Source organism: Notamacropus eugenii, chromosome 4, assembly GCF_028372415.1.
Source record: "Notamacropus eugenii isolate mMacEug1 chromosome 4, mMacEug1.pri_v2, whole genome shotgun sequence".
NCBI lineage: Eukaryota > Metazoa > Chordata > Mammalia > Diprotodontia > Macropodidae > Notamacropus > Notamacropus eugenii.
This window is the reverse complement of record NC_092875.1, coordinates 71555778-71663000: the sequence shown is the minus strand read 5'-3', so window position 1 is coordinate 71663000 and position 107223 is coordinate 71555778. Positions and strand designations below refer to the sequence as shown.

General features: G+C 40.2%; 1 protein-coding gene across 2 annotated transcripts; it reads left to right on the top strand.

Moving 5' to 3' along the window:
• The first annotated feature begins 26191 nt into the window (after positions 1-26191).
• Positions 26192-105624, top strand: SH3GL1 (SH3 domain containing GRB2 like 1, endophilin A2). 2 transcript variants are annotated; one of them, XM_072601827.1, is made up of 10 exons: positions 26192-26454; positions 87446-87514; positions 87617-87689; positions 88621-88764; positions 92246-92379; positions 92865-93023; positions 94186-94289; positions 98671-98795; positions 99141-99197; positions 102692-105624. In XM_072601827.1, the coding sequence occupies exons 1-10, from the start codon at positions 26410-26412 to the stop codon at positions 102886-102888; spliced, it is 1107 nt and encodes a 368-aa protein (XP_072457928.1). In that variant the 5' UTR covers positions 26192-26409; the 3' UTR covers positions 102889-105624. The 2 variants fall into 2 exon arrangements, with proteins under 2 accessions (XP_072457928.1, XP_072457929.1); XM_072601828.1 differs by lacking the exon at positions 99141-99197.
• The last annotated feature ends 1599 nt before the right edge of the window (positions 105625-107223 follow it).

Genomic DNA, 107223 nt, shown 5'->3' with positions numbered 1-107223 from the left:
AGCTCTCTATATTAGTAATGTGTATAAACGTCTTTGTTACCATGGTGGAATTGACTTTCTGGTATCTGAATAAATCTTCTGGTTTCATCTTTGAGGAAGAGTTTATATTTTGCAAATTTACCCTGGAAATAGGCATGCATATCTCTGTAGCAACCTCTGTAAGTATCTCATTGGTGTTACAGCACCTAATAAATACCTATTGACTGACAGTTTTACCCAATTTACAGCTGAGGAAACTAAGGCAGACAAAGTAGATTTGCCCAAGATCGCAAAGCTAGTAAGTTTCTGAGACCGGATATGAACTCATCCTGACTCTAGGCTTAATATTCTATTCAATGAGTCATCCAGCTGCCTCAAAGATACCTCTAGTTATTAGGAAGATTTTCCTTATACTTAAGCAGATATTATTTCTGTACAACTTCCTACCTCTTGCTTCCAGCTCTGTACCCTGGAGCACTTCCCTATGATGGCCCTCTAGCCATCTGAAGATTAGTCTTTATTTCTCTTCAGCTAAGCACCCTTAATTCTGTCAAACAATCCTGGGGCATGTTCTTCAGACCTTTCACCAACGTGGAATTCTCCTTTGAACATGCCACAATGTTGACAGTGCTCTGACACTGAATGGAGCTGGTAAGAAAATATTGCAGCACATCTACTAGGCTTCCAGTATCTGGCCTGACCAAACAGAAAAGAGCAAATCTGGGGAAATACATCTGGGGCAGTTTGGATGGGGCTAGATGGCAGACAAACCAGACTGATTTGGAGGCCTGGAAGAGTCCCTGGGGACTTGAGTTAGGATGGTAGTGGAGAGGTCCTGTCTCATGCAAGCAATACTGTGGAATTTAAATGGACAGCAATTAGCAACATGATAGACATTGCTTCTTCTCCTGCTTTTCTGATCATCCCCCTATTAGAATGCAAAGTCCTTGAGGATAAGACGGTCTTGCTTTTCTCTTTTCTCTTTCAACCAATCAATAAACATTTTTGTTGGTCAGTCGTTTTTCACATGTGCAATTCCCCATTTGGATTTTGTTTTTGGCAAAGATACAATACTGGTTTGCTGTTTCCTTCTCCAGCTCGTTTTACAGATGAGGAAACTGAGGCAAACAGGGTTAAGTGACTTGCCCAAGGTCACACAGTAAATATCTGAGACCAAATTTGAACTCAGATGTCTTCCTGACTCCAGATCCAGCAATTTCTCCGCTGGGCGACCTAGTTGCTCCTTTTATTTATTTATTTATTTATTTTCAGTGTTCTACAATCACTACCATATGACACATTTTTTTTCTCTCCCTCCTCCTCCTTTCCCCCATCCCTCCCTCCTTTCCCCAAGATGGCATACAATTTTATATAGGTTCTACATATACATTCCTATTAAATACATTTTCACCATAGTCATGTTGCATAGAAGAATTAAAATGAATGGAAGAAATCATAAAACAAACCAAAACATAATACAAAAGAAAATGATCTGCTACATTCTGCAACTGAATTCCATACCTCTTTCTCTGAATGTGGAAGGTATTTTTCCTTAAAAGACCATTGGGAACTTTTTAAGTCCTTGCTTTGCAATGGAGTTCTAAGTCTACCAGAAAAAATCTTCACACACTGTGGTTGCTGCTGTGTACAAAGTTCTCCTGGTTCTGCTCCTTTCACTCAGCATCAGTTCATAGAAGTCTTTCCAGCCCTCTCTGAAGTCTTCCTGTTCATCATTTCTTATAGCACAATAATATTCCATCACATTCATATACCACAATTTATTCTGTCATTCCCCAATTGATGGGCATCAGTTTTTGGTTACCACAAAGAGTGCTGCTATAAATATTTTTGTACATGTGGGACCCTTTCCCATTTTTATGATCTCTTGGAGATACAGTCCTAGAAGCAATACTGCTGGGTCAAAGGGTATTCATATCTTTGTAGCCCTTTGGGCATAATTCCAAATTGCTCTCCAGAATGGTTGGATCAGCTCACATCTTCACCAACAATGAATTAGTGTTCCAGCTCTCCCACATCTCCAAAATTGATCATCTTCCTGTTGTGTCATGTTAGCCAATCTGATAGGTGTGATGTGGTATCTCAGAGTTGTTTTGGTTTGCATCTCTCTAATCAATAGTGATTCAGAGCATTTTTTCATATGACTATAGATATCTTTAATTTCATCCTCTGAAAACTGCCTGTTCATATCCTTTGACCATTTATCAATTGGGGAATGACTTGTATTGTAAATTTGACTCAGTTCTCTATATATTTTAAATGAGGCCTTTGTCACAGACACTAGTGGCAAAAATTCTTTCCCATTTTTGTGTTTCCCTCCTGATCTTGGTTGCATTGGGTTTGTGCAAAAACTTTTCAATTTAATGTAATCAAAATTATCCATTTTGTCCTTCATAATGCTTTCCATCTCTTGTTTAGTCAAAAATTCTTCCCTTCTTCATAAGTCTGATAAATACACTATTCCTTGCTCCACTAATTTGTTTATAGTATCAATCTTTATACCTAGATCATGTACCCAAGTGGACTTTATTCTTGTGTATGGTGTCAGGCATTGATCTATGCCTAGTTTCTGCCACACTTTTATCCAGTTTTCCCAGCAATTTTTGTTGAACAATGAGTTCTTATCCCAGAAGCTGGGGTCCTTGGATTTATCAAACAATAGATTGCTATATTCATTGACTACTGTGTCTAGCATATTCCACTGGTCTACCCTTCTGTTTCTTAGCCAGTGCCAAGTGGTTTTGATAATTGCTGTTTTATGATACAATTTGAGATCTGGTAGAGCTAGGCCACCTTCCCTAGCATTTCATTTCGTTAGTTCCCTTGATATTCTGGAGGTTTGTTCTTCCATATGAATTTTGATATTATTTTTTTTAGCTCTGGAAAATAATTATCTGGTAGTTTGATTGGTATAGCGCTAAATAAGTAAATTAATTTAGGTAGAATTGTCATTTTTATTATATTGGCTTGGCCTACCCACAAACAACTGATGTTTTTCCACTTACTTAGATCTGACTTTATTTATGCAAAAAGTAGCTTGTAAAGTGTTCATATAGTCCCTGGATTTGTTTTGGCGGGTAGACTCCCAAATATTTTATAATATCTTCCCTAGCTTTAAATGGAATTTCTCTTCCTATCTCTTGCTGTTGGGCTTTGTTACTAATATATAGAAATGTAGAAGATTTGTGTGGGTTTATTTTGTAATTTTTGTAATTTTGCCAAAGTTGTTTATTATTTCAAGTAATTTTTTACTTGAATCTCTGGGATTCTCTAAGTATATCATCATATCATCGCAAAGAGTGATAACTTAGTTTCTTCTTTGTCTATTCTAATTCCTTCAATTCATTTTTCTTCTCTTATTGCTAATATTTCTAGTACCATATTGAATAATAGTGGTGATAATGGACATCCTTGTTTCACCCCTGATCTTATTGGAAATGCATCTGGCTTATCTCCATTGCATATAATGCTTGCTGAAGGTTTTAGGTAGATATTACTTATTATTTTATAGAAAGTTTCCTTTATTCCTATGCTCTCCAGTGTTTCCAATAGGAATGGGTGTAGTATTTTGTCAAAAATCTTTTTCTGCATCTATTGAGATAATCATGTGGTTTCTGTTAGCTTTGTTGTTGATATGATCGATAATGCTAATAGTTTTCCTAATATTGAACCAGCCCTGTATTTCTGGTATGAATCCTACCTGATCATAATGTATTATTCTCATGATAAGTTACTGTATTCTTTTTGCTAAAATCTTATTTAAAATTTTTGCATCTATATTCATTAGAGAAATTGGTCTTATTTTCTTTCTGTATTTTGGCTCTTCCTGGTTTAGGTATCAAAACTATATTTGTATCATAAAAAGAATTTGAGAGAACTCCTTCTTCCCCAGTTTTCCCAAACAATCTATATAATATTGGAATTAACTGTTCTTTAAATGTTTGATAGAATTCACTTGCAAATCCATTCGGCCCTGGAGATTTTTTCCTAGGGAGTTCATTGATGCCTTGTTCAATTTCTTTTTCTGAGATGGGGTTATTTAAGTATTCAACTTCCTCTTCTGTTAATCTGGGCAATTTGTATTTTTTAAAATAATCATCCATCTCATTTAGATTGTTGAATTTATGGGCATAAAGTTGGGCAAAGTAATTTCTAATTATTGTTTTCATTTCTTCCTCATTGGAGGTGAGTTCACCCCTTTCATTTTTGATATTGGTAATTTGGTTTTCTTCTTCCTTTTTTTAAATCAAATTGACCAAAGGTTTATCAATTATATTGATTTTTTTATAAAACCAACTCTTAGTTTTATTCATTTGTTCAATAATTTTCTTAATTTCGATTTTATTTATCTCTTCTTTTGTTTTCAGTATTTCTAATTTGGTATTTGCTTGGGGATTTTCAGTTTGTTCTTTTTCGAGCTTTTTCAGAAATAGATCTAATCAAAAGAGATGAGGAAGGAAACTATATCCTGCTAAAAGGCACCATAAACAACGAAGCAATATCATTACTAAACATATGTGCTCCCAGTGGTATAGCATCCAAATTCTTAGAGGAGAAGTTAAGGGAGTTACAGGAAGAAATAGACAGCAAAACTATACTAGTGGGGGACCTCAACCTCCCCCTCTCTGAACTTGATAAATCTAACCTTAAAATAAACAAGAAAGAAGTTAAGGAGGTGAATAAAACTCTGAATAAGTTAGATATGATAAATCTCTGGAGAAAATTGAATGAGGATAGAAAGGAATATACTTTTTCTCAGCGATACATGGCACATATACAAAAATTGACCATGTACAAGGGCATAAAAACCTCACAATTCAATGCAGAAAGGCAGAGATAGTCAATACATTCTTCTCAGATCACAATGCAATAAAAATTACATGTAATAAAAGGTCATGGAAAGGTAAACCAAAAGTTAATGGGAAACTAAATAATCTAATCCTAAAGAATGAGTGGGTTAAACAACAAATCATAGAAACAATCAGCAACTTCATTCAAGAGAATGACAATAATGAGACAACCTACTAAAATTTATGGTATATTGCAAAAACAGCTCTTAGGGGAAGCTTTATATCTTTGAATGCCTACATGAATAAAATAAAGAGATCAGTGAATTGATCATGCAGCTGAAAAAGCTTGCTTCTTAATAAATATTTATTAAGTGCTTATTCTGTGAAAAGTACTGAGCTAATTAAGTACCCAAGAGTACTGGTACATAGTGCTGATTTGATTTTATGTTCGTTTGATTCTTTTTTATGCCACTATCATTTCTGAATACCACACCTCTCTTACAAAGTTAAGTCAAGCAAAATGACACGTTAACTACTCTGACCTCACATGTGTCTACTGAGCAGTACATTTCATCATCCATCCTAAGAGTTAAGATTGGTCAGTGCATTGATTCTGATGTCTTTTAACGTCATTTTCCTTCAAATTATTGTGGCCATTTTGTATGTCCTTCTCTTAATTCTGCTTTGCTTCCTTTTCCTTGTCCCTAGAGAAGAATTAATTGCAGAGGTGAAGGACTAAAGGTAAAAAATGTTGCATATACTGTCAAAAATGGTTTAAGTATTGTTTGGTTTTGTTGAACTGCTTTTTTTCTCTCTCTTTTTTAGTCTTTATTACAAAGTGAGAGTTCTATTTTGACATAACAATATAAAAACCAAAGATATTAATAAAAAATAAGATTAAAAAAGAAAAAGACATTTTCATTTGCACACTTATTATTACCTACTCACTTTAAAAAATATATACTTATTGGTATTTTTGGAGAGGGCATTATATTATTTCCCAGTGACTCTCCTTCCTTTTTAATAAATAAGTACAGTCAAGCAAAATTATTCATAATGCTGCCGATTTCTGAAAATGTATGCATCACTCTGTACTACAGTCCATCAACTCTGCTGAGAGGTGAGACACTCCATGAAGTCACACTGGCTCATTGCACTGGTCAGAGTTCAGAAGGATTTCAATGTCACTTTTTTTCACACTATTATGGTCATCGTGTGAACTGTTGTGCTGGTTCTGCATCTATTCATCTAAGCTACCCACCTTGCTCTGAATTTTTCATCTTCATCACTTCTTATGGCACAATAATATTCCATTACATTTGGTACAAAACAAGGGGACCCTCGTGGAGCAATATGGAGATGGTCTTGGCCCTCACCCTGGACTCTTTCAGTGGGTCATATATGCTTCAGCCTCTTGCCAAAGGATCTTTGTTTTGCAGTGATGTAGTAAACCCTCCCATGTTGGAGAAGATAGGTCACTGAGCCAGGAAGAGCCCAGGATTTAAGAGGAGAGGTGAAATCTCTACCTTTGTCTGTCTTTTGAGCATATCCTTTGGGACTCTGCTAGCTTTCCCTTGGATTTCCCACCTATGGCATTTGGTGGTTCCCTAGGTTCTCTCTGATTGTATTACAAGGCCCTTACTGCCTCTTCTGCTTTGGGTTTTTCTTTCCATGAGCACTGGTCACTGGACATGGATCCTGTTGGATGTTTTAAGCTATGGTGGCTGCCTAGTATGTTCAAGTCTGGAGTCCTTGGCTGCTCAGCAGGAGTTACCCTTTACTGATAACCACCAATAAGTGGCTGAGCCAGGTGTGATTGCATAGACATTGAGTTGCTCAGACACAAATCCTATGGTGAAAGTGAAATGCCTGTTTAGTGGTGTCATAAAACACTTAATTATCAACTTCCCAGGAGAGTACAATAAGAATTTATGGGTTCGAGTTTTAAGTATTTGTCAATGAGTACTTACAAGTCTTGAGTGTTTTAAGCATTTCTTTCATGGTGCAGGAAATAAATATCTGTCCTTACTTGCTATCTCTTTAAGACTTTGACTACCTTTCTCCAGGAACTCTCATTCTAGGTAAGACCTAAGACTAAGTCATACCTAAGCTTTGTTTAAGAGATTCCCTGGAACTCTAGAGTAGGGGTATAATGAGCCAAGATAGTATAAGAGAAACTTGAATTTCCCCTTGCCGCTTTTCATGTCAGGTTCTCCTAGAAAGCATCCAGATCCTATTTGAGCCCAAAGTTAGAGTCCCTCAGTAGGGGAAAAAAAGGCCCTGCCTCCCACCCCAGGTCATGGATCACACCACAATTTGGTCAACCATTTTGTAGTTGATCAGTGTCTACTTTCCTTTTGCTATAAGAAAAAAAGTGCTGCTATAAATATCTGTGTATATTTGAACCATTTCCATTTGTCTTTGGCCTCCTTGAAGATATGTGTCTTGGAGCAATATCACTGGATTGAAAGATACATAAAGTTTAGTTGGGGGTATAATTTGCAGGGGTATAATTCCAAATTGTTTTCTAGAATTATGGGAACCAATTCAGTTCTACCAATAGTACATTAGTATACCACTCCCTTCACAACCCCTTGCAATCTAGCTTCTGACCCCAGCACATGACTGAAATTGCTCTCCTAGGTGACCAATGACTTTGTCATAGTTCAACCCACTTGCCTTTTCTAAGTCCTCTTTCTATTTGATTTCTGTAACATGAAAAAATATAAATTTTAGTTTTACTTCCATTAACAGGTTTGTTGTTGAATCATTTTAGTACTGTCTGACTCTTTTCATGTCCCCATTTGGGGTTTTCTTGGCAAAGATACTGGAATGGTTTGCCATTTCTTTCTCCAACTCATTTTACAGATGAAGAAAGTGAAGCAAACAGAATTAAGTGACTTGCCCAGGGTTGCATAGCTAGGAAGAGCCCAGATTTGAACTCAGAAAGATGAACCTTTCTGACTCCAGGTACTCTATTCATGTGCCACCTACCTGCCCTCCATTAACAAATACAGGTATTTAAATCTAGAAGTTTGCATTGTCCCATATTTTTGTTTGCTAATAGGACACCTATAATACCTGGGGATACACACACACACACACACACACACACACACACACACACACATCCACTAAATGAACAAGAGCATAAGCAAATAAAATAAGAAATTCATCATGTAATCTCAAACTCATGTTCCATTTGATTTCTGTGTCCATTATTGAAGAGTGCCAACCACTCTCTCCTTCTGGATTCTCTCTTTTTCTTGCCTTAGGCTAAGTGACACTGTCCTTACTGGTCCTCTTCCTGCTACTCTGATAGATCTCTGTCTCCTTTGTTGGATCTCCATCCATCTCCTACCCCGCTGGCACAAGTGTCTCCCAAGGGACCCCAAGACCCCTTTCTTTCTGTTTCCCTTCTCCTTTGGTCACTCTATTAGCTCTTACAGATTCTAGATTTCTCTCCAGGACTCCAGTCTGGTCTCAGCAGCTAGATGTCTCTATTTAAATATCCTGTTAACATCTCATACTCAGCATGTCCAAAACAAAATTCTCATTTTTTCCCTTCAACCTGTGACTCCTCCAGACTTCCCTATTCTGTTGAGGGTGCTACATCTTTCAAGTCACATGAGAACTTGTTTTGGTGGAATCATTCCTGATCATTCTCCCTTCACAAACCCTAGACCATATTGTCTTCCCAGAAGACTAAAGCACACCTCATTAGCTCTTACCGGGTTTGCCCAAGTCGCTTTTTGCATGATCGCCTTTCTCCAATTAAGTCACAGAGCTGCTGAAATAATCTACCTAAGGCACAGATCTGACCATATCACTCTCCTGCTCAGAAATCTTCTAGGATAAAATATAAACTCACCAGCCTGGCACATAAAACTTTCTAGAATCTGCCTCCAACCTATTTGCCTGGACTTATTTCATATTATTTCTCTTCTACAGTCTAGCCAGAGTGGATGACTAGCTCTTCCTTGAACTGGATCTGCCATCTCCCACATCCAAGCTTTTGCATAGACTGTCCCTCATGTTTGGAATACACTCCCTCCTAACCTCTGCTTCTTAGAGTCCTTCCTATCCTTTAAGACTCAATTCTGATAGAATCTTCTACTTGAATTCCTTCTTTATCTTGCTTCCTCTCTACTCCCCTCCCCCCCTTATATGGTCTTATCTTTATATTTATATGTCCCAAGAAGAAAATTAGCTCCTAGAAGTCAGGGGCTGGTTGGTTTCTGTGTTGCCTTTCCCTCACCTAGTGTCTTGCACCTAGTGGGTGTGGAATAAATGTTAACTGAGTGAAGTTGAGTTCCTTCTTTATCATAAAGGCCATAACCACCACTGCCATCTTATCAGTGAAAGAGTTGGTGGTATACACCACAAACACCAGACCACACTATCTTCCCAAAAGTAATATATTCAGAAAATGTAGGGTAGTGGAAAGAATTGTACAAGGACAAAGTTCCGCTTACGTGCAGTGTGACCTTAGGCAAATCTCTTCCTCTGCCTTAGGTTCTTTGCCTATAAAATGTAAGTGGAACAGCACTCAGCTGATGAAGCTCCATCTCCAGAACATCTCCAGCATTCTGTACTTGTGCTGCCAGAACAGATGAAGAGGCCGAGGAGCCTGCTTCTACAAAGGCATGATGGCGTAAAGAAAAGTGGCACTGTTCCCCAACCTGAAGCATGCACAAACATTCTGTAACTGTTTTTAGTCTGCTCAGCTAGTAACTTGATGAAGAACTACATGACTGATGGATAATGAGCCAAAATGGGAAGATGTTCAGAATTCGATAACAGACCATTGGGAGTTTTGGTCTCTTCCACTTTCCTGCCTAGCTTCTTAGTGTTCCAGTGAACAGACAAGGACTGGTGTAAGCCCTTAGTGACATCACTAGGACCACTACCGTGTGGCACATAACCTGGTTGCTTCTCTTTCTGTTTTGCTATTTTTCCTTTTTCTAAGTGAAGGAATAATGGAAATGGTGATCACCTTATGAGCTTCTAAAGATCAGAATAGTGAGTGACATAACTTCAGGAGCTGGAGTCTAGTCAAAGACTTCCAGGAAGCTGAGCACAGCTGGGGTAGAAGCCAAGCATCTGAAGAATGACCTGCTTGATGCAGCCCAACAGTAACAGAGATGCAAACTTATTCATCCCTCAGATATGCTACATTTGGAAGAGAATTTGATGGGTGAATGGTGTATGTACTAACTGCTTTAAACTTGAGTCCAGTCTCCCCAGGGATCAAGGGCACAGTGTGTTCCTAGGTGTTGAGAGAAATGTTTGTACTGCTGTTCTTGCCTTTTCTTCTCTGTAAATATTGCTTTATATAATCTAATTGATGTTACTTGGTTAAATGCACTAATCATTAGTGATAGTTTTGGGGCAAGGGTGGGGAGTCTGTGGCCTTGAGGCTACATGTGGCCCTCTAGGTCCTTAAGTGCAGCCCTTTGATGGAATTCAAACTTCACAGAATAAATTCCCTTAATAAAAGGATTTATTCTGTATAACTTGAATTCAGTCAAAAGGCCACACCCAAGGAACTAGAAAGCCACATGCAATCTCAAGGCCACAGGTTCCCCGTCTGTGTAAAATTTTGGAGAACAGCATACTGGGATGGAGTTCAAGCCAATAGCCTTTGAGATAGACATCCCCAGCATCTGATACGTGCTAGAGTTCTCAGGGGTAGTAACTTTACTCAGGGGACATGAATCATCAGTGTGAGGGTGAGTTGGGATGAGAATCTTGAGTTTATAAAGGCTACATAGGGTTTGGAGTATAGATGACCTCTAAGGCCCCTTCCAGCTCTAAATCTGTGACATAATAAGGATTTGGATCTTTGATCTGACATATTCTAGTTGTATGAATCTTATTAAATTTTTCCTGTGATTCTCAGTTTCCTTCTATTTTAAATTAGTTTAATTGGATGAATCCTAAGATCTCTTCTGACTTTATGATCCTACAGATAGCCCAGTAATAAATCAAGATTAGTGCCCTAGTATCTTTCTAGAAGAACTCCTCCCTAAAGTAATTCTATATTAAGCTTTATTAAAGAGATTTTTCCTGGGACTCTGGATTGGGGACATAATGAACCAGTAAGGTGAATCTGCAAATTGTACTATTATCATTCAAAGAATGAGCTCCTCTGTGTTCATAAGCAATCTCATTCCATTTTATCTGCTCCAGGGGATTGTCCCTCAGTCATCCTTTCTCTCTAATCTTCAATCTGTTCCTGTCTCCTGGCTGCTTCCCCGTTGCCTATGAACATGTCCCCATCTCCTCCTCCATCCTCAAAAAGCCCTCATTTTACCCATCCATCCATCCTTGCCAGCTATCACTGTATATCTCTTCTCTCTTTTGTGGTTATGTTGCCTGAGAAAGCCATCTCCATGGAGGTTTCCATTTCCTTTCCTTTCATTCTTTTCTTAACTGCCTACAATCTGGCTTCTGACCTCCTCAGTTGACTGAAACTGCTCTCTCCAAGAGATCTGATTGCCTTTTCTCAGTTCTCATCCTTTTTTACCTCTCTGAAGTCTTTTACATTGTCAGTCACCCTCTTCTTGATATTCTCCTCTCTCTAGGTTTTCATGACAACTGCACTCTCCTGGTTGTCCTCCTATATGTCCCATCATTCCTTCTCAGTTTCTTTTGCTGAATCTTCATCCAAGTCAAGTCTATTGAGCACAAGTTTCCCCCCCAAGTTTTTCCTCTTTCAATACTATTTCACTTGATCATTTCATCAACTTCCATGGATTCAACTATTATCTCTATGCAGATGCTCTCAAATCTGCCAAGGTAGGGAATCTGCCACCTTCTATTAAGAAGGATTTGTTCTGTGAAGTTTGGATTCACTCAAAGGGTTGCACTTGAGGATCTAGAGGGCCACCTATGGCCTTGAAGTCACAGGTTCCCCACCCCTAGAGCCCTAACCTCTCCCCTGATCTCTAGCTTCACACCTCCAACTGCCTATTGGACATCTTGAACTGGCTATTTAATAGATGTCATACACTCAACATGTACAAAACCAGACTCATTATCTTTCCCCAAAAAACTCTCTTCCTAATTTCCCTTATCCTCCAAGTCAGGCAGGTTTGTGACTGAGGTATCAACTCCTCACTTTCTCTCACCAGTTTATTTCCAATCAGTTGCAAAGTCCTGTCATTTCTACCCTCATAACATCTCATGTATACTCTGCCTCCCTCTCTCCTCTGACCCTGCCACCGTGTTGGTACAGGGCCTCAAACAATTCATTGCCTAGACCATTATAAGAACCTGCTTATTTGATCTCCCCAATTTGGTCTCTCCCTACTCCTGTCCATCCTTGACTCACTTGTCAAATTGATCTTCCTACAACATAAAAATGACCATGTCACCCCTCATCCAATCAACTCCAGTGGTTCCAAATGACCTCCAAGGTCTAATATAAAATCCTCTGTTGGGCTTTTAAGGTACTTTATAATCTCTTTCCAACTTTTCCAGTTTTATACTTTATTCTCTTCCATGTAATCTGTGACCTAGTAACATTGGTCTCCTTGCTGCTCCTCGCACAAAACACTTTATTTCCCAATTCTGGGCATTTTCACTGGCTGTCCTCCATGCCTGGAGTTCTCTTCCTCCTTATCTCCAACACCTGCCTTCCCTATGTTATGGTCAAAATAAGGTAAACTGAGGCACAAAATTCCAAGAATGATCAATTTATTAGTAAAGTGTAAATTTAGCAGTAAATAAACTCTCAGCTTCCTCGACAAAGGTAAGACCCTGAATGAGGGGGACAGCTCTCTTTTATAGTTTTGGGGAGTGCAGAACAAAGAACAGGACTTCATAGATGGGGAACAAGTTATGATTGGTTAAAAGAGCTTGGCATCATTAATGACAAAACTCACATGACTGCTTACAAAGCTGAGTTATGGGAGATAATGTGATTGGTTGGAAATTGGGAATGAGGAGCTAGCAGCCACCCCCTCCTTCCCACCTGTAACTAAAAAATGTTCATTGTTTGAGTCCACCTACAAAGGTCAGAGATAGTGGACAAGACTTCTTTGGATAACACACCAGACCTCCTTGAAGGATAGCTTGGTGGCATAAAAATACTAGACAAGATACCACACACTGTTATCCATCTGCATCCCTCAAGGGTGACAGATTTCCTTGAGGCAAGAATAGAACAGTGATTAGCAGGAGAACTGGATTTCTAAACAACTCATCATAGGCCAGCTGAATTTCTTTACTAAGTTGGCAGACAAAGAATGACTTAGGCAGTTACAGGACAACAGGATCAGTTAAAAGATGATACAAAATCAATGTGATTATTTCACCTGGCTTCCTTCAAGTCTCAACTAAAAACTTACTTTCTACAAGAAGCCTTTGCCAGTCCTCCATAATCCTAGTGCCTTCCCTCTGAAGTTAACAATATAATAATCTTAGCTAGAATTTATATTGCTCCTACTGTGGGTGAGGCACTATGCTAAATACTTATAAATACTACCTTATTGGATCCTCACAACAACCTTAGGAGGATTGCACTGTTGTTATCCCGCTTTTAAAATTGAGGCAGTTAAGAGTTTAAGTGACTTGCCCAAGGCCACAGGGCTAGTGTCTGACACCACATTTGAACTCCGGGCTTCCTGACTGTAGGCCCAGTGTTCTATCCACTTTGCCATCTAGCTGTCTCAACTTACCTCTAACTTACTATATATACACATACATATGTATGTGTATGTATACATATATACATATGTATATCTGTATGTGTATATGCAAACACATATATGTATATGTGTGTTTACATATATGTATAGAAACATGTGTATATATACACAGGTGTGTGTATACACATATATGGAGAGAGTATATAATATATTGTGTATGTGCATATGTATACACGTGCATATATAATAAATTATATTACATTATAGTAATAATATACCATACATATATATACTGGGGCAGCTAGGTGGCCTAGTGGATAGAGTGCCAGGCCTAAAGTCAGAAGAATCATCTTCCTGAGTTCAAATCCAAAATCAGAAATTTACTAGCTGTGTGACCCTGGGCAAGTCACTTAATCCTGTTTGCTTCAGTTTCCTCATCTGCAAAATGAGTTGGAGAAGGAAATGGCAAACCACTCCAGTATCTTTGCCAGGAAAACCCCAAATCTGGTCATGAAGAGTCAGACATGAGTGAAACAACTCAACAAAAGCAACACATATACTATATATGTGTTATATATGCACACATGTGCATAGACATGTATATACATAGATGTGTATATATGCATATGTATGTATGTGTATATATATGCATATTTATATGTGTGTTTATACATATACGTGTATATACCTAGAGGTAACCCCATGGATGTTTAAGCAGGAGAGTATAATAACTGATATAAAGGTTATTTTAGGAAGATTAGTCTGAAATTAGTGTGTAGCTCTGAGTGGAGAGGAGAGAGACAGGAGACAGAACAGCTAGGAGATCATTTGGAAGTTTCAGTGTTTTGCAATGGGAAGAAAATGGAATTTGAAATCAGATGACAAGGTGAAGCCATGCCTCTGGGCTTTGGGGTCCTCATCCTAAAAAGAGTTAGGAGAGAATCTCTAAGACCCTTACTTCTCTCCTTTCTGTTCCCACACAATTTCATGTTGCTGTGCCTCCTATATCCCATAGTATTCACTGGTGTGAGATGATAGGGGCCTGGACCTGGGTTTTAAAGAAAGAGGAGGGGTGCAAATCTGACAGATGAAAGGAAGAAACAGTAAGACCTGATGACAGATTGACTATGGTGGGGTGAGCAAGAGGGCAGGAGCTAAGATGATGACAAAGTTTTAAGCTTGGGAAACAGAAAGAGAAAATAGTCTGGAGAAGAGAGAGAATAAAATCACATTGACTTTGAAGTGGAAACCAGTAGAGAAGGTATGGCATTTAATCAAGTCTTTAAAATGGAGGAAAAGTGTTAATATTCAGCACTAGTTGTCAACATTGCTGAGGCTTTAAGTGGCCTTTGATGTAGAAATGGAGTTTTGTCTGTCACACTGATGGAGAAAAGTTTGAATGAGGAGCCCTTGTTCACCTCCCTCCCTTAGGGAGAATTGACCACACCTGCCTCCATTCACTAGGTCAAGCTCTGGGTGAGTCTTCCTCTGGAAGTCCCTCTCTCTCTCCTTCCTCATTCACCAACTCCTTCCTTTCTTCCTCTCCCCTCCCTCCTTCTCCTCCTCTGCTTCCCCATTCTCCTCCCTCTCCTTCAAAAGTAGAAAAAAATCCAAGGGGCCCGGGGAGTAAAACTACCTATCTACTTGGAGATAATGAGTTTAATTCTATGGACTCCTCAGATTAATATTTTTAAATGTGTAAAATACAAAAGATTACAAAGAAAACCAAGCAGATTGGAAAAAAAAAAAGATGCCATTTATTTTCCCATCCAAGTTCATGGACCTTCTGAAGTACATCCAAGATTAAAAACCTCCGGTATAGGGCAAAGATCCCAGTTCCATGAAGTTTTCTTTCTCTGAAAAGCTAAAGAGCTAAAAATACTGATGGTTAGTAAAATTCACAAAATGCGTCAAGGCCCAGTCACCACCTCCCCAACCCCTACCCCCCACCTTTTGATTTCCAAGCCAGGAGGGTGGTCCTCAGCCAGTTGAATTTGGCATAATCAATTATCCACAGGTCATTTCCATCACTCTATAGCAAAATGAAAACTCAGGATATAGTTAAAATTATCTTTATTTAATGAACCATTTATTATTTTTAAAATGCAAATAACCAACAAGCAAAACCTAAATTAACTAAGAAACAATAACAAACCATGCTGCCCATTGGGAGAATCAGAGTGTTCACCATTGTTTCAAGCAGTTTCTGTGAGTAGCCATAATTCAATCACCCCCCTGCAGGATTCTCTTAAGTCGAGCAGTGAACCAGGGAAAGGGAAAGGCTTTAGAATCAGTCTACTGGAAAGCATCCTCCATCTGCTGCTTCTGGCTGTGGTGGTCCTGATTCTGCTTTCTCCAGATCTCTTCCTTTATGTCCCGTTCCAAAGAGTTTCAAAAATTACCGCTTTAGAGGAAAAACTCCACCCTCTAGTCCTCATACCATGATAGCTTCCTCTTTTCCAGCCTGGAGGGGAAAAAAAAATACAACTCTCATAATACAACTTGGGCCCCTTCACAAGGCAGCTGGTCCAAATCTTGCCAGAAGAACCATATTTCCTCTTCCAAACTGAAAAAGAAACCTTAGATTCTGAAAAACTAATAATGCATGCATGATCCCGGAAAGCAGATAATGAAACACACTTGTCCCATTGGAGAGGCAGGGATTGTCAGAATAGGATGCCATTATCAGATGGGTCACTTTATTATTATTATTATTTTTGGTTTTGCTTAATTGATATTTTTTGTTACAAAGAAGAATTCAATCTGGGGAGCAGGAAAGGGTGGGCATTTCCAAAAATGACGAAAATATGAAAACAACAGGCATCAATAATACTTTTTTATTTTTAAAAGAAGTCTTACTTGGGAACTGAGGAGAAACAGCAGCCTATAATTATGTGAGAATGCTGGAGAGAGGTAAAGCTCCGGCTTTTCAGTCTGCTCAGATAAATACTGAGCAGCTGGAGTTGAGAATCAGAGAGGGGTAGAAGACAAGGAGACCATGGAGAAATAATCAATAGCTGACTAAAGTAGTCACAGAATGTAAGATTTGGAAGGGTCCCTGAAAGTCATCTTGCCTGTCCTACTTTACAGATAAGGTAGCTTTCAGATCTTAGAAAAATATATAATTCTCTTGTTTCTATTATTGTATTTAAGATGGAAATGGGGAGGTAGGTTGAAAGACTTTCATCTGAGGGCTGTTTTGATTTGATAAATTCAAATATTTACTGAGCGATAAATTCGCTCAGTAAATAGTTAAGAAGTTCCCACTTTGTGTCAGGCATGGTGCCAAGCACTTGGGGATACAAAGAGCAAAACAGAATCCCTTCTCTCCAGGACCTCACAATCTAACAGAGGAGAGGATAAGTAAACAACTATGCACAAACAAGATATATACAGGAGAAAATGGACTAATCAGCAGAGGGATGGCACTCGAATTAAGTGGGACTGGGAAAGGCTTTTTGAAGAAGGTGGCATTTTAGTTGGGACTTGAAGGAAGCCAGGGAGCCCAGATGGCAGAGAAGAGCAGAGAGAACATGGGGGACAGCCAGAGAAAAGTCATAGAGTTGGGAGATGGAGTGGCTAGTCTGAGGAACACAAAAGAGTCCAGTGTCACTGGATCACAAAGTGCTGGGGTGAGGTACAGGTTTGGGGGGGTAATGATTTATAAGGTGTAAGAGGACTAGAAAAGAGGGGGGTGGACATCTTATGAAGGGCTCAATATCCAGTGTTCACTTCCTCTTGCCAACAAGGCCCTTACAGGGAGCAAAGCAAAGACTTTGAGAAACAAAGATAAAACATACATTGTTCTTGTTGATGTTTCCAGTGTTCCACTAAGGTCTCAAGCAGGGAGAAGTTGGTGTGATAGGGTACTGACCTTGGAGTCAGGAAACTGAGATGACATGTGAATTGTCCCTCCATACTTATGTATTCCTATCCACTCTCACTGTCTCTACCAGGGGTATATATATTTGTGGAAGGGTCTGTCCTATGTTTATTGGGGGGTGGGGGGGAGGATGCTGTATTGCAAATTGTCTTTTTCGACTATTTTATTAAATGTCCTTGCTTTGAAATGAATAAATGATCATTTATATTAGGTGCTTATTATAAGTCAAGTACTGTGTTGAGTTCTGGGCTCCAGAAACTTGAACTTGGTGAGGAATGCAGATGACACATCAGAAGCTCTCTATCTTTCATAGATGATCAATCTCTATATTCAGAACAGAGACCTCAAAGTACCCTGGAAAACTCAAACAACAAACTGTATTGCAACTGGACCATTATCACAGACCAAACGATTGTCTACAATAACCCAGACATGACATTGATCTATAAAATTTAAGAACAATTTCTAAATAGATGTTACCACACCAAATACTTGTAACCTCCAAGCTATGTGGAACAAAAGTCTTTCAAAAATATAGAGACCTAGCAGAAGAGATCAAGGAACAGGATGAAGAACATATCATCCCTGTTGTCCTGTCTGCTCCTAGAGTTATATTGAGAATGCTTTCAAAAACCCTGCAGAGGATAAGTTTATTCAACTAAAAAACCAAATTACTTTAGCCACTTGTTCAATAATCCATAAAGCATTATATATTAAAAAATGGCAGAATAGCAATTCATCCCAACTGTTTCTGTCTCAACCTCATAAAAAAGATGAAACTGAAATAACAGTAATAACCCTCTTGAAGCCCAATCCATTATCTACACAATGCTGAGAGGGAGATCCATGAAGAATGCAGGTAAAGGAACGTGATTTGTACAGCAAGGTCTTTGTTTGCCCTGAAATTACCCCAGTAGCTGAGAAGGATGGATAGGAATCCTAAAACACCAGCTACCTAGGCTGTATCACCTGGATGAGTTTGTACCCCAGTCAGCGTGTTGTCTTTGCTCGTAAGAGCCAAAGAAATAGATGAAATAGTACAGCCTTGTTGTTCAGTTGTGTCTGACTCTTTGTGACCCCATGGACCATTCAATACTGTCCATGGGGTTTTCTTGGCAAAGATACTGGAATGGTTTTCCATTTCCTACTCTAGTGGATCCCCTTTTGTCAGAAATCTCCCCTATGATCTGTCCATCTTAGGTAGTTTCTGCCACAAAAAGACAGTGATCCAGGAGGCTAGCATAGGCTAGCCACACTCAGAACAATTGTGATCATCAGCTTGGCATGGAGGACAGCAGGGAGAATTGAGTGCTTTCATATTTTGGTTCCTCAAGAAAGCAAGATATGTCTAAACAAAGGAAAAATACTAATTCCCTTACCTACCAGAAATGCTTCCACTCAGATGACACTAACCCCAAATGGTGATAAACTATGAATACACATGAAATGGGCTGAAGGTATGAATACTTTCAGTACGCACCAGTAGAATATAACAAAATTAGAAATAGATCTTAACAGTTACAGACAAGAGCCTCATTCTTTTCTTCTTTTGTCAACAACGTGCTTAGCCCCAAAGACAGACAACAACATATTGTAAACCAAGGCAGGGCAATCATCATGTAATGGGGGGCTGGCACATGCCCAGGCCACCTAGGACAGTGCCTTTCCACATGGAGATGTGCAAGGGACTGAAGCATGTGTGGATATTCTGTAACTAGTTCTGGCCATTCAGCTACCCACGTGGTACAGAAGAAGCTCTCTGATTGGCTGTGGGGTCATTCAAAAAGGCCACTTGAGCAACTCCCTTTTGGTTTTGTTTGCTTCGTTTGTCTTTAGTAACTTTTTAGTGATATGATGGAGTCTGATAAAAGATGACACTTTAAAGGAAAGGGCCTTGAGGACTGCAAGGCCTCTGAAACAAGGAATTCTTGTCCTTTTTCTTCATTCTTTTTCCTTCTCATTGTGGGAGTGGAGTCTCTGACCTTGGGGGCTTCAAGGGGCAGTAGCATATACCAGTTTTGCAGCCAGTACACTGAGCCAGCATAAGGAGCAAGACAATTGTTTTGACCCTAAAGATTGATGTTAGGAACCCCAGCCTAGTGGAAGGAAGGCCTCCTCATCTGAACTTTGAGCATTTAACACCGATTGTTTTTTGCAAAAGGATAGTTACTTCAAAGATTTAGAGAGAATAAACATATAAACATTCCTCCTCAGCAAGTGGATGGAAAGGATAATCCTTCCTTCCACCACCACCTAGTTCTTCAGAGGTTGGGGAGATTAGGTCAAAATTTATTTCAGTTCCTATATAGTACTGATCCCAGAAAGTTCATGTCCAAAGACATTACTGGTTTCTGCTTCACTGGAGTCCTGACAGTCACTCCTGACTAGTAGTAATCAATGTGTGATCTGGGGATTTCTGAGAAACCTTGAGACTCAGGGAGCTTGTGAAGGTAAAAACTCTTTTCATAATATATTATTTTAATTTCTAATATGGTAAATAGTCCTAGATATGATCTACATAAATAAAAGATCTTTGGGAGGGTGATCAATTATTTTTAAGACTGTAAAGGGTCCTGAGGCCAAAAAGTTTGAGAATTATAAATTGACTATAAACTTGGCCTGAATTCCTGGAATTCAAGATTCCTCTGGTTTAAGATCATGGCCCAGGGTCTCTCCCCAGCTCAGAGACTCCACTCTCTGTGCAGAGGACAGGAAAAAAAAGAAAAAGACTAAGGAAGTCTCATTTCTCTAAGATCATATGGCCTTAGGGAGAGAATCAGTCAATCCATCAACTAGCATTTATTAAATGCCTATAATGTGACAGGAACTATGCTAATAGAGATTCAAAGAAAGGCAAAAAACAGCCGTAGGTCTCAAGGAGCTCACAATCAAAGGGGGGGATGCAATATATAAACAACCATATACAAACAAGATGTGAACAACATAAATTGGAAGCAGTCTCAGAGAGAAGGCGTAAGATTTAAGACTGCTGGGAAAGGCTTCTCGTAGATAGAAGGTGGGACTTTAGCTGAGGACAGATTTCCAGGCATGGAGGAAAAACAGTAAAAACTCTTGGCATGGGGAGATGGAGTGCTGTATGCAAGGAACAATCTGATAGATCTTCCCTTTAAAATATTGATTCTTAACAGAAGCTATGAGTAAAGGCGTCACTTCATCTGCCCAAATTTAAGGGCAACAGATGGCTAGAGCTGACTCAGACTCTTTTGAAGATGTGGACAGTCCAAATTATGCAGCCAATGGAAAAAGTTTCCTCCCAACCACATGGGAGACGAGTCAGAACCAGTTATAGAATTGTCAACATTGCTACTTCCCTCACATAATCACAATTCTCTTAAAAGCAGTTTTTTAACGTCTCTCATGCTAGCAGATACTGTCTGTATATGGACAGACTCTGATTATGCTCTTTTAGATTGTTTCGCATGTTTGGTGGGAGAGGGTTAAGCTAACTCTTATCCTCTTCTTGGGAGCAACCAGTAAAAGTGGCTTTTTTCTAAACCCCCTAAAAGAACATATCCCTACTCTATGACTAGGTAGCGAGGCGGCACAGTAGCTAAATGCTGCGCCTGGACTCTTCCTGAGTCCAAATCTGGCCTCAGACACTTACTAGCTGTGTGACCCTGGGCAAGTCACCTAACCCTGTTTGCTACAGTTTTCTCATCTGTAAAGTGAGCTGGAGAAATAAATTGCAAACCACTGTAAGAAAACTTTAAATGGGGTCAGAAAGATTCAGACACAACTGACTGAACATCATGACTCTACAACTATTTGAATTCTATTAGATATAATTCTAGCCTCTTAAAGATAGGAGAGTAAAGGAGTGATCACTCATCCATTATTGTATTATGGATGCATTATGGATACCCTCCCAGCTAGATTATTGTGGGTATGCTAAAGTCCTCCTACTCTCCTTAATGGTAACAATCAGTTTCCCTAGGAGACTGGGTGGTCCAGAACCCAGATCACATGGAAAAAAAAATCCATGCCAAACATGGGTCAGCTATATTAGACAGTCCATCCAGCTATTTTATAGAACCAATAAATGAAGCTAATACATAGAAATATCCTAATCTCTTTCAGGCAAGATATATCAAACATAAAGCTATCAAAGAGAAAATTGTGGCTATGGATGTTAAACAAGAGACTTTCTAGAATTCTGAAATCAGTACTTGACAAGAGAAACACAGAGAAGTCAATCAACATCTATACAATACTATTTTGGTTTAACACTTTGGGAGCTAATATGGGTAAAAACAGATTTGGAAAATATTTTGACAAGAATATATACGATATTAAGGAAACGCAGAGGCCATCACCTTAACGCGACTATGAAAATATTAATACTTCATCAAAAAGAAGAAAGATGATTGGTACATGTTTGTAGAGTATGACAAAATAGTACAAAAACTTAGAGAAATATTTTTGGAGTAAACAAACATCTCTTGACTGAGTAATAATGAAGGCTAACAATAGGTAAAGATCACTGGATTTGTTGAATGTAACCAAAATTGGTTTTCCTCCAGATGGACCCTGTGAAATGGCCAAGACCCAAGACCGGAATCAATAGGCCCTCCATGGGCGACTTACATATAAACTCAGCCAACAGTATGTGGACAAAGACTCATTGAACTGCTGATTGAGTGATGTGAATTTATTTATGGAAATGGAGTAGCTTATGATACCAATTCAGGACCAAGTCATTGGCAACAGAAATTATAGAAAGGTTTTTCTTAAGGAGCCTGAACTTATAGATGAATGCAAATTATGCAAAAAAAAAAAAATTTAGAAACTATGCAATGCATTACTACAAGTTGAAAAAATTTAGCCTCTATCAAACACCTAGCAAAACACAACTTGATGTCTAGAATTATATATCATAAGCTCGCTATCTTTCAAAGACCGATAGATGATTAATAGTAATAATAGCTAACATTTAGATAGTGCTTTAAGCAGAAATGAGTTGGAACCAGTTTGCTCAGGAGAGCCAATTGTTAAATTTTGGATGAGCATTTATACCTTGGAAACCTGCAAACACGACAAATCAGGGCTTGATTTATTGTTTTGATGTTTGACTAGATTTAAGAAGGTGATGCAGGAAATATTAATATACTAGAAATTAAACTTAAAATTATGTGGTGAAGGTAATTTTTCCCTTCAGAAAGCTGGTTGTTAAATATTTACCAACACACCACTGACTTCTCAAGGTGCTTTATTATATTTATTATATTATTTAATTTGATATTCATAGCAACACTGTGAGGTAGGTGCTATTATTGTACCTATTTTACTGATGTGGAAACTGAGATACTCAGAGATGTTGATTGATTTGTCCAGGTTCACTCACCCTGGATACCAGTATCTAAGATGGTACTCAAACCCAGATTTTTCTGACTCCAAGTGCAGTGCTTTACCCATTGTACTATATAGTGCCTCAAAGTATACTTTATCATTTGATGGGTAAGCTGTACTGGAACCACAGCACCATCCCTGACAAAACTGTTGCTCACAATTACCTAGATATAACATTAATCCATAAAAAGTTAAGAATATTATTAATATATTTACCAAAAAATGCTCATAATATTCAAACTATGTGGAATGAAAAGCTTTCAGAACAGATGTAGTTGAAATTAAAACCATGTGGGAACAGGATGAGGTACATATAATCCTCCTTGTCCTATATACTGCTAGAACTAGAAAGACCTGAGTTCAAATCCATCCTCAGACGCTTACTAGCTATGTAATTCTGAGCAGGTCCCTCAACTGTAAAAAGGGAATAATAATAGCACCTACCTTCCAGGGTTGCTGTGAGGATCACATAAGATAATATTTGTAAAATGCTTAGCAAAATACCTAGTATATAGTAGGAAATTAATAAAATGCTTATTCCTTTCCTTATGTTTTTTTTAAGCCAACATATTCTCTATGTTTTCAATGAGCTAGCCGAAGATGAGCTTATATTCTGATACTGTTGGAAGAATAACATTCCTATAATGTTATTTAATTAGAAAAATGTATTTACCCTTCCATGCAACGGTCTGTACAACATTAAATATAAGAGAATAATAAGATAGTGATTTGTTCTAGGTCCATTTTGATTTGAACTCTACAAAAAATATGAGAATGAGGTGATTAATAATAATGCCAGTCAATCAACAAGCATTTATTAAACAAGTACTATGTGAAATGCATTGTGATAAGTGCTGGAGACACAAAGAAAGGCAAAAAATAAAAGAAACAGGGTTTAGTGTGACCTCACATGTAGCCTTGATGGGTTGGGTGAGCTGTGTACTGAGCTAGGTGATAACTACAACAACCCTTATTTTTCTCTGATTACTATTATCTCATTTCCTTATTCAATTTCTACCAAGGTTCTAAGTCGATCAAGGATATATTCTTATATTTCCTCATAAATTAATAGGATTGCACAATCTCACCAATTAATCAATTAGCCTGAGCCTCCACATCCAGTTTACAAATAAGCCAAAAAACCCAAAAACTTTCACTCATTTCTCTCTCTTAATAGCAAACTAAGTTTCATAGGCTTAGGCAAACATCGGTGTTACTGACTATACAATTTATTAACATTGTAACACCCAATTCAAAGATATATTTAGATGTTTGAGCAGCATATCAACCATGAGAAAGAATACATTCCTAGTCATTTTTAACTATTGATTTGCAACTGCTGATTTCTCAATGGACACCGGAAATATCGTTCTATAGTTCCATTCTTTCAACATGGCAGATGAAATCTCTTCTCAGGAAGTATTCTCCGTAGAACAAGAGTTAAACTCAGTTCTCTTAATGTTTTTTCAGGTTCTTTTTCTGATAGCTAATCCACTGAATCTCTCAGAAAGATGTTTTTCTACTCCTTTTGCTCTTTGCCTCACATAGTATCTTTCTAAGCCATGTCAGTTAATTCATTCCAGATGACAGTTATACCATTTCCCCCCAAGATTCTACTTCCTCTTAAAGAGACAGGAAAAGTATCCAGTCTCTCTTGGAAAGTTATTGAAGCTGATATTACAACAATAATCATTTTTAATTTTTTTCTTGTTTTCTTATTTTAATAATATTTTCCCCCAATTACATGAAAAGACATTTTTAAACATTTTTTTAAAATTTAAAGTCCGAAATTTTCTCATGCCTTCTCTCTCCTCTCCCTTTCCTGAGACAGTAAGCAATTTGATATAGGTTATACATGTGCAATTATGCAAAAAACATTTTTTTAAAGATGAGAACAAATAAATTTTTTTTACTGAACCTGTGGTTTCATTAATGTAGGGAACTCCCAGTGAGGAAACTCCCTCCAATATAGATCAGAAACTGTTGCTCTATGTGAGTAACTACAGTTATAGTCTTAAAGAATCAGCTGGGGCACTGAGAGGATAAGCGATTTGCCCAGGATAACATCCAGCTAGTAGATGACAAAACCAGACCTTGAATTCAGGTCTTACTGACTCAGAGGCCATACTGCTTCTCCAGTAATGAGCTGCTATTTACATGGTGTGATAGGATTTGCAAAATCTACAAATTCAACATGATGTGAGTAGGATATGGCACCCACAAAAGTTTATGTGCTCTTAGAAGCCCATGTGATCATGATGTCCAGAACAAGAAAGGTGAAGGTTTCACTGGATCTGATCAGACTATGGTATTTGTGGTATCCAGTTCAGCTTGAAACTATGCCTCTTAAGAATGACATTAACAAATTAAAAACATTTCAGAGGAGTATGCCTGGATAATAAAGGCACCCGGGGATTGGGACATTCAAGGACTGATTGAAAGAAGTGGGGATGTTTAATCTGGAGAGAATTTTTGAGGGAGCATGATAACTGAGGGGTTGTCAGAGGGAGGAGAAGGGTCAGACATTCTGTTGGACCCTAAAGGGTAGAACTGGAAGCAAAGCTGGAAGCAATGAGTGGAAGATTTCAGAGGCATGGTAGCTCCCACATGAGGGGTGAAATCTTAACCCAGAGTCCAAAGTGCAAGACGCCTCTTTATTTAGTGCCCTTGCTTTACTGGAGGTCTGCAAGCGGTGGGTGCATGACCACCTGTGAGGGGGTATCCTAGAGGGGTCTCTTGCTCAGATACAGGTTGAACGAGCGTGTCAGAGTGGACCAGTGCTGGACCAGGACTCTGGAAGACCTGAGTTCAAATCTTGTCTCTGGCACTTGCCCTCTGTGTGACTACGGGCAAGTTGTTGAACCTCTCTGGGTCCCAGTTCTTTAGCCTGTCCAAAATGGGGCTAGTCAGCTTCCCAGGGTTGCAGTGCGGTTTACGGGAGGTAAGGTCTGTCCAGCACTTTGGAAGCTCTGGAGGGCTGGGCTGTTGCTAGCTGTTGGTCATTAGATGAAGTCCCTTGCAGTCCTGAGGTTTGGTGATGCTGTGGCTCCATTCCAGCTCCCTACAAAATTTAACTCTTTCGGTGTATACACCGCAGTTACTTCGTGGACTTGGGGATGTGTTGGGGGGGCGGGGCAGAAGCGTCCTGTGACGCTTCACCTGCAGGGGGCGCTGTCAGCTGGAGGCTCCCCTCTAGGCCGCCCTCGCCATTCTCTATGGTGGTGTCGGCTGTCTGTCGGCCTCTCCCCACCCCCTCCCCTCCTCGCCGCGTCCCCTCCCCCTCTAGGCTCGCTGCTGCGTACGCCCACCCCCGCCATCAGGGGGAGCGCGAGGGCTGCCAGGGTCCGACTCCCTTTTTCTCTTGGAGTTGAAAATTCCTCCCCCCGGCGTGGGCGGAGGGAGCTCGGGAGAGGGAAGAGGAAGAGGAAGAGGAAGAGGAAGAAGGGAGGGGGCGGGGAGGAGGAGCCGGGGGCGCGAGCAGGGGCCGGGACCGGAAGTGTGCGGTTGCCATGTAATATCCTGAGAGCGAGCGCGAGCCAGCGGCGAGCCAGCGGGCGGACGGCAGGACGGGCGGGCGCTGAGGCGGCGCCGAGCGCAGGCGGAGGCGGTTGAGGCGGGCTCGGCCGGGGGCAGCGTCGGGAGCCGTCTGGCCGCCGGGCCGTTTGTCCGTCGCTAGCTGGGTCGGGGCCGGCCGGGAGGTCTGGCTGCGGGAGGCAGCATGTCGGTGGCCGGGCTCAAGAAGCAGTTCTACAAGGCGAGCCAGGTGAGCGGCGCGGGGGCGGACGGACCGACGGACCGACGGGGCCCCGGCCTGGGAGCCCCCGGGGCTGGGGGGGCTTCCGAGGGGGTGCCGAGAGGCCAACCCGGCCCCCACCCCAGGAGGACGGAGGGGAAGGGGGAGGGGGAGGGGAGAGTGACATCACTCCAGATGTGGTGGGGGGGAAGTGACAGCGGTGCAGGGATTGTCCAGAAAGGCCAGTCCTGTCCCGGGATCGTGGTATCAGGATGGGTAGAGCCTGTGCTGGCAGAGAGGTGACTTTGGTCTAGGGGTTGCAATGGCCTATGCCCTTAGAGGATGAAGGGAGCTCTGGAGGGGTGGGGGGAGTCACGTCAGTCCCGAAGTTGTTTTTGGAGGCCAACACTACTGAGCATATGGATAAAACCTCTAGAATAAAATGAAGTTGGGTCCTAGATTGTCCAGGGAGGCTCTTGGAAGGATGGATAGAAAACATGAGAAGTGGCGTAGGTCTAGAGATTGTCTAGAGAGAGGCCAGCGCTATTGGGAATATGGGGAAAACCTTTAGAATAAAATGAAGTTGAGTCCTAGATTGTCCAGGGAGGCCCTTGGAAGGATGGATAGAAAACATGAGAAGTGACGTTGGTCTAGAGATTGTCTAGAGAGAGGCCAACACTATTGAGAATATGGATAAAACCTCTAGAATCAAATGAAGTTGGGTCCTAGATTGTCCAGGGAGGCTCTTGGGAGGATGGATAAGAAGACAGAAGTGGCGTAGGTCTAGAGATTGTCTAGAGAGAGGCCAGCGCTATTGGGAATATGGGGAAAACCTTTAGAATAAAATGAAGTTGGGTCCTAGATTGTCCAGGGAGGCTCTTGGGAGGATGGATAAGAAGACAGAAGTGGCGTGGGTCTAGAGATTGTCCAGAGAGAGGTCAGCACTGTTCTTTCCCTTGGGAGGATGGAGAGTCTGTGCAGTGGAGAAAATGCAGCCAGTGTTTGCCCATTGATACATAGACATTGCCCACTGCCCCAGAAGGATTAATAAAGCCTATTGAAAAAGAAATGAGGTCGAATAAATTTTTCAGATATTTTGGCACATGGTCATGATCCCTGGAAGGTTGGGTAGCACTGGTGGGGGAAAGAGAAATCAGTTCAGAGGTTGTTCTGGGGTGTTGACTTCAATCCACTGCCTCTTGCTTTTCTCAGAGGATAGAAGGGATCTGTGGGGGCACAGAGGCCAAGAGGCATCGTTCAAGAAGGCATAGGTGGACTTATGGTTATTCCTTATGTGGTATGTGTTCGTTCTTCTTTGCCGAAGAAGACCATGCCATCAGAGAAATAATGACATGACTTGCACTTGACTTTGTTTTATGTGAGGGAGGGCCTTACATGGTGGGAGTGTCCTGGAATGCCAACAAGAGGTATAGGGATGTTCTTTTCTTTTACAGAAGGAACACCCAACATAGGTTTTGGGGAAAAGGACATAATAGCCCCTAGAGTTAAGGTTTCTACATAAAGTACCTCTTCTGAGAATGCCCTTTGGGTCTCTCAGGTTGGCAGACTTAACATTTTATTTTAGAGGAGTCTACATTCACGGTTCCAGCCTTGAGAAAACTATAAAGTCCAACTGGATTGTTTAGAATCCAGTATCCATAGACCTTAAATGATGTACTTTCAAACAATTGCCCTAAGAATTTACTTATGTTTGTACATAAACCTGTCACTTCTATTATTTTTGGAGTCTGCTACTATATTTCCTTGATAACCGGTTTGCGTTATTTGTGTGTTTTTCTCATTCTAAACATCAACACCTTTCTTATCCCCCTTCACACTCCCAGAGGAAATGAACTGTTTCCCAGGAGAAACTTCTTCCTGTGTATTTTTGAAGAAGAATTTTGAACTTGGAGACTTATTTCAGTATTTCTAAATTGGAAAAAGAGATGCTGGGTGAATTTGGAAGAGTTTAAAATTGTATATTTTTTAAAAAGCCACTAAAAGCTTGGTTGGGGAACTAAGATTCTGATTTTAATTAAAAACTTTCATTAGTTACACTATTAACCAACTCAAGAAATTCTGCCCCTATTTATCTATTCAAACCTTTCAGGTTCTGTTAAAAATGTATTTAAACTTTGGTATGTTTGCCCCTACTGGAGAGTTTATAAGACGTTTTAGCTTCCTATAATGTAAACTGTCTTTTTCCTGGAATGCCATTATAGGCTAAAGGAATGAAACTTCTTTAGAGCTGTTCTGAGATGAAAACAAGAGGATGGAGAGGAAAAGCAGTAAAATAACCAGCCATCTGTCTGATCACCATCCATTTTGCTCCTCTCTGTTCTGCCTAACAGCTCCCCTTTTTGCTCCCCTTACCATCTGTCTGACCTCTTGTATTTGTCGCACCTCTAGAATTGAAAGAAGGTCTTTATGCATTTTGAGGGCAAGGGGGAACAGAGAGCCCTCCACTGGTGTGGTACCGCAATGTAATTTTGAAACGAATAGAGGTATGTGTTTTTATGAAGTTATTCCCAAGCCTAAATAGCAAGTCTAAGTGACTTACTGATAATTCTTGTGGTTTTTACCATGACAGAGATTTGAGTTAGTACAGAAGACTCCAACTGGCCGTCAGTTGGAATGCAATGAAAGGAGGGAGAGAATTTTCAAAGTAGAAGATGTGTTTAGTCTTAGAAAGGAGAAGTCACTCTTGCCATGATCTTTGGCTTTGAAACTTTTTGAATGTTCTTTAGGCTCTGTTTTGGGTCATAAGCAGTTGGGAAGGAATCCTAAAGGGAGGGCTGAGGAGAAAGGAAGGAGGTACTAGCAGGTACTGAGGGATATTTTATACCTAACCTATTAGATGTTAGAAATGGTATGGGATAGGTCTTCTAAAATACCATTCTTGTTCCAAGAGTGGAGTACTATGCTAATGCTCCTTACTGTGGCCTTATTCAAGTTTTGTTTGTTTTTAAACCCAGTTTTGTGGATAAAGTTTTGATATCCTATTGAAATATTGAGTTTTAGAAATAAAAAAAAAGTTCTGACCATCTTAGAACATATTTTAGGCATCAAAACATTTGTCCCTTTTGACCTAGCACCAGTAGAATTTTAGGGCCAGTGATTTAAAAATATGAAATGATACAAAAGACCAAGAGCACAGCCGACAGCAGGGTTCTTAACTTTTTTGCGTGTCATAGACTTTTTTGGCTGCGTGGTAAACTTTTCTCAGAATAACATTTTTAAATGCATAAAATAACATACATAGAATTACAAAGGAAACCAATTTTTTTGAAGTAGTTATCAATATATTTTAAAATAAGGTCACAGACCCCAGGTTAAGAAAGACTCCCAGGCCTGGAGAGTGTGTCTGCTTGTTGGGATTTAAGGGCATGGCATCAGATGGCATCTTTTAGCATGGACCTGTAGCTGCAGGGTAACTGCTGGAAATTCCCTTTTCATTTAAAGTAGTGGAAATTGGGAAAGATTTTGCAACTGTAATATCTAAGTAGGATGGGATTAATGCTGTATGTGTGTGCTGCCTGGATTCTGATAAACTAGCAAGTTTACTGACAGTTGTACTTGTAAGTACTTGTCCTAGCAGTAAGTTTGAGTTCAGATGTTCATGTTGGGAACTGAGTAACTACTGAACTAATAGTTCCAATGAGTATTTTGTCATTAATTGCAGTATACATTAATTGGCCTTAATTAGCCGATAGGTTTGTATTTTAGGCACCTATCGTATTCTTACCATTGCATAGTTCCCAAAGGAGTGCAAAAGCAAGGTTGAGACAGTCCCTGCGCTCAAGAAGCTTAGAATGTCTAATTGAAACACTCAGCCACTCTGCCTCTTTGATCTATTGGTAAAATGAGGTTAACTTAACCTCCTTTGCAGGATTGTTAGCACTAGCAAGATATAAATGGATATGATACCTTATTAATATGAAGTACTTTGCAATTTATTTTTATAATTAAGGATGTTTGTGTCATGATCTTAGATCTCAAATGACATTGACTTTAAATGTTGCTCTGCAGATAAGGTAAAAGTTGAAAGTTCATTTCTTACTCAGAACCTACGTATTTAATAAAGACTTTAGGTTGCACTCTTATCTAATCACTGTTCTTAGCTCTGGTTGTTTTTTTAACCCTGAAGATATCAAAGCACTTTATTATAAAAGCTCATAACTTCCTTTAAGTTGAGTTCTTTTCCATGGCAGTTCTTTTTTTCAATTTGAGAAATTGAGTTACAAAATGTTTTTGAGGGACCTGTGTACCTTTGTCATACTTCATAAATTAGCCATTTTGTCTTCCTAACGGTAGTTCTGCCACATCTTTTTATTTTAATATTAATACAAACTGTATTTTATGTTTTTTTTCTCCCAACGGAATAACTGCGTAAATTCAGCCTTAAATTTGCCTCCCTTCAATTTGAGTGTTTAGACTTTGTATGGTTTATAATAGAGACATAAGGATACAATGTGCCCCAAGTCTCATCTTGGCTGTTTTCTTACTCTGGCTCCTGCCAACATTTTGAAACTGATCTAATCTGGAGAAACTTCATTTTAATTCAAGGCCTGTGGCCAACTTGCACGATATGATTTCAGAAATGAACTGCACATTTTTGGCATAGAAGGGTAATTGAGGGAGTGGGGAGGTGGTAGTAAAATTGTCTCCTGTATTTCTTATTTTCAAGATGTATGTAATTGTTTCTTTGCTTTAGTGGTGTTTTATTGCTAATAATCAAAGACTCCCAAGGGGAAATTATCAAAACAATCTGGTACTGGCTAAGAAATAGAGTGGTGGATTAGTGGAATAGAATAGGTTCAAATTACATTATAGTAAATTACTATAGTAATCTGGTAGATGATAAACCCAATGGTCCAAGCTTTTGGAACAAAAACTGCTCAGAAAACTGGAAAACAGTATGGCAGAAACTAGGTATTGATCAATATCTCACACCATATACCAAGATAAAATCAAAATGGGTACATGATTTACACATAAAGGGTGATACCATAAACAAATTAGGAGAGCATGGAATAGTTTATCTGTCAGATTTGTGGATAAGGGAAGAATTTAGGACCAGAGAAGATATAGAGAACATTATAAAACATAAAATAGTTTTGGTTATATAAAATTAGAAAGTTTTTGTACAAACCAAACCAATGCAACCGAAATTATAAGGAAAGCAGAAAACTGGGGGAAAATTTTTGCAACAAGTATGTCTGATAAAGGCCTCATTTCTCAAATATATGGAGAACAGAGTCAAATTTATAAAAATACGTCATTCTCCAGTCGATAAATGGTCAAAGGATATGAACAGGCAGTTTTCAGACAAAGAAATCAAAGCTATCTATGATCATATGAAAAAATGCTCTAAATCACTATCAGAGAAATGCAAATTAAAATAACCCTGAGGTACCACCTCATACCTATGAGAGTGGCTAATATGACAAAAAAGGAAAATGTTGGATATTGGAGGAGATGTAGGAAAACTGGGACACTGATGCGTTGTTGGTGGAGTTGTGAACTGAACTAACCATTCTGGAGAGCAATTTGGAACTATGCCCAAAGGGCTATAAAACTGTATATACCCTTTGATCCAGCAATACCACTGCGAGGTCTACATACCAAAGACATCCAGAAAAAGGGGAAAAGGATCCATTTGTACAAAAATATTTATAGTAACTCTTTGTGGTGGCTAAGAATTGGAACTCAGAGGGATACCCATCAATTGGGGAATGGCTAAACAAGCGGTGGTTTATGATTGTAATGAAATATTATTGTGCTGTAAGAAATGACATGCAGGATGATTTCAGAAAAACCTGCAAAAACTTACATGAAATGATGCATAGGGATGTGAACAGAACTAGGAGAACATTGTACATTGTAACAGCAACATTGTTTGATGAAGAACTGTGAATGATGTGGCTATTCTCAGCAATGCATTGGTCCAGGACAATCCCAAAGAACTCATGATGAAATGTACTATCCATCTCCAGTGAAAGAACTGATACTGATTGAATACATGCTATTTTTCATGCTATTTTTCACTTTCTTTCTTTTTTTTCTTTTATTCTAGTCTTCTTGTAAAAAATGACTAGTGTGGAAATGTTTTGCTTAATTTCACATGTATGGTCTATATCTGATTGCTTACCCTCTTGGAGGGGAGAGGGGAAGAGAGGGAGGAATAGAATTTGTATCTCAGAACTTTAAATAAAATTGTTTAAAAAATTTTTTAAAAATAGTAAAGTCTGGAAAAAGACAAGGGCTTCAGGCCTTTCTGTTTGAGGTCAGGAGTCCAGCAGGTCCATTGAGACTGTCCCCCACCCACCTCCACCCCAAACGTCCACATACTCTAAAGATTATTTAATGTTCACTAGTGAAATACTTGGGCCTGTACCCTTCATTACTTTGCTAAGCTGTCCCTGAAATTGGGTGGGGGAACGTGACAAAGTCTGTCTGCAGCTGGTTCCTTTCTCTCTCCTGGGCCTTTCATGTTCATGAATTTGGCCAACACTTTTCCTGAGCTTTGCAGTTTGGTTACATTTTTGCTCATTTCCTGTGGAGCTGGGGTCAGTGTTTGAAGAGCTTTGGCTTCCAGGGGGATTTCTGGATTTTCCTTTCCTATTCTGCTCCAGGGGAGAGCTAGCCTACTAGACCTTAAGAGTGGGTCTATAACAACGCTTCTACAATCCTAGCAGAAAAATATGGGTAAAATTTCTTGGAAATAATCTTACTAATCATGATCCCCCTTCAAGCTTTGGAGTAAGCACCACATTCATTTCAAGTATTTATTTAACATTTACAATTTGCAGTATACTATAACAAGTGCTTGGAGTAATACAAAAGAAATGTTATACACAATTTCTGCTCTCAAGAAATTCACAATCTTAGGGAGACAAATTCACCTATGAAATAGTGCAAGATGATAAGTGCTAATGAGGGGAACAGAATATTGATACTGGGGGAGTTTTAAATAGGGAAAGAGTACTTTGGACTAGAGTTGTTAGAATCTATCTTTTGAGAGGGGAGCCTAAGGTAGAATCCTGGCCTCAAAACTAGGAGGACCTGGGTTCAAGATCTGGCTAGCCTCTCTACCATTGTCTGTATCTTCTCTCACATACCTCCCCCCCAAGAAATTGGAATACCCCTTCCTCCTCACTGTCATTTCCAGATTGTCACTTTATACCCCTCCTTTTTTTTTAAAGCTCTCTTTATGTTTTGAAATCCACTTAATCAAAATTTTCTACCAAATTACGGTGGCTGTAGTATTCAGACCCCTCCAGGTCATTCTCTCTTCTTTTTCAAGGAGTACCTGTTTACTATCTCCTCCCCAAATTCTTCTCTTAAGCTTGGAAACTTTAATATCTATACATATGCTCCCTCAAGTCTCATAATCTCCCAATTCTAAAGCCTTCATAAATATTACCTACTCCTTTATTCCCCCTCAGCCAGCATAGGGTTGGTCACACACTAAATCTCACTGTGAGCTGAAATTGTTCAATTTCCCTAATTTTAAACTCTTAGCATTACCCTTACTGATAGTAATCTATCATTCCTCCTCCCCTTATGCCTTACTCTTCCTAAACGTATTCTGTGCCCTCATCAAGACCTCTAATTTCTCTGTTCCACCATCTTTCAGGCCATTGCCTCTACTCTGACTTTCTTTTCATCTGTCTCCAATCTCAACTTAGAAGTAGGCCATTTTCAACTTTAGACTGCTCTTGAACCCCTTGCCCCCTTGTCCTTTTGCCCCTCGTCTCTTGATACAGTTCATCTCTTGATTACTCCCGCCTCTGCCTTCTCCAGTCCTAGTCACTAGCCATTTAACACATTCTGCTGGCTGAGTTCATTACAAATTCATGTTATCCAATGTGAACTTACTGAGCACTCACTGCAGCAAGACAGTCTTTTTTTTTTCTTACCTTTACTTGTTTCTCTCCCTATAGAAACTGCTCCAAACCTTCCTTCTCAAGCCTTCCACACCTCCCTTTCCCTTCACTGAGACCTTGATCATTATTTTACTGAGAAAACTGAGGTTTTTTGACATGAGTCTCTTCTCCCATTCTCTTCATCTCAAAACTCCTTGACATCATTTCCTGCTTTCTCTTTCTTCAGTGTCTTAATGAAGAAGTTCCTTCGTGCCAAGGCCAACACTCTCTTCGTGTGCCTTTTATATGTCTCATTCTGTCTTCTCCAGTAGATTTTCTCAATAGTCAATTCCCCCAACCATCTCATCTTCTCATCAACTAATCTTCATCTTTTGGTTGCTTCCCTACTACCTTCAAATATACTGAAGTCTCCCCCATCCTTAAAATACCTTTGCTAGACCCCACCCTCCTCTCAAACTATCATTCTGTCTTTCCTCTCTTCTTAACCAAACTCCTTTATGAAACTGTCTAAACTTGCTGCTTCTGCTTTCTTTCCATTCACTCCTCAACCCTATACTATTTGGTTTCCAATCTCATTTATTAACTGAAATACCACCGATCTGTTTTTCTTGATCTTTGTCCCTCTTGACCTCTCTGTAACATTTAACACTGTTGATTTCCTGCTCCTTCTGGATTCTCTGTGGGCTTTCATGACACTTCTTACTTGGTTCTCCTCCTCTCAGTCTGACTATTCCTTATTCTCCTTTGCTGGTTCATCATCTATTCCACTTTTGCTTTTTGTGGGTGTTTTCTAAGGTCTGTTCCTAGAGCTGCAGTCTCATATCACCAGTTGCCTAATGGACATTTTAAATTGGATGTCCAAAACTATATTGAAAGATTAAACCATTATCTTTTCCCTAATCTTCCCTTCCTCTAAATTTCCCTGTTTTTTCTTTTTTTTAAAAAAATTAATTTTTTTCAGTTTTCTATAATCACTTCCATATATCTTAGATTTTTCCCACTCCCTCCCCCACCTTTTCTCCCCCCATCTCCCCAAGATGGTGTGCAATCATATATAGGTTTCTACAATACATTCTTATTAAACACATTTTCACCTTAGTCATGTTGCATAGAAGAATTAAAATGAATGGGAGAAGCCATCAAAACAAAACAAAAACAAAACAAAACACAAAAGAAAATGGTCTGCTTTATCCTATGATTCAATTCCATAGTTCTTTCTCTGGATGTGGAAGGCATTTTGCCTCAGGAGTCCATTGGCAATTTTTTAGGTCCTTGCATTGCTCTGAAGGGCTAAGTCTGCCAGAAAAATTCCTCACACACTGTGGTTACCATGTACAAAGTTCTCCTGGTTTTGCTCCTTTCACTCAGCATCAATTCATATAAGTCCTTCCAGGCCACTCTGAAGTCTTCCTGTTCATCATTTCTCATAGAACAATATAAACTTCCCTATTTTTGTTGAAGGTACCACCCTCCTTCCAGTCTCCTAAGGCTCAAAGTCTCAGTATTATCCTAGATTTCTCATTAGCCCTTGCCAATACATATCTGAACTACTTGCCAAATCTTCATAACATTTCTTGTATCACTTCAGTCATACAACTGCAACTTTTGTTCAGGCCTTTATCCCCTCTACCCTAGATTATTACAATGACCTCTAAATTGGTTTCTTTGTCTCAAGTGTCTTTACCACTGTCTATCCTCCACACTGCTGCCAAGTAATTTTCCTTAATAGCATCTGTGGCCATGGGACTCCCCTATGCAGCCAACTTGAGTGGTTTCCTATTGTGTCTAGGTTCAAATATAATCAGTCATAAACATTTATTAAGCGTGTACTCTGCCAGTGCTAAACTCCACTCCAGCTTAGAAGCTCTGAACAACCTAGCCTCAACTCCTAGTCTCATTGGACGTTATTTCCTTACCCACAGTCTGGTGAACCAAACAGACCTTTTGTCTGTTCCTCACATGGGATATTCCATCTCCCCTCACATTGTCTTTGCACTAACAGTTCTCCCAAGCTTGAAATTTATTTCTTCCTTACCCTCTGCTTCTCTTCCTTTAAAATAGGGGCTCGAGCACCATCTTCTGAAAGAAGTCTTTCTGATCCCTCAAATGCTAGTGCCCTTATTCTTAAACTAGTTAGTACATAACTACTTTTTATGTGTTTGTATTTATTCACTTTATATTTATGCTGAATATTCTTGTCTTCCCCATTAAAATATAAACTTTCTGAATAAGGATTGTTTTATCGTTTGAACTTGTATCCCCAATGTTTAGCATAATGCCTGGGATTCAGAGGGGGATCAGTAATATTGTGCCTCTATCACATACTTGGCTTTGTGACCTTGGGCAAATCACTTAACCTTTTGGTGCTCAGGCAGTGTTGTAGGTACCAGCCTGCCTTGGTAGAGGGAGTCTCCTCTCACAGGAATTCCCTGTGCCAGTGAAACCACTGGCACATTCCTTTCCCTATACCATTAGAGATCTTTAAGCAAAGGCTGAATATCTCCTTGGCAAGTATGTTATACTAGGGATTCTTTTTGGGGTCTAGGTTAGATTCAATGCTGCCTGAGGATCTCTCCTATTCCGCAGTGCTTCATAGAGGATGTGGGATTTGACTTGATCTTTTCATGACCTAAAAGAGACAAGTTTGTTGAAAACTGGAGAGGGTACCATATCTATAACATAGATACAGGGGGAGCAGCTATGTTCCAGGGAAAAAAAGTGTTTGACTTGGAAACAGAAGGTCTGGATTCAGGTTCTTGTTCTGCCTCTTAACTGTCTGATTTTTGGAAAGTCACTTAACCCCTTATTATTATTAATCACTTAACTCCTTAACCTTGATTTCCCCATCTTTACATCTCTACAGACCTCAGGGTTGTTGTGTAGAAAAATTTATTTGAGAATTAATATGGAATAATTTGTAAACATTAAAGCAATTCAATTGTGATGTTGAAAAAGTTAGACATAATTGCTGGGTATTTAGTCATTTTATCAATAATGCTAGCACTTTATGAAAGAGGTTAGTGAAACCCTTCCAACGCCAAAGACCCATCAGGATGGGCTCATGGTTTATATGCCCTTGGAAGACTGGGTGTTCCTGAGGGTGGCAACAAATTCTGATTAGTTAACAAATAATGAGAGAATGAATATTACAAAGAGAGATAGACCCCACTCCAGTGAGGGGCTGAGAGAGTGACATCATGTCAGTCTTGGAAAAAGAGACTGTCTTTATACCTAGATACCCACCCCCTCCCCCTTTTGGGCAAACTAATCAAATAATTTATCCCCACCCTAACCTAAATAAATTCAATGCTGCCTGAGGATCTCTCCTATTCCGCAGTGCTTCATGGAGGATGTGGGATTTGACTTGATCTTTTCATGACCTAGAAGAGACAAGTTTGTTGAAAACTGGAGAGGGTACCATATCTAAAACATAGATACAGGGGGGACAGCTATGTTCCAGGGAAAAAAAGTGTTTGACTTGAATCAGAAGGTCTGGATTCAGGTTCTTGTTCTGCCTCTTAACCGTCTGATTTTTGGAAAGTCACTTAACCCCTCCCCACCTTAGATTAAATTCCTTGTAAAGTTGGGTGGGATATGACCCAGATTTCGGAGAGTTAATTCAATTTCATTGTCAGTAATGTCCTTCAAGAGACTGAATTTTGAAAAGAGAACTTTAGAAAAAGGGGGGGAACGCTGGATCTCCCTAAATCATTGATTATTAATAATCACTTTTCTCACAATTAAACATTTGTTAAGTGTATGCTATATACAAGTGCTGGGAATATAATGACAAAAAAAGAAACCTCTGGCGTCTAGGAGTTTCCATTCTACTTTGGGGAAAGGGACATAACATATATACAGATAAAGAAATACAAAATATATATAAAAGAACACAAAGTTCTTTTAAGAGGGAGTTGATACCAACAACAGGAAAGCAGAAGGTTTCATGGAAGACGTAGCCCTTGGCCTGTTCTTTGAAGGAAATCCGGATTCTAAGAGGCAGAGATGAGGAGGACATGCATCCAGATATGGGGGAGAGCCTGTGCAAAGGCAAGGAGATGGGAAATGGCCTCCATATACAGGGAACAGCTAACAGGTCAATTTGACTGAAATGCAGAGTGTGTGAAAGGGAATGATATGTAATGGAGCTGCAAGGGTAGTTGGGGAATCATATTGTCAGATGCCCTAAGTATCAGATGGATACTTTTCTGTTTCATCTTAGAATGGAGTTAATATAAACACCTCTGCTTGGCTTTCAAAGCCTTTTAAAACCTAACCCCAACTTCTAGTTTTATTGTATATTATTCTCCTTTCTTCACTCTGTAGTCCAGCCAGATTAGCCTTCTTGCTCTTCCTCATATGACTGCCCTCAATTCTTGGAATATTCTTTCTTTTACCTATGCATGCTACAATTCCTTGTTTCCATCAAAACTCAGCTCAAGTGCTGCCTTCTACTTTAAGCTTTACCTGATCTCCCAACTACTAGTACCTTCTCTCTCTCCCTCCCTCCCATTACCTAGTATTTATTTTGTAGCTGTGCATGTATGAAAATATCTTTTCCCTCCCTATAGAATATAGGTTCCCCAAAGGCAGGGGCTGTTTCAATTCTGCCCTTGTATCGCTAGCGCTTTGCAGAGGTGAGGGAATAGGAAACCAGTGGCGGGGACTTGTTTTGTTTCATCAGTCTCTGGATTGTTGTCTTTACAGGTTATGGAGGGAGAAAGCAGTTTGTGATGTGAAAGGACCTGCTTAAGTGTATCTCAGTTTCTGTGGGAACTTAATATTAAGGTCGTAGGGACTTAATAAGTACTCATTGATAGATAAAGTCAGATCTGTGTTTTAAAATTTTCAGTTTGGCAGGTGTGTGTATGGAGCAAAGTCTGGAAGCAGTGAGATCATTTAGGGGAGTATTGCAACGGTTTAGATAAGCTCTTGATGAGGGCCTTTGAACCAGAATAGACATTGCAATGGATATAAGGAGATAGAATGAACAAGACTTGGAAAGTGATTGAATATAGTGTGTGAGATAGAGGGAAGAGTCAAGCATTACTTGTTTGTGAACCTGGGTGACTAGAAGGATGACGGTGTTCTTTATGTTAGGTGGTATCATTATGAAGGTGGGAAGGAAAAGGTAAATGAAAGACACTGCAAGAGGAAATAGTGGGATTCTTTCACTGAATGGCGGAAAAGAAAAATTGGAACCCTAGTAGCAGAGAGACTCTGGACTTTGTCAATCACACCTTAGCTCTTGATCCTGAAACCTGGAATTCACATATTGGAAGTACCCTTCAGCCTTACCCTCTGATTGGGTCGCTCCTCCAAGAAGGGCAGACTAACTACCTTTCACCCATCCCTTCAGCCTTTTTTAAGAGTTGTCTTCCTTCTTTACAATATAAGGTCCTTGAGAGCAGAGTTTTCATTTGTATATATTCTGAGTGTTTAGCAAAGTGCTTGGCACTTTGTAAGCATTTTAAAAAATGCCAGTTGAGTGGAAGTCTATGCCCCGTAGTCTTAATGTCTTTTTATTACAATGAAGGTCAAACTTTTTGATCTCAGGACCCCTTTACACTTAAAAGTTATTGTAGACCTCTCAAAGAGCTTTTGTTTATGTGGGTTATGTCAATATTTACCATATTAGAAATTAAAATCTATTAGTATTATTAAGAAAACAGTTTTGAACTTGTGGATTCTCTGAAAGGGTCTCATGGTCTCCCAGGGATCACTGGACCACACTTTGAGAATTTTTATTGTAGGAGAACACAAGGAAAAGGACACTATCCCTTTGCATAGAATAATTGAAACAGTTTGACCCATTCCCTATGTGTTAAACTAGTCCAAGTAGGGCAGCTCATTGATATGTAGATACCTAGGTGCAGGTGCCACCCACCATGATGCTGTAGTTGTGTCTAATTATGCTCCAGTGTACTCATTAAAAATGGTCTGTGTAAAATATCATGTAAACTAGACCTGTCACTGATCTACTTAGTTCTGGAGTAGCCAGTGACTGGGCCATGGTAGTGGATTGGGGTTTAGATTATTGGAATAGGGTCACGGATCTAGGGAATTTCTTATATTGCCAATGGTCTTAGGGATCCATTTTCCTCCTTTCTTGTGTGGGGGTGATTGTAACTCCCTGAGATTTCATCTTCCGTAGGTTTCAGAACTCAAGGAATTTGTCCTGTATATTTGCCTTAGGAGGGTCAGAGGAGGAGGAATAGGGGGACCAGTGTCAGGGACTTGTTTTGTTGCATCAGTTTGTGGATTGTTATCTTTACAGGTTATGGAAAAAGCAGCTTGTGATGTGAAATCACATCAGGCTCTGCTAACAAGGACATGCTTAAGTGTGTGATTGAACCTTTCATTTTCCAGTGGTGTGCAAACTTTTTTTTACTGATGAAACTATTTTTTAAGGCCTTAAGCATATGAAATATTTAAGTTGGCAGCACTACAGGAGAGGCAAGAGACCTGTGTATGTGCAGTTTTCCTTCAATTAAGAGCAACCATTTTTATGGTTTTGGTTTTTTTTTTCAGTTCAAGATCTGTTGTATTTTAAGGTTGGTACATAGATGTAAGAGGTGAGTTTTATTTGTGACTATGTACTGAACCATCCTGTGTATTCTGGGGATGCAGAATTTATATTTATGCAGAATCATTTATGTTTCCTTTTATCTATAACATTGCATCCAAAATTTCACAGTATACCTTGAGAAACTATGCCTGTAGTACTCCTTTGAGAATCACTGCTGTTAGTATTAGAGGCAATATTAATCTAAGAAGTGGGGATAACCTTGAAGAAGGGGGGTTCTTTGAATAGAAAGGAGAGTGAAGAAGATACAAGATAAACTCAGGATTGCTCATCTTGGCATTCAAGGCCCCATTCAGTTTGGTATCAACACACTTTTTTCATTCTTTTCTCTTTACTGCTCACCACCAGCTTGATCTTTACACTATTCCCTAAACAGACCACTTTATGCCAGGCTTCATTCTCTTCTTCTCCTGGTAAGATTTAAGTTCCTGGAGGACAGAGATTATTTTGGTCTTGTCTTTATATTTTTGGTACCTGGCACAATACTTAGCAGGCAGTAGGAACTTAATAAAAATATTGGTGGAATTGAGATGCCTGGACCACTTTTCTTGAACTCCCATCTCTACTTGCCCTTTCTTCAAGGCTCTGCCTAAACCTTTCCTTAGAAAATCTAACCCTAGACACTTTGGCCAGAAACAACTTTCTCCTCCTGGGGACTCCTCTAGCCCAGTGGTGTCAAACTCAAAATAGAAATGTGGACCTTTAAACCATAAAGAATCCTTGTGGGTCACATGTTGAAATAGTTTTTAAAATGTAATGTTATTTATTTTTTATTTATTTTGATAAATATTTCCTAGTTGCATTTCAATCTGATTCAGCAGTACTCAGGAGTGTTGGCCTGTGGGGCCACTTGTTTGACACTTCTGCTCTAGCCAATAACACTCACTGTTTGTACATTTCTGTGACATTTATTTTCTGCAGCATTATTTGTGTATGCCTTCTTTCTCCATCTAGATCATAACTTCTTGGAAGACTGGCACTGTGTTTTCTCCTTTTTTGTATGTGCCTAAAAACCAAATAGGCACTTAGCTCTTTGCCTGAATAATAAAAATCAATGAGTAATGCACCTTTCTATTTAGTATTTTAAGACAGAAGTGGCCAGCTCACTTGGCTGCATATGGGGCGATGTTGTTGGCTTTCCAAAGGGAATATAGCCAAAGGCCTAAGTCATCTTTGAGAAGGGAGCTTGTGTCAAAATATTCTTAAGGCAATACAGTTCACAAGACCTTTTGAGATCTGCATCTGGAATAGGTCCTACTGGCTTATAAGTTAATTTTTTTTTTGTATAAGCATAAAAATATTTTCTTTTGGCTTCCAATGTTTCTTTCACGATATTGGGAGCTGCCTACAGAAAATGTATGGCCCTTAGTTGTTACTTCGCTTGGAACCTTAAGGAGATGATTCTTGATTTAGGACACAGTCTTAACTGAAACAAACAGTGGAGTTAGTCAGTGCCAGCCAGGCCCTGGTGGTACAGAGACACAAAACAGTTCCTGCTCTAAAGGAGTTTATATTCTTTTTCTTTCATGGAGTTCTTTTGTCTGTCTTTTCCTCTTCCCTGGGAAACATCCCAGTCTCAGTACCCTATTTTCTGTCACATAGATCCACTGAGGAAAGACTCCTTTGGATAAAGATAGATTCAGTAACAGATGTGACTCTGATTCTTCTGGGATTATTTTGGAGAATTTGTATCTTCATAAGCCTCATTTTGGCCAGTAATTTCCATTTATTCTACCAGTGAACATTATTTACCTTTTGAAATGTGATAGATTTGACAAGTGTACTTTTCCAGCTTTATTTTCCCTTTAACCCACAAGAGGAAGGAACATAAGCAATAATAGGATTTGCCTCCCAAGGTTGTTGTGAGGATAAAATTAGGTAATAATTGCAGAGTGCTTTGCAAGCCTTAAAGCACAGTAGAAATGCTAATAAAAAAGTAAGTCACTAAGGCCTTGGGTAATCATAGTTAAAGTGGGATGCTACCAGAGAGATTATTTAGCTCAAGTGCCTCATTTTAAAGATTTGAGGACACTGACTCCCACAGAGATTTTAAGTGATTTGTCCATGGTCGTTTATGTCCATGGTCATTCACCCACTAAGTAAATAGCAGATCCTAGCTTCAAATCCAGCATTTTTTCCCCCTACATCACTACTACAGCTGGATTTATACTTCATCCTTTCCAGACTCCAGGCCTGGCTCTCTCTTACACATAGTCATGAGTGCTCTCCATCACAGGGCTGGGTAAATACAGAATTTTTCCTTTGTTAGTCCACAGTCTGTTTAGTAGAGAACTGTTTTTTTCATAACTAATTCCATGACAGCAGTATAATATTTGGGTTTCTTGAGAGCCAGAGGAGTCCTGCATCTTCTATTCCCTGACACCCCTCCTCCCTCAAGAGTTCAGTCTCACACCAGTGACCAAGTGTGTGCATCTATTAACTTGACAGCAGCAGCTCATCAAAGTGCTGATTGTTTCAGAGACAGATGAGCCCTGGTCCTTCCAGTCCAGCCATTGTGGCTCAGAGAAGATAGAATTTCTCCCCCTTCCTGATTCTAACTTGACCCTCTTACTGCAACCTTTCCTCCTCAGTTCTGGCCTGAGATTTTTGTCCATTCATTGCCTTTTCTTTCAGCCTTAGATTTTTTTAGCTTGCGTTTTCCTTGACGCCATTTTCCTTCACTTTGGTAATTATAGTATGAGTTAGTGCCTTGCCTTACAGCTCTTTCTCTGGTAACTTTCACTCTTTAAGTTAGTGCAGTGTCAGCGTACATCCTTTGATTTGCTGAAGGAAACCAAATGAGGGTGTTTCTGGCATGAAGCTTGATGACCTAGTACCTGGGCCTCATGAAAATGGCAGAAGAAAAGGCAGGTGTAGCTTGTGGTGATGGTGATGGTGATGATGATTGAAGATAATGATAATGATAATAATAGTATTACTTGTCACTCAATTGCGCTCAGCTTCTATTTCTGTAGTTTCTGTAGAGAACTACCTTTGAAGTCAGAAAGACCTGGGTTTAAGACCTACCTCTGTTACCTAATGACTGAGTAACCTTGGAATCCTTCTGGGCCCTAGGCAACATACCTGTATTGGTAGAGGGAGTTTCCTCATCTGAGACTTAACCAGTGAAATCACAGGTACCATCACTGTCCTTAACCCTTTAAAATTTGCAAAGTGCTTTTACAGCAACTCTTCATAATTGTATGAGTATTAACCCCATTTTACAAATGAGGAAACTGAGGCTAAGTTGAAATGACCAGGCCAGAGTCAAACAGCTTCTGCTTGTCAGAACTAGGACTTGAATCCCCAAATCTTCTGACTTTAAAGGTAGTTTGTATCCTTAGTTAAGCAGGAGGTGTTTGCTGGAAAAGTGGACCTGGAAATTTAAAGGAATATTATTTTAAGTTCTTTTGGATAGTGAAGGACCATCTTCTAATTTATCTGTTTTGCAAATTCATATTCTCAGTTACACAATAAATATTTGTTGGTTGATTGTCTTATAATGAGTTTGCATAAAGCAAAGAATACCTACACCTGATAAAACTTAAAGACCAGTTGAATATTTTCTTTAAATTGCATGTTTCTCTCTCATTTTTGTTTCACCCTTCAAAAGATTTAGCATATTTTTCCAGAATCTTTAGGAAATTTCCAAGAATTATTCCCATTTTCCTAAGCAAGATTCATTACCAGTCAAGCATTTTATCAGTCGGATCAAATTTCTTTTGATGAGAATTAATACTTAGTTCGGAAAAAAAGCCTTTAACATAGGCATTAACAAGCCACTTTTTGTACACCTAACTCTTAATATAGGAAAATCTGGAAAGTAGTATTGGATGCTTGGTCTTTGCTGTTAGTTGTGTGGCTTTCCAACCCAGACTTCTACTACCTCTAGTTCTCTGCTGCCCCTATCTTCCCTCTCCCCAGTACCATTTCTAATTCTTCTCCCACCTCTGGCCATTTATTTTGCTCATGGAATTTCTAGAGATGGAAGGAAATTTCTAAATCATCTTGTTTATTCCCCTCCCCCATTTGACAAACTGGGAGTCTGCTCTTTCCTGAAGAAGCTATGACCTTCCCTCCTCCCTTTTACAGTGCAGATAGCAGCTTCAGTTGGAGACAGAAACTACAAGGTGTTAGAAAAAGATTAGCTCTTAAAAAAATCCTCAATTAGTAAAAGGAAAATAGAGGATTAAAAGGTAAGAGGTTTTGGGCAGATGTCTTATGAGAAAATCAGAATCTTTCCTAGAAGGGATCTTAGCTCATCCACCCAACTAGCAGTTTTTTCTAAAGGAAAATATCCTTGTTTGTTTTTTGTTTTTCGTAAATGGAGAGGATCCCCTTCCTATAGGGCCACAGAGATCACTGATTTAAAGTTAGAAAAAATCTTGAGGTCCTCTAGTCTCTATAATAACATTAAAAACTATTTTATCACCTTTTTCAAAAGTTTAAGCCATTTTTTAATATATTGTCATATTTCTGAAAATCCCTGTTAATTAGAAAAGGGAGGAAACAGTATCATCAACTCTTTTACTTGTAAGGAAACATAAATCGAGAGAGGTTTAGTGACTCCTCAAGGGTCACAGAAAAATTCATTAGCTGACCCAAAATCTAGAATCTAATTTTCAATATAGTGAGTGATTCAGAATTCAGTAAAAATGTGTTAAATACCTACTATGTGGAAAACAAATTTTTTTTAAAGTAAAAGGTGAATTGTATCATAATGTTGGAGAATGGTGGTTGAATATGTGCTGGTGATTGATCTCAGATTGGCTAGCCTTGTGCTTAATGGAAATTTCATTTGCTCCTAGCCTTATTTATTTGAAACTGCTCTGAAAGATTCATTCCTACTTTTGCTCTGTTAAGACTGTTGATCAGAGATTATTTTTTAGCATTTGACGGTGTGTGAAACTGAAATTCTTTGCTTATTTTAGTCTTGTCCAAGGAAAATGGTTTTCTAACTCTCAAAAGGGAGACCAGATATAATGACAAGAAGACATTTCTAAGGGTTTTCATTTATTCATTCCTCCAATATCTACTGAGCACCTACTATGAGCACAGTAGTGTGCTTGGTACTGTGGGGTTTACAGTCTAACTTCTCTCAGAGCTCTTGTTGTCAAAAGTAAGGGCCCCATATTAACTTGTGGGAACATCTTATAGTTCCCTTGGTCCAAATCTCCTCTTTAGAAACCTATACAATACATTTTACTCATTAGCACAGTGCTTCCTCACTTGCAAGTAAAACTAGAATCTCAAATCCGGCTGGGGCTACTTGATTCCATGTGACTCAGTACTGCTCTTAACTGCTGTATGCTACCCTCACACAGTCAGTTTACCAGTATAGCTTTATAGGCTCAAGGACTTGCTGCTCCAGTTCCCATTTCTTTTATCACCTCATTAGAAATGAGCCTTATCACATTCAGTACAGAGGCCCACTGAGACCTGCCTTCTGGTATCTCTTCCAAGAGTGATGCACCCCTCTGCTCTAGATCTCCCTTTAGGTGTTCTTATTTTCTCTGACCTTTCTAGGGTAACTTGAGTCCTGTCATTCTAATACAAAGGACCATTCTTTGAGCACCTACTGTGTGCTAGGCTTTGTGCAACAGGGTAGTAGAGAGAGACCTGCACTTGGAATCATGAGAGTGGGGTTTGAATCCAACCTCTGCTCCTTACTGGCTCTGTGACTCTGAGCTTGTCACTCAATTGTTCTCAGCCTCTGTTTCCTCATTTGTAAAATGGGAATAATAATTGTACGTCCTCATAGTGTTGTTGGGAGGTTCAAATGAGGCATTGTATGTAAAAGTACTTGTCTCTATGTAAATGTTGTTGTGGACATAAGAGAAGTATTCCCTAACGAATGTTGTAATGGAGGGTGGGAGGTTACTGATTTGCCCCAAGCATGCTACATCTGTGCTTGATGCAGAGTAAACTCACATAATGAAACAAATATCTTCCAACAGCCACAATAGGATATTTAGAAAAGTATGACATTTGACATGTATTTATGGAAAGATAATAACGTAAGAGATGAAAAACTCAGATTTATACATAAAGCTCAATGTAAGTATCGGTGACTACTATAGTGTTATTATTCTAGAGGCAGTGTGGTGTAATGGGTAGAGAATAACCCTCTAGTAGGGAACAGTTGGGTTCAGGTTTCACCTCTGATACTTACTGACTGTGGTCCTGGGCAAGTCACTTAATCTTTTTAGGGCGCCAGGCAGCTTTCAGAGATGAAGTTGCAGAGAAGGTGCCAGTCTACACCAGTAAAAGAAGTTGCTCACCAGAAGCTCTCTACACAGATCGGGGAAAAACCCAGACTAATGATGATGTCCTAAAACTGTTGTGATTAATTGCCAGCTGTGATGCAGATTCTAGTTTGGTGAGTTCTTAGGAAGGAGAAGATTACTGTAGATGTGAGTGATCCTTTGTAGGAAGTGGGACTTTAGAGTTGAGGGGTGCGTAGGACTTGGAGAAGAGATTATAAATCCCCATAGTAGACAGAGTTTCCTGGATTTGGAGGAAGGAAGAAGTGGGTTCACATCTTTTCTCTAACAGTAGATTTGTAGCCATTGGCAAGTTGCCTTAATCTTTCTGGGCCTTATTTTCTTCCTCTGTAAAATGGGTTTAATAATATTTGTGGTATTCAGTTTACAGTGTTGTTACACAGCTCAGATGAGATAATGCAGATAAAGTGCTTTGTAAATCATAAAGCGCTATCTAAACAGTTGTTGTCAAGGACAAGAATTGTGTGTTAGCAGGTCCCTTACGGGAGAGACTCAGGCTCAGAGTCTCTTGAATCCAGCGCCCTAGTTCCAAAGAGCTAGGAAGCCCAACGCAATGGAATCGATTTGCCCAAAGTCACAGAGCAGGTGAGCAGCAGAACTGAGACTTGAGCGCTTCTCCTGAACCCCTCCCTGCTAATGCTTCTGGTCTATGACACAGTGCCTCACCAGGTCAATTAGGGAATATTTGTGGAATGACAGATTCATTTTAGTCAAGCTGACCAGTGTTAGCAAAGGTGTAGAAAGAAACAGGTGTGAGTGTGGTATGTTAGGTGTTAGTAAAAAGATGACTGGCTGGAGTGAAGAGCATTGATGGAAGCTTGAAAGTAGAGGCCTCTGTTTAGGAAGCATAGATAGATGCTTTCCAGAATCTTCTCCTACAGAAACCTGTTTTCATGGCTATCTTGGTTGCCATTTGCATTGCAGACATCTTAAACATGGTCATGTTCCTGTCAAAATACATCTAGAAAAGCAGGAAAGCCATGCTGGACATCAAATAAGGGATTGAGGATTAAAAATGGCTTCTGCCTAAAGAAAAGGAAGGTTCTTTTTCTTCCAGTTTTTGGCTGTCATTTTGGAGTCCAGAAGCTTTGAGAGTGTCAGAGAAGCCTAGAGGAAAGTTGATATTCTTCCCAGAATGAATCCCTACTAAATTAGGTTAGAATGTTTCCTAGACATACAAGCTGTTTAATGACAGTTGTAAGTACGCAGTATTCATATTTTTTTCTTTAAACACACATGATGAAGCAAAGATCTTCTAACAGCTACAATAGGATATCTTATTTCTTTGTAGGAATACTTCATTTTAAATAAATATACAGAATGCAAAATTCCGAGTTTGAAAAAAACAATTTACTACATTTCAATTCAGTAAACATTAAGAACCTTCTACATGTCACTGCTAGACGCTGGAGATTATAAAGAATACAAACTTCTGTCCCCATTAGTTTCAGATCTGGCAGGATACTCATGGTTAAATTCCTACTGTGTGCTAAGTACTGTTGTTACAAAAATAGCTGTGGCAACAGGTCATGTTCTCAAGGAGCTAAAAATCTCATGGAGGAGAAAGACAAGTATAGAAGTAGCTTTAGTATGAGGGGGAGTGGGGACCAGAGATTGGTCCACGCAAAGGTCTGTGAGAAATTAGACAAGAGTCACCACTTCGTAGGAGTAAGATATTGTATAACTGCAAAATGTTAGAAAATAATTTAATGCAGAGCAAAGATTAAACAGTGTCTGAAGAATTGTAAGGAAGGAGAGATCTCCAAGGTGTCATGGAATGTGTGGCCCTGGTGCTGAGCCTTGGAGGAAAGAACAGGAGGCTTCATAGGCAACTAGTGGTGCACATGTGGAGAAAGTGCTGAGCCTGGAGTCAGGAAGACCTGAGTTCAAATTTGTCCTCAGACACTTAATAGCTGTGTGACCTTGAGCAAGTCACATAATGGCCTCAGTTTCCCCAGCTAGAAAATAGTGGTAATAATAGCACCTACTTCCCAGGATAGTTGTGAGGACTAAATAATATTTATAAAACTGCTTAGTCCAGTGCCTGGCCAGTCATAGGTGCTATCTTAATGCTTATTCTTTCCCATACCTAATAGGTGGAAATAGTTAAGAAGGAAGGTGTGGGGGATATGTGGGGGACTACGTGCAGAAAAGGGAGGAGAAGGTCAGGAAATCAATTTGTTATCTAGTTTGACTGGAATCAAATCTTTGTAGGAGAATACCATTGAATAGTTTGGAATCAATTGAACATTGAAAAGCAATGATTAAATGTTAAGCATTGGGGATACAAAGATAAATCAAATAGTTCCTGCCCTGAAGGAGCTTACATTTTCCTGTGATAAACTTATAGATGTATATAAATGTAAATATAAGCTGTTTTCTGGGTAGGAGGCACTGGCACCTGAGAGGGGGCAGGAACTCCCTCGTATTGGAGGTAGTGCTTTGCTGAGCTTCGGAGAAGTTTAGGCCTTCTGAGAAGTGAGGTGAGGTGAGGAGGAAGTGCATTCTGATCATGGAAAGGCTTGGAAATGGGGGATGGAATGTTTGTGTGAAGATGCTTAGTGCGGTGCCTGGCACACACAGTTGTTTAGTAAATGTTTGTTGATTGGTTGAGGAAGTGCAAGAGGGCCAGTTTGACTAGAGTGAGGAGTACATGAAGGGATGTGTCATATAATAAAGCTGGAAAATGGTGATTTAGATCCATAGTTTGTATTTGATTCTAGAAGTAATAGGCAGCCATTAGAGTTTATTGAAAAGGGGAGTGACACAGTTAGATTATGCTTCTAGAATATCACTTTGGTAGGTGTGGAGGATGGATTGGAAAGGTGAAAGACTTGAGATGGGGAAGACCAGTTAGGGTTATTGAAATAATCTAGGCAAGAGTTAATGAGGGCTTGAGCTAGGGTGGTATCTGTGTGATTTGAGAGATGGGGGTGAATGCAATAGAATTAAGAAGACTTGACAATTTGTTGGCTATATGGGGTGATGGAGGGTCAGGAATTGAAGATGACCCTAAGATTGCAAACCTCAGTAGCTGGAAGGATTGTGGTACCCTTAATAGAAATAGGGAAAGGGCTGGTTTTTGAAGGAAAAGATACTGAATTTTGTTTTGACCATGTTGAGTTCAAAAAGCATATGGGATATCCAGTTGGAAGTATCTAGTAGGTAATTAGTTGGTGATGCCAGAGAGAGAATAGAGCTGGAATATATAGATGGATCTGGGCAGTATCTGCTTGACAGCATTATCCGATTTGAACCTCACAACTCTATCAGGTAGATACTATATAAGTATTATTTTCCCTATTTTACAGATTATTATTTTGGCAGAGTTGGAAAGGATAGATTGGAGAAGGGGGAAAATGTAGACAGGGAGATCAATTAGGAGTTGTTAAAATAGACCATTCTGGAAGGGACAGTGATTTTTAACTGCAGTTGTGTTCATCCTTCATTTTTGAAGAAGACTGAAATAATCAGAGAAATGATGACATGACTTGCACTTGACTCTGTTTTGAGGGAGGGAGGGCTATGCAAGGTCACCAGCCTCATTTTCTCCTGAGCCATCTGGATCCAGTGACCAGATACTCATCAGGATGACTGGAGATGGCCCAGGATGCAATTTCATGGCCCTGACGCCCTCCCCCTCCGGGCCATTGGAGCTTTGGTGGTAGGACCTGCCCATTGAGGGGAGCTGGGAGAGTGAGAAGAGAGAACCCCAATGGGAAAAAAGATGTGTGTGAAGAACAACACCAGAAGATCATTTTTGGTGCCCCCCTCCCCCCCATGGGGCTGTTTCTTCCTTCCCAATGTTGGTTGCTCATTTCTGCTTCTCTTAACTGCAATAGCATAAGTAGAAACGAGGGATAATAATTGTAGAGGCAAAATTGATAGGACTTAGAAATTAATTGGATGTGGAGAGGCAGCTTGGCATAGTGGATAGAGATCCACCTAGGAATCCAGGAAGACATGGATTCTCACCTGACCACACCTAATGACTGTGTGACCCTGGACATGTGATCTAATCTCCCAGTGCTCTAGGCAACTCTCTAAGATATAATCTGCAAGAAAAAGTTCTGCTTTGCATTAATATGAGAGAGTTCCTTATACGATACAGTTCCTATTCTTACTCTATAGAGAATGATGGATGAAATTTTGAACAGGTGTTGTAGAGAATGTGTTTGGAAATAGGATCATAGATTGAGAGCTAGAATGGATTTTAGAGGTCATCTAGTTTAATCCCCTAATTTTACAGGTGAAGAAACTGAGGAAATGGCAGCTACTTGAAAAGTACATGTGACAGCACAGTTCCATTAGTGTGGATATCTAGATGAATTGAGCAAAGTTTGGGGAAGATGAGTGTAGAATCCGATCTCTAGCCATAGGCAAAATTCTTTCTGGCTAACTAGATAGAGGTGGCCCACAGAGTCCTGTCCATTATTGCTATAAATAATAATAGCTAACACTGATGTAGCATTTTACAACTTAGCAAGCATTTTCTTTTTTTCTCCTTTAAATTTTTATTTAAAAATTAAATTGAATTGAACAAACTACAAAAAGAGCAATTCCATATACAAAGTAACACAGAAAATGAGTTACAGTCGCCTGAATTTTTAAAAGCACATAATACATAAAGAACCCTTTTACACAAATATACTTAGTCAAAGAAAATGGCCAGGTGTGTGAAAAGTCCCCTTCCTTTTGCCCCAGTGAGTCCGTCAGCTTTTTGTCAGGAGGCATGTGAGGTCTGGTTTACACGATGGCGTTGGCCGTTGTTTTGATCTGTGTCGGTAGCTGTTTTTGTTTACTGTGTTCTTATTCTAGAAATTATGGTGCTCTCTTACCTCCAGAATTACCATCTCTTTTCCACTTCTGCTACTGTGGTTAAAAATCATTATCCCTTCCAGAAAAATCTATTTTAACAAATTCCTAATTGATCTCCCTGTCTACATTTTCCCCCTTCTCCAATCTATCCTTTCTGACTCTGCCAAGATAATCTTAGTGCATGGATTTGATTGGGTCATTCCCCTGCCCTAAGCCATTCAATTGTTTGTTATATTTTATGGCATGATAATTGATTAATTAATATTCTATAGTTCATTCAACCATTCTCCATTTGACAGGCAGCTCCTTCCTACCATGTCTCTTCTTTTTTTCTTTTTATTCCGTCTCTTCAGGATCAGGAAGATTGTTTTGCTTGTGACTGTTCCCTCTCAGTATTTGATACCTGTTCCCTACCTTTCTTTCTTCATGTTCATATACTCATGCATTATGAGAAATAACTGCATTCCACACTCTTCTTCGTTCTTTCTATGCCAATATATTCCTTTCACCTTTTTGCTCTTAGAATCTTCAGAAGAGAATCAATCTACCTCCAAGAGTTCTGGGACACTTGCTTTTCTCCTTCAATTAGAGTTAGTACTTAATCATCTTATAGCACGTTCAGATTTTTCAGATAATGTTGTCTCCTTTTAGGCTTCTCTAGACCCTTGTGTTTGTCTTTCAGGACTGGTTTCCAGTCTTTTTGTCTGGAATGCTTGAAAATCCTTTATTCTCTGAAAGGTTAATTTTTTTTTTCCCTGTAGAATTATACTTAGCTTTGCAGGGTAAGTTATTGATTTTAAGTTTGTATTTTTTGTCTTTTGGAATGTTATATTCCAAGATCTTTTCCCTTTTGGGTCTTATGCAGCCCTGATTGGGGACTCTTGGTGTGCTTCATTTATGGTGACTTGAAGCGTTTTTCTTTGTTGAGGGCATTCTGAATTTTTACTATGATACTCCTAAGACTTCTATAGTTTCTTTTCAGGAGGTCACCAGTGGATTTTTTCTCTTTTTACTTTGTCAATTGGTTCTAATGGATCTAGTAAGTTTTCATTTATGTTTCTTGGAATATAGAGTCTGCACTTTTATTAAAATCATGGTTTTCGGAGAAGCCAGTGATTCCTAAATTATTTCTTCTTGACCTGTTTTGCAGGTCTTCTGTTTTTGAAAATCAGCTATCTTATATTTTAATTTATTTTTTTCAGTCTTCTGATTTTATTTTAATATTTCTGCTGTCTCATGGTATCACTGATTTCTGTTTGGCCTGTTTCTGTTTTTAGGGATTCTGTTATTATTTTAAACTATTTTCCTTCCATTTCTTTTCTCCAGATCATTTATTTCATTATTTGTCTCTTGCTTCAATGATAGAACACTGGATTTAGAGTCAGGAAGACTGGGTTCAAATCCTGCCTCCCTATCTTTCTGACCCTGGGCAAGTCATTTCATCTCTCTCAACCTTCATTTCTTTGTCTAAAAAAATGGGAATAATAATAGCACCTAAATTACATGGTTGTCATGAGGACCAAATGAGATAACATATATACCACTTACTTAACAAACTTTAAAGTGCCATAGCGCTTTATCATTATTTCTAGGTGGCATTCATGTTCCTGTGGAAAATCCATTTTTTCCCTTTGAGCCTTTGTAGTTGTTAGGGAGTTATTCCCCCTTCCCAAGTTAGATTTGGAGATATCTTTGGATCTGATTTTTTATAGCAGTCTGTAACATCTTGTGTTTATTTATCTCCCTAGCCTTAGTTCCTGAATTGTGGCTTTGTGCCTGGGCCAAATTTTGCCCCCTGCTGCTTGATCTTGACCATGGTTCCTGTGCTTTCCCCCATCTCTCTGGGTTAGTTACCTCTAGACCTTTGAGGTTCAGAGCACTACTGATTCTTCATGGTCTTCTGTTGTCTCAGGGCAGGGTGCAGGCATACCTCACCGAAGCCACTCCCAGTAGATTCCAAGATCCTTGACTGATTTTTTGACCACCTGGGGCTTTCTCAAGGGAGCCTTTTATTCTTGCTGCCCTGGGATACCTAGTCTCACACTGGCCACTCTGTTTTGGTCAGATTGGGAGGCTTCTGGTTTCTTTGCCTACTCTGATGCCGGCTTTGCTGGCATGGACCCCTCTCCTATTACCAATTTTGCCAATTTTATGCAGTTCTGAAGTGGAAGAAGTCACTTGGATTTTTTAATCAGTATTCCACCTAGTGCTACTTTTTTGTGTCCAGAGGAGGGGTATGGGAGCCAGATTGTCTCTTTTCAGGCAGTCTTCTTGGCCAGAAGTCCATTTTATAGTGAGCCTTTTCACGTATACTGTTTCATTGAAGTCTTAAAAATCACTATGCAACAGAAATAGCACAAATATTATCATCTCCCTTTTATTGTTGGAGAAACTGAGACTCATAGAGTTGAAGTAACTTGCCCATGATCAGCCCTGCTGACAATTGTAGTTGTTCTTTATTGAAAATAAAAGGCCTTTGCAAAATAATTAGACAGGATAGTCAATGCTACAAGCAATAGGTTCTTTTATTTGATGTGTTAAAGGGAAGGTCATGTGGCATATATAATTGGAGACACTCAAGGGAGTAGGCAGCAGGAACAACAAGGGCAGGGTATGACGGCAGCCCAATGAACCTCTTATCACCGTGGCCAGAATTGACTTCAAAACTAGGGAAGCCCATCATCTTCCTTACTCTCTCTGGAACTAAACTGATACGTTGAAATTAGAGTAGCCCACTGACTACTCCTCCAATCTCTCCCTAGTCTACATGCTCCCTCTCCCCCACCTGAAGGTAATGGCTGAGAAGGGAGAGGAAAGGGATGCAACCAGAGATGTTAGGCATGATGGACACAGCAGTTTTCAGGCCATCCTACATAGTGGTCTAGGATTCCAGAATCCATGCCTCAGGGCAAATCAGGCAGTTCAAGGGTCAGAGCAGTTAGCCCTGGACTATGGCCACTTCTAGATCAGAACTGTTCAGATTGTTTTTAAGAAGGGAGAAGAGACCCATTCACTCAGGTCCAAACCTTGAGGTAAAAAGCAGAGAGACATCAATCATCTAAGAAATTAGAAGTTTCTATTCTGAAAATTTCCAGCCATAGAAGTTCTAGATATAGGGATGGGGTGGGGGAGATGTTCTAGAAAGAGGGCAGGGCAGAAGTAAGAGAATGCCAGGAAGGAGGGAGGAGGGGACTTGTTGAGGGAGTAGACAGTTTGTTGGACAGAGAGAGACTAGGCTAGGAAAAAAACAGGTTTTTCTAGACTCCAACAGTGATAGCCAGGACTTGAAGCCATGGCTTTCACCTCCATGCCCAGTGCTTTTTCTGTTACATACACAACGTGCCCCTTCAAAAGCATAGGCAGTATTTGCTTATAAATCAGTTCTCGAAAGGGAAATATGTTCATCTGATGTTGATGCCCTGAGAAACCTTGGACTGGTTCCATCAGATGCAAAATAGGCAAGAGTAAAGAGCAGAAGTGAACTGTGCTTAAATGATAGAAATAGGAAAGCAGCAGAGGAAATGAAGAGTTCTTCAGTGTAACAAGAGGATATCCTGTCCCCATTGCCTTCCTCTGTTCAGACTCCCAAATAGACAGGTGCCAGTAGATTACAAGTTGGCAGAGTGGTCATTGGATCCTTGCCAGCCCCCCATCATTTCTTTATCCAAAGCACCAGAGCCAAGATGCTTTCGTGCTGTGTGATTAGTGCCAGCATATTTGAGAAGTGCCCATATACGATGCCAAGGGGCAGAGTGTAGTACAAGAAGACTTTGGAGCTCTCAACAATACTGGATCATTGAGTGCAAAATGGCCCCCTCCTCCTGGAGGGAAAAAAGGAAGAAGAAGAAAAGGCCAAAAATAGGACACAGTGGCTGGGGAAGGCTCATTTCCTACCCCCAAAAGAGGCAGCATGATGAAGGTATTGGGATTTAACACTTGGAAGTAATTTTACTGAAGAGCAAAAATTTTCTACCTTGTGTGTTCTGTTGTGTCCTGTCAGTCATCCTGTTTTTCCAGCCTTATTCTGAATTACTTTACTTCATACACCCTTTGGTTCATTCACATGGCCTTCTTACTATTCCTCATAAATGATACTCTATTTTCTATTTTTGTGTCTTTGCATTGGCATTATTCCATGCCAGGAACACACCCCCCTCTTTACCTCCACCTAGTTTCCTTCAAGGTTCAGCTCAATTCAAAACTTACATAAAGGTTTCTCCTCATCTCCTTCCCCCTGCTAGCCTTTGCCCCCTCAGTTACTGTATCTGTTTTATGTATACCTCTGCGATGCAGTGACACTGGCTTCCCTGCTATTCCCTCACTACGTCCCCAACTGTCCAGAGCTGCCTCTGAGGCCTAGAACTCTTCTCATTTGCGCTACCTTAAAGTCTCAGCTAAAGTTCCACTTTCTGCAAGAAACGTTCTTCTCCTCCTTTGTCTTAGGCCCTTCCCTCTGAGATTGTCTCCAGTTTATCCTCTAGATACTTTATTTGTACATGATTGTTTGCATGTTGTCTCCCCATTAGGCTGAGCTTCTTGAGAGCCAGGACAGGGTTTTCTTTTTATCCTCAGTGCTTAGCACAGCACCTGGCACAAAGTAGGGGCTTAATAAAGGCTTATTGGTTTGATATCCATGTGGTTTCTTCCATAGAATATAACCTCCTAGAAAGCCCAGACTGTATAATTTTCTCAGAATAATGAAGCACAATTGCATTACTCTCATTTAAAAAATAGTATTATGATAACATTTTAAGTGTAAATTAAATATTAAGTATTTATCTCGTGACTTAATTTCTACCTTGGTTTGTGTTATATGATCATAAGATAAATTGGTACAGTTGTATGTAGTTTATAAATATATATTCAGGGCTGCTAAAAGTTTGTTATTCATGAGGGTGTGCAATCAAAAAAATTTAGAGATCACTGTCTTATATAGTAACAATTATGCCATAATCTTCCTTATGGAAAGAACCGGTCAAGACAGTACTTTACAAAACAATTCACCTTGCCAGATTTGTCTGGTGTCACTCCTCTTCTCTCGTAGGTGGCACAGTGGAAAGAGCACTAGGCCAGGAGTCAGGTAGACTCATCTTCCTGAGTTCAAATTCAGCCTCAGACATTTGCTAGTTATATGCCCCTGGATAAGTCAGTTAACCCTGTTTGCTTCAGTTCTCTCATTTGTAAAATGAGCAGGAGAAGGAAATGGCAAACTTCTTCAGGATCTTTGCCAGAAAAACCCCCAATGGGGTTACGAAGAGTTGGACACAATTGAAATGATTTAGCAACAAAATAAATACTCCTACTGCTAATGATAATATACCATTTTACATTTCTATAGAACTAAACAATTTTCAAAATACTTTTGCATAAATTATCTCATTTGTTACTTGTAACAATCCTGAAAGGTTAACTAGGTAGGTGTACCCATTTTTATAGATAGGAAAGTGACTTGCCCCAAATCAGTTCATAAGTGGCAAAGCTAGGACTAGAAGCTGCATCATCTTGATTACTTTCTCAGTGTTCTTTCAAATATAGCATTTTAAATATCTACTTTGTGACATTTATTATTGTTAGTAATTTTCAATTTTTATGTATCTTTTCCTACTAACCTATAAACTCCGGGAGAGCAAGGAATTTGTAGTATGATTCTTTTTAGTTCCCCTGTACCTAGTGTATCTTGTTGTTAATAAATAATGAATAAATGAATGTGATTATCTTCCTCTTCTTAAAGAATGAGCAGAAATAGCTATTCTGGGGGTTGGGAGCAGCTGAAATTAAACCTCAATACTAGAACCATCTGATGAAAGGCTTAGAATTAGCATCTCTTCTGAAATCTGTGGTCTTATTATCTTAGATAAGTATTCCAGAACATTTAATAAAATGAGAAGGATCAACCATTTGGAAAGATTAGAAGACTGGGCCATGTGTTACACTACTATGTAGTTGGAGTCTCTAGCATCCTGCATGTGTCTGGAAGAGTTATGAACCCATGTGTTGGTATTACCCAGAAATGATTAATACCACCACTCAGGGTAGAGTTGTCAAAAGTGTAGAAGCTAATGACACGTGTTACCTACCTTTGTTTCCATTCCAATCTGTGCCTCCTCCCTAGTTATTACCTGCCCAGTTGCATTTTTATTAACCACATCAGAGGAATCTGGTCCTGATTACCATGTACCATGTTTTTCAGCTGTTGGTGGTGAGTCATCCTAACAAAGTATATTTTCATAGGCATCATGTGATAGATAAAGGATGGTAAGAGTTGGGGGAAAGGCACATTTTCAAGCTAGTATTCCCTGTTTTCCCACTTGAAGTTGTTTCATAGAAATAACTTTTCTCCCCATCTTCTTCTGCCCCAGCCTCTCTGTTGACTTCCAGCTTCTCATCTCCAACTTTCTATCATACATCATAAACTGGATGTCAGTGGACATTTTAAACTCATCATGTCCAAAACAGAAGACATTATCTTTCTCCCTAAATCCTCCCCTTATCTTCTCTATTACTGTGGAGGGCAACACCATCTTCCTAGTCCCCCAGCCTCACAACCTAAGTATCATCTTCACGTCCTCACTCTCTCACCCTCCATATCCAATCTTTTGCCAAGACCTGTTGATTTCACCTTTGCACCATCTCTTGAATTATGCCTCCTTCTCTCAAGTGATACTGCTGCCACTCTGCTGTAGATCATTGTTATCTCACACTTCAGCTACTGCTGGTAGGTCTGCCTCCTCAAGTCTCTTCCCCACTCCAGTCTATTCTCTATTCAGCCACCAAGGTGTTTTCCCAAAGTGCAAGTCTGACCATGTCATCTCCCTACTCAGTAAACTCCAGCGGTTCCCTGTTGCCTTCAGGAGCAAATATAGATTGCTCTGTTTGGCATTCATATCCAGCCCCCTCTTATGTTTCTAGTGTTCTTTCACCTTATTCCTCTACCATGTACCCTTAATTTTGGGTGTCTTCCCCCTCTTAAATATTTCCTACTTATCCTTTATATAGCTTGTTTTTATATATTTGTTTGCTTGTTGTCTCCCCAGTCAGGTTGTAAGAACCTTGAGGATGAGGACTGTTTTTCACCTCTTTATATCCCCTGTGCTCAGCACAGTGCCTGGCACATAGTAGGAACTTAATAAATGTTTCTTGATTGATTGACTCATCTCCCTACCAGGACATTTCCAAGATGTTCAAACCCTATTTGTTTTCCTCTGTACTAGCCTACTCAACTGTAGAACCATTGCTTTCGTAGGGAATTCTTATTAACCAGAAACCATCAATCTGAGGAAACAGAGAAGAAACGGCTTCCCTTAGATTGATTTTCATTTAATAATTTTATTTTGGAACAAAGAAACACATTTCTTTGTTAGAAAAATTAATAATAATTATACTCACTGACATCTGTATAACCCATTGCCCAGAATTTCACCTGGGTTTCCATAGGATTAAATCTTAAAGCTTCAAGATCTGCCCCTGTTACTATTGTATCTGGCTTGTCTACCTCCCAGGTTGGCCCAGGAATTCCTTGTCTTTGGGTCTTTAGAGCCATGTGTTTTCTTCTTCTGTTGGTGCCTTATGGATCCTTGAAATGAACATATAAGTTTCTCCAGGAAACTAGAGTCTGCATGTGTGCTGCTAGTTTTTCTCTGCCCGTCTCAGCTCTGCTCTTCTAATTGCCCCTTTTAAAAATATAGTCCAAAGATTTAGCTCAAGTTCTCTGAAACTGAATCAGTCATCCTTAATGTGGTGTCACTGTCAGAAGCCATCTGGGGATATCATCAATGCCAGAACAAATTTTCAAATGAGATGTGGATGGAGATGTTTACACCTTTGATAGGGAGACAGCTTCCTCCGCACTACAACAACATTCAACAAATATTTCTTAAGTTCCTACTATATTCAGAGTGCCATGGGGTCTTGCCCTCAAAAATCTTGCTATCAAAGGAGATGATAGGTATGATAGATCACTAATAGATGATATCGAAGGCAATAAATATCCTAAGAGAGGGACAGAGTACAATAGGAGATGCAGAGGAAAGAAAAGTCTTTTGTTGCTGAGGGGAATTAGAAGAGGGAAAAGACTGTATGTAAGAGGCAGAATTTGAGCTGAGTCAAAAGCATTTAAATGCCTACTATGCCAGGCACTGAGCTAAGCTCTGTGGATAAAAAAAGCAAAAAACAAAAAAAAAGCCAGTCTCTGCTTTCAAGGAACTCACAGTCTAATGGGAGAGAAAAGATGCAAACAACTATGTACAAACAAAAATAGATACAAGATAAATTGGAGAAAATTTTAGAAGGAAAGCACTAGCATTCAGTGGGATTTGTGAAAGGTTTTTTGCAGAAGATAGAATTTTAGCTGGGACTTGAATGAAGCCAGGGAAAAAGGAGGCAGAAATAAGTAGGGAGAAAATTCCAAGTATGGGGGGACAGCTAGTGAAAATGCCCAGAGTTGAGAGAAGTGTTGTATAAGAACAGCAAAGAGAGACCAGTGTTACTCCATCTCAGCATAGATAGAAGGGAGTAAGGAATAAGATTACAAAGATAGGGGAAAAGTCAGGTTTGTAAGGGTTTCCATACGTTAAACAGATGATTTTATCTTGATCCTAGACTTAATAGGGTGCTAATGGAGTTGATTGTGTGACTTGGTCAGACCTGTGTTTTAGGAAAATCGCTATGACAGCTAATTGGAGGATGGACTGGAGTTAGGAGAGCCTTGAGGCAGGGAGACTAGCCAGCTGACTGTTGGAATAGTCCAGAGATGAAGTAATGAGGACTTTCACCAGCGTAGTGGCAGTGTCAGAGGAGAGAAGGGGCTGGGGTATACATGAGATGATAGGAAGGTAAACTAGATTGGACTTGTCAAGAGATTGGATATGTGAGTGAGAAAGAAGTGAAGAGTCAAGGACTCCTGCAACCTAGGTTGCAGAATTAGAAGGATGGGTAGGATTTTAAAGTGCCTTACATATATTACTTCATTTGATTCTCACAACTTCCTCTTAAGTTGAATATTATAGATGTTATCTCCTGTCTTCAAATGAAGAGGTTAAGTGACTTGTTGAGGGTCACAAAGTTAGTATCAAAGGTGGGATTCAGACCCAGGTTTTTCTTGACTCCAAGGCTAGTGCTCTTCCCATAGTAAAGGCAGGTAGATTGCTAAGTATGCGCAGTGTGTTCAAGGAACAGGGAGTATCAGGGGAGAGGAAATGATGGTCCTGCAAACATGTGAAGGAACTTGACAAAAAAATCTTCCAAACTAAGTCAGCCCATACTTTGATATTTTCTGACTTAATTATGAAAGGGGGCATAAAGAAGGATGATGAAAATTATATTAGAAAATATGATTTTGAGATCAAGAAATAAGAGACCAAAGCCTTATAAACTGCTCAGAATCCTTTACACCCATATACCATGGATACTTTTTTCAGGAAGAGAATCAGAAGGCACTAATTAGCAGGGAGGAAATACCTGGTTTCAGATATTGCCATTTCAGTATCAGATGTCAGTGTGCAATCAGAGCTTTGTCTGGAACAAAGGGCCAAATTGGGGGGAAAAAAGTACAAAAATGAGAATATACCACTTGCAATTATTACATTTCTATTTGGATTTGTTCAGATAGGCTGCTGACATTCCGAAAAAGGGGAAACGAACCATATAACATCCATGATATTGCCATTTGCTAGAAAAGTTTAAATTATACAAAATAACTGTTACAGTGAGGTTTCCAAAGCCTTGAAACCATGTCCAGAGTAGCCAGCAAAATAGTTAATTTCTTCTCTGTTAGGTGGAGAAGTATAGGAGTCAAGTACAAATGTTTATAAGCCACTCCGGAAGAGGCTGAGGAAAGCTCCAAGAAGAATCATCTCAGAGGACAGCAAAAGGCAGCTGATAGACTAGACTTATACAGAGCTTGTTGTAAGGTCCAGTAGTGCCATGTCATAGCCATGTTATAGCAGGAGTAAACTAAAAGGAGGACAGCAAACAAATATGAAAGGAAATGGATCTCTTAGCGTTCTTTTAGTGATTTTTTTCTCATCAACAATAGTGGAGCCATCACTTTGTATTCTACTGCCTTATCCTACCTTATCCACCACAAGAAGTGGTAATGGCACTTAGGATGAAATCAGGAAGAGTGGCTGAACTCAACCAAATAGAAATCGAATAAGTCTATGCTGGAGGTGGCACAGTTTCAGAAGCACTTAAGGGATCAGTTTTCAAGCCATTTCAAAGAGGAGGAAATTCCAAAAGAATATAAAAAATGAAAGGTAGTGTTTTTGCTAAAATAAGGCAACTAAAAATACCTAACTACTATTGACCTAGGTTTGGTTTCTTTGGGTGATTGGAATGATGATGGTTGTCTTTAATAGAAAAGTTAGGAAAAGGGGTGAATTCAGGGGGAAAGATATATTGAGTCTGAAATACTATGGGACATTTAGGCAGGGATGACCTGTGGGCCGTTGGTGATATAGGACTGGAGCTCAGGAGCAAGAAAGAAGTCTAGATATATAGATTTGAGAATCGTTTGTATAGAAATAATAAAATCCATGGGAGATGATGAGAACGTAGAGAGAAAGTATAGAGAAAGCAAACATGAGACAGGGTTCTCTGGGATACATGTACGCATGCATGTGGGACATAGGAGAGAATGTGGATGATAAGAGTGGGATGGATAGCAGATAGATAGGAAGAGAATAAGAAGGGTAGTGTCATGGAGGAGAGGGTATCCAGGAGTCGGAGAAGGTTGTCAATAATATCAAATACTGCAGAGAACTTGGAAGGAGTGAGGACTGAGAGACTGTTGGAGGAAGGGGGTTTAATTAATAGTGTCATACTGTGCAGAAAAGACCATTGGATTTAGTGAGATTACTGATAACTGATTGCAGAGACTCAATTCAGTCTAATGGTAGTGTTAGAAGTGGATTACAACAAGGGGTTAAGGAATGAGGTTAAGAAGTGAGCGGGAGGGAAGTAGATACAACTAATATTGACTTTTTCTAGGAGTTTGGCTGTGAAAAGCAAGAGAGAGTAAGACTGAGAGAATGGAAGGTCAAATGAAGGTTTTCTTAAGGGTGGGGTAGATTTAGGCATGTTTGTAAGCAGTAAGGAAAAAGATAGTGTTTACAGAGGGATCAAAAATTAGAGAGAGGTGGTAATTGAAAAAACAAGCTCTCAGACAAGATGGCATAGGATGAAGGGCACAAATAGAGGGCTTGGCCTTGCCAAGAAAGAAGGACCACCTTTTTCTTGGAGATTGAGCAAACGTGGTAGGGATGGAAGATGATGTTGAGGCATTTTGAGAGGCATAATTGGTGGGACAGAGGATGTTTATAATGGATGGCCTTTATTGCAGCGAATTTTATATATAGCAAGGCTTTTTGTTTAGAGAGAGAAGTGGGGAATATGAGACTTGAAAGAGGGCTTAGAACAGACATTGATTTTGGATAGTGTTGGAGGATCAGTCAAGGAAGGTGGTAGTAAGGGTCTAGTTAAGATTAGATAATGTAAATTTGTAATGGATTTTCTCCACGGGTATTTAGCAGCATGTGAGTAGGATGGAGAATGTAGATGGTGAGGAGGATCTTGAATTTGTGTTTAGAAAGGGATGAGTAGCTTTAGAACAAGGGGATATGAGAATTTAGGGTAGAGGGGACAGTAAAAGATTGAACTAGCCACATAAAGTATTAAAAGTTTTAAATGAAAGAAAGTGAAGATAAGGAAGGTTTTGTGGACTGAACTTAATGGTGAAGATGAAAGCTAGGTTTAGGACAGATGAGGCACAGGGAGAGATGGAAGGACAAGGGATTACAATTTGAAATATTCCAGAGTTTGGACTGTGGAGGTAGAACACTTATGGATCATGCTGAAATCAAGAGTATCATAATTCTTATGTGAAAATCATTCTTGATTCTTCTTCCATCATTTACTGTATCCAATCATTTGGCAACTTTTATAACTGTTCTTGTAACTTTCCCCATCTTACTACTCATGCCCACCACCCAAGTTCATCAATCTCTTACTTGGACTATTATAATGATATCCTATTGATCATCCTGCCTTTCTTCGTTCTAATCCATCTCAATCATAGCTGCCAAATCCATAGTCCTAAAACACAGATCTGACCATGACTTATCATGTTGTCATGGTGTAGTGGAATGATGGTATTAGTGCTGCACTCAGAGGATCTGGGTTAAGATCCTAACTTTGAAACTTAATACATGTACGACCTTGGGCAAGTCATTTAATTTCCCTGGACCTTAGTTTCTTCAAGTTTAAAGTGACTGGGTTGGATTTGATGGCCTCTGAAGTCCATACTAGTTCTAAGCTATGATACTATTATCACTATCCTGCTTAAAAGTTTTAGTGCCTTCCTATTGCCTCTAAGATAAAATACAACAGGTATTTAAAGTCCTTCATTGTTAGGTCCCATTCGGTCCTGGCTGGTTTCTCCTCACTCTGCCTTATGTGCTTTTCAGTTCAACCAAACAGTCTGCCCTCCAACCCTAAGATGTTTTCTCTTCTCACTGTCACAAACTTCTAGGTTCATTCCATTGCCTGAGCTTTTCTTGCTTTTTACTCCAGTCTCCCAGCCAAAATTAATTTGGATTTCTTGTCTCTTTAACTTATCTGCATACATGTTGACATTTTCTGATCACACAACTGAATGGAAGGTACATAAAATAAAAGTTTTTGTTTTGTTTATTATTCATTGATTTTGAGAAAACATTTGATGATATAAATCAAAATCTAGACTTTAAGTCAACAGTCTCCCCAGAATACATGTCATATAATAGACACAAATATATACAGATAAAACATTTATTAAGTATTTTCTGTGTGTCAGGCATAATGCTTAACTGTGAGATAATTTTGTTCAGTGATCTTTTTAGTATTAATATGAAGTGAGTTATTAAATTGGGAAATATATTCGTCAGAGGTATTTGCTAGGGTCATAGAAGATGGCCTTCTGTGACCTCTGTGAAGGAAGTTCTGTTGGTGGTGAAGTTTGATGGCATCATATAATTGCATCCAGTCCTTGATGCACTAAAAAGCCCCCTTTAGTGAAATCTACAGCAGTATAGAAAAAAAAATTCTAGCTATCCACGTTGGGAAAACGGAGAGGATGAAAATGAGTATTTATGACATGTAGCTAGAAGAATGCATTCTGTGTATCTTGGAGAGACAATGCAGATGTGTGGTGAACTAGGATGAGAAGTGAGTAAGCAGGGGAGATTGAGCTGATTTGAATTGGGGGAATTGTACGATGCAGCGATTCCAAAATGTGCATTGCTTTGGATTTCTTGGTGATTCTATGTGGTTGCAAATCATGAAATATCATGGACTTCAAAGAATTAAATTGAATACAAATAATCCACCCCAAAGGAAATAAAAAGATATATGGTGAACATAAACAGGACATAACCAGTGAAGACTTGTGTCAGAATAGGTATAAAACACATTATTGAATACACGACTAGGAAAGAAAAGTAGGCCACTGATGTACCAAGAAAGACAACAAACGAACAGCCTGGGTAAGCTACTGAAAGAACCAGATTAAGGCTGCCAGTGTCTTGATTTAACTCTTTGTGGAGTAATCTTTAAAGAAGGGGGAGAAATCCTCAGGAGATAGGATGGGTCTACAGGGGTTCCAGTCTACCGAATACAAAAACAATTGCAGCTTACCCTGAAATTGTTGTACCTGTGGTTAGTTATGCTAAGCTGAGATGGTATTTCCCTTTAGATCAGACTCTGGGGATTTATTGACTTTTTTGTTTGTGGTTGGGATTTTTCTTCTGAAATTCATCTCTTACCAGTTGTCAGCTGACATAGACTGTCATCTCTCCCCTGCAAAGAAAACGTATTTAAAATCTGATAATGATTTTTTGATTTATAGCTTCAATCACCACTGGCACATTAGTCTTTTTTAATAGTATTTTATTTTTTCCAATGATATGTAAAGACGATTTTAAACATTTATTTTTGTAAGATTTTTCAGTTCCAAATTTTTCTTTCTTCCTGTTTCCTAAAATGGTAAGCAATTTGATATAGGTTATATATGTGCAGTCATGTAAAACATATTTCCATATTAGTCATGTTGTAAAAGAAGAAACAGAACATTAGGAAAAACCTACAAAAAAATAAAGTGAAAATAGTATGCTTCAATCTGCAGTCACACTCCATCAGTTCCTTCTTTGGATGTGGATAGCATTTTCCATCACTAGTCTTTTGGAATTGCCTTAGATCATTGTATTGCTGAGAAGAGCTAATCAGTCATAGCTGATCATTACACAATGTTGTTGTTACTGCGTCATGTTAGTTTTTAATAAAACTTTTCTGTCCTGCTTTTCCAGGGCCATTGAGAAGGAACTTGTCATGCTTTTTTCAGATCTTTGTGTCATTGTCTCTGTGGGAGAGCAGGAAAATTACTGTCTAACTGTTCTCATCTTCCAAGTGGAAAAACAGTAGAATCTCTTCCATTGGTGGAATGTAGTGTTCGTTTCCAGTCCACATGCCCAGATTTCTTCAATCTTTTGCTGCTTTCTTGCAAGTTCCTCTGATTAATCCAGTGCAGTCTACCTTACTCTTTATTAGTCTGAACTCCCACTAGGGAGCCCTCACGGCTTGGGGTGCCTAAAAAGTGGTGTGAATTATTTCATTTCTTACAGGTCTGGGTCATGTCATGAATCTTGGAATCATGCAGCAGAAAGGGATCTTAGAAATGGAATCTTAACACCCTCATCTCAAAGAAAAGAAAATAGGCCTAGAGATATGAACTGACTTGCCTAAGGTCACACAGTAGTAGTTGTAACAAGAACAGCAAGCTTTTTGTATTACATATATAGCATATGTATGATATGTAATATAACATATATAGGACAACAGAAATATTGTCATATATCATATAGAATATTGTATATATTTACATATGTTATATCTAAAGTGCTCTATATATGTTGTTTCATTTGATGCTCACAACCTTGAAGTAGGTCACTGGGGCTAGTGATCTCATTACACTCTGCCATATATGTGAAGTCTCTTTCAACTGGGAAGTTCCATGGTTCTGTAAACAATAACTCACATAGAGTGTTTTAAGGTTTGCAAATTGTTGCTTTTCTTTTATATTATATAATTTGAGCCACATACCAACCTTATAAGGTATATCCTACAGGTCTTATCATTCCCATTTTACAGATAAGAAAACTGAGTTTTAGAGAAGGCAGGTGACTGAACCATACTCATGTAGCCAATAGGAAGGGTTTAATTTGAATTCAAGTCTTTGGCAAATCACTTTACCTTGGTTTTAGTTTTCTACTCTGTAAAATGAGGGAGTTCTAAAACGACAAAATATTCTCTAAGGTAAAATTCCTAAATTTATAAGTTCCATGATGGGGGGAAAGGAGAACAGGATGGTATAGTGAAAAAAATAGTGGGTTTGAATCTTGGCTTTGTCACTTCCTGTGTCACCCTTAGGTAAGTCACTTCGTCTCATTAGGCCTCAGCTGCTTAATCTTTAAGATGAAGGACTTGGATGAGATGATCTCTGAGATGCCTTCAACCGTTGAATACCTGCTCTTACAATAAAGATTATAGACAGTAAGTATTACCCATCGAGGAGAGTAGTCCATGGCTTTGTGGAGGAGGTGAGAGTGTTAAACTGGTCCTAGAAGCTTGGTAGGAAGTTGTTCAGTGCTGTGCTGTGGTCGTGAGGCATAGCCTTCCTCTTTCTTTTCTTTTCTGGTTTGTTCCTAAACTGCTCGGTACCACTGGAACATATTAGAGTCCTATAAGTTCCATTTCCTCTGAATCATTCCTTTGATTTTCTCTTTTTCCTGCTGTTCCTTCCCAGTCTTGATGTACACCTGCACAGATCATTTGTTGTCAGGCATGTGATTCTTCTCTGGTCCTTTAAAGAAATGGAAAGGGAAAAAAACAAATGGGGAAGGATTTTAATCTATTTTAGCAGCTATTCCCTTTATTCTCTGACTTATTTAAGATATTCATGTAAGAGAGAATGGATACAAGTGCAGATTGAAACATATTTTTTTTTATTTTATTTTCTTGTGTTTTGTGGGTGTGTTCTTTTTTGCAACTTGGCTAATATGGAAATATGTTTTGCATGACTTCACATGTAAAATTTATCTCCTATTGCTTGCCTTCTCAAGCGATGAGGGACAGGAGGAGGAGAAAATTTGAAACTCATAATTTTTGAAAATGGATGTTAAAATTTTGCATTTAATTGGGAAATAAGGAAATAAATAAAATTATATATATTTTCAAAATAGTACATATGTGAGAGCACAGATGTCATTTGCTTTATGGTACTGTGGTTAAGTCCTGACTGATGGTTTTGCAGTGTCCTAGATTGTTTCTGTTGGCATCTGTTCTGGGGCACACATTTTTTAGGCCAGTTGAGTATGATAGGAGAGGTATGTTTCGTTGCTTTATAATATTAATCAGTTAACCCATTGAGCATACTGTTGAGGCAACCTTATATCCACCTTGGACATAGTGCCATATAGTGTATCACTGTCCTCTTTTCTCACACCTGAGGTAGCATCCCTTGAACCAAACTTTTCGGACCATCTCCTTCATACCCCTCCCCCAACCTTGAAAGTATTGATCCATTCAGCTTTGGAACTCTGTCCTGAGACTGAGCTGTCCTTATTGGTGAATAAGTGAATGCAAACTCACCTATCCCCCTCTACGTAAGATAGTCCTTCTATTCCATCTCCCCGGGAGATCTTGCTTCTGCTATACCTGCTCCAATTCCCATTCATAATCAGATGAATTCTTCTTGGAAAGTTTGTGTAGTCAACAACCTTTTGGTTATACTCCTTTATATCCCTTGGACTCTCCAGCCCGAAGATCCCTTCCCTGGCCACCAATCCTCTCCCTCTATGTATTATCTCCCTTTATTAGAATGTAAGGTCATTGAGGACAAGGTCTGCCTCATTTTTGTATTTGTGTCCCCAGCACCTACAGTGTTTGGCATATGGCAGAAACTTAGTAAATACTTTTTCATTCATTTAATCATTCATCACCCAATAGTCTTGAAGACCAGAGCCAGCCTGGGCTGCATTAAGTCATGTGCTGACATTTAATGCATCTCCCTTGGCAAGTCTCTTTGAGCTTCAGTTTAATTAGCTATAAAATGAAGGTGATATTTGGACCACCTTCCTCCCAGAGCTGTTTTGAGAAAAACATTGTGTAAGCTCTAACATGCTCTAGACTTAGTAACAGCAGTAATAGTATGCTTGTGGGTGATCCTTATTCTACAAATGAGGAAGCAGACTTAGTGAAACAGAGCCTGCACAAGGCTGAGGAGTGCTGGGCTCTGAGAAGGGCCTTCCTGCTAAGAGGTACCTTTTCAATTAGAGGTCAAAGTTCCTAAAATTTCATTAGACAGGCTGTTGGTATATAGTGTAAGAATGTTACACTAACTTACTGTCCTGGTCAACTTTAAAGTGCTGTGGAACTGTCGGCTTGGTAATGGTATGATATCCTTGTTATTACTGTTATTTGTTCTCATTTTATATATGATAGATTTCAGATAGATAAGGTCCTGGGAAAAGTCATAATCTTGGGGATTTTTATGGTTGATATGTGGCAAACTAGTGCACGTGGGGATGAAATAATAGCTTTTTGTTTAGACTAAGCTGTGAGTGTGGAACTGGGTCAAAAGCTTTATTCTTATTAATGAATAAAGTTGGTGTACACCGTCAAGCATATTCACATGGCTTGTTCAATAATCACCAGTTCAATAATGAGTTTCTCTTTATTCCCCTGGGATTTTATGATACACCCTTTTTGCTCCTTAGCTAGTACATATTTTTCAGTATTTATATGTTTCTGAGTTGTAAATCATTATAAAAGCTGTACGAGCTTTGTCTGAAGAGTGTCAACAAGTCTGCATACATGGTCTGTAATTAAGAAGGTCATAAATATTCTTATTTTTTGATAGACAAGTCAACAATCATGTATTAAGTGCCAGGCTCTGTTGTGTTTGTCCTTCGTTCTGAAAGAGGACCGTGACATCAAGATGATGACATGACTTGCAGTTGACTTTGATTTGAGTGAGGGAGGGCTGTGCAAGGTCACCAGCCTCTCTTTCTTCTCCTGAGCCATCTGGGACCAGTGGCCAGATATTCATCAGGATGACTGTAGATGGCCCAGGATGACCAGGCTCAATGCTAAGCATAGGGAAGGCAAAAAAAGGACCCAAAAGAGCCCTTGCCCTCAGGGAGTCTTCATTCTAGTGGGGGAGACATGTAAACAGCTAGGCAGGCAATTACAAGATATATAAAGAGTACGTGGGGAAAAGCATCAACACCTGAGGGAGCTGGGAAAAGCCTCCTGCTGAAGGTGGGCAGCCTGGGAGGTGAAGAGATAGTATTGAGAGGCATCGTGGGCAGCCGGAGCAGACAGGAAGTGAATATCATGACTGAAGGACTTCAAGTTGGCCAGTGTAACTACAGTTGATAAAGGGCAATAAGGTATAAGAAGGCTGGAAAGGTAGGAGACGTCAAGGTTATAAAGAACTTTAAATGCCAAACAGAGGGAAGGATGGAGGGAGGGAGTGAGAGAAAGAAAAAGAGAGGAAATATGTAACACGATAGAATTTCTACATTAGAAAAAATCTTAGAAACTTGAGTAGAGAATAGATTGGAGCAGGGAGAGACTTGAGGCACAGAGAAGTTAGAAGGCTGTTTCAGTACTTGAAGCAAGAGATGATGAGGACCTGAAATGGGGTGGTGGATGTGTGAGTGCCAGTGCTTTTCCTCTTTTAATTATTTCCTATTTTTCCTGTATGTAATTCACTTCATATGTATTTGTTCGCATGTCATCTTCCCCATTAGATTGTAAGCTCCTTCAGGGTTGTATCCTTGAGCACTTAGCACAATGCCTGGCACATAGTAAGTGCTTAATAAATGTTTATTGATTGATATAGTAACTTTTTTGAATTACTGTTTGTCTTTTAGGTGGGTTAATGTATCACCAAAATTAAAAAAAATTTTTTTTTTCAAAATTCCATTCTAAATTCATCTGTCTCTTGTTCAAAATCATTTGAGACTTTGGCATTATTTTTACTGTTAATTTCATTCTTAGGTATAACTTCTGGAGTTTTATATGTAGTTTTTCAAGGCCTTTGGGATCTTTAGCTTTCCCTCTTCAAATATGAATAACTCCTTGATTTCTGTTCTTATTTAATATAATTCAGAATTTAGAAATGAAGTTATTTCTTACATTTACCCTGCATTTATCTGTAGTAACAGTTGCTGTGTAACTTGGAGTTAAATCTGTTATTGACAAAAACCAGCCTGAAGTAAAAGCATTCCTGTCTCTAATCCTTTTCATGTGTACTCATGGTTTGCTCACTTCAGAGGGCAGCAATATTTTCAAAGAGCATGGTTAGCTACGTGTGGTATTGCTGATTGGTTGCAGTGAATGCATCTTGCCTTCTTGTGGTACTAAAACACAAAGGAACGTCATTTGCTTCACTATCCTTCATGTTAAGCTATAAAAATAATTTCAGGTAAGACCATCATACAACCCTAGGCCTTCCTGGCTATTTATGTTTGTAGGACCAGTTACATTACACTGGGCAAGGTGTTAGTCCAATCAGTAGTATCACCAGTACCCAAATTACCTCCATAGCTGCTGTAGCAATTTCAAGGCAGATGAAATCTGTGTCTCTCATCCTGGCTGCTATTCCCTTCTTTGTCATTCTGTTCCCTTTCTCACCCCCTCATCTTGTAGGCAGTAGTTTGAGCTTTGAGGAAGTTGTTGTTTTTTGTTATTATGATCTTCATCCGTCAGTATTTATTAAGCTTCTGCTACATACCAAGAATTGTGCTAGGCTCTGATGATACAAAGACAAAATGAAAGTCCTTGCTCCTAAGGCAGTTGCATTTTGTTGGAAAAGACAGCATGTTCATATATAACTATATACAGAAGAAGTACAAGGGAGCACTAGGTTTTGGGAAGATCAGGAAAGGTTTCATCAGGTACTGCTTGGGTTGAGGCTTGAAGGAAGTAAGGGATTATGGTAGGTGGAGGTGAGGAGAGAATTGAGTCACAGATAGGATCTGGCCAGTGCAAAGGTGTGAGGACAGGAAATGGAGTGTGGTGGGTGAGGAATAGCCATTCCATAATACTATAAATACTAGTCATCATATAATCATTATTATTAGTAACCTTGGTAAGTCAATAGTTGTAAGTAATTAGTAGTAGTAAAATTAAGTAACAGTAGTAAAGTCCCAAATAATTTTACACAGCTCTCCATGATTTGACTTTATCTTTCCAGCCAAGTTGTCTTCTAATTCTCAGTTTTACATGGCTTAGCCAAACTGAACTTTTCTAAACATGCCTTGGGTTTTCCAGCTTCTGTGCCTTTTTACACCCTCTTCATTCTATCCAGAACAGTTGTTTTTTACCTTTGTTGTGTCTTAGACCTTTTTGGTAGTTTGATGAAGTCAGTGGACCCCTTTTCAAAAGAATGTTTTAAAATGTATAAAATAAAATGCAGAGAATTACAAAGGAAACAAATTCTATTGAAATACAATATATTTTATTATCAAATATTTTTTGAAAGCAAGTTCACAGTCCTCACTTTTAAGAATCAGCGATTTAGAGTAATCTTCTGCCATATCCCCCATCCAAGTTTTGCCTACCCACCTCCACTTTCTTAAAGACCAGGGTCAAATGCCACTTCTTGCATGAAGCATTTCCTTTTCCTCTCAGCCAGAAATAATATCTCTCTGTTTAGAACCCCTCTAGCACTTTTATTGTACCTCTCTTCGTACATTTTCACTTCTACTTTATGTTATTTGTGTACGTATATTATCTTTCCTGCTCAACTGTAACCCTGTAAAGATAGGGACCTTAAATATTTGTTGAATAAATGAATGGACAAGTGGATCTCATAGGTTAAGAACTGATTCCTGTTGTCAGCTTGCACAGCCATAGCACACATTAAAAATAGTATTGTTAAGTTTCACCAGGGAAGCTTCAACATTTGCCCTTCCCCTTCCCTTCCACTGCCATCACACAAGTTATGTGTATTACATGAGTTACTTGTCATCACTTTCCTTGAAGAATTTTGACCCAGGAGCTGAGAAAAGCACTTCTTCTTCCACAGAAGTGATTCAGACAATCCCCCTACCCCCACCCCATCAGGTTCATGGTTGGTGACAAGGTGACAAGAAGGAAGCGATAGGACTCACCCATAATCTTCAGGAATTGACCTTTTCAGGTTTATCCAAGCCACACCCATTCCTTTTCCCTAAGAGTTTTTTTCCTCTTCCTCTTTAGCTGAAGAGGTTGCTTTTTCCCCCCTCCCACATATGGTATCCTTCTCCCATCCCTGCTGAATCACAGATGCCAGTGTTTTGGTTCGTCTTTGCTCTGGGAGAAGGGGAAAGATAATCCATCTAGGCAGAGAGAGCATTTGGTCTAGGTGTAGCTCTGTTATACAGTTTTAAAACATCAGAGCTAATAAGTGATTGTAGAGGATCCACTAGTGTTTAAGAGCAAGAGAATCATAGATTAGGAAACTGAGGCACCCAAAGGGGAAGTCAGTTACCCATGGTTACACATAGAGCAAGTGGATAAGTTGGGACTTGAACCAGATCTTTTGATTTCAGCTCCATTGCACTCTCTGCTTTGCTGTTTCTTTTTTCATACAAGCACAGTAGATGATAGGTGCCTCTAGGAAGGAGGCTGGAGGGAGATATACACAGCATCTTTAGAATGTTAGATGATGAGATGGTAAAAAGAAACAAATCTATCTGATTTTAACATTCTCTTTTTAGCCAACTGCAACATATTGAAGTACTTTTTAAAACTGTCCATAATGATGGGACTTCTGGCCCCCATGAGTTAGTAATACTCTATGAATTGTGTATTCACAGGAAGTTGTATCTTTACAACTTCTTACAGAAGTCTTTAACATAGAACCTGTGCTTCCCTTTTTTTAAAATTTGAATGCAATAAATCTTCCAGTTCTTCAATCTGCTTACTAAGCAATTTTTTCAGTTTATCATCTCTGGTTTTTCTCTAAAGTAATTTCTTTCTTATGGTGCATTTCCACCTTGATTCCTTTTCTCCTGCTGTGTCAGTCTGGAAGCATTTGGATTCATCAGGACAAGTGATTATTTGGAAGGGATTAGGTGAGGAGTTTTTTGTTGTAGATTTGAAGAGTAGCCAAGGTAGAGGAGTGACAGCTGTGATTTCAAATGACATTTATTCAGCTCAGTGCCTTCCAGACACCAAATGACATCTTTTGCCAATCCAGGAATTCTCTCTTCAGGCTAAAAGTGCTGGAAGCCCAGAAGTCCTGCAATGCATTTGTGTGGAGAGCCAGAAATCTCACAGTAGCCTGAGAAGTAACACAAATGGTTGGCACTGCAGGTGCTCAAAGACTTCTGTACGATCACACTTTGGGTTTCTCTGCAGTTGGAATTGTAGATCAGATTTGTTTCAGGTTACCAGAGTATAGGTCTACTCTAGTGGTCCCCTGATTCATTTTTCATAAATGTCTTTTCAACATATTTCAGGTTTAAAGATTTTCTTTGGTTCCTACAATCCCTATAACTTGAAGGAGATGTAACATTATAAAAGGCTGAATTGACCTTACTGGTATCAAAATCAGTAATCCTACTGATCACTTCTCTGTTTAAAACATGATATTTCCCTCTCACTGGATCTATCCCCATGGCAGTGAAAATGAGGCTGTCCTGATGAGAATCCATTTTAGTGTTCTTAATGCTGTTACTCTGCCAGTGACTGAAACAGATTTCTGAACAAACCACAAGGAATATTTCTAGCCCCTCAAATTTTCTTAGAAATGATCTAAAGTTTCATGTTTTTGCTTCAGGATTTGTGAAATTTTTTCCTGATTTATTATTTTTCTTTGTATTAACTATTTCTGATAAAAATCTGAGAATCAAAACTTATTGCCACATCTACAAAATCAAGATCCAATTCTAATAAGTGAGCAAATTATATGAATAATTCCGAAGAAAAAAACATAGATTTTTAACAATATGAAAAGCTGTTAAAAATCAGTAATTCTCATTCCACAAGCATATTAAGTGCTTACTCTGTGCACTTATTCTGTGAGGCACAGGAGACCCAAAGAGAAAAGTAGAATAATCTCTGCCCTGAAAGAGATAGGTGGTACACTGGCTAGAGGGCAGTCTAGACCTGACTTCAAATCCTACTTTAGATGCTTATTAGCTGTGTGAGCTTGGTCAAGTAACTTAACCTTTCCCAGCCTCAATTTCCACATCTGTAAAATATGACAATAATTTGTTGTGAGGATCAAATGAGTTAACATATGTAAAGTAATTTGCAAACTTTACAGTCCTATTGAATACTGGCTATTATTATTATTTTCATTATTGTTGTTTTAGCACATGTGTGTACACAGAAAGCTAAATGTAAAAATATACAGAGTTTTCCAAGAGACGGCAGTTGGAGGAATCAGGATAGATCTCCTATAAGAAGTAACTGATCTTTTGAGGGAAATTAAAGGAAAATCGAATGATTCTCACATTTCTAAATTCATAGGACTTTTAAAAGGAGGATAAAGGTAGCTTTGATTAATAAGAGAAGGGGAGTATGTCTTTGTTTATTATTTCAGATAGTAAGAGTACTTGCAGGGAAAAGATCCAGCATTTTCCAGAATTATGGAGGATATGGACAAATTTCACTTCACTGTGATTCACAATCAAAAGAGCCTTGGTGTTAGAGAACTGGCTTTAGATCCTGCCTCTTGGGCTTACTAACTGTGTGACCTCAGGCAGGTCACTTAACCTTCCTATGCCTCAGTTTTCTCATCTGTAAAGTTGGAGCTGGACTAGATGGTATCAAAGATCCTGTTTAGGTCTAAATCTGTGATCTATGTGATCTATGATTTTAAAATATGTGATGACATTTCATTCAGCCTGCACTACTAATATGTAATGAAGGGATACTATATGAAAAGTCTGTGCCCTATTGATTGATGTTGTCTTTAGTCAGCAGGTTAAGCTAGTCTTCTAAGATTAAGGAAGTTCATTTCATTCCTTCTGATTCATCAGGGTTTGAAAGTTCAACAGTCATTTGATTTATAGATCTTTTTTGTAGAAATATACTTCCAATACTGGTGTTGTTGGTGACTGTGGAGTAAACAGTACAAAACTCCCTCCTCACCTTAATTCACTACTAGGCCTCATTTTTCCTCTCCTAAAAAATCTCTTAATCTATCAAAGCAAATTGTCAACTCAGGGCATTTAGCCTGCAGATTGGCCCATCTGTTTTCTGTGTTGTATTGAGAAGGTTTCTTGTTGAGATGATTAAATTACATGCTCTTCTGTTAAAGGTATCTCATTCTTTAGGTTAAAGAATTGTTTTGTTTCATTTTTGTAAAATAGCTCATGTTAACAGCTGTGCTCATCATCTCTAAGGCATTATCTCTGGCCACTCTTATCCTTTCAATCCAAATATTCTGTGGGAAAATACTTTGCCTCCTTTTTTTTTCCTTTTCTTTCTCTAAAGAATGTGAAATAAGATGGATAGGAGTGCACCAAATGAGAAGGCATGGATGAATTGTGATGTTGATGAGATGATGGAAATCCACTGAAGTATTTCAATATGTTAGAGTCCTGAGAGCTTTGTCCAAATAACATGAAAATGGTCTAAGAACCAATGCATGAATGGAGTGAAAAAGCATTTTTAAGGCAGACTGTGTCATGTACTATTCTAGGTGCTTGAGGTACAACTATCACTCCTTCTGATGAGAGGGCTCCTGCCAGAACCTCCAGTTAGGGAGAGTGCCCAGGCCAGCCAACACTTCTTATCCCACCAGGCTGCCAGCCTGGACTTCTTCATATTATTTCTCCCCCCCTCCCCCCCCACTTCCCCACATCTCCCAGTTTCTTTTTATGTGTTGTATTCCCAAAGTTTAACACAATGACTGGCACACAGTAAGCACTTAATGAATGGTTGTTGACTGACTACAAAACCAAAGACAAACCCTAATCAGTGTCATGACCAGTCATGACTGTGGAAGATTAATGATGAAGCATTCTTACTAGCTTTTGGGAGAGAGGTGATGGACTTGAGGTAAAGAAGAAATGTATTTTTAGATATGGTCAGTGGGTGATTTCTTTGTTTGACTCTACTTATTTGTTACTAAGGAGAGCTTTTTTTTGGGAGGGGGGGGAGACATAAAATTATGGAAAGGTGAAGTGATGCGAAAAAAGCTTTTCAATGAAAAATTAAAATTACACACAAAGGAACAGAAAGAAGTTTAGAAGGTGACAAGCAAGCAGGGTAGTATTGGTTCTGTCTTCGTAAATATAATATGTAAGTCTTTAGGAATATGTGTTGTTAGGGGACGCCCATCAATTGGGGAATGATTGAACAAGCTGTGGTATGTGAAAGTAATGGAATACTATTGTGCTATAAGAAATGATGAACAGGAGGACTTCAGAGAGGCCTGGAAGGACTTATATGAACTGATGCTGAGTGAAAGGAGGAGAACCAGGAGAGCTCTGTGCACAGCAACAGCCACAGTGTGCGAGGAGTTTTTCTTTTTTATTATTATTATTATTTTATTGTTTTTCAGTGTTCTACAGTCACTTCCATGTAACTTAGATTTTTTTCCCCTCCCTCCCCTTCTTTCCCCCCATCTCATCTCTCTCCCTGAGATGGCATACAATTTTATATAGGTCTACACATCCATTCCTATTAAATACATTCCCATTAAATACAACAGCTGTCATGTTGCATAGAAGAATTAAAATGAATGGGAGAAATCATAAAACAAACCAAAACATAATACAAGAGAAAATGATCTGCTACATTCTGCGATCGAATTCCATAGTTCTTTCTCTGGATGTGGAAGGCATTTTGCCTTAAGAGACCATGGGGAGTTTTTTAAGTCCTTGCGTTGCAATGAAGTTCTAAGTCTACCAGAAAAAATCCTCGCACGCTGTGGTTATTGCTGTGTACAAAGTTCTTCTGGTTCTGCTCCTTACACTCAGTATCAGTTCATATAAAACTTTCCAGGCCTCTCTGAAGTCTTCCTGTTCATCGTTTCTCATATAGCACAATAGTATTCCATTACATTCATATACCACAATTCATTCAGCCATTCCCCAGTTGATTGGCATCCCCTTGATTTCCAGTTTTTGGCTACCACAAAGAGTGCTGCTATAAATATCTTTGTACATGTGGGAACCTGTAGGAATTTTCCTGGTAGATTTAGTCCTTCATAGCAAAGCAAGGACCTAAAAAATTCCCAATGGACTTTTGAGGCAAAACGCCCTTCATATCCAGAGAATGAACTGTGGAATTGGATTGCAGAATGAAGCAAACCATTTTATTTTGTGTTATGTTTTGTTTTATGGTTTCTCCCATTCATTTTAATTCTTCCACTCAACATGACCAAGGTGAAATTGTATTTAATAGGAATGTATGCATAGAACCAATATAAGATTGCAAGCCATCTTGGGGAGGGAGTGGTGAGGGATGGGGGAAGGAGAGGGAGTGAGGGGAAAAATCTAAGATATATGGAAATGACTGTAGAACACTGAAAACAAATAAAATAGTTATTTAAAAAAAGGACTATGTGTTGTTAAGGCTGTAGCCTAGTGGATAGAGAACTAGTCTGAAAGCCAAGAAGATCTGGTCATGTCCTAACTTCTGCCACATACTGTGTGACCCTGGGTGTCAAACTCAAATAGAAACACATATTAACATTATCTGTGTTGAACTGTATTTTTACTTATATATTACCCAATTACATTGTAACATCCTTCCTCAGCACTTCTCCAGAGTTTTACAGACCTCAATGAGTTTGACACTTTTGCTCAAGGCAATCCTCTGAGACCATAAGTTGCAGAAAAGGTGCCAGTTTGCACAGGTAAAGGGAGTTTTCTCACCTGAGAGTTCCATACACCAGTAACTGCAGGTCTAGTCATCATCCCTTAAAAAAAAAGTTTGAGTTGTATGTAATAGAAAATCACAGTTTCAAAAATATCTTTTTTCTTTTCTTTGTATATGGAAATGTTCTTGATTGTTAATTTCGTGATAGGGATAGGAATTAGGTTCATAATTTAATTTTTTTTTTTAAGGAGGGAATGGCAAGGATGCTCTGGAATATTGTGAGGGAGTTTTTTTGTTTTTGTTTTTTAAAAAAGAGTCCTACACCAGAAGTCAGAGGTCCTGTTATGAGCTATCTGGGTGACTTCAAAGAGTGCTGGATTTAGGAATAGTGTTCCGCTAATGGTTCTGATTTTCATCAAAACCTGGGAGATGTTTCACTTCTCTGGGCCTCAGTTTACTCATCTATTAAGTGGGGCCTTAGCTTAGAGAACTGTGATCCTTTCCACCTCCACATCTATGATGCTGTGATCATCCCAAGGGTCTTCATGAGTCTTTGGAATTTTACATTTGGAAAAAAAATAATTCTTTTTTCTATTGCATGCAGAACGGCGATGTAACCACTACCTTGTCATGTAGCTGTAAGGAAAACTTTTTGCAAACCTCAAAGCATTATACGAATGTAAGTTATTACTTTAAAAAGTGACGCCACACGGATGAAATGGCCAGGTGTAGGATGATAGGGAAACCTGGAATGGCTGCTAACTGATGACAAGGATTTATGGCTAGATAACTGTTGTGGACCTTGGTCAAGTGGTGTTAAATGAAAACTAGCCCCTCAGACCAAGAGCAGATTAGAGTCAAATGGGCTCTTAGATCACAAGATCATAGAATTACTACTTAAACATTAATGAAACTTACCCACTGGAAGAAAGATTTGTATGCCTCTTTTTAAATTAAAAAATTTTAATATAATTAATTTATTTTTAGTTTTCAACATTCACTTCCATAAGATTTTGAGTTTTTAATTTTCTCCACTCTCTCGTCCCTCCTCCCCATGATGTCATGCAATCTGATATAGGCTCTACTTAATACATTCCTACTAAACATATTTTCACATTAGTCATTATATAAAGAAGAATTAGAACTAATGGGAAGAACCACAAGAAAGAAGAAACATAACAACAGAAGAAAAGGATAGCAAATAGTCTGCTTCCATCTACATTCAGACTCCAAAATTCTTTCTCTGGATGTGGAGAGCATTTTCTTTTGGAGTCTTTTGGAGTTGTCTTAGATCCTTGCGTTGCTGAGAAAAGCTAAGCCTATCAAAGTCAGTCATCACACAATGTGGATGTTACTGTGTACAATGATCTGGTTCTGCGCATTTCATTCGGCATCAGTTCATGTAAGTCTTTCCAGGTTTTTCTGAAGTCTGCCTGGTCATCATTTCTTATAGTACAATAGCATTCCATTACATTCATATACCACAACTTGTTCAGCCTTTCCCCAGTTGATGAACATCCCCTCAGCTTCTAATTCTTGGTCACTACAAAAAGAGCTACTATAAAAATTTTTGTACATAAGGGTCCTTTTCCCATGTTTATGATCTCTTTGGGATGTAGACCTAGAAGTGGTATTGCTGGGTCAAAGGGTATGCAGAATTTTGTAGCCCTTTGGGCATAGTTCCAAATTGCTTTGCAGAATGGTTGCATCAGTTTACAACTCCACCAACAATGCATTAGTGTTCCAGTTGAATTACAAGCACTAAATAAATTGCTTGTTTGCTTGACTTAGAGTTCGTGAGGAAGGAAGTGGCACGGTCAGACCTGCGTTTAGGAATGTAGTTTTGGCAACTGTGTGGAGGGTGGATTGGTGTGGGGCAAGACTTTGGAGGCGGGGACACAAATTAGGTTTTTTCCAATAGTCCAGTCAAGAGGTGATGAGAACATGAACTAGGATGGTCATTGTGTGAGTAGAGAAGGGGATGGATGAAATATGTTATAGAAGAAGAGATGACAAGATTTGGCAACTGAGTAGATGTGAGGGGTCAGGGGTAACAGGGTGTTCGTGAACCTGGTTGACTGTAAGGATAGCTATGCCCTTGACAGAGAAAGAAAAGTTCGGAAGAGGGATGGATTTTTGAAGGAAAAATTTGTTCTTTTCTCATCCAATCAGTTACTGGCCCCTGTGAGTTATAGTTCTGTAATACTTTGTATATCTACTCCCTTCATCTGTGTTCTTACTGATAAAGATGCTTCATTTATTTTCCTTTAAGCAAACTCTCATTCTACCTTGCCATCTTGGTTGGCTTCTTGCTATAGTAGGTACTGATGAAGTGTCCACCCTGTATGAGACAAAATTGTTGCTATTACCAAGGCATCTTGATTCACAGGGGCCTGATATGAAATCCCGGGTTACTGGGTAGTCCTGTTTCCTGTTAATTGTTCCTGCTTCTCTGTTCCTCTTATGTTTGTGCTCACAACCTCCCCTTCTTTTTGCCTAATTGTTTCCCATCCTTTAAGAGATAGCTCACCTAGTGTTCAGAGGAAGAAATTAAAGCTATCTATAATCATAGGAAAAAATGCTCTAAATCACTATTGATTAGAGAGATGCAAATCAAAACAATTCTGAGGTACCACATCACACCTATCAGATTGGCTAACATGACAAAACAGGCATTGATGAACTGTCAGACTGAACTTCTATCTCCTGCCAATCTTCTGATTCGCTCTGTCCTCCCTCATCTCCTTGCAGAACAGATCATTGCATTACCTGGCAAAAGTTAGGCTGTTGTCCTGAAGTCAACTCGTAAACATAATACCACAAGTTAAGCTACCATTTCTGCCTTGGTGCCTTACCTCAACTACTTGTAGTATTTTAGTGTCCCCAGACTTAGATCTGGGATCAAGAAAGGATACACATATGCAATGGCATCTGGACTGAGCCTTGAAGAAAAAAGAAGCCTATATAAGGTATGGAGCAAGATGACTTTCAAGAATCAATGGAGGCAGGACATTGAATATCATATTTGGGCAATAGCAGATAGTCCCATTTGACAATAATGGAGAGGGTAGGAAGAGGAATGTTATAAAATAGTACTGGAGCCAGATTGTGGCAGGCCTCCAATGCTAAGCTAAAGACTTGTATCTTATAGGCATCAAGGACTACAAAGAGGCTCTTTTACCAAAGAATAAGTTATAAGGGCATATTGGGGATCCTGATTCTCATTTCCCTCACCTGTAAGATTAAATTATCAAATAAAATGATTTCTAGAATCCTTTCAATAGGTCTGCATATTTTAGAACTCTTAAATAGATGACTGGTCTTCAAGGATTTGCCATTTAAGAATCTGCTTCAGTGTTTATTCCTTGGGTGGGGAGAGGTGGGTGGCTGATGCATTTTCAGATGTATTTACATTTCAGTTCATTTCACAATGGCTGCCATTATTCTGCCTACTGATGACTCATGTGGAGCTGGGCTCCACACAAGACCTACAGCTGTGTTCCTCTGCCTTAGTTCAATTTGGGGGCATGAGAGAATGTTTTCTAACATGGTACTTGCCACGTATCTTCAGGATAATAGGTTTGTCGTTACTCATTTGATTTACTTTTATTCTGGATGAATCTTGACTAAGGTTATTATTACTTCTTCATGTTATTTGATGTATAGATTGAACTGGGTGGTGATGAGAGTTGTATAAGATTTATTCAGCAAAGAAAAAGTCATCTTACTCTGTTAATAATGAGAGCCCTAGTCTGGATCTGTGGTTTGCATAAGTCTGATGACCCTTAGGGAATGTGTTAACAGAGGTGAAGAATACACTTTTGAAGATTCTAGAGTTTAGAGCTAGAGGGCTGGTGACATCATTTAGGGAAGCCCTCATTTTTTAGAGGAGAAAGCTGAAGCCCAGGACTGGTAAGTAATTTGCCTAAGCTCATCATGGCCAGTGAAAGGCAGAGTTGGCATCCAGATGTTGGACTTCAGACTTCAAATTCAGTACTTTTCCTTTATACCTAAATTTAGCAGATACAGCAGAAAAAAATATAAAGGAGTGACTCTTAACAGCATACCTACCACTCAGGTGAAGACTGCAGAAAGGGAGGTGACCCCTTCCTGTCAGCCCTTGTTTCATCTGCTGCCACTTAGACAGGAGTTAGGAAGACAGGACTTTTGAGCACTGTCCATTTCAGTCTTTGCTACTGCCTTTCAGGTGCTTAGATGACTCTCACCTAGTCCACATGGGAATTCCTGTCTCACCATAGCCAAAAGAAGTGAAACTACTGAATTAAATCAGAGGGTAATTTCAGTCTGCCTAGGTTCTCTACAAAGTACGAGTCCTCTTCGTCAGTTCATTTGATTATTTGACAGGAAATTAACAGTAATTTTTAAAAGGATCATTTCCCTATTCTCTCTGCCTCTTGGCCCTGTTTCATTGAGATGTGTATGAACCTGGGGAGAGTATCAAACTTCATTTTCTCAGTGGGGCTAATGTTTTTGCTGGGAGGGTATTTAGAGTCTGACAGCTAGTAGATGTTCATTAAGGAACAGTCTCAGTGGAGAAAGTATCTTGGAGTCCATTAGCTTTGTTATCTCTGGGTACATCATTTCACCCCTGAGCCTTGGTATTCCCTTCTCTATAAAGTGAAGATAATAATTCATCCAACTCCTTTCAGTTAGGTAAATGTTAAGGACCCACCCTGTATGAGACAAAATTGTTGCTATTATCAAGGCATCTTGATTCACAGGGGCCTGATATGAAATCCCAGGTTACTGGGTAGTCCTGTTTCCTGTTAGTTGTTCCTGCTTCTCTGTTTCTCTTATGTTTGTGCTCACAACCTCCCCTCCATTTTGCCTGATTATTTCCCTCCTTTAAGAGATAGCTCACCTAGTTTTCAGAGGAAGAAATTAAAGCTATCTATAATCATATAAAAAAATGCTCTAAGTCACTATTGATTAGAAAGATGCAAATCAAAACAATTCTGAAGTACCACATCACACCTATCAGATTGGCTAACATGACAAAACAGGAAGATGATAAATGTTAGAGAAGATGTGGGCGAGTTGGAACACTAATTCATTGTTGGTGGAGCTATGAGCTGATCCAGTCATTCTGGAGAGCAATTTGGAACTATGCCCAAAGGGCTACAAAAATGTGCATACCCTTTGACCCAGCAATATCGCTTCTGGGACTCTATCCCAAAGAGATCATAGAAATGGGAAAGGGTTCCACAAGTACAAAAATATTTATAGCAGCTCTCTTGTGGTGACCAAGAACTGCAAATCAAGGGGATGCCCATCAGTTGGGGAATGGCTGAACAAGTTGTGTTATATGAATGTAATGGAGTACTATTGTGCTATGAGAAATGATGAACGGGAAGACTTCAGAGAGGGCTGGAAAGACTTATATGAACAGATGCTGAGTGAAAGGAGCAGAACCAGGAGAACTTTGTACACAGCAACAACCATAGTGTGCAAGGATTTTTTCTGGTAGACTTAGTATTCCATTGCAGTGCAAGGACTTAAAAAATTTCCAATGGACTCTTGAGGCAAAATGCCTTCCACATCCAGAGAAAGAACTGTGGAACTGGATCACAGATAGAAGCAGACCATTTTCTTTTGTATTATGTTTTATTTTGTTTTGTTTTATGGTTTCTCCCATTCATTTTAATTCTTCTATGCAACATGTATTTAATAGAAATGTATGTGTAGAACCTATGTAAGACTGTACACTGTCTCACAGAGGGAGTGGGGAGGAAGCAGGGAATGGCGGGGGGGAGGAAGCAGGGAATGGCGCGGGGGAGGAAGCAAGGAATGAAGGAGAAAGAGGGGGAAAAAAATCTAAGATGTATGGAAGTGATTGTCGAACACTGAAAACAAATAAAATAATTTAATTTAAAAAAAAACCCCAAAATAAAAGAGATAGCTCACCTGACCTTCTGGGAAGCATTCTCTGACCACCTTAGCACAGTGTGATTTCATTCTCCTTCAAATTCTTACAACATTTGTCAAGTTTCCTTCATTGGAAGATATATTTGCCTTTTATTGAGTCAGCAAGACCTTAGTTCAAATCCTTACTCAGATGCTCATTAGCTATGTGAGCCTAAACAAGTCACTACCTTCTTTCAGCTTCTATTATCTTATCTGTAAAATGAAAATAATAATAGTACCTACATCAGAGAGTTATTATTAGGATCAAATGAGAGAATGTACAGAAAGGGATTTGCAAAAAAACATTATTTAAATGTTAGCTGTTAAACCCAGGGGCATAATTAATTAGTAGGTAAAGAGGGATACTTCTTTATCCTTTATTCTAAGACATCTCACCCTAACATCCCAAAATTAAACAGTCTGCAAATGATCCCTTCACATTTTCCAAAGAGTTGTTTCCAAATGTCAGTGAGTCTACATGCCCCAGACTTGGGATCATCTGTTCTTTCAAAAGCCCTTTCCTTATATCACCAAAGAGTAGATAATAATGGTAATTTTGCTTAAAACATAAATCTACTCCTTCCCTTACTTTCTCCTCAGAATTGGAAGGTGTTTGGTTGGGTTTTTTTTTTTAATACTTCCCCACATATTTGTATTTAAGAAGAGATTAAGTGGTTGATTTTGAGTAGGGCACAGAGTGCAGGAGTGGCAGTAGGGCTGTTTTTCAGTAGTTAGCCACCTGGTGGTAATTCAATAAAAGCTTAGTACTCCTTAAAATGATAAGTACTATCTATCTAAAATCATCAGCAAGCATTCTCTGTAATGGGGATAAGCTAGACGCTTTCTGAATACAATCAGGAGTGAAGCATGGATGCCCATGATCACCACTATTATTCGGTATTGTACTAGAAGTGTTAGCTATGGCAATAAGAGAAGAAAAAGAAATTGAAGGAGTTAGAATAGGCAATGAGGAAACAAAACATCTCTCTTTGCAGATAATATGATAGTATACTTGGAGAATCCTAGAGAATCAACCAACTACTTGAAATAATTAGCCATGTTAGCAAAATTTCAGGATATAAAATCAACCTACATAAATCACCAGCATTTCTGGTCTATTACCACACAGCCCAGGAGGAAGAGCTAGACAGAGAAATTCCATTTAAAATAACTAAACAACATAAACTACTTGGAAGCACGCCTGCCAGACAAACTCAAGGGCCGTGTGAACACCATTATAAAACACACAAAGTCAGATCTCAACAATATCGATTGTTTGAATATAAATAATATCAGGAAAAATATCTATTGTTCGTGGGTAGACCGAGCCAATAGAGGGAGCGAGCGGCCTGGGAGGGTGTTTTGATTATGAGGATAGTGAGTGGAGTCATTGGCACACACTGAACAGTGGCAGTGGAAGTATTGATTTGATTATTATTCCACAAAATTGAAAGTGGGGGTGTTGAGAGAAATATTTTTCAGCTTGCTATTAAGGTTGTTGCAGAATAAAATGAGGCTTGCCTGGAGCCCTTCTAAATATAGTAGACAACTGGGACACTTACCTTTGGGGGAAAGAGGGGACTGCAAAGGCCAGAGCTGAAAAGGGCTAGAAGAAGCAGATGTTTTTTAAGGTCCCTTCCCTTCTTAAATTCTTTGATATTAAAAAAATGACAATTGCATCTAAAACCTAACTTATTCCACTTAAAAATACCTGCAGAGCAGTTTACAGAACTGTATAACTACAGGAAGTATACATGTAGAGTCACATGGTTTTGGTCCCTCATTTTCAGGTGGGAAAACCGGGGCCAAGGGTGTAACACTGCCCAGTATAGGGCTGTGTTGTAGCTGGACCTAGAGCCAATGTTTCTGGTTTTCCTTTAAGGATAGAAATGATTGTGAACTTTTCAGTTATTTTAAGTTTTTTTCTGAAAATTTTTTCCCCTGAGTTCTTTTCTCTTTGGTCTCCAAATTATATCCATACCCACCCCCAACCCCCAATAGTTTGTATTAAGTGTATGTGAGTGCAGATATACCCAGACATGGCTATAGATATTTTGAGAAATATTCTTTGATTCAAAAAGTGTCGAAAACTTCTAGTATTCTTAGTGGCTAGAAATGTTCTTTAGTTCTGTACTATTTAACCCTACCCCTTTCTCACCAGTTTTTTAATGTTGTCCCCAATGGAGTTCAGACCCATACAGAAGCCTGACCTCACAGGCTACTATTGGCTTTCCCATTGCTTTGAGTGATATTTTATTCTTTCCTTGATTTGTGTGGCAGTGCCCTACTTTAGCAGGTGCAACAGGATCCCATTGTCCTTGATCTCCTTCACATGGTCAGCCACACAAAACCAAACTGCATTATGTGTGGTTTCAGTGTCAGGAGAAAGTAGTCACCCTCCAAGATCTCATTGTCTTTGGCTTTGCCTTACCATCTCTCATTATCTGTTCTGTCTCTGTAAGGTACGATTGGATTCAGTTCATATGTCTTATCCAAAGTCCCTTACTCCCTTTTCTTTCCCTTAAAGTTGAACTGCCTTTAAGGTCATAGCGGGGAATATATGAAGCTGCACCACTTTCTGCATCTGATTTTTTCCTACATTTTCTTCAAGCTAGTCCAATGAAGTCCTAACTTCATTCTTTTTCATTCCCTCCATCCAGCTGGTCAGTGAAAAGGTTGGAGGCGCTGAAGGGACCAAGCTTGACGATGACTTCAAAGAAATGGAGAAGGTAAAGGAAGCAGTGGGAAGAACTACGCTGGGAGATTATTGTCCCCTGATGATCTGTGATGGAGGCAGATTTTAAGCACTAATGTATTTATTCTCTTTATAGAAAGTGGATGTTACCAGCAAGGCTGTGGCGGAGGTGTTGGCCAGAACCATTGAGTACCTTCAGCCCAACCCAGGTATGAGACCCTAGTTATTCATAAAAGAACCTGGCATAGATTTCATTAGCTCCTAGATCCAGTATTTGTTTTATAGTACTAAGATATAGGCTTTTCCAACCTCTAATTGAAGCAGATGAAAATTTGCAAGTGGGAAGTTGTTAAAAACCCTGATTTTAAATTCTAAGATTGTACTTTGGCCTGTTCCCCAGGAAAGTTTTCCCCAATCTGATGATTGTTCCCAAATACTCTTATTCTTTTAGCAGTGAAAAGAAAGACATCTATGACTGCCTTTCTGTTGAATTCTCATGCTGAGAATTCCCAGAAGGCCCTGGGATAGTCTGAGAAGTTGTGTGACGTGGCTGCCAGAAAAGACTGGTAACTCATTCTTAGAGCTCACATACTTTTCCTGTCTGCCACTAGTTCTCCATACGAGTTGCTTGCTTGATGGGAAATAGAGACAGTGTCTGGAATAGGGCAACAAAACATCCCATTTGGGCCTTGGTGTCCAGGACAGATTGAGTGCCATTCAGATCTTTTTATAACCAGTGCAATTTTCAAACAAACCAAACAGTAGATTTCCTTGACTGTGAGGGACTGTCAAAGTAAATGGTAGATAAGGAAATGAGGACAGCGAGGCGACATGGTGGATAGAGTGCTAGTCCTGGAGTCAAGAAGACTCATTTTCCTGAGTTCAAATCTTGCCTCAGACACTTCCTAGCAGTATGACCCTGGACAAGTCACTTCACCCTGTTTGCCTCAGTTTTCTCATCTATAAATGAGCTGGAGAAGGAAATGACAAACCATTCCAGTATCTTTGTCAAGCAAACCCCAAATGGGGTCACAAAGAATTGAGTAGCATTGAAAAAGTAGGGAGATGCTGACAGCTCCCAGCCCTCACTCCCAGAGAGACCAACTCAAGTGTCCATGTGGCTGGACTTTCCCTTTGCAGCCTCCCGAGCAAAGCTGACAATGCTTAACACTGTGTCGAAGATCAGAGGGCAGGTGAAGAATCCTGGCTATCCACAGTCAGAAGGGCTCTTAGGCGAGTGCATGATCCGCTATGGAAAGGAGCTAGGAGATGAATCCAACTTCGGTGAGTAGAGTGCCTGTGGGTGCCAGCCATTGTCTTAAAAGGGTGGCATGACATTCTTCTCTTCATTGCAGAACTGGGGAACTGTGGATGTGAAATATTGCATACGTGGTCAGGCAGGGTTGATGGATTGGTTAGTTTTATTAAATTGCTTTTCCCCCCTTTTTATTCTTTTAATCTTTTTTACAAGGAGTGATGTCACTGAAGAGGGGATGGGAGAGAGTTATATTCAGAAACCAGAACATAAAAACAAATTACATAAGATAAAATTCTCCGATTTCAGTTAGTCACATATTCATTGAGTGCTACTAGAATTTTAGAATCCTAGAACATTAGAGCTCAAAAGTTAGGCCAGACACCTTTTTTTTTTTTTTTGCAGGTAAGGGAATTGAGGCCTAGAGAAGGGAAATAAATAACTTCACCAAAGTCACAGCAAATTAATAGCAGAGCCAGAGAGAGGAACATAGGCCCGCTGACTCCTATACCAGAACTGTGTGCTCCAAATTGTGCTGGATATTAAGAGGGCTTCCCAGGTAATATAAGAGAAGCTCCCTCCCCTAAAAGTTGCAGTCTGGTTGGGAAAATGAGATTAACATAGATGGAGTCATTACAGAACAGTAGTTTATAAAATTGGACATTACTGGAGATCAGAAAAGGGAAAAATGAATGGTCAGAGTGCTTTATAGAAGGTGGGACTTGATTAGGTCTTGAAGGATAGACAGGCTTTAAATAGGTGGAGTTGAAGAAGGAGAATAATCTAGATTCTGGAAACATTATGAACAAGGAGCATGGAGATGAGAATGAGCTGGTGAGGGCAGAAGACAAAGAGGAAATGAGTCTTCCTGCCAAAGAAGGTATGCATTTGGGAGCAATGAGGAGAGGAGGGTCAGGGTGCCAGGAAGCTGGAAGGCTGTGTTAACACTGCTATCTAAATCAAGAATGATGGGGATTAACCGTTGCCCAAGAGAGAATCATCCTCGAACTTGTACTTTCTCACTAGGAAATTGTGATCCATTAAAATAATTATAATTCAGAAGGATATAGTATATTCTAACAGTTCACATGTCGTCTCAAAGAATTGTAGACTTTAGATTTGCAAGGGATGTTAGAAATTGCCTAGTTTTAGGATCATTGTATTATAAAATTAGAAGGAAACTTAAGAGCTCATCTCATCCAACCCTCTCATTTATCAGATGAGAAGGCTGAGGCTTGGAAAGACCTCTGTCTTTCTGGCAGAGCCAGTACTTGAACCCTCTTTTTCTGATTCTCTTGTACCATAAAAGCCACCAAACATTTTACAGATGAGGAAACAAATCTAGAAAAGGAAAGTGACTTGCCTGAGGCAACACAATAAGTAGCAGAGTTCTGTATTTAGACCACAAATCCATGTTCTTTTACTGCCTTAAGACCACATTGTTCATTTTTGGAAGAAGCCCAAGCACTTGCCTGGCTAAGTAGATCCAGAGCTCAGGAATTTACCCTCTTAGGCCACCATTCTTTTTGTTACTCAATGCTATAGACTTTTCTTCTCATGTAACATCACTCCTGTCTCTGCTGATTTTGGACCCTGAAAAGCCATCCAGCAAGGGCCACAGGCGAAACTACTTCCTTTAGTCAGAGCTGACAGCCAATTTGCAGTTTGTGGAGGTGGAGGTGGAGGAAGTAGAGAGTTCACAAGCTTCCTTCTACACCCAGCACCATCTGTATTGTGAGCTGAGTGTACCCTGTCCAGAGAGGTTTGTGGAGGAGATGGTTTCACCTTCCCAAGAATAATTTCAAAGAAATTGGAGCTAAATATAGTTAAGAGATATCTTCTGCTTGGTAATTTCCAAGAAATATCCGTCCTTGGTTTTGGAAGAAAATGTCTGCCTAGGACCCAAGGGCATAGGGAGTCTACGTGATGACAGAAATCTTAGGGCAGCTAAGTGGCGCACTGGATAGAGCACTGGCCCTGGAGATCAGGAGGACCTGAGTTCAAATCCTGCCTCAGATACTTGACACTTACTAGCTGTGTGACCCTGAGCAAGTCATTTAACCCTGATTGCCTTGCCAATAAAGAAAAGAAAGAAATATTGAATTTCCTTAAATTGTGTCTCCTTCTAACCTAAACTGTGTCTATTTTAGCTGCTAAATCATTTCACAGGGTGGGTCAGAGGAGCCTGTAGTGGCTTTTTCATATTAGCTTCCTTCAGCTAGCAAATCCAGCTTTCTTGAACCCATCTCTATTACCACTCCCCATACATTCCATCATGAAGTGGGTCTTGCCTATGTTGGTGAGCTTCACATTCAGAAGTACTGAATTCTGAAGCTAGCTTACTTTCTAGAAAACTTAAACTCATTTGTGATTTGCCTCTAGAAACTCCGTTGTTCATTTAGAATCTGTTTACCAAGTAAAGTTGTCCAATACAGAATGCTACCTCATTTGCTATGAATATAATGTAGCCACTGGCTACACAGTCATCCCTCTCACCGCAAGCCTACAAATCCTTTGGCAGACACCTCCATATGTCAGAGAGTATCACCTTCCCAGGCTTCCTTGTTTTTAGCTAGAAGCCTTTAAAATTCCAATTCAGTTCAAAAGCATTTTTGAAGTACCTGCTGTATGCTGAAGTTGGTGTATTAGGCACCAGACATGCAAAGACAAAACAAAACAGTAAGTGCTTATATTCTGATACGACTATGTGTGATCATTTGAGGAGAGAGTGAGTACTGTTATCTAAGGGAATCGACAGAGACTTTCCATAGAAGGTTCCTGATAACCTTAAAGGAGGGCAGAGACAAGGAGAGAATGCACTGCAGGCATTGAATGCCTGCACAAAAGCCCAAAGGTGGGAGAAATCTAACCTGGTGCTGTGAGAAGAGCACTGGATTTGGAGTCAGAGAATGTGGGTACAAAGCACAGTACTGCCATAGAGTGGCGCCATGCACACACACACACACACACACACACACACACACACACACACACACACACACACACACACACACACACACACACACACACACACACACACACACACACACGCACACACGCACACAAGTGTGTGTGACATGGGTGAATTGCAGCCTCTCCCTCAGCCTCAGTTCCTCCTTTTTGGAATGAGGGAGTTTGGCCTTGATGGTTTCTAAGGCCCTGTCCAGCCTTAAATCAGTAATTGTATGTTTGTTCCCCGAAGTTTGAAGTAGGGAAGGTTCATTACTTACTGAAGATGTTGGGGAAGACTGAAACATAGAGTGCATGAAGGGGAACTATTTGAAACAAGCTTGGAAAGTGTTTAGAAGCCAGGTATCAGTTGGCTTTAGATGCTGAGTTGAGGAAACTAGCTTATTCTACATACAATTGGAGCTCCCTGGGTTCTTGAGCAGGGGAATGGCATGGCTAGGCATGAACTTTTAAGAAGATGATTTTGGCAGCTGCCTCTGGCAGAAACCCTAAGAAAGACTTTTGCCCCCCAGCCCTCGTAACACCCCTTCTTTTCTGAAGGTGATGCCCTTTTGGATGCTGGTGAATCAATGAAGCGATTAGCAGAAGTGAAAGATTCTCTGGACATAGAAGTCAAACAGAATTTTGTTGACCCCCTCCAGAACCTCTGTGATAAAGACCTAAAGGAGATCCAGGTACCTGCCTTAATCAATATTCCTCTGACCCAGCATCCAGGCTACAAGAATAGTTCAGAGAGGCATGTATGGCCCTCAAGGTGGAGGATCGGGTGGGTAGGAAGAGCAAAAGCAGACACAACTGGTGACCATTTCTAGAGATACATAATAGGACTTTGTGTTTACTTTACCATCTCACAACCCAGCATTTTGCTTCTTCTCTGTGTTCTCGTTAGCCATCCGAGATCACCTCGTATACCTTTGCTAGGAGGTGGACAATGACCTAAGCCCCCTTCCTCTCCACCAAGCCAGCTGAAACAGTATTATAATGATAATTTACCCTATTTTAGCACTTTGAAATTTACAAACAGATTTCATACGTTGGGTCCCTAGCACCCTGCAGCACTTTTTCCACCATATAAAAGTGTTGGTGCAGGTTCCAGTGATATGTGGGCACAGAGGCGTCATTGTTCAGGGAGTTTTTCTCTCTCTCCACCCGCCCGCAGCATCATCTGAAAAAGCTCGAGGGCAGACGTCTCGATTTCGACTACAAGAAGAAACGTCAGGGAAAGATACCAGACGAGGAGCTTCGTCAGGCAATGGAGAAATTTGAAGAGTCTAAGGAAGTGGCAGAGACTAGCATGCACAACCTCCTGGAGACTGATGTAAGCTTTTCCTCCTTAGCAGCTTGTTAGCTGCTTCTGGATTAGGAGAATCAGTAGCTGAATAGTGTAGCTGTTTGTGAGTTCTATTTCATATTAAAAAATGAGAGGCAGCCTGGTGTGGTAGAAAAAATACTGGATTTGAAATCTGAGGCCTGACTTCTCACTATACCTTTGTGACCTTGGGCAGGTCAATGAACTTTTCTTAGCCTCAGTTTCCCCTTCTACAACATGGGGGAGTTGAGCTAGATGATCTCTATGGTCTCACCTAGCTGTTAATCCTATAAAACCTAAGTTCTGTTCAGCTGCCTTCCACACTTGGACTTGTGTGGCAAATGTTCTTCAGGAGCCTTGGCCCTGACATGATTCCTGTGGTTTCACCTGGAATATTGCTGTTTTACTAACTCCCCAATATCAGTTCTCTGCTGGAATTCTACTGTATTTTCTCATAAGTCTGAACCTTAGTTCAGTGTGGGCTGGAGGAGTGAGAGAGTGGAAGTACAGCCCAACTTCTCAGCATAGTAGTGATGATCTCTTCTATGCCCTACCCCCTCGTGAGGTGGTACAGGAATCTCTGTCCCCATTTTATAAGTGAGAATACTGAGCCCTAGAAAGTGATTTTGCCCAGGGTTATGCAGCTGAATGGGCTGCTGTGTGGCTCAGTGGATAAATTGCCAGACCTGGAGTCAGAAAGACCCATTTTTATAGATTCAGATCTGACCTGAGATACTTACTAGCTAGGTGACCTGGGCAAGTCACTTAACCCTGTCTGCCTCAGTTTCCTGATCAGTAAAATGAACCAGTGAAGGAAATGGCAAACCACTGCAGTATCTCTGCCAGGAAGACCCCACATGGGGTCATGAAGTCAGACACTGCTGAAAATGACTGAACAGCAACACAGCTTAATAAGTGTTGGAGCTAGAGTTCAAACTTAGGTCTTCTGACTGAGCCAGTTTATTCTGTTTCATCACACTGCCTAAATAATGTTTGACTAGGTGGAGAGGTGGAAGATACTTCAGTATAGGACAATAGAATTTCAAGGGAGGAGGTTCTTGGTTGTTGAGGGAAAAGCTGAGCATTTAGTTCCATGGCTCCTGGCCACCATCTCCATTCAAACAGTCTCCATAGGAGAGGTGCCAACCTGAAACTACTGTGTTTCTTGCAGATTGAGCAGGTGAGCCAGCTCTCAGCCCTTGTGGATGCCCAGTTGGATTACCACAGGCAAGCAGTACAGATCCTGGATGAGCTGGCAGACAAGCTGAAGCGCAGGTAAGCTTTCCCAGGAGGCAGGCAGAGAGAGAGAATATTGGCCTCTTGCCTCTTTTTCCCTCTATCTTAACTTTCTCTGTACCGTCCCCAAGCACATTGCAGGAGACAGGCTTCCAGAGCACTTATTCTGAATGGGCAATCAGGATATGGGCATTGCCCCTGCACTGGGATGTGTCTTGGATTAGGTTTGACTCTCTAAATCCTCTCAGGGAAATTAATTTTTTTCTCCTGAGAACACAGCCCTGTTCTTTTTCTCAGTCTTGGAAGAGCCTGGTTTTCACAATTATCTAGGAAACGTAGAGCCTGCACCAAAAGAACATTCTTCACTGATTAATTTAAGAGGTTGTTTTTTCCATATGATCAGTCTAGCTCTGAAGGGAAATGGGAAAGGCATGTTGCAGTCTGAGTCCCAGTAATAGTGACCTCTGCCGTTATGAAAATAAAAGTGCACTTTGTTCCATCACATTCAGAGGCCTGGCTTGGAATTATCTTTTAACTATAAAAATAACAGCTCATCAAGGTTTATAAAATCATTTTGCCATGTTTAGTTCAATTCAACAAATTAGGAGGATCAGGAAAGGCTGAGTTGTGGTGAAGGAAGTGAAGAATTGTAATAATCCTAAACCTAAATCTAGGATCCTAGATTTTGAGCTGGAAGGGACCTTTGTGCTCCCAGGGCTGAAGCTTATTGGTCAAGATGAAGTCACTCACCCACAGTCATATAGGCAGTGAGTGGCAGGAGCAGGCTTTAACTCCAGAGTCAGAGTATGCTTCTTTTCACTGTACTGCAAAATGTTAGAACACCATTAAGTATAGAGTAAAGGTGAAAGAGAAAGAGTCCTGTTTTTTATAGAATGGCAGCAGCATGTAGGATTCTGTAAAACATCTGAGGGCTGAGGGGCCTTAGAGAGGATCTCCAATCCCCTCATTTTACAGATGGAGAAACTGAGACCAAGAATGTGCAAGTGACTTATCTAAGTTCTTATACCGTAGTAAGGGTCAGTCAGTACAAAAGCCCAGGTCTCCTGCCTCAGATCCAGTGAGCTCTGCTCCTCAAGAAAATAATTACTTCAGCACCACCACCATTTGTGGCACCTACTTTGTGCTGAGGACTGTTCTAGATACTGGCCAACCAGTGCAAGGGTGAACTATGACATGGTCCCATTTCAGGGCTCACAGTCTAGTAGTGATGTAAGGTATACACACATGATTAGTGTGTAAATCCATGGTAATGTGTGAGAAGTAGGAGAGAAGGCATATGGAATGGTAGAGAGAGGCACAGAGCTGCTCATGGGAGCCATAGCCATAGCCGAATTTGGATGGGGTATAGTGTATACAGAAGGGAGTCATGGGAGATGCACCTAGGGAAAGTAGAGCAAAACCTTCTTTACAGTACTAAGGAGTTTTACTTTGCAGGTGACTGGTTGTTATTGAAGGGTGATGAGTATAGAGGTGACTTGATGTATAAGTTATGCCTGGTTGTGTGAAGGGTAGATTGTCAGGGACAGAGAGGAGAGATAGAAGGTGGCTGTTGGAATAGTGTAGACAGGTGAGGCCTCTTCTGTGTTGGCAGCAATAGAAATAGAAACAAGGAGATGGATGTGAGGAATGTCATGGAGCTAGCATTCACAGGACTTGGTTACTGACTTGATATAACTGAAACCAACAAGATAATGAAGCAGCTGTTGGCACAGTGATTAGAGTGCTGAGCCTGAAGTGAGGAAGGCTTGCGTTAAAATTAAGCCTCCAGCACTTAGTAGCTATGTGACCCTGGGCAAATCACTTCATACTGTTTGTCTCAGTTTCCTTAACTATAAAATGAGAATAATAATATTACTTATTTTAAAGGGTTGTTGTGAGGATAAAATATGAGAATATTTGTACAATTTAAAGTATTTTTTAAAGTACTTTATAAACAATACTTACTGTTGTTATTATATGAGAGAAGAGAAAGGAGAGGCAAGTCAGATTACACTAAAGTGACTAGCATTAAGTGGACAGTAAATACCATGGGCAGAAATGGTGAGGTCAGAACAAAGAAACAGACATAGAGGAAGAGGTAAGTTTTGTCTGTGTTGAGTTTGGGGGATCTGATAGGATATTCGGGTAGAGACATCCTGTAGGCACTGGGATATACAGTTCTGGAACTGGAGAGAGAGGTCAGGGCTGGAATAAAGCTTTGTAAGTCATTTTTTAGATAAATGACTTAACTTTCCTGAGCGCCTTAGCTTCTTCATCTGTAAAATGAGATAGTTGAATTGGATGGCCTCTGAGGTCTCTTCTAGGCCAAGCTCTAGAATCTGTGTTGTTGAGATTTTCAAGGACAAGAATATAAAAATAAGAGAAGAGGACCAAGGACTTTGGGGGAAATATCTCTCTAAGAAATGCAAGAGGTGGACAAGGAGCTCGCAAAGAAGATATTAGATTGATTTCCCAAACTCAGCGTTCCTTTTTTTTTGCCTTCAGGACTATATGCAGGCTGTCTACACCACCTAGGACACAGTCCCTCCTTACCTTTGCCCTTTAGAATCCTTAATTTCCTTCAAAGTTCAACTCTAATTCAGCTCCTACAAGAAGACATCCCTGGCCCCGCTAGTTGTTAGTGCTTCTCAAATTATAGTGTGTCAATTTATCTATTTAAATGCTGTATCTTCTTGGTAAAATGTAAACTCTGAGCTAGTAAAAATTTGAACTAGTCTCTGTTACCTTGAGAGAGGTGTGTGTGTGTGTGTGTGTGTGTGTGTGTGTGTGTGTGTGTGTGTGTGTGTGTGTGTGTGTGTGTGTGTGTGTGTGTGTGTGTGTGTGTGTGGTGGGCTTTCTTATGGCTTCTATAGTAGGAAGTAAGCAAGACAGCAGCCAAAGCTTGTGAATCTTTCAGATCATAGAGCCCTTTAACAAGATTTTATCTGAATAACTTTTCCTGGCAGTGTTCAGTGCACCCACCAGGAAGGTGCTTTCCTCTCTAGGGCTGACTCAGAACCAGTCCTTCTCTTCTTAATCCCAGACAAAACTCTCTAAATGTCCCAGAGTACTTGGCCCCCATGGAGGCACAGCCAGTGAGGAGCCTCTTGGTCACCAAGTACTGAAAGGTCTCCAGGGTGGGGGTAGTTCCTGCTAGGAAAGAGCACCAGGAGCAGTTAAGCAAGTGTCTGATTGGATCTCTTATCCTGTTCACAGAATTGAGAGGTAGGATAGGAAGGGCCTTAGAAAACTTGTGCAAAATCCTCATTTTACACTTGAGGAAACCAAGGCCCTGAGAAGTTACTGGCAAAACCAGAATTCAAAATAAAGTCCTGTGACACCAAATGCAGTGGACCTCACTTCCTGAGGATGGGAGGCAGATGGTATGTGGGAAAGGATATTAGATTCTGAGTCACAAGACACCTGGGTTCAATTCCTGCCTCTGAAACTTAACTTGACACAGTACTATAGGCAAATTACTTATGTCTGTGAGCCACAGTTCCCTCCTCTACAAAGTGAAGCTTAGAGTGCTTACTTCACAGGGTTGTTGTGCGGGTCAAATATGATACAGATATAATGTGATTTGTGAACTTGAAGGTCATATGGAAATGTCAGTTTTTATCCACTTGTGTCTTTTTTTCTTCATTCATCCTTTTGAGGACCTGCTGTGAGGAAATCAGTTTATCAAAGAACACTTAAGTTAGCTTTGCTCTGAGATTATCACTCAGGATAGGATTAATCAGGAGAAGCAAGCAACTGTGAATAGGGAGACCTGTTTTCAAGGTTTTCCTTTACTAAAGCCCTTTCTTCTTTCGACTTAACCATGGTATTAAAGTGACCCTGTGCTTTTAAGTTTATCAAAGTGCAAGCTGAAAAGGCTTTGAATACAGAGCTGACAACATATATTGGGCTAGACTGGTCCTTGGATGATGGAGACTCATCACCAAATTGATTAACACATGACAATTTCTTTTTTTAAAAAGCCACAGAAATCATTAAACTTAAATCTACTAAAGTATTGAACTCCTTCAGAGATGTATTTGGTAACCTAGGAAGTACAGAGATATTCAAGATAACCTAGGAAGAGCCACTCACTTTCTGAATTTCAGCTTCTCTTATTTTAAAGGTTAAGCAATTTGCATAATTTGGAAATAGTCATATAAAGGAGTTTTCTGATTTGGAAAGACTAGGAATCCCAAAGTCATCATATTCCAGAGGTTACCAATCTTTGGAAAAATAGTATGGGATAACAATTTGGAGAGAGAAGAGAGAGAAAGATGTCGCACTGACTTTACCTGTTAGGTTGTTAGTACTAATAAAGAGCCTAGCATCTGTGCTTGAGTTACTAGCCCATATAATTCTCAGCACACTACGTATACTACCTAGTCTGGCACTCACGGATTATTTTTCATGTGCATAGGATGCGGGAAGCCTCTTCCCGTCCAAAGCGGGAATACAAGCCAAAGCCTAGAGATTCCTATGACTTCGGAGAGCCTGACCAGTCCAATGGCGGTTTCCCGTGTGCCCCAGCCCCCAAGATCACAGGTAATTACGGACCCAAGCGACAGAAAAGGTAGGAGAGGTTCCAAGATGGAGCGGAATGGGGCAAGGAAGAGAACCATGGGCCTTGTTCTGGCGAGTGTGCCCTCTGGAGGGCAGCATTATCTCTTAGACTTGAAGAAGAGTCATCCTTCTCCCAGAGGTCCTTGGATGCCACCTCAAGTCCTTACCACAATCCCTATTCTCCTCTTCCCTAACCTGCCTCGGGTCCTGTGGGAAGAAAGCCTGTCAAGTCTCCTCTAATCACCAGAGGCCAGGCACCTGTGGGGGTCTGGAATCATGGTCACATGTAGCCTGGTTGTAAGCTTACCTTGTTGCTTGATTTGGCAGCTTCTTCCTCTTTCCGATCCTCTGACAAGCCTGCCCGGACCCCCATCAGGAGTATGCGTGAGTGAGCCCTCAAGCTGCATGCATCCCCTCACTTCTTATTTCTTTTCCATCTTCCTTTCTCCTTCCTGTTCTCCTCTTGCTTGTGCTTGCTTTCTGTTTACTAATGCCCTTGCTTTCCTTCCTTTTCTGGATGGAACACTAACATGTTGTCTCTAACAGGACTCTCTTTCCATAGCAGTTAATGCTTCTGGGGTTCTTGAATCTCATGATCTAGAGTCATATGAGTTCCAGTTGACCTAAAAATATGATGTTGTTTCTTCAGCAATGTTAGGACCAGGCTGCGAATGGAAATGGATATAGGAGTAAAGAACCATCCACTGGCCCACTCATCAGACATTGTGTTTGATGTATATAGGGGACTGTCTGGGGACACTATAGAATGCAGTTAGAACTTGATTCCTGCCCTTATGGAGCTCCTAGTGTAGTGGAGGAGTAAGCTACAAACCAGAGACTTGTGATGTATGACCAAGCCAGAGAACAATATGCTGCTACCTTAGGGAAGGTGGGGTGGAAGTGGGACAGCACTTGAGGAGGATTTTAGCAAATAGGTGAGAATACATTGTAGGCATCAGGAACAATGTAAGCAAAGACAAAGAGGTGGGAGATTCAGTGTCATTCATTTTAGCATACATCTATTAAATGCCCCCTGTACTCTAGGCTCTGTGTCAGGAAAGTACAGTATAAGCTCTGGGGTCAGAGTTGCCCATTTTGGATAGCTATGCAAGGGGTGTGTGTGACATAAAGCTGCCAGGGGTCCTGGCTTTTTCAAGTCAGGAGTCTTCAGGGCTTCTGTAACTGAGAGCACCAGGAGTAACACTAGAAAATTCTAGAGTCCCTAAGATGGAGTTCTCACTGGGGGAACAAATCATTCCCACTTGTAAAGAGAGAATTTTTTAAACCCCAGCCATAACTAGTATCATTTCCTGGGGTAGCAATGGGAGGCTTTGAGATCCCACATATGGAGTACATGCCTATCACCACCATCTTGGGGTGGCTTAGAGGGGAACAATGTTCTGACCTCTGGGACTGGCTCCCGCTCCCTACACTGATAGTAGTACCTCACAGCGTCTCCTTTCACATGCAGGACTAAAAATGGACAAAAAGATGTTTCAGGAAGCACTTCATCCCATGTACCTGAAGACAGGCAATGGGGTATATGGTGTAGATATGGAGCTGGGAGGGACGAGGTGCGGATCCCTCACCAGTGGCACGAGCTTGGTGACTGAGGCCAGGTCCTTTAACTGCTCTGAGTCTGTTTTCTTCTTCATCTTTCAGCCATCACTCATCAGGGTTAATAATACCTGTAGTGCCTATCTTATAGGACTGTGGGGGAGTCAAATGAGACAAGTGTAGACAAAGTACTTTGTAAACTTGAAAATCCCTGGAAATGTCTGTTGTTGTCATCATTGTAAATTAGCAGTTAGCTCGATGATGTTACCGTAGGGTTTGGTGACTTTACAATGGGATTTAGTTCAGTTCAGCAAGCATTAATTGTTGGGCTGGTGCTTGGTACTTGGGATACAAAGACAAAAAACAGTCCCTGCCCTCAAGGTTTACACTCTTTTGGGAAAAGTGACCTGTAGACGTGTGAGTAAATGTAGAGTATAGACAGATATATGAACAATAATAATACGAAGTCACTGATGTGGATAAGTCACACCACTTCCCTAAACATATGACTGTTGCCAGAAACTAAGGGCCAGAGTGGTAAATGACTTGACAGAACTCAGCTAATTAATTTAAGCTAGTTTTCTGACTCTAACCAAGTCTATTCTCACGGACACTGCAGCTAGCCGTACCCAGTTTTCCCTCTCAGTTCCCTGCTGTGTCTAATTAGTATCCTTTTGGTGAGGAAGTAAACATCACCCTCTAAAATGAGAGCACTGGTCGTAGGCCTAATTAGAGGCTTTATTAAAGGAATTTGGAATTGACTGACTGGTGCCCCAAGGCCTTAGAAGGGCGAGAGCAAAGATGACTTCCCATAAACTGGATCGAAATGGATTCTGCTGTATTTGCTGTCTTCCTGCTTGTCCCTCCAACAGACCTTTAGCAATGGAAAAAACCACAGGGTCTTCTAATATCCTGCTCCAAGGCTTGCTGCAATTGTCCCCAAAGAGCAAGCTTTTCCTGCCGTGCTGCCATAGAAAAGGAAAATCCAGTAGCCATTCCCTGGAGGAAGGACCTAGAGTAAACTTGGTGTTGTCATACAGTACAGATATGGAGACCCTGCTGTAGGAAAGAGAGATGAATTGCAGAAGGCTGTGAATCCCTTTATAGCAAGGAATCAAACGGGGCAAGATGAGAGTCTAGTGGTGAGGATGCTCTGTTGCTCAGTGTAGCAACCACTCCAAGACTTGGTTTTCTGGGTGCTGTAACAAACTTGTGCTGAAATCACTCAGCCAGTACTATTTAAGGGCCTACTTTATGTTCCCAGTACCACAGGAGAATGGTGTCTTACTAAGTCAGCATAAGCAATTAGGGAACAGTTAAATGCCAAGGGATGTGATACTGATTCTTTTGAGTTTAGAGCATAGATTGGTATGGACTGGGATGATAAGGAGAGGATTCTTAGAGGAGATGGAATAGGGTGGGAAGTGAAAGAGAAGACATTCCAAGCTGGAGGGATGGCATGAGCAAATACTTACTTGAGGACAGACTGCCTGCCTGGAGGAGTGTATGTTTTGGGGAGTAGTAAGAAATAGTTTAGGGTAAATGGATGTAAAAGGGCAGCTAGATGGCATAATGCATAGAGCTCCAGTCCTGTAGTTAAGAAGACTTTCTGAGTTCAAATCTGGCCTCAGATACTTACTAGCTGGGTAATCTTGGGGCAAGTCACTTAGCCCTGTTTGCCTCGGTTTCCTCATCTATAAAATGAGGTAGAAAAGGAAATGGCAAACCACTCCAGGATCTTTGTCAAGAAAACCCCAAACGGGGCCACCAAGCGTCAGACACAACCAAACATCAACAAAATAGATTTTAATGGATTTCCACTGGATTTTTCCTCCAGTCTTTCATTGTGGTATGGTGAGTATTCAAAAGCAGGAACTACCAAGCTGGGAGGATTTAAGTAAAAAAAGTCTAGTGACTTTGCTTTGTAAAGACAAACTTGTCCAAGGGGAGAGAAATTCATCACCAGAAACTTCATCAGTAAAGGGAGCATTCCCACAGAAGAAATTATGTGTGAATGTGGGGAGTGGGGAAGGAGTGGGTAGTGAAAGACAACAGACTGGAAGATCGTGAAAACCAGAGGAGTTTCATAGGGTAGGAGGGTTATAGGTTCTCAGGCAAAGATGGTGACAGAATCATAGGCTCTTTATGGAATTGGAAGGAATCTCCAGGCTCATGTAGTTAAGAATGATATGTTCATTAGGAAATAGGCAATAACCCAGCTGGGTTAAGGACTAGCAGTCCTCATCGATGCCAATCCATGCCCCACGGAGGCCCCAGGGAAACCTCTAGCCACTCATCTCTGCTCTGTGTCTCTTCCCTAGCACCTCTGGACCAGCCCAGCTGCAAGGCCCTATATGACTTTGAACCTGAGAATGATGGAGAACTGGGCTTCCGGGAGGGTGACATCATCACACTGACTAACCAGATCGATGAAAACTGGTACGAAGGCATGATCAACGGCCAGTCGGGCTTCTTCCCCCTCAACTACGTGGAGGTGCTGGTCCCACTACCTCAGTGAAATGGCTGCTCTCCACACCTCCCTCCCTCCCCCACCCCTTCTTCCTTTTTCCTACTCCTCCCCCAATGAGGAAGGCCAGGCCTGATCTCCTGCATTCCATTTTGTTCCTGGTGACACCAGTCTCTCACTGGAAGGCAAATGGGATAGTATTAACCCTGCCCATGCCAGAAGGGTGTCAGATTATCTGAACTGGGTGTTCCCTCAACTCCATCCTTCCCAAGGATTTGGTACTTCCTGAGAGACCTCAAGGGGCTTGCTGCCTCCTCTACCCCCATCCATCCACACCCCCAGTCCCTTTGGCAAAGGTTCAGGCAGCAAAGCCCCTAAGTCCTGACAACTGTAGTCAGGCTCAGCCTGCCCTGGGAAAACTAAGCAGTGGATGCTACCTAGTTGAATTATACATTGAGTATAGGCAAAGAAGGATGAGCCAGTAAGTTTTAATCAGTGTAGGGGGGTCTTGTGGTGTTTATGGTGATGGAAGTGAAGAAACACAGTACATTTAAATCACCTAGGTTTACATAAGACACTAGTGACCACCCAAGGTGGGGAGGGAGCATCCCCCCTCCTTCCACCTTTTACCCCCATCTTCCATCTTTAGACTTTATCCCTTCTTTATTCCCCTCCACTTGCTGCTTCTGAGGGGCCTGGGTGGACAGGACTCATTTTCTCAACTGACTCCACTAGCCACGCTCCCCCTCTCAGCCAGTCCCTTGACTTTCAGTTGGGACTGGACTCGGCTGTGAGGCTCCCATGCCAAGGGGTAACACTAAGGTGCTCTTTGAAACACTAAGCTTCCTCTCTACATGCTTCCATGCCTGGGCAGCCATCGCTACCCTGCTCTGGCCCCCTACCAAGGAACTTTCAGAGGCTGTCCTTCTGTCTTTAGAGGGTGGTCTGGTTCCCTGGTCCACAGACATAGAAATTCTCAACCTCTCACCCCTACCCCAGGCCCTTGTTCCCACTCCTTGAGATCCTCAAGTTGGCTTGGAAGATTCTGCCCCCTTTTCTGAACCATGCTGGGAGAAGACTTGCAGTGCGAATAAAGCAGTACCAAGTGTATGACTTGGGGCCACAACCAAGAATCTCCTAAGAACTGTTCTGTGTGGTCTTTAGGGAGTGGAAGAATCCTATGGAAACAGCTCCATCTGCTCTGTCCTTTCCCCTGCTGGTCTGGTTGCTCTTTGCTAGCTAGCTGTTGTCAAGGGTTGGCAGCTGAGTCACTGGGCCACAGGACCAAAGCACAGGAAAGCCAACCCCCTTTCCCTGTGGGGCTGGCCCTAGCGTGCCTTGCTGGCTTTCAGCCTCCTTCTAGGAGGTTGGAGGTTAGGACTTGAGCTGGGGTCAGCCAGGTCCCTATTGAGGTCATGGCCCTCTTGCCTCAGGCTCTGCTGCCTTAACTGGCGGAAATAAGAAATTTGGTATTCTCTCTCCTCTCTTTTTTTCTCTTTCTCTCTTTTGTTGGCAGGAGCTAATGTTAGGTGTAGCAATGTGGGCCAGGCTTTGGAGACCTACCTATACTATGGTGATTTTGAGGTGGAAATAAGAGGCAATTTGTTCCACGGTCTGGCTTTTAAATTCTCCTTACATTTGCGTCCTTCTGATTCCAGGAGCCCCAGGTTCAGTCACAGCCCATTGCAGGCAATGGGTCCCAGATCCCTTTAGCATTGTCCCCTTGTGGCTTCTCTAACCAAAAAGCTAAAGTTTTGCATAGACACCACCTCCTTGAGAGCCTGAAGGTCAGCCAGGGCACAGCTGGGAGAGGAGGAATAGCCTGGCAGCTGGGGGCTAAGCCCTAAGAAGCAGCCACCGCTCGGGAAGAGCCTTGTCCCATGCCCCCAGCCCCAGTGCCCTCCCTCAGCAGCACTTCTGCCCCGCGTGTCTCCTTAGCTTTACTCTCCTAAACACAAGAGTTATTGCCCCCTTTGCCCCTTACCTGACAGTGTGACAGATACAGAGAGCAATGTATCCTTTTAACTTTTCTTTTAACTGAGCATGTTGATGTATGTTTGTTACTCATATGGCAGCTGCTGTTACATTGGCACTGCCAGGGTCCGGACCACAGGAGCCAGCAGAGGCTCCTGCCAAGCCCCAACAAGCTGACCTCCTCCTTTGAAAGGGTTAAGCACAAGGAGTTTGATGAACTGAATGCCACCCTGAAAAACCTACCTGACTTCACTGTGGCCCCACTCCCGTCCCCTCTGCTCCCTGGTGTATCTCCCTCTTCCTGATGTCAGTGTCTCCTGTCCCTACTCCCATCACCTGGTGCTGAGCTGGGAGTCAGCTTCCTGCCCATCAGGTATTTCCCCTCCTCCACTCATCTCAGTGGTCCTGTACCAGTTGGGGGCAGGTCCCTAGGGTCCTGAAGACTCCTGGGCCAGCCCCAGGAGCAGCGATATGAAATAGCTTCACAGGACCCAGTAATGCTAGAATCCTGACAGTCCCAGCCTGGAGTCCAGTGGTGCCACTCAGGCCTCCGCAAACCTTTTGGCTTCTATCCATTCAGTTCAAGACTTGAGTATGAAAAGGAGAGGATGGAGGTATAGATTAGCCATATCATCATCATCATTCCCATAGGCCACCATGAGCCACCATTGCATTCAGTTGGGGGGAGGTAGGGGAGCAGGGTGTCTTCAGATGATCAATATAACTTTTGTTACAGTTTTTCCTTTGTCTAGGGCAAATTGAATTGTAATCTTGATTTAAAAAAAAGTATTAAATGTTTTCTCTTTCTAAGAACCTCTCCTTTACCTTTCATCGTCTCTCTGGTAGAAAATATTTCACAGTTTCTTCCTTAAGCAAGCTATTCTGGAAACCCTTTGCCAGAGAAGGAGCATAAGGAGTTAGCTGGCAACTTGTGAGGCTGTCATAGGATTTAGAAGTAGAGCAACTTCATTCTGCAGATTTCTGAGGCCCAAGGTCACACAGTTGGGATTTGGAGCCAGTGCAAACACCAGTGGTCTGTCAGTAAGCATTAAGTACCTACTCTGTGCTAGGCAGAAGCTGGGGATATAAAGAGATGCAGAAGATAGTCCCTGCTGTCAAGGAGATCACAATCTAACAGGAGACACCATGCAAACAACTCTGCACAAACCAGCAGAGGAAAAGCCCTAGATTTAAGAAGGGTTGGGGAAGGCTTCTTGTAGCAGGTGAGATTTTAGTTGAGCCTTGAGATGAAAGAGTATTCCAGGTGTGCGAGACAGTCAGCAAAGAGCTAAAATAGTTTGTTCATAGAACAGCCAGGAGGCAGCATCAGTGGACTGAAGAGGCCATGGGGGGCTGAGGTAGAAGAAAACTGGAAAGTAGAGGGGGAGGTTATAAAGGGCCTTTAACACCAGAGTACTTTATATATGACCTTAGAGGTGACTGATAGGGAGCCAGTGGAGCTTACTGAGTAGGGAGGTGACAAGGTCAGACCTGCTCCTTTGGAAGATTGCTTTGAAGGCTGAATGGAAGACAGGAATGAGGAAGGACTTGGTGGAAGACCTGCTGGCAGGCTGCTGGAGTGATCCAGACATGAGATGATACCAGGGTGAGGGCAGAGTCAGGAGAGAATGGTGCAAACCTGAGTGATGTGGTCAAGGTGAAACTGACAGGTACAGGCAGGAGAAGTATGGAGGAGTCAAGGATGATGCCTAGCTTTTGAGCCTGGGAAGATGTGATGGTACCCTTAGCAGCAAACAGGGAAGTTTGGAAGGAGGGAGAGTTTGATGGGACTTATAATGAGTTAAATTCTGGACATATTGAGCTTAAAATGGCTACAGAGCATCCATCTAGTTTGAGATGTCTAGTAAGCAGTTGGAGATAGAAGACAAGCAGTTAGGGTCAGACAAGTTTGAGAATCATTGGCCTGGAGAGGATAATTTAATCCATAGGAGCTAATGAGATTACCAAATAAGAAGGGAGAAGAAAGCCCAGGACAGACCCCTGTGTGACACCCACAGTTAGTGGCATGACCTGGGATGAAGGTCCAACAAAGGAGCAGTCAGGAGGACCAGGAGAGAGTTGTCTCAAAAACCTAGAAAGAGTGTGAGAGAAGAGGGTGATCTCAACACTGTGAAAGACTGCAGAGAGGTAAAGAAGGATGAGGATTGAGAGAAAGCCATCAGACTTGTCAATTAAAGACATAATTGGTAACTTTGGAGAGAGCAGCTTTGACTGAATGATGTCAGAAGCCAGATTATAGGGAGTTGACTGTGGGAGGAGAATAGCCTTCTCAAGGAGTTTATTTATAAAAGGCAGAGAAGGGACAGTAGCTAGTGGAGTTAGACAGCCAGATGGGATTAGAGTGGGGATGATAGAGGAGGCAAACTTGTGGATGGATGAAATGTGATGTGA

Bases quoted from the DNA above. Each gene is read 5' to 3' on its own strand.
- SH3GL1 (XM_072601827.1), top strand. From the start codon at position 26,410: ATGTCGGTGGCCGGGCTCAAGAAGCAGTTCTACAAGGCGAGCCAG. The intron at 87,690-88,620 runs GTATGAGACCCT...TTCCCTTTGCAG, and splicing joins GTACCTTCAGCCCAACCCAG to CCTCCCGAGCAAAGCTGACA. The intron at 99,198-102,691 runs GTGAGTGAGCCC...TCTCTTCCCTAG, and splicing joins GACCCCCATCAGGAGTATGC to CACCTCTGGACCAGCCCAGC.